The following is a 141,364-nucleotide window of genomic DNA, read 5'->3' as shown; positions in this document are numbered from 1 at the left end:
GTGCTGAGGATGGGGAGGGGCAGCTGCTGGTGGGGCCGCAGGAATTGTGTACAGCCCCTAGCACAACGGGGCCCTGATCGCAGGTGGGATACAAATAACCGGAGCAGGTTGGAAAAGTCCCAACAAAACTGGTTTTCCTCCGAATTCACCGATTTGGTTAAAGGGAACATCCCGTGGAGATGGTTTGATTTTGATGACGTTCCTCCCAAAACCAGGCAGGCTTCTGATGCAGCCCGGCCTGCCTGGCAGCTTTCAAAACCTGCCTTGCCCGCCTGGCTCCTTGGCAGCTGCCTGGCAGGCTGCTGGGGGACCCAGACTTCCAGGGTCTGCAGCCCAGCTGGACTGGCCTGGAGCCAAGGACCATATGGTGCTTCCAGGATCCACATCCCTGAAGCAGCCAGCCACCTGCACTGCCCTAGAGCTGGGATCCCCAGGGCTTTCATGGAGCACCCTGAAATATTTGGCAGGGGGGAGGGGGGTCATTCCAAATTGGAATCAAACCAAATTTCAAATGATCAAAATGCTCCACGGAAGAGAGTTCCCTTTCTCTTTCCAGGTGATGGGGATGGTGCATTCAGTAGCTCCTGGCTATGCATAGGCATCAGCCTCCCTTCACAACACGACGATTCTGTGGCAACACAAGACTTCATTGCTGCGAACTGGCATGGGGATGGGGGCACCGCGCTATGTGCTACCCGGGCGAAAGGAAAGTCTGTGCCAGCAGTAGTGGTGCATAGCCTCTGTTCAGAAGGTGAGGCATAAGGGGGAGATTCGGTCCACTAGAACAGGGCAGTGCACATACCAGCAGGCCTATATGCTACATATCCACCACCTTAACGTTTACTGTGAGGGAGAGGGATTTATTATGGGGGCTTGTGGGCTCCCTGGCCCATTTTCATACAGGGGCAGATCTTGGTTAAAGCCACGGAGGGGAAGCACAGATTCTAGTCCTGGTTTTGCCACTGACCCGTTACACGACCAGGAACAAAAGTCCATGCCTCGGTTTTCCCATCTGAAAACTGGGCACAAAGCTACTGACCTCCTGGGGTGCGGCAAGGGTGGCTGAACGTTTGGGAGGACTCAGAGAAGTGCCTTAGACATGTAAGGTGTATACAAGGGAGCAGATTCCAGGGGGACTGGGCAGGTATTTGATCCCAGGCTGGAGGAGGAGGAGACTACGGAAGGACCACAATGCCCATTCACTACAAACATCTGCAAAAAACTGCCCCTCTCCTGATCCTGCACGTTCTGCCCCTCTCTGACTGTAGTGACACCGACACCAGCTGGGCCGGCAGCAGAGACGCTGTGTTGTGGCTGCGATTTCCTGACTCAATCGGTTTCTTCCTTTCTATTGACTGGAGAATGACTGAGCCCCTCTGGTTCAGTTCAGGTCAAGTGCCCCCGTATTCTCCCTGGGTGGTATCACAAGCACCTGGTCTCAGGCTTCAGTCTGCCCTGGCCATTAACCCTCTTGGGCGGAGACACACAAGAATCTCTCGCCTTTCTCCAGGCCACCCAGTCCCCTGACTATACTGTGATATCCCAGCACGAGACTGGAGCCCTGAGGTCCTGTCCATGGACCACAGGTCCTGGCTGTTCCTTGGATCAGGAAGACAGCCCTGAGCCTGTTTCAGACCAGCCTTTTTGGCCCACACCCTGGCTTTTCTGTTAGCCCTGGAGACTCCAGTTTGAACTGGTATATGCAAAGCTTGCCAGGGGGTGGGTTCAAAGGGCTGAGAATTTAGCATCCCCCTCCTCCGAGAGGAGTTACAGACAATTCCCCAGTCAGGCCTACACCCCTGCATGTTGAATACAATGGTCCCCAAAGGTATTAAACCGAATTCAATCAGGTTTAACTTAGTTCAGTAAAGTGCCTCTGAACTCCATAAGGTTTGGCCAGGATGCTGCCAGTCTGTCACACCCTCCTTCAAGGCAACCGAAGGCCCTGGGCAGAGCGGGCGCAGCCCAGAGAGGGCAGAGAGCTGGGAAAGGAAGCGGACGAGGCATCAGAACTGTTTCCCCCGGGCCACCGAAGAAACGCGACGGAGCTGTTGGGTTGCTGCACCTAATGGTGGCCTTGAATTCCCGGCGAGCGCTAGTGTAACCCACACACCTCATGGCGGGGGGTGCTCTGTCGCAGCTAGTGGCGCTGAGCCCACTTAGAGAGAGAGATTAATGCATCTGCTCCACAGCCTGAGCTAAGAGCCAGATGGCTTTTAGCTCAGGCAGTAAAGTAGAGACTCATGGACTAAGCTCCAGAGGCCCCAGGTTCGATCCTACCTGCCACCAAGGTTGTTGGTGTTACACTACAGTGGGGCAGAGATGTCCCAGAAGAGCAATTTCCCAAAGGAAAAATGCTGATTTGGCAAAATGAAAACATGTCAACATTTTCACTGGAAATGATCTACCCGCTTTGTTTCACCTTTATTGTTTTGACTCAATAATATTATTGCTGGAATATAATGAATTAATATCACTATTGAAGGAAAGCCTTTCCACCTCACGCTACTTAGCTCCTCTATGGCGCTACTCATCAATAGATCTCAGAGCACTTTACAAAGGAGCCTTACCCCCATGTTGCTGATGGGGAAACTGAGGCACGGGGCGGTGAGGTGACTTGCCCAAGGTTGGGAATAGACCCCACATCTCCTGAGTCCCAGCCCAGTGCTGTAGCATTTCTGGAATATTTCCTTATGGGACAATTCTGAGCTTTCAACTTTTCATCCCGATTAGGGACAAAGCCAACTTTTAAAATGGCTGAGTGAAAGCCCAGATTTCAACCCGCTCGAGCTCAGCGCGATGGGCAGGCCAAGGCGAGGAGTGGCGGGAGGCCAGGGATCCAGCGTTACTCATTAGCGGCAGAGTGGGTGGTTGGAATGCTAGCAGCCTATATTCAGGCCTGTTTGGTTCCTTTGCTGCTCAGCTCCAGCCAGGTGTGTCCTGACGTTGCCTGATGCATTGTTCTAGCGACGTGCCGCTGTACAGTACGTACTGGTCACCCTGCCAGCGACAGGCGGAAACCGCTGTGCTGCGGAGAACTGATCCTTGCAGTGGGACAGCGAGTACTGACCCACTAACCAGAACAGGGAGACCAGCCTACACTTGGGAGCAGTTCACACCGCCCACAACGCTCCTGAAAGGGTTAATCCAGTCTCAGAAAGTTGCCAGGTGACAGGTTTTGCCAGTGAGAGTTTGCCTGGATGATGTAACAATTTCTAGCTACGTTCAGCAGGAAGAACTGTGGGGGAGGGAGTGCATTTTCCTCTTTGATGTGCAGCCCCGAGCGCACTGTTTAGCACAGCAAACAGCAGCCGCTGGCGTGTGACCAGCTGAGTGTGTCGCCACTCCGAATCCCAGAGGGGGGCGGTGCTAGTGGGGTTCTTAAGCAAGGCAGAACATTCCTGCTCCTGCAGCTGAAATAATAATTCCTCGCTGTATCTAGCACTTTTCATCAGCAGATCTCAAAGCATTTTACAAAGGAGATAAGAATCATTATCCCCATATTACAGATGGGGAAACTGAGGAACAGGGAAGTAAAGCAACATGCCCAAGCAGGGACTAGACCCTAAGTCTCCCAAGTCCCAGACCAGTTTGCTGTCCACTAGTTCACAGCACTTCAAGGAGCTGAGCTGCTACATGGACAGGACAAAGCATTGGAGGGGAAACTGAGGCACGGAGCAGGGAAGCAACTTGGGCAATGTTAGCTCTGTTAAAGGGTCACGTTTCCAATTAGAAAAATCACATCTGCTTTGAGGTGTGAGCTAAACTCACAGAGCTAAACTCTACACCAGAGGTGCAATTCCTAACTGAAAATGTCCACACCACTGAGGGTAAGGAAGGGCAAATCAAGGCAGAACCAACCCCACCCACCACCCAAACCTCCAGCTTATGATTACTTTGGTTCTTTCGCCCATCCCCCGTGTCTCTGCACTTCCTGGTCTTGGTGAGCAGCAAAAGAGGAAGCCAGCGAGAGGCTGTTTTTTGCAGCGTTCACCAGTTTGACATTTATAGCCAAATAGTCAGGGCTGGTGCAAGGATGTTTCGCACCCTAGGCGAAACTTCCACCTGGCGCCCTCCCCCGTCCCCAAGCCCCCACCCTGAGGGCCCCTCCCCGGCAGCTCCCCCCATCCGCCCTGAGGCCCCCCCATGGCAGCTCCCCACCCCCACCCTGAGGCACACACCCCCATCCCTGCTCACCCCTGCTCCGAGCACAAGCACCCTGAGCACACTATCACTGCTTCACTTCTCCCATCTCCCAGGCTTGTGGTGCCTCCTGCAGATAGTTCAGAGCGTGACCCTGTAGATGTTACAGGAATATGCAGATCTGAGGATGGAGCTCAAGCTACGTCTACATAATAGTTATGGCATATGTTCTCCAGCGCCTTTATCCAAGGGTCTCAAAGCACCCAACACTAACAGCCCTCTGATGTAGGCATCATCATCTCCATTTTAAAAGAGCGAATCATAGAAGTGAAGGGCTGGAAGGGACCTTGAGAAGTCATCCAGTCCAGCTCCCTGCACTGTGGCAGGACCAAGGAAACCTAGACCATCCCTGAGAGGTGTTTGTCCAACCTTATTTTAAAAACCTCCAGTGACCGGGATTCCAATCTCCCTTGGTAGCCTGTTCCAGAGCTTAACCACCCTTAGAGTTAGAAAGTTTTCCTAGTCTCTAACCTAAATCTCCCTTGCTGCAGATGAAGCCTGTTACTACTTCTCCTACCTCCAGTGGACATGGAGAACAATTGATCACCGTCCTCTTTCTAAAAGCCCTTAACATATGGGTCGTCCCCCCCCCCCGTCTTCTTTTCTCCAGACTACACGTGCCCAATCTTTTCAACCTTTCCCCGTAGCTCAGCTTTTCTAACCCTTTGATCATTTTTGTTGCTGTCATGTGGACTCTGTCCAATTTGTCTGCATCTTTCCTGTGTGGGGCCCCCAGATTAGACACACAAGTCCAGCTAAGGCCTCGCCAGGGCCGTGTAGAGTGGGACAATTACCTCCCGTGTTTTACACACACCACAACTGTTAACACACCCCAGAGTGTGTCACGGAGTTGGGGGGCAGACAAGGCCCTGCGACCCCCGGCTTCCTGCGATTCACCATGACTCTCAGCCAGGCAGTAGAACCTAGGGTGACCAGACAGCAAGTGTGAAAAATCAGGACGGGGATGAGGGGTAATAGGAGCCTATATAAGAAAAAGACCTAAAAATCGGGACTGTCCCTATAAAGTCAGGACATCTGGTCACCCTAGTAGAACCGAAGGTTTATTAGACGAAAGGAAGACAGTACAAACCAGAGCTCATAGGCATAAACAGGGCCCCTCAGCCAGGTCCTTCTGGGGGGTAGGGAGCTTAGATCCCAACCTGGGGCTTCCCTACGATTCCCCAGCCAGCCCAAGACTGAAACTCCACTGCAGCCGTCTCATTCCTCCTCTCCCCTGCTCCTCCCCCCGCCTTTGTCCAGTTTCCCAGGCAAAGGTGTCACCTGGGTCCAACCCCCTCCCAGCTCAGGTTACAGGCTCAGGTATCCTCATTCAAGTGGAATCATCCCCTGCTCTCCCATCCCCCATGCAGACAGTCCCAGCAAAACTAGACGACATTCCCAGGTCAATCCGCCCCGCTCCCTACTGCGTCACAGAGCGATATTAACCTTTCCCACAACTGCCTCGCATTGTTGACTCAGAAAGAGCTGCTGAGCTGCGTTCAAGTCTCATCACTTACTCACTGTGGTCCAGGAGGTCAAAGGTATTTAAGCCCCTAACTCATCATAGGACCAATCCTATTCAACTTATTCATAAATGATCTGGAGAAAGGGGTAAACAGTGAGGTGGCAAAGTTTGCAGATGATACTAAACGGCTCAAGATAGTTAAGACCAAAGCAGACTGTGAAGAACTTCAAAAAGATCTCACAAAACTAAGTGATTGGGCAACAAAATGGCAAATGAAATTTAATGTGGATAAATGTAAAGTAATGCACATTGGAAAAAATAACCCCAACTATACATACAATGTAGTGGGGGCTAATTTAGCTACAACGAATCAGGAAAAAGATCTTGGAGTTATCGTGGATAGTTCTCTGAAGATGTCCACACAGTGTGCAGAGGCGGTCAAAAAAGCAAACAGGATGTTAGGCATTAAAAAGGGGATAGAGACTAAGACGGAGAATATATTATTGCCCTTATATAAATCCATGGTACGCCCACATCTTGAATACTGTGTGCAGATGTGGTCTCCTCATCTCAAAAAAGATAGACTGGCACTAGAAAAGGTTCAGAAAAGGGCAACTAAAATGATTAGGGGTTTGGAGAGGGTCCCATATAAGGAGAGATTAAAGAGGCTAGGACTCTTCAGCTTGGAAAAGAGGAGACTAAGGGGGGATATGATAGAGGTATATAAAATCATGAGTGATGTGGAAAAAGTAGATAAGGAAAAGTTATTTACTTATTCCCATAATACAAGAACTGGGGGTCACCAAATAAATTAATGGGCAGCAGGTTTAAAACAAATAAAAGGAAGTTCTACTTCACACAGCGCACAATCAACTTGTGGAACTCCTTGCCTGAGGAGGTTGTGAAGGCTAGAACTATAAGGGTTTAAAAGAGAACTGGATAAATTCATAGAGGTTAAGTCCATTAATGGCTATTAGCCACGATGGGTAAGGAATGGTGTCCCTAGCCTCTGTTTGTCAGAGGATGGAGATGGATGGCAGGAGAGAGATCACTTGATCATTACCTGGTAGGTTCACTCCCTCTGGGGCACCTGGCATTGGCCACTGTCGGCAGACAGGATACTGGGCTAGATGGACCTTTTGTCTGACCCAGTACGGCCATTCTTGTGTTCATGGTGATTTCAAATAGCTTTGAGGCTCTGGATCTCTGCCTCAGTTCTCCCTCCCTAAAGGACCACAGTACATTCAAAGCGGGACTAGCCAAAGTCCCTGAGAATGGACTGTAGACAAAAATGGATCTAAAAATGGATCTAAACAGGGGTTTCCTAAACCTACCATCTATGACTGAATGATACAGATTTGCTAGGAGGTAGCTCAGCATGGAGGATCTTTCTGGAACCCTCCCCAGATGTGCCCAACTCTCGTGATTTTATCACAAGTCTCACGATAGTTGGTGTTTTGTTCTTAAAGCCCCAGTTTCTGGAGGCAAGAGATTACATGGGACTCTCAGCTTTAATCTCTTTACAAGGAGTTGAGTTTCTAGCCCTCATGATTTGGGAGAAAAGCTTGCAAACGTGCCCCTAACGCCCCTTACAGGCTCGGCAGGCAAATAAAGGAATACAAAATCTATTCTTGTAAAAAAAACTTAGTATTTTTAAGCCAATGTCGGGATCTTTAGGGGCCCAGCTCACTATTTTTGAATGCTAAGGGTGGCAATATGACACCCCTCTTCTCCCTCAATTCACCAATAGACCCCACCATGCCGCAGAACGTGGTTCATGCGATGGAGGAGCGAGAACAAAGCCGAAAGACAAACATGGCAGCGTTCACTGGCTCCTGTCCTAGGCCCAGGTCCTAGCTGATCTGGCTACAATTACATTGTTTATACAGTGTCCTTATCCACACCCAAACCTGTTCCAGAGGCACAACGGTATCATTAAAACAAGCTTGTTCTTTCCTGGTGCTCTGGAGATTGCTGTGGCACAGAAATCACGCTGCTCTCACTAATGCATGTTTTATTTCCTTGCTGGGCCCTGCTTATCTCGAGGCTCTGATGTCAAGGCTGTGGCTTTCCTGTGTCTTTGCGTCAGGACCTTTTAGTCATATCGCAGGACTCCACTTTTGACCTGCTGATAGCGAGTGTAGTGATCTGGGTGTCTGTGCAACACTGCCCTCTACTGGATGTGCTTAGAACATCTCAACTGTGAGTGATAGACCCCCCACCACCCCCATACTGTCAAACCTAACTAGAGAATCTCCATTCGGTCAAGTGACAGGAGCCCCACCCTTTTGGAGCAGGAGGATCTGAGTTCTGGCCACATGGACAGCTGCACGGAGTCCTAGTCGACCGTCAAGATGTAACGATACATTGGGCTTATTTTAATATCCAAGAGCTTTCTCAGCCTGCCATTGGCTGCAGCCAGACCCAGTTCCTGCTTGACTTCCTCAGGGATGGTGAACAGCTCCCCAAAGTTAGTAGTGGGTGGAGAAAATCCCCCCCCCCTGCTGCAGTGGAGGAGAGGTTGGGGCTCTGAGCAAGCTGGCAGCTAAGGGGGAAGTATCTCTCTCTCCACCAAGCTTTTTTTTTTGGGTTTATGGAGAGCAGCTCCTGGACAGCTCCTGGGACTCCTGTGCCTCCCTGAGGGTGGTGGGGGCAAGGCAGCCTCTGCTCTGTTCATGAATATACCCTAGCAAGTTTCTATCTGGTCAATTCCACTTCCCGGGTCTCATGCTGTAGCCCAAAGCTCAGTGTTTGCAGTGCAAACATTGCTGGGGAATATTGATTTGTGTAAAATATGTATTTCCCCTGGGGGTCATAAAAAATAACCATGGGAACATTTCTATTGTTCTTAGGTTTTGTAATAACTCTTCTATTTACAAAACCTACATTTGGGGCAAGAATTGACCTGACTGCTTGCACCTGGGGCTAGTGAAATTTGCCTATTTCCCTTCAAAGAAAAGTCGTATAGAATTTCCCAGAGAATGATCATCCGTCTAGTGACTTTTTAAACCAGGCTGTAAAAGATCTGTAATGACCTAGTACATTCCCTAGCATTTCAGAGCAATTTCTATAGTTCTCCTTTAGTTGTCATTTTGTGGGGAGTCTTCTCCAAGGGCTGATGTCGGTTTGCAATTAGCTTCTCTTTCTGGCGGCCAGACACCATCCCAGTGCTGTGATGTGTGAGTTACTAGCACCGTGGAGGAAGGTTTCACTGCAGAAACAAAACTGCTTCCCTGATTTTGATTAATTTTGTCAAATTATTTGTGCTTATATTCGGGCTGGTATCACTTCAAAAACGAACAAATTGGAAGCCTGTGTTGCTTTAGCCTGCATTACATTTCTGGCGCAGCTGGTGGCTACGGTTAGATGTCTAGTGGGAAATCCAGCTCTGCCCACTGGGGAAGACTTGGTTCACTGACTGCTTATCTTATGCACCTTTCACTAGACCAGGTTCACCCGGTTTGGTTGTGATATCACAACTCTGCCAGTGGCCAGTATTGGAAGGAAGGCAAGAAATAAATCAAGTCAGCACCCAGATAATAGGACCGTATGGTGCAGTAGAGAATAAATTCTTTCCTGCTTCCCTACCGGTGATCATCTCCTGCCATGCATTGTGGGATACCCACCCAGAGGAACCCAGGCTGCCCTAACTGTACGTGCTCTGATGAGCGGCTTTGCAACCTACTTTTTCAAGACCCTGAAATCTCGCTTAAAAAGGGAAAAATGCTCCAAACTTTAACTAGAGAGTCACTCGCGATGCCCCCATGTCTACAGCCTCACCATCCCGGGGAGGTGGGTCAGATCACTATCCCCTTTGTGTGGCTGGGGAAACTGAGGCATGGGAGGGACAGCTGCTTGCTCAGGCAGCAAGTCAGTGGTGAAGCTAAGACTAGAAGCACCATCGCCTTGTGACGTTGCACTCCATATGCTTTATAAAAATATGTTTGTAAGTGGGAATATGATGTAACTGGAATATGCTTTATGCAAAAGGTCTCTTGTAAGGTATCGTTACAAAGCTTATGATCTACTGAGTGTGTTCATCCCATTTGTTTGCAGGTATTATTTCTATGTCTGGAGTTAGGAGAATAAGATATAAACTTGTATTACCGATGTAAACGTATTAAGTGGAAGCCATAAGGGAGTACTTGCTGAGCGTTTTTGGTTAACATCTGCAGCTTTGGGGGGCATGGTCCAGATCTGGGTCTGTGCTGCAGCAGGCTAGCATGTCTGGCTCAACAAGGCAGGGTTCTGGAGTCCCAAGCTGGCAGGGAAAATGGGCTCAGAGGTAAATTCAGCCCGTCAGGTGACAGTCCCAAGGGGGTGTCTTTGACCGAACCCGTCACACTCCTAACCCCATCGAAGAGAGACAGCTGCCTACTGTGCCAAGGGCTTGTAAGTAAGTCAAATGAACAGTGCCAGGCCTAAACAGCCACTGCCGTGGCCAACACCTTGAACCAGGAACCTCCAGAGGTAAAAGCATGAGCAGCTACAGCTTAAGCAAGGTAGGGCTGTAAGAGACTCATATCCACTGCAGATCAGGCACAGAGGAAGATCTATGGCTCCTTCCTGCCAGATTACATATGCACTTTTGCATATGCCCCCCTTGGAGTAGGAGGGATGTGGGGGGGATTGTGCAACTCCCACTCTTGCACATGCCTATGGGTGTTTTGTGCATGCAACACAGATCTGTGCAAAATCACATGTATGCTTTTGCGTGTGCATTTTCTAAAGCGGGGGCCTACCTGCCCAGGTCTCCACCTCCTCGCTACACGAAGCCTAGCTTTGTTTCTTTGCCCTGCATGACCATCACAGACACACCCCAGCGGCATCAGATCAAAGGTGAGGACAGCAAGGCCCTGATAGGCTCTTTATGAAGAGCCAGGTGACTTTTCTTTTGAATGGCTGGCGCCCAGCTGGTTAAACACACCTGCGAGTGGCCCCTGTGAATGCCGAGCAGGGCGTGCTGCTGGCTTTAGCACAGTCTCTGCAGGCTTTCCCCACCCTTGGGTGGCTGCCCCAGCCACACCCCAGTGAGGTCTCTTGGAATAGGCCAACGAGGATCGTGGTTCCCATAGTGTCTCGCGCCGGACGTCATAATCAGCGAAGGAGATCGAGACAAAGACAATAGGAGCTTGGTTTCATGCCCAGTTCTGACGTGGGAGCGGTGAGAAGCAGGAGAGAAACACATCAGAGAAGGATCAGACAGGTAGACACAGGAGGGGCTGAGTGACAGAAGGGATCCAAGAGACGATGGGACTGCAAAGCCCTCCTCTTGTTTTTTATTGGCCTTCTGCTGAAGGACACGGCCCAGGCGGGGATGCCACGAACCCCGCCCAGGAAAGGGTTTCTGCCTGCCAGCTTTTCCCTGGGGCATATTCCCCTCTTGTCAGCCCCCATGCACGGGATGGGAGCTGCCCAGGTGTAACTGACAAAGGAATCCCAGCCTACACAGCCGGACAGTCACTGGAAGCAGATGGAGACCCCAGCACGTAATCTGCCAGAGCCCCCTGTGCCACGCTGCTCCCTCCTGCCTTCCCTTGTCCTGGCTTGCCCAGCAGCGCCCTGCCAGCTGCAATAGGGTGCACAGAGAAGGACGTTTGTTGTCAGAGCCGCTACACTTAAAATGCTCACGGTCATCCCGGAAGGGCAGGTGGAAAGTCGCTCGGCCCTTCGTGGGCCAGGAGGAGGGGTAGAGACATTAGCCCCGCGTCAAGTGACCGCACGGGCTGTCGGCTCAGACACAGAAGACAACGTGCCATGAGCAGAGTGGGTGGAAGATGTGATCTCTGCATGTCAATGGCTGGGGGCAGAAGGCACCGCCGGCCCTTAGCCAAGGCACAGTGCGTCTTTTGCCTGTTACACAACAGTAATAGGAGGAAGGATCCACACGGGCACAGAGGGTGCAAATAACTGTTTGCTAACTATGCACAACGTGCAGACCTAGCTGCGAACCTGGTGGGTCTCTGAACTACACAACACGGTGAGCGCCACTCAAGAGCTCACAAGCTATTTAAAGAGATGCTGCTACCTTACAGCACGGCTTCCACTCCCCACAGCCCTGGCCTCTCATGTGCGGGGAGAAAGTTGGGCACAAGTCCTGCCCCAGCCCCCCTTAACGTGCTGCTTTTGGGGGCAGTGCCCCCTGCAGAGCTGGCTGCAGCTTTCTGGGGACCGCCAGTGGCGGGGGGAGGGCGAGGCAGGGCCTCCTCGCTGTCCCACCTCACCTCAGAGCGGCCAACGTCTGACCCACAGCATCCAACTCAACCTCCACCCCCACCCCCACCCCCAGACTGCTGCATGACGCAGGCCAACCGATCATAGACTCATAGACTTTAAGGTCAGAAGGGACCATTATGATCATCTAGTCTGACCTCCTGCACAACGCAGGCCACAGAATCTCACCCACCCACTCCTGTAACAAGCCCCTAACCTATGTCTGAGTTACTGAAGTCCTCAAATTGTGGTTTGAAGACCTCAAGCTGCAGAGAATCCTCCAGCAAGTGACCCGTGCCCCATGCTGCAGAGGAAGGTGAAAAACCTCCAGGGCCTCTGCCAATCTGCCCTGCAAGAAAATTCCTTCCCGGCCCCAAATGTGGTGATCAGTTAAACCCTGAGTGTGTGGGCAAGACTCACCAGCCAGCACCCAGGAAAGAATTCTCTGTAGTAACTCAGATCCCAACCCACCTAACATCCCATCACAGACCATTGGGCATATTTACCACTAATAGTCAAAGACCAATTAATTGCCAAAATTAGGCTATCCCATTATATCATCTCCTCCATAAATGTATCAAGCTGAATCCTGAAGCCAGATATGTCCTTTGCCCCCACTACTCCCCTTGGAAGGCTGTTCCAGAACTTCACTCCTCTGATGGTTAGAAACCTTCATCTAATTTGAAGTCTAAACGTCCTGATGGCCAGTTTATATCCATTTGTTCTTGTGTCCACATTGGTACTGAGCTTAAATAATTCCACTCCCTCCCTGGTATTTATCCCTCTGATATATCTATAGAGAGCAATCATATCCCCCCTCAGCCTTCTTTTGGTTAGGCTAAACAAGCCAAGCTCTTTCAGTCTCCTTTCATAAGACAGGTTTTCCATTCCTCGGATCATCCCAGTAGCCTGTCTCTGTACCAGTTCCAGTTTGAATTCATCCTTCTTAAACATGGGAGACCAGAACTGCCCACAGTATTCCAGATGAGGTCTCACCAGTGCCTTGTATAACGGTACTAACACCTCCTTATCTCTACTGGAAATACCTCGCCTGATGCATCCCAAGACCACATTAGCTTTTTTAACGGCCATATCACATTGGCGGCTCATAGTTATCCTGTGATCAACCAATACTCCGAGGTCCTTCTCCTCCTCTGTTACTTCCAATTGATGCGACCCCAGCTTATAACAAAAATTCTTGTTATGAATCCCTAAATGCATGACCTTGCACTTTTCACTATTACATTTCATCCTATTACTATTACTCCAGTTTACAAGGTCATCCAGATCTTCCTGTAGGATATCCCGGTCCCTCTCTGTGTTAGCAATACCTCCCAGCTTTGTGTCATCCGCAAACTTTATTAGCACAGTCCCACTTTTTGTGCCAAGGTCAGTAATAAAAAAATTAAATGATTGGTCCCAAAACTGATCTCTGAGGAACTCCACTAGTAACCTCCCTCCAGCCTGACAGTTCACCTTTCAGTATGACCCGCTGTAGTCTCCCCTTTAACCAGTCCCTTATCCACCTTTCAATTTTCATATTGCTCCCCATCTTTTCCAATTTAGCTCATAATTCCCCATGTGGAACCGTATCAAATGCCTTACTGAAATCGAGGTAAATTAGATCCACTGCGTTTCCTATGCCTAAAAAATTTGTTACCTTCTCAAAGGGGGAGATCAGGTTGGTTTGGCCTGATCTACCTTTTGTAAAACCATGTTGTATTTTGTCCCAATTACCATTGACCTCAATGTCCTTAACTACTTTCTCCTTCAAAATTTTTCAATGGCCTCAGTGATCTCTTTACGCCTAGCCATCCATCACACTCCACAGCAGCTGCACTGGCGAAGGAGACACACGGAGACGGAAGCCCACAGCTCAGCAAGAGGGGTGCTGAATCCCGAGTTCATTGGCCCGACGAGCCCATCCCCCGCCCCCCAATATGTGGCTGCAACCTCCGGCTGCTGACTCATGCCACAGGGCTAGAGGGCAGCCCCAGATCTGCGGGTTGCACCACCGGGAGAAGAGTGGCCGGGAGGCGAGAGGAAGTGAGAGCAGTAGCTTGGATGGTTATTTTTAGAAGCGCAGCGTCTTGGCCCACGTGGAACAGGTTACGGGTGCATTGCTGGGGCGGGGGCGAAACGGCCCTGGGGTGTGTGATAGCAAACAGAATCTCTTCCTTATTGCCGTGGGTGAAAGGCAGAGGAAACCAACGCTGGCTTATTTGTGTAGAGATTTCCTGGTCCATTGACGTGGGGGAAGGTTGGCTGTTTGATCATACTGCAGCCAGCAATTCCCTGTCCTGGGGAGAGAGGTTAGCATGGGAGTGGGACAGAGCCACTTAATGCCACATGGACGCTGCAATCTGGGGCTCGGGGCCTGTGCTTTGCCCCTTCTCCTTCGTCCAGCTCCACAGTCCCCCCCACCAGGGGGTAGATTCAACACTGACACACACAAGGAACAGTACTTATCATTCATCCTCTCCTATCATTTCCCCATCCAAGCAGTGACCAAAGCAAACCCTGATAAGACACCATAAATTTGCCTTACCGTACAATGGGGCTGGAAACATGAACCTAGAAGCCCTTCTGGATTGCACCAGTAAAACAGCTGAACCCCCACCTGATTTCATTGTCATGCCCCCCTGCCTCACTTGATGGTGTTGTCTAAGGGACTTTTCACCCACTGTCAGGGAACTTAATCCTGTTAGCCCAATTTACACACTTCCCTTCACGCTGCAAAATTCAAAACAACTCACTACACAATGACCTGCATTCTCCAGCTTTTCTGTCGGATGCTAGAAATCAGACACCTGCACTGGTTTGTAGTATTTGTGTGATACAGAAGCATGCTGGTTGCTAATATGCAAATAAGCCCACCAAGTAAGGGGATATTTGAACCCTAACATTGCACTCAACAGGTTTTATCCTTGAGAGAGACAAGGACAAAAATCAGAGGTGCCACCTACAGGTGAAAAGAGAGAACTGACCTACTTGTGGATATTTGTATATTCAAATACGCACCAGATGCTTTGCCTCTTAATAGGAAAAAGATGCATACCTGTGGTAGCAATTGCTGCTCCAGTGTTTACGTCAATGACTGTAAATTAGAATATTTTGTAAATGAATTACTTGGAGTGAAGCTGAGTTAGAGATCAAATTTTGAGTTAATTTCTGACTAACCAAACCAGTCACCCTAAGCTGAAAAGGGCAGACAGAGATCCTGGCCAAGCCAATGCCAAGGCCAACAGAAACATGAATTAAGTTCTAGAATGAGTAAATAGATGGTGGTGGGGGGAAAGAGTCTATTTGATTTTCATCCTAATTGAGTGTGATTTTACTATTGCCTTTGCTTTAATAGATGAGAATGAAATACTGCCGTTATATGATACAAACCAAACATCAACTTATCTGGAAACTGAAAGGAAAAAGACATTAATCAAATTTTTGCTAAAGTTACATACATAAAAAAAACCTCAGTAATGTTCTAGCTCTTTATTTCATAACCACAGTAGGTGGGTGAGGCTAAGGTATTGGGTTACTGGCCCTTTCGTGAGACAGGGAAGCATCAGAGGCAACGTTCTAAACTCCAATTGCCTCCCAGCAACAAGGAAGAAACCACACACAAGCAAGATGGAAATCAGAGCAGGTCCTCCCAGCGCTCATTAAATTCCCTGCATTGGTACAACAACTTGTTAGGGCTGGTCATCAGCAGGTTCTTTCTGCCATTCAGCCTGTGTGCTTTGTTTCACCAGCATATATCACACACACACACACACACACACAGCCCTTTTAAATGCAAGACTCTCAAATTTCTGCATAAATTGGGGCAAGTCATTTTAATCTCTGTGCCTCAGTTTCCCCATCTGTAAAATGGGGCTCAGACTCTTTCCCTTCTCTCACCCTTTACTACCTTTAGACTGCAAGGGCTAGCCCTGCAGAGGGATCTGGCCATCTAATTGCTCCATTAGGTGCCGAGGTTCAAAATTTAGCTCCTCAACCCCCCCTCCTCAGCTGCCACCTACATTCTCTTGATGCCTAAGCTCCCAGCAGTAAAGCAGCCAAAGCATTTACATTTCTGCTGCTGCTGGGCAAGCGCAAAACCACCACAGTCCCCTGAGCCTGGGGCCCAGCTCAAATGCCCACCTTGCCTGATTCAGAGCAGGGATCTGATCCCACGTTCTCCCAGCTGAGCACCCACATCACTGGGTATTCCGGGGTGGGCCTGTGTCAAGTCCCTGCCGCAGCTCAGGCAGTGTGGGGATCTGAACGCCACGCTCAGTCGCCGCTGAGTGCTCTAAGCACTGGGCAAGAGGGGATAAAAACCGCCACTGCCTCCGTTTTTGTGCAAGAAAGGACTGCCCTGTCTTTGGCAGCTGACGCTGGGGCAGAGGGAGGCGTCTCCCTCCATTTGGGAATCGCCGCTGCGAGCGCCTTTCTGAAGCCAGGTGTCTAACTCCTTTTGAGGGGGAAGGTTAGACCACACCCCTCGTCTCTGCATTTCCAGCTGGCTAGCTTAAGTGGTTCCCTGCTCAATGGGCTGGCTTTCCGTAGGTCCCATTCCTAGGCCCCCTAACTCTCCCCACGGAGCTGAGGTGTCGACCTCATGGCTGCAGGTTCCGCTCGGCGGCAGGTGCTGCAATACTGAATAAAAGAAATCCCCTTTGTGGATCTAGCCCTGAATTCTTGGAGGCAGGGTCTGACTCCTACCATGTCTGTACAGCACCTACCCCAACAGGGCCCTGACCGCAACCTACCCATAATAACAACCCCCCCGTAACCCTCACATTAGCTACATGAACCTATTTGACCTGCCGTCAAGCCAGTGCAGGTGCTTCATTTCCGATTCTCTTTACAGCCTTAGAACTACAGAGATGGTCAGATTGCACCTTTAGGCCTGTCTTGTCCTCTTACTGTACGAACAAGGCATCTGAGCTTCCACAGCTGTTGGCAAACCCACATTTTATTCATCTGTTCGAAGACGGGGCAAGGCTGAGCTGGGGCTTTTCCATGATTTAGCAACAAAGGTGGCGTGGACTTTGAGTAATATGGCAGCTAATTGTGAGCTGCATGCAGGAAGGAAATGCTTTGGTAAACTCTCCAGGGAGAGAATTCCTCACACCATCCTCACGACTCAACGGCAGGGACAAGAAGACAGTTTACCCATCTGTGAGATGGGGAGAAGCGTGTTTATAATAAAACTTGTCCCAAAAAAATTTGACCAAAAAACCCCCCACCCATCTTTTCAAGCTATACAAAATGTTTGGTGAACACTGTTTTCATCGTTCAAAATTCTCTGGGGTTCGGGGAAAGAATCCGAAATGCCGCATTTTCATTCCAATTTGAACCAAATGGGATCAAGATAAAAATATTCTGGGGGTGGGGGTTACCCCTCCGCCTTTCACCCTCTAGCTGGAATGGAACATTTTTGGTTTCCAATGGGTTCAGAATGACATTTTTCATTGTGAATTATTTTACGGGGGGAGGGGGGATTCAGATAATTTAAGGGGCAATTCCCAATGAAGCGAAAACCTTTCCAAGTTTTCCAGTGAAAAGAATTCACATTCTTTCAACCAGCCTTCGCTGGGTGCTTGGAGATCTGTGAATGGAAATTGTTAGTCTCCGAGAGACGATGGACTTCCCTTGACACTGAAGACTCTTGCTAGCAAAAGGGCTTGATTCTTAAAGTCCTGGGCAGTCACAACCCCCCTGCAGGGACCGGAAGTGCTCAGATGATTATTAATCAACCCCCAGAATAAGTCCCCACAAACTGCTACCTCTTACTGGCCCCTTTCCAGTCTGACCCAGGGTTGGTGACAAATCCATTAACATTCATTGTCAAAACAGCCCTCACAAATTTAACACTCTCAGTGCCCAGGTTTTTATTCAACCCAACCAGTACAAACATCAGCTCATTGCTGTTCCCAAACAGTATTAGTCACACGCCAACATCCTCCATGTACGTGACCTAAGGTGGGGTTCTCAGTGTGGGCGTCATGACCCACAGGGAGTCAAGAGAAAAGGTCTGGGGGTGGTGCTCAACCTGCCCCTTCTGTATTTTTATGTAAGGTCCCAGCTGGTTGGGGAAGAGACCCTTGATGTGAGGAAGGGCGTCCCGGGATGGAAAATCCTACCACCATCCTATGGGAATAGCATAATCAAATCATCAACATGTCGGGCTAGAAGGAGCCTTGAGAAGTCATCAAGTCCAGCCCCCTGCTCCGAGGCAGGACCAAGTAAACCTAGAACATCCCTGACAGGTGTTTGTCCAACCTGCTCTTAAAAACCTCCCACGGTGGGGATTCCACAGCCTCCCTTGGAAGCCTGTCCCAGAGCTGACCTGTCCTTAGAAAGCTTCCCCTAATAGCTCACCTAAATCTCCCTTGCTGCAGATTAAGCCCATTGCTCTTTGTCCTACTGTCAGTGGCCCTGGAGAACAACGGTTCCCTTCCTCTTTATAAGAGCCTGTGAAATATTTGGAGACTGTTAGCAGCTCCCCGCTCGGTCTTCTGTTCCCAAGACTAAACATGTCCAGTTTTTCAAACTTTCCTCCTACGCCCGGTTTTCTAACCCTTTGATTATTTTTGTGGCTCTCCTCTGGAGTCTCTCCAGTTTGTCCCCATCTTTCAGCCACCCCTATTTCGGGGGTACGAAGCATTCACCTTAAATCCCTTCTACAGCCCCTTTCAGACCACGGGGCCTGTTTGATCAAGTCCCAGCCTCCCAGCGCGTCACTCTCTGTAGAAAAGCCCGGCTTTTGAAGAGGTTATTATGCCCCAGGGGTCATGTGCTTATCAGCGTTTCTCTGGAAGTTAGCAGCGAGAGTGGTGCCGTGCCCAGGAAAGGTAGGACTTAGCAAATGTTTGCAATCTGATAAAGCCCCGTCTAATAGCTCTGCAACAAAAACGGGTCCATAAAAGCAACAGGTGACACCACTGGGTGTTTATGGACTGTTTTCAGGGGTGCTCCGATAATGAGTTCCTCCTGATATTGACGGCAGCAGGGTCCAATGGGACGGGCCGTCAGCAGACCAAGATGCTGTTTATAGCTCTTCTGCTGACTCATGGTGTGACCTTGAACGAGTCACTTCACACCTACGGATCTCAGGTTCACAGCCTCTGAAATGGGCGTGAGACCGACCTTTATTGAGTGTTTGGCGCCGAGCTAGGGATAGTGCATTGCCAGGCTAATAGTCTTGCTTTGGCTCATTTTCCCAGGCCAAGGTTTTCATGAGCAGTGGACACTTAGAATTCAGTAGCACCTTAGAGGCCAACCCAGCTGGGCCCCCACAGTGCCAGGTGCTGTACGCACACTAAGGGCTGGTCTACACTGGGGTGGGGGGTTGATGTAAGATACGCAACTTCAGCTACGAGAATATCATAGCTGAAGTCGACGTATCTTATTTCGACTTACCTCCCGTCCTCACAGCGCGGGATCGACGGCCGCGGCTCCCCCGTTGACTCCGCTACCACCTCTCATTCCGGGTCGATGGGGAGCGCGCTCGGGGATCAATTTATCGCATCTAGACGAGACGCGATAAATCGATCCCCGATAGATCAATCGCTACCCGCCAATCCGGCAGGTAGTGTGGACGTACCCTTAGGGGAAGATGTTCAAAAGCACCTCAGGCATTTAGGACTACAAGCCCCTTCACTCTTCCATGGGTCTCAAGTGCTTTTGAAAACCTCTCCCCTAGTACAACATCCCAAAGAGCTTCCAACCCCAAACTGATTTGGGGGGCCCAACATGAGCCCCTTTAAAAGGGTCCGATTTCCAGAGGATGGGCGCTCGGCCCTGTCTGCCAATCAGCCCCTTTAAGGTGTTTTAAGCACCCCTCAAATGGAGGCCCGCAGACTCACTAGTCACTTTTTAAGATCTTGGGCCCCGTCTGCGATTGGAGATAATAACGTCTGACCCCCCTCTGAAAAGCACTGTTGCGCCCCACAGCCGAAACGCTCTCCATAATGCTAAGCGATCTCGTCGGCATCCGAATAACTAACGCCAGGCAATGAAATGCAAAGAAACGGCAGAGAGTTCAAAACCACAACCAAGTCGAGAAGCGCCAAGTGCGCTTCGCTCGCCCGCTCCCATCCATCCCGCTTAGGGACATACCTGGCCTGCGCGTACGCCGTGTCAGAGCACCTCCCGGTCGTCAATGTATTTACCCTCCCAACACCCTTGTGAGGAGGGCAATGCTACTGTCCGCCTTGTACAGCTGGGGGACTCAGGCACAGAGGGACCAAGGCCTGGGCACACCAATGTTCCCTCTCATTTTTCCCATCCATGTGCAGAATGAATTTTGTTAAGTGCACCAGTATGGAGGTGATGTGTGGCGGGGGTGGGGCCGATGGGTTCACGGTGTGGGAGGGGGCTCAGGGCTAGGGCAGAGGGTTGGGGTGAGGGCTCCAGCTCAGGGTGTGGGCTCTGGGGCGGGGCCGGGGATGAGGGCCTTGGGGTGCAGGCTGCCCTGGGGCTGCAGCAGGGAGAAAGGACTCCTTCCAGCCTCTCTCCCCACAGCAGTACCTGGCCTGGGGGAGAGGCACCTCTCCCCGCTGCGGCGGGTGACCAGACAGCAAGTGTGAAAAATCAGGACAGCGGGTGGGTGGTAATAGGAGCCTATATAAGAAAAAGCCCCAAGTATCGGGACTGTCCCTATAAAATCGGGACATTTGGTCACCCTACCACCGCAGCAGGGCTGGGGCCGGGGCCAGGGCCGGGGCTGGGGGGAGAGGCACCTTTCCCCACCACAGCAGCTCCGGGGCCAGGGCTGGGGGGAGAGGCACCTCTCCCTGCCACAGCAGCTCCGGGGCTGGGGGATTTAGGTGTGCAGCCCTTGGTGGCCTCCTGTGGGCAGCGCAGGTGCCGTCCAGGGAGCTTAGGTCTATTCATAGATTGTAGGGCTGGAAGGGACCTCGAGAGGTCATCGAGTCCAGTCCCCTGCCCTCATGGAAGGGCCAAATACTGTCTAGACCATCCCGGATAGACATTTATCTAACCTGCTCTTAAATATCTCCAGAGATGGAGATGCCATAACCTCCCTAGGCAGGTTATTCCAGTGTTTAACCACCTTGACAGTTAGGAACTTTTTCCTAATGTCCAACCTAAACCTCCCTTGCTGCAGTTTAAGCCCATTGCTTCTTGTCCTATCCTCAGAGGCTCAGGTGAACAAGTTTTCTCCCTCCTCCTGATGACACCCTTTTAGATACCTGAAAACTGCTATCATGTCCCCTCTCAGTCTTCTCTTTTCCAAACTAAACAAACCCAATTCTTTCAGCCTTCCTTCATAGGTCATGTTCTCTAGACCTTTAATCATTCTTGTTGCTCTTCTCTGGACCCTCTCCAATTTCTCCACATCTTTCCTGAAATGCGGTGCCCAGAACTGGACAGGTCGACGTAAAGCATCTTTCATCAGCCTAGCTATGTCAGCGTACACACTACAGCCTGTCCGCCGATGTAAGTGCCTCCGACACCGACAGAACTCCGCCTCCCCCAGAGGCATAAGGCTCCTCTTGGTGCGGTTAGTGTGACCCACTGACTGTGTAGCCACAGACTTACTTACACCCGCTGCTAGCTTGGTGGTCAATTTCACGGCTCCGAAATTGACGAGTGAGCTGGACAGCTAGAGCCCAGCTGCCACACACTCCCCTGGAGAACTGGGCGGCTGGACCCCGCTCCTGGCTGGGAGCCTAATATAGATTGACTTGTTTTTCATGTAGACATACCTAAGTCTGGACCAGAGCAATACTGTCCTAACCACTGCTCCATCCTTCCTCTCTCCGTCCCCTTAACTGAGCCCTTACATTACACAAAAATAACAGCTGCGAACATCTACCACCATCTAGCCAGGAAGTACAGGCTGCTACAGATGAGTACTCACGTGACGCTCAATGTAAGACCCCTGGATTGGGACTTACTGACTGTGGGTCACTTAAATTCCCAGCCTGAATGTTCAGTTATCAGCGAGGGGCATTTCTCAGGTTTTGTGCACTGCCTGTGTGTAAGAAAACATCTCGCTCCCTTGGCTCTATGTCTCGCTTCACCCAGGCAAAATGCCCATTGCCGCCAATGAGTGTTTTGCCCAAGTGAAGACAGGGCTTGGGAGAAAACCCAGACAGAACTAGGCTCTAAGCTTGAATGGCAACAAGGCCCATGTTCAGCTTGCGTTAGCCTCAATGCTTCTGTTCTTTCCCCAGCCCTTATTTCCTGGAAGGGAGGCTGGGGGAAGGAGGCTGCTGCTGAAAGATCTGGGCTGGCATCACAGAGTGTAAACAGCCAGCGCCCACTGATGTCAGCGGCAAGATTCCCGTTGACTTCAGTGGGCACTGCCCCCTCTCAACTCTGCCAAGCCGTCTCCCTGGGCTACTCCCATCCTGAGCTCCACACCCTTGACGTTGCGCCTCGATCCTGATCTGCTTCACCCCTTTAATCCATTTCGTGACCCCCCCCACATCTGTGCCAATGCAGCTCAGCCCTCCGCTCCCACAGACAGCCCCCTATAGTTCTCACGACGCACTTCGATTCCGATCTGCACCGGCTGCCCATCAACCCCCCGGGGTCTGAGTGCAGATCGGCCTCATTTCTACCTGTGCTCTAAGTCAGCAATGAATTCAGAGCTCTCCAGGTGAAAGCCAAGCCCATCTAATCCGTGCAAGGTGTTTCACTCGTGCCCATCACACACGTTATTTAACCGTCTCATCTATTGCTTCACTGGGCTCCCTGCTAGCTAAGGCTTACGACTGTCATTGGTAACCCAGAGCTCAGCAAGGTCCATTTACCCCGAAGATCTTACGCAACGACACATTAAACATAACTGCACGAAAACTTCCTGTTGGGCTTCATAAGCCTGGTGTGATTTTCTGTGGTGATAACGTACCGTCCTGCCCACGACTGTTGTTCCAAATGCCTGACCCATGAGGTAGTGTTCAGTACGCTAGGTTTATATTTAAACCAGGAAAGTTACTAATTAAATCTACCCAGGTTGTATATTACAATAGCAAAGTGCAATAGCTATAAACCCCACAGATATGGACTAATTAGATTGCACATTAATTCATGCCCGCTCCGTGCTGCATACGGGAATGCAAATAAAAACATTTCTTCTACTGCGGCAGGAAAGCAAAATGTCATGACAACAAGGCGAGCTGTGTATGCAGAGCTATGGAACCGACGCCATTCAATTAGTCCTTTCTTCTTGTAATCCTCGCAGAAGAAGGACAGTTATCGCTGCGCAATCTCCTCCACAACCACACGTTTAGCCACCTTCGCCGTGCTGACAACTCTCTGCTCCAGGCCTGCCTCCTTCTGCCCGAGCTAAAATCTCCGCCTGTCTCGCTGACATCGCCTTGCGGCTGCCTAGCCCTCAGCTCAAGCTAAATATGGTTCAAACAGAGCTCATAATCCTCCCCCCTGAACGCTCCTCACTACCTCCTTTCTTGATCATTGCGGACAATACCAGCACCCTACCTGTCACTCAGGCCCATAATCTACATGCGATCTTCGACTCGGCCCTCTCTCTGGGCTGACAGTCACAGCCACGGTAATTTACAAGATATAGATCAAGTTTGAGTGACGCCTCCAGAAATCCCGCTTGCTTTGGAATTTGGATCTGTGTAACACCATGTCCTAGGGCTGCCAATTTTGGCTGGACGTATTCCTGGAGGTTTCATCACCTGACATAATCTTTAATTCCTGGAGACTCCAGGACAATCCTGGGAGGGTTAACACCCACACCCCACTTTTATTCTGGTATAAGAGTTACTTTTTTCAGTTTAGCTTAAAACTCTTTTCCCAAGTGACGGAAGCCAACCAAAAACCTGGATTCAGAGTGTCCACACAGGGGTCCTATCAATATAACTGTATCGGTTTAAAATCACACCTTAAGATATACTGAAAACAAACTCTCCCGCGTAGACAAAGCCTTAGGCAGAAAGCTCTTAGCTGATGTACTCTTTGGATCAAGGAGCAGGTCTTCTCCATTGCCGTACAGCACCAAGCACATGGTCAGCACTCAGAAAGCAAAGTAGTGACAGTGGGTATAAGAAGGATCATTGCTAGGTGTGAACGGACAGAGGGAGGTGGTAGATTTTCTATCAGGTGCAGTTTCTGAGATCAGATACCTTGCTAAGAACTCTGCTCTCCCGCACTCAGAAGTGACGGGATTGATGCGGGAGTTATTGGGTGAGGTGGTATGGCCTGTTCGAGGGAGGTCAGAGGAGATGATCGTAAAGGTCCCTTAAAATCGGCAAATCTGCTACGAACCTCTTGAGGCTAAAAATCATGCTGGAAAACCCATGACGGCCAACTTTTGTTGCATCCGAAGAAGTGGGTATTCACCCACGAAAGCTCATGCTGCAAAACGTCTGTTAGTCTATAAGGTGCCACAGGATTCTTTGCTGCTTTTACAGATCCAGACTAACACGGCTACCCCTCTGATACGTAACTTTTGTAGAGAGATTCCTGGTACTTTTCATGGCAACAACAGCCATTCCCATGGCATTCTGGCACAGCCGCTGTAACAGAAAGATAGAGATAAACTGGAGCGAGCCTAACGCCGACAGACCCCGGTCATTGGCAGGCAGAATTGAACCCAGGACCTCTGGAGTTAAACGCATGAGCCTCTACTGCATGAGCTAAAAGCCACATGGCCTTTAGCTAAGGCTGTAGCAGACTCATTCATCTCGAAGTGGCCTCGGTGCCACTAGAGGGGACGCAGCACCACACCCAGGAGGTGTGTCGGTTACACAAGCTCAGAGACGTAGAACAAAAATGACCGGAGGCCAAGGATCACTGACTGATGGAGAAGGATGAAAAGGGCTATGCAGGACAGAAGATGGGGGTAGGGATAGCTCAGTGGTTTGAGTATTGGCCTGCTAAACCCAGGATTGGGAGTATCAATCCTTGAGGGGGCCATTTAGGGAACTGGGGTAAAAATCTGTCTGGGGATTGGTCCTGCTTTGAGCAGGGGGTGGGACTAGATGACCTCCTGAGGTCCCTTCCACCCTTGATATGCTACGATAATGGTCTGCAAGCTGTGGATACCTAAGGGAGAGAGGAATTACTTAGTGGGGTTCCTGGGGTAGGAGCAATGGGATGGAATGAAGACCTCATTGAGAAAGTCAGCTATAACTTCCCGGTAGCAAGATGGATAAATCCATGCAACGGTCTCCCCAAAGGAAGCAGCAGAAATCGTACCATCTGGGATATCGCAAATGACCTGGGATGAATCACTAGAGCAGCGGTTCTCAAACTTCATTGCACCATGATCCCCTTCTGACAACAAAAATTACTACAGGACACCAGGAGGGGGGGGGACTGAAGCCTGAGCCCACCCAAGCCCCACTGCCCCCGGCTGGGGGTCCAAAGCCGAAGCCCAATGGCTTCAGCCCAAGGCAGGGGACCTGTAACCTGAGCCCTGCCCCCCAGGGCTGAAGGGATTGGGCTTGGGCCCCAGCAAATCTAAGCCAGCCCTGGCGACCCCATTAAAATGGGGTCACAACCCACTTTGGGGTCTCAGTTTGGGAACCACTGCATTAGAGAATGGGTTGTAGGGAACAATCTTGAACTGGCTACAGGCAGGGGGAACTGGATAGTCAATGGAGGCCTTCCCACCTTAATTTTTGTGGCACAGTAGCATCTAGCATCCTCGGATGAGATGGGGTCTCATTGCGCTAGGTGCTGTACATAGACCTAGTACAAGACAGTCCCTCCCACAAAGAGCCCTAAATAGGCAACAGAGAAAAAGGAAGGACTGCGACCCCCATGTAACAGACAAGGCAGATAGAGCGACTTGCCCAAGGTGTTTGTGGCAGAGACAGGAATTAAACCCAAATCTCCTGAGTCCTGACCCAGTGCCTTATCCGTGAGCCCCTCTTCTCCCTCAGGAATCGACGGTCTTCTCCAGAACCAGGCAGCACAAAAGCCGCCACCAAACACATAAAGAACCAATATGGGTGTGAAACATTTCCCTCTCCTCAGCAAAGGCCATGGTCAGGTTGAAGAGAGTTTTAAGCAAAAGTTTCTCTCCTGCTCTTTGTTTGGATATCAACAAACTCCAAGAACTTGGCACAAAAACTAGCTGGGCCAGTCAGGTGCTGCTTGGTAACATTACACAATGGAAACCCAACAGACTAGACAGAAGGGGATGAGGGACTCCTGGAAATGATGAACTCATCAAACCAACAGCCTGGTATGACACAGCAATGCTGCCTCCATCCCTAGCCGCAAACGATACAGGCATCAGACAACACGGCATCGGTGATATGAAAACTCTCTGGGTTTACCCATAGATAACAGAGGAAATCTTGTTCACCCTTTAGATATTCGGGGCCTTGGGGGGCTTCAAATGGAGAAATGCAATGATGCCTTACTGACCTTGGCTAATCAGTCATCACACGGCCCCTTGTTTGGGGAAGGAAAGGCCATTCTTCACCAAAAAGTTAATGGAAAAGACTATGACCAACTTTAATATGTCCACGACTATAGAAATTAGCACCTGAGATTAAAGTCCCACCAACGTCCAAGGAGCTGGGCTGGTGACCTAAGGCAGTGGGGCTCAAGCAGGAGTATGCGTACCCCTGGGAGTACGCAGAGGTATCCAGGGGGGTACGCAACTCCTCTAGATCAGTGTTTCTCAACCTGTGGGTTGCAGCCCCCAGGGAGGTCATGGGATGGGTTTAAGGGGATCACAAGTGCAGGGCCGGCATTCGGGGGTAGCAAGCAGGACAACAGTCCCAGGATCACACGCCACAGGGGACCCCACAAAGCTAAGTTACATGCTTCAGCCCCGGCGCCTGGGGCTCGGGCTTCAGACAAGGCTCACAAGTGACAAACAGGCTCAAGTATCACACTGAAATGTACGCACAATATTTATATTCCAATCAACTGACTTTATAATTACATGGTAAAAAGGAGAAAGTCGGCCATTGTTCAGGAACAGGGTGCTGGGACACTTCTGTATTTTTAGATCTGATTTTCTAAGCAAGTTGTTTTTAAGTGAGGTGAAACTTGGGGTACGCAAGAAGAATCAGACTCCGGAAAGAGGGAGTCTGGAAGGGTTGAAGCCACTGAGCTCCGGTCAACAGTGCCTAACAGATTTAGGCACCTACTTTCAAAAGCGACTCAGGGCTTGTCTACACCCCCAAGCTGTACTACTTGAACTGTGCCAGATCATGCAAGTCACCACCCCCATGTGGAGGCCGTTATACTGGTATAAGGAGGATTCATCCAGTTTAGCTTATTCCTATGGGAAGACAAATAAGTTATATCCGCAGAAAGCACCTTTATAGTCATATAACTGCATCCACTCTAGGGGTTGTACCAGCATAATCTTCTTTCCTATGGAGACAGTGGAACAGTGAAAACAACGGCGTGGCTACAGTCGGAACTTAAAGTCTCTTATCCAGTCTCGAGCAGCATGTGAATAGCTGCAACACCTCCAGGAGGATCAGAGAGCGGGCAATCGGCCTCAGTGCGTCCGACAGTTTGCACCACACCACAGGGGCAGTTCGGCAATTCCCTCTGTGCGGTAAGTCAGTTCCTCTCCCGCGTCGGGTGCGGCTACGGGTCCACATGCACCGTGGAGTGCAGGAACCGGGCACGTGCAGTTGGGATGTCGATGAGATTTTTGTTTGGTTGCTGGCAGCTGCCCAGGCTTCAGACCATCTGCTGCAATCAAATGTCCTTGTTTCCGCAAGACGGGCTGTGGCATGAGACCAGTGGGGTTTTCTTGATTTTAGTCGGTGACGAGGAGGGCGATCTAGGCCTTTGTGGTATTTTCCAGGCTCTTTATCTGTTGCAGCGCCTCGCTGGGATATTTCCTGGTGTGCTGGTAGCTGCTACAGCCACAGAGGTGACACTCATGCATTAATTTCGGTGGCTGCTAAAATGGCATGTGCTCCCAACTGGGGCACAGTACTCCCGTCCCCTGCGGAATGGCCCAGGGCCAGGGAAGAGAGACCGGCCTGCTCGCTGTGTCCCCTGCTACATGCGTAAGCACAACGAAAGGCATCGAATTGGCCACTGGATGTTCTGAAAAGGCCCCCCGGTCGGCAAAGCAAAATGACCAGTCCAATGATATCGTTTTAACCCCCCCCACCCACATTCCTAACGACATAGTGATACCGGTACAAAAACTGTCTGACCAGTCCAGGCCTAACGTACTTTGGCTCCTAATTTCCATTTAAATCAGTGGGAATTAAGTGCCTAAATACCTTTGTGGCTCTTGGTTTGAAGAGCCCAACTGGGATTTAAGCCACCACAGAACTCACATTGCTCCCACAAACAGGAAGAGCAAGAAGTAGATGCATTCCAGTCTGGCCAAAGCCAGGAGTTTGGCACGATCAGGAGTTTAGCAGGAGCAGAGTCTCCTCTGTTACATTATACAATGGAAAACCACACCCCTTTTTGTGGGAACCCTGGCAACCAAATGAGCCAGGAACACTGCCCGGCTTGCAGGAAGCTTCAGTGAAAGGAGGCACAGAAAAATATGTTTGCTTTGGGTTGAAGGCGCCTTCGGCCAATGATCTAGACGCACCGTCTTGACATTATGCCAGGTAATTAACAAGGTGCCACAGAGGCAGGTCAGGTGTCCTTGTTACAGAGCATGTCCTGCAAAACACAAGTACTTGGTGCTTTTCGCGCCGAGCCGCCAGAACTAATGTCCTTCGGGTAGTGGAACTTTTCCAACGCCTTCTCCACTAGCGTTTTCTTTCCCAGCGAAGGCAGTGCCAGGCTGACACGTGTTAGAAAGAGGATAGTGAGCCGCTGTTTGCCATGTCCACCAAGAGCCGGACAAGGAGGCGGCAGCTTAGTTTGTGGCAAGGGAGATTTAGGTCAGATAGTAGAAAAAACCCTTTCTGATTCCAGGCTAGTTGAGCTCTGGAATGGGTCACGGGGGAGGTTGTAGAATCCCTGTCATTGGAGGATTTAGGAACAGGTTGGACAAACACCTGCCAGGGATGCTCTAGGGCAGAGGTGGCCAATCTGAGCCCGCGAAGGAGCCAGAATTTACCAATGTACATTGCCAAAGAGCCACAGTAACACGTCAGCAGCCCCTCATCGGCTTCTCCCAGCGCCTCCAGCCCACCAGCAGCCCAGCTGATCAGCGCCCCCCTCCCTCCTGATCAGCTGTTTCATGGCGTGCAGGAGGCTCTGAGTGGGGGGAGGAGCGAAGGCATGGCAAGCTCAGGGGAGGGGGCAGGAAAGGGTGGAGTGGGGGCAGGGCCCGTGGCAGAGCCAGGGGCTGAGCAGTGAGCAGGGCTGGCTCCAGGGGTTTTGCCGCCCCAAAGCAGCCAAAAAAAAAGAGAAAAAGCCGCAATGGTGATCTGCGGCAATTCAGCGGGAGGTCCTTCGCTCCGAGCGGGAGTGAGGGACCCTCCGCCGAATTGCCGCCGAATACCTGGACGTGCCGCCTCGCTCCGGAGTGGCCACCCCAAGCACCTGTTTGATAAGCTGGTGCCTGGAGCCGGCCCTGGCAGTGAGCACCCCTGGCACATTGGAAAGTTGGTGCCTGTAGCTCCAGCCCCGGAGTCGGAGCCGCATATTAACCTCTGAAGAGCCGCGTGTGGCTCCGGAGCCGAGGTTGGCCACCCCGGTCTGGGCTTATTTGCTCCTGCCTCAGTGCAGAGCGCTGCCTTGACGCCCTCTCAAGGGCTCTTCCAGCCCTATGGGTCAATGATCCTCAAGCCCTATTTATTCCGAGCACAACGATCACGTGGGCTGCATCCGTTCCCCTCCAGTGCAGCCTGGTCCTGCACTAGCGAGGCCACGAATAGGGCCCTATGGCCAACCCAGCCCTGGATGCCTGTGCTGAGACCGGCGGCGGGAGCAGCCAGGAACAGTGGCCGTTTTGGGGAGGAGGGCAGTTTCCCCGTTTTCAGCAGCTTTCCTCCATTGCCGACTGGGTGCAAGGGACCTGCCCGGGGTCCCTGGGGTGCAGCCATTTCACAGTACCGCGCTCAGCTCTCAAACGCGCCAGGTCTGGGCTACGCTCCTCCACCAGCGCCCCAGGCCGTGACGCATGGGCGCCACTGCCCCCTGCTGGATAGAACATCAGCGTCACGGGTTTGTGACTGTCGCCCTCTAGTGGGGGATGCCTGCAGCAGGTGCGGACGTCCCATTAAGACTAGCACAGGCGGGGAGTGGAGGGGCTGGGGGGAGCCTGTCTGCCTGGGGGGACGGATTCTCATTACACCGCCCCTCGGTGGGCGCCGATGGTGGCTCAGCCCACGGCTTGTGTTCCCTCTGGGGCCGGAACCGCAGTGTAATATTTGCGCGGTGCGGAACCTTCCCAACGCAGCCGCTGCGTCCTTCACCCACTGCCCGAAATGGCGCGCCGGCCCTGATTCCTGCGCCACTGCCCTTGATACACCGCTGGATTCCTGCCCTTATCTGCCCCCTCGCTGCTCCTCTCCCTAATGGCTGTTTGCAGTAGTTACTGGTTAATGCGGCCACGATAAGCGCTTGCCTTCAAAGGGAAAATAACTGAGCGTGTGGGAGGGGGGAACACCAGCTCGCCCTCAACGTCTTCAATCCCACACAAAAGCAATCGAGCAAATCCAGCCAAGGGAGTTTTATTTCCTTGTTGAAGGGTGGATGGTGGGAAAGCCCCTACCCAGCACCTTGCACCCGGCAGGGTCCCAGAGGTCCGACCACCCCACTCCATCCCTGGCCATACCCACGAGCTGCCGTGGAGGGCAAGGAGAACAAAGGGGATTTTGTGACTCCAAGTGGTGAAGCCAAAGGGACGAGGACATTGGTCCCAAAGGCAGCCAGAAACCACTCCCATCCGCCAGGATCCGCTCCCAGCCCCGTTGTGTGCTGCCAGTGACCCGTGCAGGAGAGGGAGGGGCACTGTTTTTGTAGCTACAAATGGTCACAGGCGGTGGCAGGCGGGGGCATTCTCCTCTCTCCGATCAGCTAGCTGGTGAGCTCTCGGGAGCAGGGAGCACCCCCTCCGTTAGTTGTCTGTACAGCACCTTGCACCCTGGGGCCCTGATTGGGGTTCCTGGCAGCTTCTGTCCTGCAGATAAATCACAGCAGAGACCAGGATCCAGTGCTGGTTACGCGTCCGGCTGGTTGGTGCCTTTAACCCTTTCATTGCCAGGGCCGCCCCACCTCCCCGTAGGGTGACCAGATTGTAAATGTGAAAAATCGGGACAGGGGTGGGGGGTAACAGGAGCCTATATAAGAAAAAGACCCCAAAATTGGGACTGTCCCTATAAAATCGGGACATCTGGTCACCCTACCTCCCCGCCCCGCTTGAGCGGCTGACTTGCACAACAGCACGCCGGAATCAGCGCAACATCGGGGCAGCCAGGACCCAGGCCCGAGGCTAGCGGGCAGGGCCGGTGCAACCATTTAGGCGACCTAGGTGGTCGCCTAGGGCACTGGGATTTGGGGGGCGCCATTTTCTTTGGCAGTGACCGCGGCGGCCGGATCTTAGGTCGCCCCGGTCGACGCCGGCATTTAGGTGGAGGGAGCTGGGGCAGGGGAGCGTGGGGAGGGCCGCCTGCAGCAAGTAAGCCGAGTCCCTTTTCCTGGCAGAGGTGGACGGCCGCCGCCAGGAGCTGCAGCTGCCCGCTGGCCATTCTCCCCCCCCTGGCCTTGCCTGGCCCAGCTCTCTCTCGCCAGCGGCAGAGACCAGCCCTGGGCGCTGCGTTGTCTGGAGAACTCCAGGACCCTGCCCCCCGGGCTACGCTCCTGGCTGCGGCTCCGGCTCTGCCCCTGAGAGCCCCGCGCCCCGCCAGGCAGAAATCACGCCACTTGCAACGGCAGAGGGAGAGCAGGGTGGGCTTTGTGCCAACCTGACTGACCAGATACCGCAGCCACGGCGGCCCTACCGCTGCTTTTGCTAAACCCCGCAGCAGCCAGCCCTGACGAAGAGCCGTTAAGCTGCACGTGCATCGCCCTAGGGCCAGGCAGGATTGTTCTCCGGCTATTGTGGGGCTTCCCCAGGGGCCCAAGATGTTCCATGGAGAAAGGGGCCAAAAGCAGGACAGGTTTCCTGAACTCTCCTCCTCTCGGGGGCAACGAGCTCTGGCCCCCGCAACCGTCCCTGGATTCGGTTGCAAAAAGCACGTCTGGTGTGTACCTTGCACCGATTCCCAGGTGTGATTGTTCTCCACAGCTTCTGCCCCGAAGCACTGGCCCAGTAGCGGGGGGTGGGGGGGTGGTCCCAGGGGGAAGCCGGGGACTGGGAGAGAAGAAATGGGTGGAGAGCACCCAGACAGCTTTGGCTGCAGTTTTAAACATGGCCAAAACCAAGCATAGAGTTGCCAGTCCTCCCCAGAGCCAAAGCCACCATCTTTCCTTCTGCACGGTGTGGACAGGGCCAGGAACTGATGGGGAAGCTCCTAGGAGATGGTAAAGACCAGAGAACGAACCCAAACCTCCTCAGACTGGCCTGCTTATACCATGTCCATGCTGCCCCTCTGCCCAGATGTTTTATGGAGACTCAACCAGAGGGTAGATCCACAGAGGGGGTGGACATTGCTGCCTGGGAGGTCCTGGCTATAGAGGCATTTTCAGCACCGCTGCGGTTACTACTAGCTAAAATCCTTGACTAGACAAGACCTGGTGCACTCAACACCATCCTATCAGAGACACAGGAAGCAAGAGAGGCAACAACCCTGTGAGGGCTCCTGGGATCCAGGCATCTACACTTCAGCTCTTGGTGCACTTCTTTATCATGCTGTATGCAGCTGCTATGCAGCCCCCATGCTCCTCCCCAGAGCTGGCTGCATGTCAGCACGGGGTGAAGCAGTTTGTTACATAGAACCACACCTGCTGACCAGAAGGGACAAAGTGAAATTAAAGGGGTTTAAAGGTCGCTGCTAATCAGTTTAATTAGTGCAAAGCTCTTTTGCTCCCACTGAAGTCAAGGGCAAATGCCACTGGGTTTTGCCAGGCGCAGCGTCAGTCCGCACCCTGGTATGCGTCACAAGATTTTTTTTTTGCGGGGGGGGGGGTGTTTGCATTTAATGTCCGGTCTCTCACTAAGGTCAGCATTTAAGAGGGGCCCTGCTTGGCTCTGAGTGTCACAGAAAGGAGCGCTCACCTCTGGTGTGGAGGGGAGCCCTGGGTCGCATGGGAAAGTGAGTTCACACCTCAGCAGGAGATTGACACCTTTGCTTTGTGGTAACTCAGCACACACAGAGAACAGGATGTGAACAGGGGTGGAGGATAATGCTCTGTAGTAATGAGACAGCCAGCCTCTCTCCCTTTCCCCCCCAATACTGAAAGAGCAGCTCACGCCTCTGGTTCCAAACACAGCTGGCTTGGGGCCTTCATGGTGCAGCTTTTTCACAACGCAAACGTGGCACCGCCCCGACTCTGAGGGTGAGCTGTGTTTGCAGTAGTGCATGTGGGAAAACCAGAGCGGCTGTCGCACAGCGCATCTGCGGAAGGATACAGCGCTCCCAGCACACACCAGCTGCTGTATGGAGGGCAACCCACCCTGGGATGTCCTACCGCCAGGGCCGTCCCTAGGGGGTGCAGGCCCGGGACAACCCCTCTCTCTGCCCCAGGCCATGCCCCCACCCCTTCTCCCAAGCCCCGGCCCCACCCCCACTCCCCCCCTTCCCCTGCCCCTCCTCTTTCTGGCTTCCGCCCCCTCCCCCGAGCGATGCTGGGAGCCAGTGGGGCGGAGCAGACGGGGGCGGGCTAGAGCGGGGTCACTTGCTGCTGTTGGCACCAGGCCTCCCACTATCCTCCCAGGCCGCCCTGGACCCCACGTCCCCCGAAGCGCGGGGCCGAGGGCGGTTGCCCGTGTTCATCCTAGGGCCGGGCCGGCTCTGCCTAGCGCAAAGGAATCAGGTTAGGAGCGACCAGGGCTCCATCAGGGAGTTAGGTCCAGACAGGAAAATAAGAGTTGGCAGCTGGATAGCAGGTAACACGATGGCAGTGGAGGCTGTGGGGCCCAGGCCATGCCGGATAAGCAGAGTCGGTTGGAAGGTCCCCACGGGAACGGTTTTTCTTGTTGGAAAATGAGGGTTCCCTGCCATCAAAGCCTTGCGTGGGAGCATGCCGACCGCGACACCACGCCAGCGGAATCCGGACACGTTTTCGACGGAACTCTGGTGGCCCCGCATGTTTCTGACAGAAACCTGCCTGGCGCCCTCACCCCAGCTTGGCTCCCAGGCAGCCTGCCGGGCGGGCCCGCGGGGAGCTGAAAGCCTCAGCTCCCGGCTGCCCAGGCTCCCCTTCAAACCTGGATCATTTCTATTCCGGGGGGGGCTGTTTATTTTCAGTCCATTCCAGAACTCAGTTTTTCCTGAAATGTTGGAACTCCCCACGGACCAGGAGCTCGATTGTGGGGTAACTGCAGAGGCAAACCAACGGCTAACTCGTAACACGTCATGGGCATAGTGGAGCTCACACGCTAAGGTCTCCTCTGCTCAACAGCAACACGCTTACCATGGGTCTTGGTTACAGTGCATTTAACGCAGAGACAACGAGGCAGGATCTAAGTCATTTCCAAACCCAGCTTCAAGCTTTGGCCTGGCCCAATCAGCGCCTGGTTGCGAGTGCCTGGGCTCATCCCTCCGCCCCAGGGTAGCTGTATTCTAATATGGCAGGGACAAGTCTCTTGTAATTTGGTCTCCGGCCCACGACTTCGTTAAGGCTTCAGTGTAGACAAAGCCTCCCTCGCCCGCCGTGAGCACTGTGCGCCCCGGTGCCGTCACGGAGTCTGGCTCTGCTAGGGTGCCCAACGGAGCATGGCAAAGCCATTGATCTGCATAGGCCACGCCCCCTATTGGCTCCTCCCTCCCCCAGGCCCTGCCCACTGCTCACACGGGGGGGGGGGGCAGAGAGGAGCACCCGTCAGCAAAACCAAAAGTCAGCACCAGGGGCTCTAAGGCATGAGACTGGCTTAAAAGGCATGAGATTCTCCCCCCGAGTTTCTTTTTAGTTGCTTCTGCTCCTTTAGGTGGGACTTGGATCATCTACAAGCTTTTCTCCCCAGAGGCTAGGGCTGGACACTATTAAAAGAAACAAACAACAAAGACGAGCACTTGGATTCTCATGGAGGAGCTGCAGGTGGAAGAAAAACTCAGCCACCAAAACCCATCACAAGCCGTGTGATAAAAGTCACTGGCATTGGCCACGCTGACTCTGGTAATGTGCAGCACCCCATCGCCCTGGGCTCACGGCCTTGTTACGCTAGGTGCTGTACGAACCCCTCGAAGACATGGGCGCTGGCCCCAAAAGTGGCCAACCTTGAGAATTTTAAACTGCAGAGGGGCCAGTGCATCCCTTGCCCTCCCTCCCTCCCGCAACTCAAAACAGGCACTGAAAGGAAGAAAATAAAGCAAATTATAGGCAGAACCTCAACCTGAAACAATCCCAAAGCGGACTCCTCCCACCGTGTTACAAGTGAATGGAGAGGGGTGGATCAGACGGCTGCACCTGTCTCTTACTGCGGTGGGTTCCCTAGCGCCGGCAGGGGGCTGGTTGGTGGACACCTGCCCCCTGCTGGAGGGTCTCAGGCCTGGTTTGACTGTGCCCTAGGCCTAGACCCTATGCTGTTAGCAGCTCACGGAGAGTCTCCGTCACATCAAGCAGAAGGGTTTGTGCATTCGTAGCAGAAGGATCCACAATCCTCATCGCCACACTGTGCGAGGTAGCAAGCGGGGCGGCCACGCCTTCGGTACAATACAGGCCGAGACCTGCACAATGGAGAAACTCAGCATTCAGCAACAGCTGGCGCTTCTCCCTCCTGCAGCCAGAGCTGGGCCCTGCCTCAGAGGCAGCCTCCTGCATGTGCTTGGTGGTTTCCAGTTCCTGGGGACACGGGGGGCGGCGGGAGAGATGACATCATGCCGCAGCCTTGTGACAAACCTGTGACTGTGCGGCTGAGTGGTGAGTTTCACCATGAGGGAAAACAAACCACGTAGGGTGGGAAAAGAAAAAACCACCCTCCAGGAACAACAAAGCAAAACCGCCCCCACCCAAAATCAGGCTGCCTAGACTCGACAGGGCTCTGAGGACCTCTGGTGGCTTCCTCTGGTCAGGACAGACAAACATTTCTGGGCATCTCTTGGGTCAGAGCCTAAGTCCAGAGGCCCTCAGCTGTGGCCAAGACCCACCCTGCGGCAATAAACCCGACAGCTGAGTTACTCTCCTGCTGGCCCAACCTACACGCCGTCCCTCCCGTGCTGGATTTCAGGGGGATTAACCAGGAAGGAGGTTTGAGGTTCTCAAGAAGAATCACATCATTTTCAAGAGTCCATTGAAACTCACTGCCCCGCTGAGCTCCCCTCCATGTGCCCGTGGGGAAGCCGATATCCTGACCCTGCCACAGTTTCTGTTTTGGCGCTGCCGTGCGTGGCGGTTCCGGGGAAGCCCTGCAGAAGACGTTCCTCAGAGCTGCCCAGAAGTTCCCTGGGGGAAGTCCTGCCCCACAGGGGAAGCTCTCTTTCAAGTTCTTCCTTAAGCAATTCCACCACTGCAAAGTCTCAGAGCCGGGCTGCGTCGGGCCTGCAGAGAGCCGGAAGAGAAAAGCCAAGCCAACAGATGAGACGCTAACCACTACCGCTAGCAGGGTCTCTCCAGATGGGGACAGCCTCTTGGGCTAGGAGAGAAGGTATACCCTCCCCATCCCTTCCCCCACCCCCATGCAATAGCCACCAAAGGAAACAAAGGGCAACACGACCAGGCCCCATTCCTCCCTCTTCCACGTGTTCCACCCATGTGGATCGCATGCCATTTGCTTAAGCTGCAAGGATGTAGACTGTTCCTACAGGAAAGCCAACCCCTTCAGAGGAGTATGGCATACCTTGGAGATCCACTCAGGCTCTCCCCTGGGGCAGTCAGCTCTACACGCGATGCATTTGGTCACACATGGGAATTACTGATCTAAGCAGGATGCTTCTGAAGGAGGAAGGGCGGCCTTTGCGTTCAGTGCCTCACTCGGGCGACCCACCTTTGATCCCTGCGGCGTGTGAACCTTCGGCAAGTTGCTGGCTCTCGCTGCATCCCCACTCCCCAGCCATAAAATGGAGACAACGCTGCCCTTATTTCCCAGGGGAGCTGGGAGAAGTTAATGGAGGGGTACAAGGACCCCTCCCCATTTTTTTTGTGTGTGTGTGTGTGTGTGTGATTACAGAAGAGATTACGTAAAAGGGGGGTAAAGAACCCTCTTAGCCTCTTCCCCAGGTCCACCAGAGCATCCCATTGTCCTCTTTCAACGCACCCAAATCCGGGACCAGTAACACTAAGGGTATTGTCTTAAACCCCCCCCCCCACACCCCACCAAAAAAAGTTTGGCTGGGACTTTCTTTCACCCCTCCCCCACAGGGCCAACCCTGGTGGGCTTGATCCGTCCGTTTCATCCAAAAGAGCCATCTTCTTCACCAGTCAGCCTGGATCTACTTCTCTTCCCCCTGCTGCCTAGGAAGCATCTCAGAGCCTAGAAAAGCTCTGGCCAGCAAGGGCACGGGCACGCAGCTGCCCCCATCCCTTTCTTTCCCGGTGGCCTCCAGATCAGCGATAGGTTGGGACCAGGCGGTGTCATGCAGGGAACCCAACAAGCACCCACACAGCGATGGAGGCAAAAGACACAAGGGTAAACAGGACTGCAATATTTATTTTGAAAAAAAAAAAGATAAATCAGATTCAGAAAGTGCCAATCCCTCACCCAGCCCCTGTCCCACCACCCCATCGCACGCAGCACCCGGTGGCTGGGCAAGCCAGGGCCGGCCAGCCCAACCCTCACACAGCCCGTCCCACCACCCCATCGCACGCAGCACCCGGTGGCTGGCCAGCCCCTCAGAGCGAGCCGGATGGACTGGGGCAGTCAGGGGAGAGACAGAGGCAAAAAAAGAGGCTGACAGCACAAAGCTGATCGTTTTCAAGGAAGGAGGGTAAGAAAAGTTTGCCCTACCGAGGTGCCGCAGAGCCAGACACATTGCGACCCCTTTCCAGAGTCAAATCCTGTTACAACTGATGGCAACAGTACATTGTGTCTCTCCTGCCCCATTGAAGCCAATCAAGTGAAGTCAACGGGGCCCTTCCGTCCCACTCTGGGCATTGCAACGCCATTGGTTAGAGCAGAGCCGAGCCCACTAGAGAAAGATGGATTAAAGGAGGATTCCCCCGGCTGTGGCCGTTGCGGGATGATACCAGGTAGTAAGAAAAACCACACCAGGAGACACCAGCAATCAAACCACATTATTTCAGTGTACACAGAACCACCTTAGGTTGCCTTCTCCCAGCTCCTCTGCTCCACAGGTTTAAACCAATTACAAAACATGAGTGGAATTAGCAGCAGTTCAGGGCCAAAACCCGCAAGTGATTGTAAAACAAGGGGGGGGGTGTCTTTATTTAAAAGTTTGCCTGCAAAAGGCAAGGGGGGGAAATGGGGTTCTTAGAGAGAAGAAAAGAGGAGGACACACCCAGCTTTCGAGAATCACTCGGGGGTTCAGAACGGTCACTGCACACCACCAGGACAGGAGAGCCACAGCAGCCCCCACCACTTCTCGGAGACCCAGCGGCAGAGACAGGGCTGGCGTGTGATCTCATGTTACTAGGGGGTCCTTTTGGGTCTTGGTGAAGAACGCTCCAGAGCATTCGCTACGGCACAGCAAAAGGAGCCGTTAGCACTCGCGGTACATACGCTAGGTCAATTATGTGTGCGCATTTCCTTCAGCGTTTGCAAAAATCCCCCATCGCCTGTGCTTGGGCTCCTGCATTTAACCCAGTGAGGTACGGCTGCATATTTTGAGGGTGAAAAGAGAAGCACCACAAGCCATCATAACCCTGCCAAAGTCAACTGGCCGAGGGAGAACCGACAGGAACAATGCGACGCCCCAACATCTGCTTAGTGGGAAACCCCTCGCTCGCAGCAATCCCAAAGGCAGACCCCAGGCGCCTTCCTGTTTCAAAACCTCATCCCTACGGTCGAATAAATAAATAAGTTAATGTCGTGTTCTGCGCAGACGCCTGCCTGGGGATCGGAGGCTCAGCCGGGGTGGGTTTCGATCCTCAGTACAGTCAAGCTGCTGCTAATGATCACTTGTTTTCACCACACGTGCCTTTAAAATCAGGCCTCTGACGCTCCTCCCCCCTACCCCGGTGCCACAAAATGCGGCTGGCCCCAGCCACTCAGCCAGGGAGCGTCTCAACGTACCTGGGAACCCCGGAGGCGGAGAGGGGGATGCGTGGCAAAGGGCAGGCCGGCGAAGAGAGCAGAATCTTCCACAAACAGCACAGGCAGCGGCAGCACGAACGCCCCGCGGGCTCGCCCCATTCGACCCTTGACCTTGCAGCCAAGACGGCCAGTTGTGAGCAATGCGGACGCCAGATCCGCTACTTGCCAACTTGCATAGCATGGGCCAAACAGCTGGCACGGACTCTGGACCAGACCTCAAGATTATTTAGGTGCCTAACTCCCACTGAAACCAATGGAAGTTAGGTACTCGGTCTTGGCCCCTATTCCTGCATGCCTGGGCTGCAACAAACCAATATCCTACGGGTCTCATTCCTGAGTCCCCAGCTCCCCTCATCCCAGATTATAGTGCATTGGCACTCTGCTCACAGCCCTCTGCCTCCATGTCCGCCGTCAATCAATGCACTGTCTCGTTAGCTATGGGGCTGGAACCCGGCCCGGGGAACTGAAGTGCTGAGGGTACGATCCCATAGCGGGCAGAGGCTGGGGGGTGCCTGATCCAAGCATGGCCCTGCCTGTCCCCAACATGGAACCAGAGCTCAAACCAATTCAAAGAGAGCTCCCAGGGTGGGGCCTTTCCCAGCTCCTCCGCCCCGAGGAGCAGAGCAAGAGCTCACAAGTTACCCAGCTTGGAGAGCTGCTCCTGCAAATCTGATTGGCAGGAAGGGAAGAAAAAAAATAATCATCGCTATATAGGCATCAGCCACAGGACGGGGACCTACAGAACTCAGATCAAACTGGAACCAGGGGGCATCGCTTGCTGGGCTGCTCCCAGCTGCTACTGGCTACAGCTGGGGGAATCTACAGGCTGGGATCACCTATCCCACCCTGCCCTGTGGGACCTCAGCTAAGGCACAGGCAGTGGGGAGGGGAACCCGAAACCCTCCTTGTCCCTGAATTTCTGTCCTTTCCGTACCTTCAGTCAGGCTGACAGGGCTCAGGGCCGGAGGGGACAGCCGCCCCCACCCTGAGCACAGATCCCGGCCTCCCTGCGAGCGGCGCCCCAGGGCTGCTCCTCAGAGCCAGCCCAACCCTGCTCAGCGCAGGGGGCCTGAGGGGGCCCGGTAGGGTGGGCGAGTGCCACCGGGAACCAGCAGCGATCACAGCAGGACGCGGCCCCCTCCGGCACACAGGAGCCTGCCGCCGACACGGGGGCCTGCCGCAGCTGCTCTCTGCGGTGGAGTTGCTGGGCTCCCAGCCCCCTTGCTGCCGTCTTCCCTTTACGCTTTGGGCAACAACCCATGGGGCCACGCACGGGCAGGGGCTGTTCTCCACACACCAGGGCAGCGCCTGCTCTGCAAGGCTCTTCTCCCCCCCCCCGGCTCCCGTCTCTCCGCTCCGGCACCATGGCCAGCGGGAGGCTAATCCGTGCCGCCACTGGCTGCCACGCATGAGCTTGCACCGGGAAGTGTTGTGACATCAGTGGCCGGGCGGGGACACCTTGAACCCTGGTCTCCCATGTGGCGCCATCCACTGATCCATGTGGTGGTGGTGGTCGTAGGGGAAGAATTCCATTTAAAGAGAGACAGGCCACATTTCCCCCGATCCTTGTTCCTCCAGATGCCGTGAGCTGGGCCCAAGGCTCCGTCCCCTTCACCAGTGCCATCCCCAAACCTCTCTAGAGCTGGGCCGTACCATGTCCCTTCTCTGCCCCACACACCAGGCAGAGGACAGGGCGTTTCACCCAGCTTGGCTCAGACTCCCAGGGTACCGCTGGCCCAGGGCAGAGCCCGGCACAGGGCGAGCCAGACACACAAAAGTTAATAAATAAAATCCAGCCCGAGGGCATCAGCACTTCCTGGGCTACAAAATTCCGTGTCACCCAGAGAGGGCCTTAAAGGAGCCAGTGCATTTAAAATGCCTCCTCCTAAGGAGAACAGCAAAGTTAGTAAAGAGTCAGTGTTAAAAAGAGCCCGTGTGGGTGGGCGGGTGTCACATCCTACAGGGCAGCGCTGCAGGGTCCCAGAGCGACGGCAGCCAGTCCCCAGGCAGGGGCGGGGTCCTGTGCCCCGTTCTCCGTCCGGGGAGCATATGCCCATCCTGGGGCGTAGCTGAGTCCCTATCCCACCCCCACTGGAAGTACCCAGCCTCCTCTCCTCTCTCTGTGTGGTGGTGCCGTGGAGACCTCTCCGGCTCACGTCTGCTCTGCTGCTGCCACCTGCCCGGCCACCTCCTCCTTGGCGGGGGGCTCCATGTAGATCGGGGTCACTGCGGAGGGCTTCTTCGACCTGCAAGGACCAGCCAGGAGCAGCAGGTCAGACACAGGAGCGCTTGGGGGGCTGCAAGTGGGATTCTCCCGCACTGGGTGCTGTCCAGGCCCAGGTCGTGCCAGGAGAGAAAGGGGCAGATCCCTGTAACCACAGGGAGCAGCTGGATTCTGCTCAAGAGTGGTATTTACGGGGTTAATATGGAGCCTTCGGCTCCAAGAGGTTGGAGAGGGTTTTCCCCGCTCCCCAGGCAGGGACCCACCAGGGTTTTCTTTGCGAGAGGACCCAGCTGTGGGTGCAGGAGGGGAGCCCACTAGCCTGGCACTTTCATGGGGCACTGCAGGGACCTTGCGCCCCCTCCCGCGCCCCCAGGAGGGCGTGGCCATACTCACGAGTAGGGGGAGGTGGGCACGCCCACCACCAGGACGTGGTTCTTCTTGCGGAAGAGACGCCACAAGCCTTTGTGGTTCCCGCGGACATCCAGGTCCCAGACGTGGAGGCACTAGGAGGGGAGCGGTGGACAGAGAGCTGAGGGCACGTACCGTGGCCCACCCTGCCGCGCTCCGCCTGCTGCTCTGGGCCTGCAGATCTGCTCGGTGGAGCAATGGAAACGCTGACCATGCCCAGGGCTCAGAGCGCTGCAAATCCCACGACTCCTCCCACGGCTGCTTGGGGAGAGCCGCACGCTCCCTCCCCTTCCTCTCAGCAGCCAGCAAGTAACCCCGGCTCCTGATGCGCGAGCCAGCCCGATTCACAGGTCAAGGGGAGCCTGCAGGGCTGAGGAGCAGAAAGCTGCCTCCTCCCGGGGACCTGACCACACGTGCTCTGGGATCTTTGGTGCATGGGGTGGGGTTTGGGACCTGCAGTCACATGGAGACTGGGCAGGGAGTCACCTTGGCGAGCTGAGTCCAGGTGGTGAAGTCGGCTTCCTGCTCCATCCGGATGTACATCACATAGGTCTTGCCCTCGGTGTCGGGCAGGAAGGAGTCCTCGCATGGGTTCTTGCTGTGATCCAGAACCGCGGCCTCACTGAAATGGGGCACAGGGCTGGTGAGTGGGCAACCAAGGGTGTCCACCTACCCCCTGGCATGCGATACACATGGGGTCCCAGCCGATGCCGGCCTGCCGGAGGGAAGGCTTGGACCCCCTTATGTCCATCCATCCCTCATAAGAACGGCCCTACTGGGTCAGACCAAGGGTCCATCTAGCTCAGTATCCTGTCTTCCGACAGTGGCCAATGCCAGGTGCCCCAGAGGGAATGTCCCTCCAAGAGGATGGCATTAGCTATACCCCTGTGAATCCCAAAGCACTGGCAGGCCCTGTTACAGCCCTCATCTTCCAGGCCATGGGACGCAGAACACTTACGCCAGGAGCCGGTGAATTTCAATCTCGTAGGCGTCCTTCTTTAGGCTGCATGGGAAAGACAGAGCGTCAAGGGCCAGCGCATGAGGAGGGAGGTTCGGCGAGATGGGCCACGCACGGATGGCAACACACTTCATCTCCCAGCCAGGTCCAACGTCCCCGAAGTCAGAACAGGGGAGAAGAGTGAGTGCCGGTGGCGTGGTTCCCGCACCAAGCGTTCAGCCCCCTGGCGCTTTGGCATAAATGACATATGCTAGTGGGCGTCTGATCCAATGCACCTTGTGTCTCATCCCCCTAATCAATCACGCTTTCTGCTCGGGAGGATGGAAAGCTCCTGGAACAGCTGTGGGGCACGTCCGTTCAGAACAGGGCGGGCCTGGCAGAGCTACGTGCAGCGAAGGGGAAGGGGGAGCTCGGAGCTGGAGTAGGGGAGCTGCAGCAGGGTGGGTTGGAATTACGAGGTACAAGAGACAGAGCCCTTCGCAGTGGGCTGGCACTCACCTCTCCACGTTTCTGAGCTGCACGTTCGGGACGGTGTTGAATTTGTGCTTCTTGAAATAGGCTTCCTGGGAACCAACGCAGAAAGGGACTTGTCAGAGGATCACTGCTCATCGGGTCCGTCCTTCGGAGCCACAGCAACGCTCTAGCTCGCGCCCTTTCCCTGGCTGATGCACCTCGCGAGCCCAGCGAGGCCACAGGGTGCGCGCAGAGGTCAGCTAACAACCCCCGGCAATGCCCAGCGGGCAGCCTCTGCACCTCGGAGCAGGAAGGGGAGCCTATCTACCGGCCCGCCCACCCTCGGCCTCACTCACGTGGAAGTAGCCATTCATGTTGAGCCCCACGATGCCAAAGTGGTACGAGCGCGAGACGTCAGGGATGATGCATTCCCGGCCTTTCCGCTGCTCCGGCATCCGCATCCACATATCCCAGTCCCACAGCTGGAGAGGGGAGAGGATGCTGCTTTAGAAGGGAATCTGGCTCCTGCACTGGGCGCCTGTCGCGGATCACGCTGTTCCTTAAAAGAGCCCCTTAACCCCTGGAGATGGAAATACCTCTGTGCCAAAGCCTCCCTCCCTGGACCTCCATGCCTCCAAGCAGGTTGCTCATGGAGACTGGATGCTGCATGCAGGCAGCCATTTGTTATGGCCAGAGCGCAAGCAGCACCCCCCCCACCCTCCCCGGTGTTCGTTATTGTAGGGCTTCTCAGCCAGACCGCTGGCACCGATGCACAGAGCACTGGCTTGACCCAGGCTCTGCGGCCAGCGGGGTTGATAACCCCTCAGATCCGGGGGCTTGGAATGTGGACGCCGCCCCTGTATCTAAAATGCAAAGGAGCAACATGCATCACTTGCGGGCGCCCACAGCCTGGATGCTTCAAGGCAGTTCCTCCACTGGCTGCCCACCAAGCCTCACAGCTCCCCCCTCCCCCCATGCCCGCAGCAACAGGTGTGCCAGGGCTCCTACCAGGGAGAGCAGAGGGCACTCACCTTCTCGGGGGTTGGCCATTTCGGCTCCAGTTCGTCCTTGTAGAGGCTTTTGCTCAGCACCCAGCCCAGGCCGGGCATGGTCTCGACGCGGTACAGGAGCGAGGGGTCCTCGGCCGTGTGCTCGTAGCCCTGGGGAGCCAGAGGGCAGCGTTCAGCGCACCCTCACCGGGACGCCGAAAGGGGCCACGAGGACCCCGGGAGCGCAGATACACCAGGAGGAGGCGCTATTCCCAGCGCAGAAGGGCCAGTGCTTCCCCCTTCCTTTGGGCAGGGGCTTCCTCACCAGCCTCTGGAAGGGATCAACACCTGCCTGCCCCACTCAACCTCCCCACTTCACATACATCCCCCCCTCCTGCTCATCACATTTGGCTTCCCCTCCCCCGCCTTCTCCTTCTCTTTCTATTTCCCCCTTCTCTTCCGTTCACCCCCAGAAACCTCCCACCAGTCCCAGTTCTGCAGCTCTTCCTGCTACTCCAAGGCCTCATTCAGAGGGGCCGGGATGCTAAACGTGTGAGGAGCAAGCCCCACTGAATGGTGCACAGGGTGGGTGGAGTCAAGGGACAGGTCCCCAGTCAAGCATGGATTTGGGGTGGGGGGGGGGTCGAGGGGTGGGGCGAGGAAGGTTGTAACACTGGAGCAGAGCACAGCTCCATACTGAGTTCTGCAGGGTAAATTCCAGGCACCTCAGTATCTCGGGGGGCAGCCTGGGTGAGCTGAGAGGGTCTTCTCCAGCAGCGCATGCAGCCAGGCGCACACTGGTCCTGGGCCCCCTTTGCAGAGGGCCCCAAGCCGAGCGGCGTTGCAGCCTGGCGCCTGGGCGGAGGGGAGGGTGGGTCGCAGCCCCACTCCGGTTTGGCCTCTCTGCAACTCCATCTCCACCTGTGGAGGGATGGATGGACGGACCGAACCCTCAGGGGCCAGGTCGTAACGCCGGGGGCGGGCGCAGGATGGTCAGCGGGGGCTGAGCGTGGCGCAGACTCGGCGCTGGGGCCAGCGGCTGCAGTGGGGCCGCCTGGGATCTCCCCAGCTCATGTGGTACACGCCTCTGTACCGCGTGTAGAACTCCTGGGGCCCCCACAGCTGCCTTCGCAGAGGGAAGCGCGTGCTGCGAACAGAGCCGGAGGCGGCAATCCCTGCCAGGCGGGCAGGAGGAACCAGCACCTGGAGGAGACGGAGCATAGGGACGCTGGACTGCATCGGGGCGGGTCTTGCTGTGGGGTTACAGAGAGAAGTGAGGCTCCATGAGCCTACCTGATCGTTCCAAGCCGAGATGCAGTACAGGCTGTCGTCCTCCTCCAGTAAATAGATCGACTGGCTCAGGAAGCTAGAAACGAGGCAGATTACAGACAGGACTGGCTGTGCCTCCGGATGCCTGGCTTGCCCTGGAAAAGGATGCTCCCCCACCCACTGCTACGGGACACAGCACCTCAATCCTAAGTAAGCTCCTCTGTTATCTCCTCTGCCCAGCTGGAGGATGGAGACGCCTAGGAACCCCCCAGTGTGCCCATCCGTCCTGGAGGCTCTTTGCTCAGACCCACTAGGCAGGCAGCTCCCACCCTCACAGCCACAGAGGATGCTGGGGAGAAATTAAGGCAGGGGGCGGAGGAGAGGGACAGCTGCCAGCCTCGGTGCAGGTCAAAATGTGGGTCAGGTGGGGCCAGAGGATGCTCAAAGCATTTTGCCACCTGTGGGAAGTCACTTAAAGTAGCCTGACACCCAGCGATCAGGGCTCAGCAAAGGAGCTCAAACGACAGTGGGCCAGATCCTCCGCTGAAGTAAATCAGTATAGCCTTGCTGACTCCAATGGAGCTACAACCACTTACATCAGCGGAGGATCTGGCCCAAGTTATTGCTAGTCCCTGTAGTAAACCTTGAAAGGTCATCGAGTCCAGCCCCCTGCCCTCACTAGCAGGACCAAGTACTGATTTTTGCCCCAGATCCCTAAGTGGCTCCCTCAAGGATTGAGCTCACAACCCTGGGTTTAGCAGGCCAATGCTCAAACCAATGAGCTATCCCTCCCCTGGGATAATTCCTCTGCCGGCACCTGCCCTCCACGGCTCCCAGAACCAGCCTCAAGTGCTCATATATTAAGCTTCCGGGCCCTGCTGTGAGGTAGGTACTGAAAGTACCGAGCCCATTTTACAGATGGGCAAAACAGAGGCATGACAAGTTCCAGTGATGTCCCCCGCTCAACTCTCAGTAAGTCAACAGAAGAGCAAGGAGTTCTAGCGGCACTGAGCCCTCACCATCCAGGAAGCTGCCTAGCAGCAAAAAAACAGGGAGGAATGGAGGTTCTGACACATGCCCTCTTTGTAATCGGAGTTTGGTTGTGGATAACGGGGTCACTCCCATCCCAGCATCAGCAGGATGCTCCCACGTCTCCCGGGACTGTCCTGCAGACCGTGGTACACCAATAGAGTGAAGAGCCACTGGTTTCTGGTCTGGCAAGACAGAGACATGGCTGGGCCTCCTAGGCGACAAGGGAAGCTGCAGGGCTGAGCAGAGGGCCCGACGTCAGCACATTACGAGCCTCACCTGAAGAAGTCGATGGAGATGTCCAAGTCTTCTTCCAGCACCACAGCAAACTTGGCATCCTGGGAGTGAAACGAGAGATGTCAGCAGGACAAAGGGGACTATTCATTCAAGCAGTGGAAACTCCTGGTTTTGAAAAAGCCCTGGCAGGGATGATTTAGTTGGGGTTGGTCCTGCTTTGAGCAGGGGGTTGGACTAGATACCTCCTGAGATCCCTTCCAACCCTGATATTCTATGATTCTATGACTAAGGACACACCAGAGACATCTCACGGCATCCCCATGTCTATGCTATCCTCAGCACTCGGCCCCAACAAGCCTCGTCGACGTTATTCGCACCAGGCCCGTCTTGACTCAAACCCAACGTGGTGGTGCTTGGCCATGGATGCTACCTCAGAGGCAGCCATTTTGCTTCCCAGAGGGCTTCATTTCGCAGCCATCGCTCCTGTGAGATGGGCATAAGGGAAGCGGGATCAGTGACACCCGGGAATTCGGCGTTCCCAGAGCCAGCAGAAAGGCACCCAAGCTGCTGCCCTGAGTGTGTTTCACTCCTTCTCCTCTGCCACACTCCTGGGTGCTGCGCCACGATGAGCATTTCTGCTCCTGTCAGCAGGCACCGTGATGCGCAAGTGTCCAGCCTGTCCCCCAAGCGGGTCTCCAGGCGGGTCCCCAGGCACTCGTACAGGGAGCAGAACCGCCCGGCGCGGAGAGAAGAGATGGTCGAGAGGTGGGGAGGAGGGGCTTGCTCACCGGGTGCAGGTTGAAGGTGGCAGTCAGACTGGCTTTGTAGTGCTGCGGGAAGAGACACGGGCGTTAGCAAACACTGCCGCCGAGGTTTCTATCCCCGCCAGACACCGATGAATGGTCGCTATTGGCGGGCGCCACTAGGGGAGCATGGATCCAGTCCATGTAAGAGTCTACTACTGCTGCCAGGTCCGTGACCCACCCTTTCAGTCAAGCCGTGGAAACCAGGGCCGCCCAGAGGATTCAGGGGGCCTGGGGCAAAGCGGGGGAGTGGACATAAAAAAAAGGCTCCACCCGCTGCGGCCCTTGTACTCACTGGGCGGTGCTCCGAGTCTTTGGCAGCGGCGGGTCCTTCACTCGCTCCATGGCAGCACTGAAGGACCGGAGCGAGTGAAGGGCCTGCCGCTGAAGTGCCGCCGAAGACCCGGATCACCGCTGGGTGAGTAAAAATTAAAGACACACCTCCAGCCAGGGAGGGGATTCTTGGCCGGGGCCCCCGCGGGGCCAGGGGCCTATTGCCCCACTTGCCCCCTCCCCAGGCAGCTCTGGTGGAAACTCCTGCGTTTATTGCTCTAGGTCACGAGCCTGCGGTTACCGTTAAAGTGCAGCTTGCGGAGCCCCCATCCCCCCCGCCCCATTCTCCACCTACCAGACTTGGCGGGGAGCTCAGGACCCCTGCCTTGCAGCAGGGTGGTAGGGTAGGGGCTTCTGCCCAGTGGGGAGGGGGTCTCGGAGCTTCTGCCCCGCAGGGGTTTGGGGCTTCCGCAGGAGCAGGACTGAAGCCCCGAGCACCGGCTCTCGAACTTCTGAAGATTGTCATATGTGGCTCAGAGGGTCAGTAAGTTTGCCACACACCCCACCACTCTAGGTCCTGGATTCAAGCCCCACCACCAGTCCATGTGGGGCACACAGTGCACCAGGAAGAGGTAGGAGAATTTCCCTAAGTGGGGCCAGAGGGGCAAGTAGGGAGGGGCCCTCACCTGGGACACTCGGGCATTTTTAATGCTGATGGGCGTGTGCTGGATCCCTTTCAGGCCAAACAACTCCACCACGTCCATTGGCTCCTGGAAGAGAGAGACACGAGACTCACTCACCGCACAGGCCCCAGGTCTGTCTACACCTCTACGCTCAGCCCCTTCTCTAGTGCGCATGATTGGCAAGCCAGGAAATGGGGCATCTGACGCTTCAGGCAAGAGTGGGAAACACCCCATAATGGGCCTAGCTGCGCAGTGCTGCGCCATGGTGACCTGCAGAAACAGGCTGCCTGACCTCAGTGGATAATCAGCTCGTGCCCTGAAGCATGAGCATTGATAACCCCTGTAATGGTTAACCCAGCTTGTTTAACTGAAGCTGCACATTAGATCTGCTGACTCATGCAGGCGTCTAATCCTGCTTTATGTGCATACAGCACTGTATAGAATGCAGGGGGGGAGCACATTCCATGGGTACATGCAACAGCTGTGTTTTATACACGTACAAGAGAGAGAAGCTTCCTTTACCATCCAGCACGAAACAAGGTCACCTCCCTAGATAAGCAGTAATCCCATTAGAGAGCCCCTTCATTATCCCAGGCTCTGTGCATCCAGAGTGCAGCCTCCCCTCTCCCCCACCTGCAGATCCCTACTGCAACCGGGGAAGGGAACTTGGATTGTATCAAGCACCAAGGGTTTATCCTCTCCCAGACACCCCAATAAAATGACAGCACAGCATTCAGCATCTCCTGTGCCACTCGTGAAAACAGGCCCAGCATCTATGTTGCTCCCTCATAGGCCAGGGATCTTGCTTCTGCTGCCATGGCAACGGGGATGCAGCTATCATTAGCTGCTCTCACTCACAGAGCATTGGGCACTGTGGCAAGTGTCTAAAAGAAGAGGATTCTCCTCCCCCCTTCCCCCCCAACCCCCCCCACTATGGCTTAATTCACGTTCTTCCTCACAAAGAAACAGCTCCGTTCATCTCACTCCATCATCCCCTGGCACGAAGCGGAGTGACATTTTATATAGCACGGCGAGAGGCGCTGTACGAACAGGAGAGACGGAAACACTGGGTCTGGTGGAGGGGGAAAAACCAATAGCCACCCCTACCCCGCAGTACATGCCAGACCCCGTAATGGTGTCTGCAATCAATGCCCACTAGACACAGCATGTCCTGAGCCCCTTGGACTGCTGGCCAGTGCCAGCCTGGGAATTGGGAGATCTGGGTTCTGCGCCAGGCTCAGTCAGTGTGTGAACTCGGGCGCCCCCCTGCCCTGCCAAACCACGGGGACATAACGCAAAGCGGAATCACCGGCAAAGCACTTGGAGACCTAGAGAGGTGAGACGTTCCACACAAGCATTCAGCATCTGGTTCTGTCCACGGCGAGGCCTCAGCTTACAGACTGGGGGAGAAGATGAGGTTTACGGGGAAAGGCCAACCGAAGGCAGGTTGTTTTAAGGGGCTCTGACCACTCCCCCCCCGCCCCATGCCAGGACTATGCAGTGTGACGGCTTCAAAAGTCACACCCAGCTGCAAGTCAGAGAGTCCAACGCAGGTTCCAGTCTTGAGACAGATTTGCGGGGCACGGGGTGGTTATGCTGTTCATTTTGGCTTAGTGGCGCATCAGGTCAAGCCTGGATTGGAAGGGGTCTGATGGGCATAGGGGTGCTTGGTGGGGAACAAGGAGCTGCACCCTATGTATAGGTATCTCGAGGTCCGGGGGAGCAGTTTCAGCACTCCAGACACGAGGCCCGTGACTGAAAGCCATTGAGGGTGAATGGCTCTAATTTCCAGACAATGGAGCAGCCAGCATGGGGGCTTCTCCTTATCTGGCCCGGCTGGACAAATGGAAGAAAAATATTTGGAGACAAATGGAAGATTTCACCCCTGGCCCTGTAAGAAAGCCCTTCAGGTGTGTCTAGTGTGCATTGTGAACTGGGTCTGTGGGACCTGGGCTAGTGCTGCCAAGCCCACGCTTGAGAGGCCTCACTGTATTGTAACCCTGGGTTTACAATCACTGCAACCAGGTCTCCCAGCCATGTTAACGTGTCCATACTGCGCTACCCAGACCTTCTGACGCAGGTCTGCAGCTTGACCTATGATCACGCTGCAAAACAACAGGGTTCGGCCCCAAATCTCCGAGGGATGGGGGCTCTGACCCACCCCCTCAGCAGGTTTCTAGGCCCCAGGTCCTGTGTGTGGACAGAAGTGAGTCAGTCTAGGCTCAGTGGGCAGCACAGAAGTGCCTTGATAAGTGGGGTCTGGCTCATGCAGGGAGCTGATTTTGAGAAAGGGGTTTCCCTGGGGAGGGAATCACTCTCCAGAAGGCAAATGGAGACCAGGCTGGCTCCTAAGAACTCTTGGGCTTGCCAGGAGAACGCGTTGGGTTCGTTCTGTTCCTCTAACCAGCAGGAAGCTTGTCTAACTGAGCTTGTGGCGAAGCCTAAGTTCAGACAGGTCTAGACAAGTGTGGTAGCTGGTTGTTGTTTTAAAGTCACTGTCTCTAACACTTCGCTCCATCTGCTAAATAAACCCACTTGATTTCAGAAGGATGCTCGTGTCCGCCTAGCGCCAGATCTCCGAGGGAAGGAGCAGTCAGGCTTGGGAATAAGTGGATCTGGGTGACTGACTGATCCTGTGGGTCACTGGCTGTTCAAAACCCAAAAAGTCCGTTTGGGCTGACCTGACTCTGGACTTTTTCAAGAGTTTTCAGGGAAGCAGAAAGGAGTTGGCAATAAGTTTGAATCAAAAAAAAAAAAAAAAAAGTGTTAGTTTTCAGGCATTTTTAAAGGGTTACATTAATGGGGAGGTGACCCAGGTACGAATTCCCCCTCCGGAACAGGGATTTGAACCCAGATCTCCCCTCTTCCAGGTAAGCGTTCAAACCAAGAAGCTATCAGCTACCCGGAGGTAGGGCTCTTAAATTCTAATGAAACTCTTCCGCTGCGTACAGATAACTACACAGTGGAGCAAGGACTGAGCCTAGGTCTTCCACTTCTCAGGCGAGTGCCCACCCACTGGGCTAAACATTACAGGGGGAGGACTGCCCCACTGCCACCTCCTCCTCCATGGATAGGCCCTCGCGACTCTACTCTGAGCCAAGGCTTTGGGCTGAAACTTGTTCAGTGAGTTCACGTCAAATTCGACCCAAAGTCGTGAATAGTTCCACATCCAATGACGCTTGCGTTCGTCAGCGAATAAAGGATTCATCCAAAAAGTTTCGCTCTCGTATAAGGTGGGGTGTCGTACCCTGATCTCGGTCAAAGAGTGGGAGAACAGTGAAATTCTACCCCAGGACAGGAAAGGACGAGGCCTAACCCCTGGGGCGGGGCGGGGGCTCGCAGAGGGACCAGAAAGGGGACAGAGGTGCAAGCTGCCCCATAGCTGTGACAAGATCCCATGGCCGCTCTCCATGTAAAAAACAGACTGACCACGGCGAAGTCCCTAGTAGAATCTCTGGCTCTTCTCACAGCTCAGAAACAGGGAGAAAGATCTTCCTGTTAGAGGGCGCGCTGGGTTCTCTTTCATGGCCCGAAGCGCTGCAACCATCGGGGGCACCCCCCCGTCAGTCCACCTCTGAGCAGCCCCTCCCCACCCTCCCCCTGGACACCTGACAGCACCATTCAGTTTGTTTATTTCAGCAGGAGTGGGAGGGGGCTGCAGACAGATCTCGATCAGAACGTGGACTCCAGAGGGCACCTGACACCTCTTGCCCCCTCTGTTCTAGCCCCACAGCCTCCGGGCATTTTAAAGATGCAGCAAATAACATATCAGGAGCCCCAGTCACGGACTAGGACCCTGCTGAGGTAGGTACTGTACAAACCCGGAACAAATACATGGCCCCTTCCCCAGAGAGCTTCCGAGCTAAGCCTGAGACAAGAGACAACAGCCAACGTGACACGCAACCGCTTGGCACACCAGCAGCCTAACCGCCGTCAAAACGAAGACGCTCAGCGGGAAACAGACCTGCGAAATTGCTCCGTCTCAACGAGCCAAGCAGGGGGGAGATCTTACCTCATAATACCCATCAATAAAGACTGTGATCATCTGGGGGTTGACCCCTTGAGCCGACAGCAGGGACCGCAGCATCCTGGGGGCCAGGAGAGGAGAGAGTGGGAACGTGTTTGCTTGAAAGTCTGGAGTCTCTTTAACAGATGACTGAACGCCATGGCCACGGGGAGAGGGGACACCGTGCAAGCGTCTTCTCTCAGACGGAGGGGGAAGTGGGCCCTCCCAGATCCCAGGGTGAGGCCCCTGCTCTCTTTCCTGGGAGCGTCCAGCCCTCCTCCTGCGGAGGGTGCCGGATGAGAGCCGGTCACCTGGCGACACCCTGAGCCAGTGATGAAACTTGGGTAACAGAAGCAGGAGACGATTCAACACGCAAGTAAGGCCTAGACCCCTTTGGGGGAGGGGGGCTAGGTCCTTGCAAACCCAGACGTTGCCCTCTACTCCCTTCCCATGGCCAAGCCGAGAGGGGAACGCCTATCACCACTCAGAGCTGGCCAGCAGGGATGGAGAAAAATCCCTTGAGGGCTACACATCACACTAACCTGCCCACAGGACAAAGCCACCCACCCGTGGGGCGTTCTGAGCCCCATCGCTGCCTGCTCCCACGGGGCTTTGTGGCTGAGCTACTCCAGAGTCGGCCACTGGGAAGACGCCCCAGAAGCATTCTGGGAAAGCAAAAGGAGACTGGCAGGAGACGCCTCCCGCTAATGACATCAGAGAGCTGGCTTCCCAGGAGGAACAGGGGTGCCCGCATAGCCAGGACTGAGAAGCAGAGCTGTTCCCAGTGCTCCATCCGCACTAGCTGGGGAGGGAGTGATCTAACTGGGCTTCCCCAGCTTGGCTTTCTATGGGCCCTGCAACCGAGATCCAGTGCTTTCCCCGGGACATCCCTCCATGGGCCACGTAGCATCCCGCCCAGCACTCACCTGTACAGGTAGTTGGGTCTGTTCCCTGCAATGACAGCCACAGGCACATTCAAGACTTTATTGTCCTTGAGCTGGAAAAGAAAATGTTTGTGAGAAGGGTCTTGGGAAGCCACTAGGGGCCACCCACCCACCTCTGGGCCCTGAGGCCAGGACAGCCCTGAGAAGAGCCAGTGACATCTGCAAGGTTTAGGAGCCCTGCCTGCAGGTCAGGGGATCTCCTGGGAGTCATTCCACCACCCAGCTTCCTTCCCTTTAGGGGCAGGGCTTTATTTCAAGAGAGGGGACAGCACTGTTCTCATCCCGCCTTGAAATGGAGCAGAGATCCTTTGCCTGCAAGGCGAACCCTGGCCTCATTCTGTCTCTCAGACACCTTCAGATGCCCTCCTGCCCCACCGGGCAGGGCTAGGGATCCGGGCAGGGCTAGGCCCGGCCAGTACTTGGCTGGGGCACAGCTAAAGAAATCCTGGGGCTGCAGGGAAAAGTCACATGGTGATTATTAAGGTAAGGTTCTCTCTTTGGGACTGATCCAGGCCTCAGCCTGGCCTGAGAGGGATGCCAGGCGGCTGGAGATGCCAGCTGTCAGGTAAGAGATACCACAGGAGTCCTGCCCGCTTGCTGTCATTCGGACCTGAGAGTACTTTTCGCTAGACCATCACAGAGCCCTGGACCAGAAGGGAGCGGCAGATCAGGTGGTCATCACAGGCCTCCCCAGACCGAAGCATTACAGCTCTCAGGAGACTGGACGGCTGTGCACCACGGGCAGGGAATGGAAGAGCCGGAGGTGCCATGAATGCCCCATGCCCCTGCAATGGCAGGGAATGGATGTAGCGAGACAGACACTGGTGTGTATGAACCCTTGTGCCCTAGCTACACTCTGCTGCTCTACAGTCATCCCTGGCCGCTGCAGAGCCACTGCAGCATCCTTCCCTTCCCGGGCAGGATTAGAGTTATGGCAGCCAGGTGCATTCTGGGAGGCTGTTAGAAGCGGCGTGCCGCGCAGAAGCAGACCAACGTGATTTTAGCTGGAGCCTTCTGGGCACCGTCTATATTTAAGCTTCCTGCAGACGTTACGCCGGGTGAGGCCCACGTTTGGCTGGAGGTGAGGGCTTCCCACTCCCCTTCCTCCGCTCGGGCTTGGAAGGGGGGCTCTGGCCGCTGCGCACTCACGGGATCAGGGTTGAACTCGATGGGCGTGGGGTCTTTGCAGCTGCAGACGCTGCCGTAACCTTCCACTTTGGTGCAGAACCTCCGCCGCCGGCGGTTCAGTTCTGTGTCAGGCCAGCGGCACTCGGCATCTGTGGGAGAACGGGAGACCAGCCGAGTTCAGACCACTGCTCTGGGGGGGAAGCAGGCAGCTCATCCTGCAGCCTCAGTCGTCGTGCCATGGCTAATTGCCTCTAGTGGCAGGAATTCAGTGGCCACCTGGGCCGAGCAGAGGCCTTCGCCGGTGGGCAAACCCTACATGGGCACAGAAGGCCCTGGCAGCTGGATCAGCACAGAAGGGATGTGAGCTCTGAATTACATGGTCCAGAGAGATGTCTTGCAACTTCTGTTTTAAGACTCACCCTGGGCATTGACAAACAATCCCCTGGAAGCAGGGAAAGGAAACCCACTCCTTTATCTCCTTCCCTCCTGCTGGTTTGTTATTGTAGGGTTGCTAAGAAAATAAGGGTGAGCACCGGATTTACAATAGAAGCAGCAACTCCATTTTAACTGCCAGTCCTGTATTAATGAGGGCAGCGGCTTTAAAAAGGGAAGAAAAAAAGACCCACCCCCCCCCCCCAAAAACAAGCAAACCCACTGCTTCCTAGCCCCCAGAGATGGCCCTGTCAGAACAATGGGGGCGAAAGTCAGCCCCCATCACCCTCCAGTACAAATTCCTCGCCGAGGGGCTCACACACCGTTCTGCCTCACCCTCCCAGAAGAATGCTGCCCCTGAGGTATGGGAGCAGAGTTCTTAGAGAGAGACCCCAAACTTCCCCATGCCCTCCAGAAGGTCACACAGTGCTGGCATCCGATTACCTCCAGGCCACCGCTGAGCTCAGAGCTCCATTGCGCTAGGCGCTGTACAGCCACTGAGAGAGACAGCACCTGCCCCACAGAGCTTGCAAAGTGTGGGGCACAGAAATGTGAGTGGACTTACACAGCATCAGTGGCAGAGCCAGGAATAGAATCCAGGTCTGAGCCAAGAGCCCTATTCACTAGGCCGCACTGCCCCCTCCCCCCCAATCATTTCTCATCTCCATGGGGCCAGGTTTACAGCAGACTCCTGTTCCTCCGTCCCTCCCCGCCCACAACTGAAGAAGAGATCAGCCCCTGTTCTGAGAGGGGTTCTCCAGCTGCAGGCGCTGAGGCAGATCAGGGGTCTTGCCCCAGCGTCCGTCTCTCTCCCCCGGCTCCCACTTCTTATCCAGGTGAGGCTCTGCGATGGGTAGGGGGTGCCCACCCTCCCAGCTGCTCTCTGCCCAGGGCTCCAGGAGCCCCCCAGGGCCGGTGCAACCTATTAGGCAACCTAGGCAGTCGCCTAGGGCGCTAGGATTTGGGGGGGTGGCATTTTCTTCAGCGGCGACCGCATCTTCGGGGATGAGATGGAGCAGGGGTGAGCGGGAGCTGCTGCACGGCAGGCAGGGGGAAGCTGCCGCAGGGCTCGGGGAGGGGGTGGAGTAGAGGTGAGCTGGGGTGGGGAGCTGCCGCACGGTTCCCCGGGGTGGGGGAAGCTGCCGTGGGGGGAGGGGTGCCTCAGGGTGGAGGCGGGGAGCTGCTGCAGGGAGGCGCCTCAGGGCGGGGGGGCAGGGGGCTGCCGCAGGGCTTGGGGGAGGGGGAAGGGCGCAAGGTGGAAGTTTCGCTTAGGACACGAAACATCCTTGCACCAGCCCTGGAGCCCCCCCCAGGCCTACCTTCCACGGAGGTCAGCTGGACTTCGGTTTTCAGCAAGACGGGGTCCCCCCACGTGGAGAGCGCCGGGGACTTGGAATGCTTCTCGCCGTACACCTCACCTGAGGGGCGGACATGCAGTCAGAGCCAGGCTGCTGCCGAATGGCGCTCAGGTGCCCATCCCCCTGGCCGCTGTACAGAGCCAGCCAGAACCCACGTCATCACCGAGAGACCAGCTGGTACCTCCTGCCCTCCAATAGTGGCAGGAGCTTGAGAAGGAGACATGCCTCCCTCCCCCCACACTCAACCTGCACCCAGGGCGCAGGCCCCCATGGCCAAGAGATGCCGAGGTATGAGCAGAGTTGACTTCACCTTGCAGGGATTATGCCCCCTGCCCCCACTCGCTGAGGGGACGCCATTTCCGTCGTTAGCCAGAGTCCATCCCTTCTGCCTCCACTCCCGCCCAGCCCCTGGGCCCGGCCGGAGCAGGGCCCTCACCTCCTTTCTTCCCCACAAAGCTCCACATGTCCCTCCAACTGAGGGACGAGACGACCTGGCTTCCCAAGCTCTTCAGGAGGCTCTTGGCCGAGTCTTTAAGGTGGAAGGAGCCTTCATCCTGGAACGGAACAGAACACATCATGAGGCGGCACCTTCCCCTGCTCTGAACCGGCAGGATCCATCTCCCACTGCAGCCAGCAGGGTGGTCTTCCCATCGCCCCCCTCTAAACCCCACTGGAGGCTCAGCCCCAGAGAGCCGCGTTTCGGAGCTGGTTGCTGGAAGGCCTCTTCCACTCACTCCCCAGCAGAGCTCGCCGATGTGCACCAGCTACAGGGAGATGCACCCCCCTGCAGATTGAGGGCGCCAAGCAGACCCACAGAGACGGTCAGAGCAGCCACACATTTCCGACTCAGGATCGTTGCCCTTGCAAAGATCAGACAGAAAGACAGATGTTTCCCCTGAGTCACAAGGGATATTAAGTTGCATTATGGATTTAAAAAAAAAAAAGAGTTAATCTTAATTCCTCTGGGGAATGTATCTTCCAAGCGATTTCCCACCTGAGACAGGTGATGCCGCACACAGGTGTCTGTCAGAAATCAGGACATGGAACAGTTTAAATATGAGGCGACCAAGGTGTTTTGGACATCGCATGTTTCAGAGAAGCTGCAGCTGAAGGATGCTTTACAGGACAGAAAATGCACAAACCCACAACAGCCCACGGCACCGGAGTCACAGAAGACAATGGGGGAGGAAGACACCCATCCAGATGCTCTTTCCACTCACACTGGTGGGAGACAGGGGTAACCCCATTCTGCTCAACAGCGGTACTCTGGGGTCACGTTTAAGTGTTTTCAAAGAAACAAGCACTCTTGTGCTTTCTCCACGTGGGGGAGCACGGGGGGCTATCTGCAACACTCACGCACGATCCTCCTTCAAAACTCCCCTTTGCCAGGATGGCTATAAAAAAAGACTTGACAACGGTTCGGCTGCTGGGTGTGCCGAGACCACTGCCCGTCAGGCTGACCAGTATGGCCGCATTGTTTCCTTGGGCTTCTCGGTCTGTCCGTATTCAACTGATGCCTCTTGTCTTAATACTTAGATTGTAAACTCCTTGGGGGCAGGGACTGTCTTTGTTCTGCGTTTGTACAGCACCCAGCATGCTGGGGTCCTGGCCCATCACTGGGGCAACTAGGTGTTACTGTAATACATAAGTGACACATTCCTTGGCATTCCCATAATACAAATAATAAGCTGGAGGAGAATGGGGCTCGCTGTCTGGCATGTGTGTTAGAACACTCATGAGACAAGACAGCACGGAGGCAGAGCCAGTGATTTTATCTGCAGTCTCCCTCGGCGTCAGACCCACCTACCTTAATGGAGAAGATCAGGATGCGACCACGAGCGACCATGTTGAGGAAGAGGACCATGGCTTCATCTTCATGGGGTGAGTAGGTGTCAAATACTCTCTTGGCCATCACGTGACCCTGTAGATGTTCAAACACACGGCACCACAGCCTGCATGATACATGGAGTCAATAGTGTAACACTATTGGGAAGCAAACATCATTCTGGGATGTATTAGGTCATTCTTCTGCTCTACTCAGTGCTGTAGATTAGGCACCACAGCCTGCATGATACATGTACACCGGGCCCCCAGGCGCCACATTTCAGGAAAGATGGGGACAAATTGGAGAAAATCCAGAGAAGAGCAACAAAAATGATAAAAGGTCTAGAAAACACGAGCTATGAGGGAAGATTGAAAAAATTGGGTTTGTTTAGACTGGAGAAGAGAAGACTGAGAGGAGACAGGATAGCAGTTTTCAAGTAAATAAAAGGTTGTTACAAGGAGGGGGAAGGGAAATTGTTCTCATTAACCTCTGAGGATAGGACAAGCAGCAATGGGCTTAAATTGCAGCAATGGAGGTTTAGGTTGGGCATTACGAAAAACTTCCTGTCAGGGTTTTAAGCCCTGGAAGAAATTGCCTAGGGAGGTTGTGGATTCTCCGTCATTGGAAGTTTGTAAGAACAGATTGGACAAACACTGGCCAGGGATGGGCTAGTTATTAGGTCATCCTGCCCTGAGTGGACTGGACTAGATGACCTCTTGAGGTCCCTTCCAATTCTATGATTCACCAACTTTTTACCAGCCGTAAGGGTGAGCGATTGGGGGAGAGGGGGGAGGAGAGGCAGAGCCTTAGGGGAAGAGGCTGTGGGAGGGAAGGAGGGGGGCTATGGTTCCAGTGCAGGTGGAGGCGCCCCCCACTTTTAGGGACCTTCCGTTGCCCCTGCATCCTGGCACTCTGGAAGGCCAAAAAATAGAGTTAAGTCTGCCCTACACAAGCCGAAGCCCAACAACGTCAATGGAATGACTCCCACTGAAGCCCATGGCCCCACCTCCAGCTACTTCCAACCAGGGCTCTCCCAAGGCATTTCCTTGGGGGCTGTAATTTCCCTAGGCTGAGGCACCCAGCTCACAGGGCTGAAGCATCCAGCTCATGGAAAGGTTCACCTGTTGTTGCCAGATGTTCCATGGCAGCTCCAGTTGAGCTGGGCTGGCAGAGGAGAAACCCACCCGCTGCTTTTAGACTATTGCAAGAGAAGGGGTTCAGAGATTTTTCTTCGGCCTGGAGAAATGCAAGAGTGGCTTCACGCACGTAGCTAGCCCTCGGCGAGGGACAGCGTCACTGAGCAGGAACGCCAGACAGCCCCTCCCAAACACACGCAGGGACGATCGGTGCGATTTACCGTAGCCTGATTTAACACAATGATGTGGATCCCTCTTCCCTGCTCCCGAGCCTCATCTTCCAAGACCTGTGGGAGGGGGGAAAAATGTTATTGTAGCAATCAGCCAGGCCTCCCCAGCTCTTTCCCAGGAATGCCTTCACCCCAATGGGTTTGTCACACAGCTGCTCCGACAGAGGGAGAATTCACTAAGCTTCACATTCCAGCCCCTTCATTGGTTTCTCCAATTCGTGGCAGTGGGACACCTGCTGCCATTGTATTCAGCACAAGCCATCCTCAGAAGAGAGAGAGGAATTAGACACTTAGCCTTAGTCTGACCCTGGCTCATTAAGTCAACAGGAGCTTTGTCATTGACTTCAGTGGGAGCAGAAGCAGGCTTACACTCAGGCCATTCAATTGTTGAGTATGACAAAGGCCTTGGCTGCATTCTACTCCAGTGAGGAGCACTATGCTCCAGGAAGGGCTTCGGTCCAAGGTCTGGGTGACGGAGACCAGGTCTGTTCTGGTTCCACCCACGCTAGTTTGCCCACCCTCAGCTCACGTGGGTAATCTGCAGCCTCTCGTGCCAGCCACTCACCGTCGTCCCGTCCACAGCCACGTAGACCTTCGCCCGGCTGGAGTACACCTCGATGTCCAAGACCTTCCTGCTGCTGGTGGGGCGGCGCGGGGTCTCCAGATGCTGCACACTTTCATCTAAGGAGAGAGAGGTGCCCAAAGACTCAGACCTACCTGCTGAGTTGTGGCTCAGTGCCAGGAGGACCAGCGGGTTCCCCTCAGTGGATGGGGGAGATTCCCAACCTATTAGCACAGCACATGCTCTCTTGCCACTCCCAGCAGGCTGCAGCACCTCTCTTTACAGATCTGGTGGGATGTTCAAAAACATCCTTCCGACAAGCCCAGCTGACACAGCCCCTGGCACTTGAGGGACAATGTGGCAAAGCTTGAGGACCTCCAGCTCTTTAATTCTGCCTGACAAGGGGCGAGCAGAGCCAGCTCCACCCGGCCGTCCTCAGTTGGTGTCTCAGTCCAGCTCTGGGTGGACAGAAGTCCTTGTCTCCAGAACCACCTTGGCTGGCAGTCTGAAGAGAGAGAAGTCAAGGATGGATAAGATGGCCATCCATGTATTCCCAGAACACCAGACATTCCCGTACTTCCGGGAATAGCGTGGGCCCACCCTTGTTGGTGTTGTACGCACCATGTGAGCAAGGTCATGTCACGCTGCACAGAGAATGCCATTTTGAACAGCACGCCACTCCACCAGCCCCCCCCCGTGTCTGGTTTAGTCTCGATAGCGGACGGGGACCAACCACCAAAAAGAGAGGGCTGTCTGGTCTAAAGCCAGATGAATGGCCTGCCGAAGGATGGAGCAGACCCAGAATGAAATACTCTCTCTAGCAGCGTGCAGAGGGTTCATTCAACATTAGGGCAAGGGCTGGTCAGAAGTTTTCCATCAAAAATTGTCTTTCCAGCAGAAAAAATGGGAGGTTTCAGTTACACAATCCGCCCCCCCCCCCGCCCCCGCCAAAAAAAACAAAAACAAAAAAAGAGTGCTTGCTTTCTGGAAATGATTTCAGTGTTTCCATCAAAACCACCAAATTCCTGAAAACTGAAATATTTCATTTTTGACGCACTGCCCTAGTACCTCATGGGAGTTGTAGTCCTGTTTCCTCACCTCCCCATTCTCTTCTATGGACTGGGCTCCCCAGGCAAACTCGATGTCTAGTTGGCAGCCAGTATCAAGCAGAGTGCCCCAGGGATCGGTTTTGTTCAACATCTTCATTAACGATCTGGATGATGGGATGGATTGCACCCTCAGCAAGTTCGCGGATGACACTAAGCTGGGGGAAGAGGTTGATACGCTGGAGGGTAGGGATAGGGTCCAGAGTGACCTGGACAAATTGGAGGACTGGGCCAAAAGAAATCTGATGAGGTTCAACAAGGACAAGTGCAGAGTCCTGCAGTTAGGATGGAAGAATCCCATGCCCTGCTACAGGCTGGGGACAGACTGGCTAAGCAGCGGTTCTGCAGAAGAGGACCTGGGGATTACAGTGGACGAGAAGCTGGATAGGAGTCAGCAGTGTGCCCCTGTTGCCAAGAAGGCTAACGGCACATTGGGCTGCATTAGTAGGAGCATCGCCGTAGATCGAGGGAAGTGATTGTTCCCCTCTATTCGGCACTAGTGAGGCCATACCTGGAGTACTGCATCCAGTTTTGGGCCCCCCGCTACAGAAGGGATGTGAACAAATTGGAAAGAGTCTAGCGGAGGGCAACAAAAATGATCAGGGGGCTGGGGCGCATGACTTAGGAGAGGCTGAGGGAACTGGGCTTATTTAGTCTGCAGAAGAGAAGAGTGAGGGGGGATTTGATAGCAGCCTTCAACTACCTGAAGGGGGGTTCCAAAGAGGATGGAGCTCGGCTGTTCAGTGGGGGCAGATGACAGAACAAGGAGCAATGGTCTCAGGTTGCAGTGGGGAAGATCTAGGTTGGATATTAGGAAACACTATTTCACCAGGAGGGTGGTGAAGCACTGGAATGGGTTACCTAGGGAGGTGGTGGAAGCTCCATCCTTATGGGTTACCTAGGGAGGTGGTGGAAGCTCCATCCTTACAGGTTTTTAAGGTCAGGCTTGACAAAGCCCTGGCTGGGATGATTTAGTTGGGAATTGGCCCTGCTTTGAGCAGGGAATTGGACTAGATGACCTCCTGAGGTCCCTTCCAACCCTAATCGTCTATGATTCTACAAAACTACACCTCCCAGGATGTGTCAGGGTCAGGGGACTCCCGATGATGCAATCGCTGCCCTTCACCATGAGGCAAGACCATGGTGCACCATGGGAGATGTAGTCCAACAACGAGCATAGCCTATATATTAGAAGAGTGAGCGCACAGGGCACCTGAAATACAACTCCCATGAGGCACTACGGCAGCATTTCCAGCTAAAAATATTTTTGGTTTAGATTCTGTTTGCCAAAAAAGTTGATTCCCCGCCCTCCCCCCCATGGAAAGTTTTGCCAAAGCCTGTTTTCTAACCAGCTCTGGTACGGCATGGCCGCACGCATTGGCAGGGTGGCATGGGAATGGGCTGACTTCTGCCGCCTTGACCGGGCCTCCTCAGACTCACCATAGTCTTGGGCAGACTCCTCCTCCTCTTCGCTGGCAGCTCTTCTCGTGTCCAAGATCAGCTTAATATTCACAATCACAGTCACAAGCAGAAAGAGGACAGCACCCATCTGCAAGGCAAAGAGCTCTGGGCCAGTTACACGCCACACGACAACGTGTTAGGATAAACCACAATACGATCCTCGCAGAGGATCTCAGATATCCATGGTTTTCCCTAGCACACAGAGGAAAGGGTGGTCCAGTGGCTAGAGTGTTTGTCTAGAGCCTGGGTGTTTCAAGTCCAATTCCCAGTTCTGCCAGACACTTCCTGTGTGACTTGGGCTAGTCACTTAGCCAGGCCATGCCTCAGTTTCCTCATCTGTATAATGGGAATAGCACCCCTGCCTCACAGGGGTGCATGAGGAGGGGGGAAAAAAAACAAAAAAAAAAAAACCCAACCACATTAGAAGAATGTGAATGTCAGGAAATTCAGCATTACACCTTAACTCTCCCTGCATTACGAGCTCTGCAGCGATTCACACACCCAGATGAGCGCAGTCAGAGTTCTAGGGGGAAAGAGAGGAGTGGCAGGATTTTATTTCCTCTGCCTGCCTGGAGACAGCAATGCAGTCACTTCCATGACATTACAGAGCATTGCACGCACATGATGCCTGTGATGCTATTGTAATGAAAGACCCCGGCGTACGGCAGACCTATCAGGAGATGGAGGTTTCTATTGGAACATCAAGGGTGAGCTTTGCGTGTCAATTGCAATCCTTCCCCAGTCACCTGGGCTGAGGATACAGCAAGAGCTAGAAATGACCTTTCAGGGCTGAAATTGAGACAGAAAGGGTGGCCAGTGCCCTAACCACATAGACTGGAGCTCTGGCGATCTGAGCTCAAATCCTGGTGTTGCCGCACTCCCTGCGCGACCTCGGACAAGTTGCAGAATGACTCTCACTGCGTTAGTGCCCCTCATCTGTAAAAGGAGGAGGATACCCCTCAATTGGGGTAGGGACGGGTTTAGATGCCATGGGGGCTACATACATACATACGAGTCACCAAAGCTGGAAGTCACTAAAGTTCCTGATCGCATCCCCAGTGGAGGCAATAGCCTCATCCTCACAGCAATGGGATATAGCAACAAAAGAGACATGGCTCCTTCACTCTGCTACATACTCTGGTGCCCGTCATGCCAGCTCTAGTTCATATTCAAGAGAGCCGTCCTGCAAAGCAGCCAGCGCAAGATTATTTACGACTGCAAGACTGGAAACTGACCGATGGAGAATGCCATTTGCTCACTGGGCACCAGAGACGTCTATCACACACTCGGCAGATGGGGGGCAGGTCCACATGGCCTCAGTCCAGCCCGGAGTTTTGTCATCGTCTCGTATCTGGGGGAGCAGCTCTGTTTCAATAGCTGGGTTTTAGATCCCTGTTTACTGATCAGGGGAGCTTGTCTCAGCCATTCCTCTCCTATCCACTGTGCCTCGCCCCTAGTCTATGGCCGCTTGACTTCTATTAGCAACTGCCTCATTTTATCAGTGGAGCGGTGTCTAGGAGCCAGGCTATGCGGAAAGACAGCAGATAAAAAACAAGAGCCAATTAGTTGCTTAAGCCTGTTGGATAGGAGCAATCCAGCAAGAGAAAGCCACCTTCCCAGCTACTCCTTCTGCTCCAGCTTTTCAATGAAGTACAGAGAGTTCTTCCTCTCGCTGGTGGTAGCCAGAGTTGGCAAGAGCAGGCTTGTTACAGGGAGCTCGCTGCACAGTGCGCCAGCCCAGATTTCGTTATTAACGCCGACAGCGTCGTTACATTGGGATTGAAGAGCGCTTAGATAGTACCAGGGTCTTAAACAGCTCTGCACAGAAACACATTCCCTTCTCGTGAAGGCTCAGACACACCCACCCACCCTCCTCAGGCTCGTAAAGGGCTCTGTTACAGGCCATTCAGGCTGGGAGGATGCCACTCTCCTGCTGAGCGGCTGCGACACTGCCTAGACTAGCGGCTATGCAGCAAGACAGAAGGCGCATCCAAGGATCTGAATGACTGGATTTCTGTTGCAATGCCCATGGAGCTAGAATATCAACCCCAAGGGCTACAGGCCGCTGATTACAGGCTGTAATGCTTTGCTGCTTTTGGATAGCAGGGACAGATGCTGGAGCAGATCCGTACTACCCGATGCAGGGGTAAAGGGCTCGTTTAACCGAAGAGCAGCGCCCCCTAATCAGGGTCAACAATGCACAGGTAATGGGATTGGGAAGGAGATGCACAGCGAGCAGCCAGCACAGGCTTCATGGGGCTCTGACATGGGAGAGATACAGCCAGTTTCCATCCACACCACTACAAAAGTGATTCTTAAAAAGGTCCCACCCTGTCCAATACAATTAGAACTCAACCGGTTCATACCTGGCCATTTGTTTATCTACAAATAGAAGCAGCTGAAAAGCTTCCCAGGTGCCATATGCTGAGGAGCCTCTGTTAGACTCCCAGGCCCTGTATGTGGGTTGTTTATTAGCCAGAGCCTATTACTATAAGCTATAAATATCCTTAGCTGGTGGTGGCAGGAGTAGCTAAGGTATCGACTCAGGAGATGTGGGTTCTGTCCCTCACTGCACCACTGACTCACTGGGTGATCTCAAACAAGTCACTTATTTTCTCTGTTCCTCAGTTTCTCCATCTGAAAAAATGGGCCCAGACCAACTGCACTGGGGACTGGCAAAGCTTCATTTTCTATGTTGGGTTTTCAACACCTCCCATCACAGCAGCACTCAAGCACCGAACAGGCCACATCGATGTACAAAGCATAACAAAAATTCTTCTCTTCACCTCCCTCCACGTTCTAGTTCATCAGCGTTACAGTCTTGCTTTGAGATCCTCAAATGGGAGCTAACAGGCAAGGCAAGTGAATATTAATTCTTTATTAACAGGTTAACACACCCTTTAAATTTTCCCACCATGGCACGGCCTCATTCCCTTCACCGATCACTCTCCCACGGTTAAGTCCTGAGTCTCGGTAGGACGCACACACAGGCTGGCCAGCAAGCTGCAGAACTGTGCGGCTTTGGACAGCTGTTTCTGAAGCAGCCACCCCACGCCTCAGGCATGTCCACCCCCATCAGCTTGTCACTTCCAAAGAGACTCAACCAGATCTCCAGCTGGGGTCAAACTGGCTTCAATGGAGCAACACCGATTGACACCAGCTGAGAATCTGGCGTTCAGCTTTCTAGAGCGCACACACATACGTGCACTTACCAGTGCTTCATTACAGGGACTGTAAACTATTTGCTTCTGCACATGCAGAGACAGGATGGTTACAGCCCTGGCCTCGGACTTGAGAGCTCAATCCCCTGCTCTGCAACGGACTCCTTGTGCGACCCTGGGCTAAGAAAGAGCTACTCACTCCCCCGGCAGCACCGAGAACGAGTGCCTCTCTCTGGGTCGCACAGAGGGATCGCACAACAAAAAACTGACTGGCTCTAGTTTCCCTGGCCAAAATCACAGCAGAGAAGCCATATTAGTCGAAGCCTCGCAAGGATTTCCCTTGCCCCCTGGAAGTCAAACCCAGAGCTAGAGCTCAAAACAAGGCACCAAGCAAGCCCACCCTCTCACCTGGAAATGCTATTTAACAGTTGCTGAGCTGTGCTTGTCCCAGTAATAAACAACATCTAACCACTGGTGAAGTCTATAAAAACCCCCGTTGTCTGCAGGAGAAAAATCTTTAACTGGCTGCTGGCACTTGCTGTAGCTAAAGGAGAGTTAGACTCATTCCATTCTGCATTTTAAGGGTAAAACGCAACTCAGGTGGCTTCTGATTGGACAATTTATTCTCTTCCACCATGTTAGGTCACAGGGGCTGCAGCTGGTTCCACCAACACAGACTCCATAATCCATGAGCTTTGCAAGTTTATCTTCTCTAATCCCCCCCAGGCATAATTCACATTCCTCCAGAGAACTCACCTGGCATAGCCGCCTGACAGCTCTCTGATTCATCAGCTTGTACTTCCAGGCGAGGTACCAGCTCCGGTTTTTCCGCGGGACAAACTGTTTGGCTGGAGCATTGGGTTTCCATTCATCCATTATCACGGGGCGAGGAGAATGGGTGAGGGGAGCAGCATGGGGCAGCTGTCAGGATCTGGTAGGCTCCGGTCCCATTCCTTTGAGGGTCCCTGCTGAAACAGGATCAGCAGATAATAAGACCTGTGGTTGAACCAGGAAGGGATAATCTCTTCCACCCACTCCCAGCCTGACACTGGGCAGGTCAGGAAGAGAAGAGGAAGTGCAGGTGGCTCCGGATCCGAGTTACCCCTAGGGCAGGAAATTGGCTGCAGGGCAGACAGATGTCACCCCGAGCCAACGTCAATGCAAAAATCAGGCCCCTAGCACCAAGAATCAGGAGTGATAATTGGCCAGCAGCGGGAGTGTCCCCACCCCCTCTGTCAGGGCTGAGGGGCACTTGTTGTGATCCGCGATTGGCCAACAAGCAGCAGCGACTGGCTCAAGGGGTTGCAAGGAGCTTTCTCCCTGTGCCACCAGTTACAATCTGGCAGAGGCTGGTAGCGACCAAGAGCCATTTACTGACCTGTGGGGAGCGAGCGGGTGGCTTCAGTCCCGCTCCTAATGGAACAGGTGTCTGCAGCAGGGACAGCAGCATTGGAGCTGGCACTCTGCTCAGCAGGACACCCTCTGCTGTCACCCCACACTGCCCCAGACCCTAGTCCGGGCTCATTAGCTAGGGTGCGAGGATACGCTCGTGCCGTGCCATCCCGCCCCGCGCTGTTCCAGGGGCTCCCTGAGAATTTCAGGGAAGCAGCCACCCCAAGCAAGGGGAGTCTTTAAACCCACCAGGGTGTCATGCACACCAGACAGGATCGGGGTGGGGGCACAGAAACCCACAAATCTCAGCCCCGCTTACCACGACTCGCCCCGCACGCCCAATGGGGGTGCTCCATCCGCAAGGTCACCCCCCGCACGCTGTAATGTTAGAGGGGGGCCCGCTGCCACACGGCGCCCCAGGGCAGGGGGCCTGGCAGACAGGCTGCAGTATCTCTATGGGGCACGGGCTCCGAGCAGCTGCTCTGACCGCTGGAGAAGGCGGAGGGAAGGGGAAGCGAGTTAGGCTGGGGGGTGGGACCAGCTCTGGGGGAAATCGATCAGCAGAGCCCCCCCCCCCCATGCTTGAGAGCGGGGGGGGGCAGTGGGGAGGGTCTCCCCGTGCATGCATCACTCCTCCCCCGCCCCATTCACTGAGCCCCAGCGGAAGCGGAACCCGGGTTTGCAACAGTGTCGCCGCAGAGCCGGGCTGCCCCGGCCGATCCCGGGGGCCCCTGCAGGGATCGCGGCGGCGGCTGCCGGGGCCTCCCGGCTCTGCAGCGCCCCGGGGAGCTACTCACTGTCTGGGGGGGGGGCACCTTGCAGGCCGGGCCCCCTCCTCGGGGGCGGGCGCTGGGCGCCGCCGAGCTGCCCCCGCTGCGGCCGCCGCCGCCCCCTGTCCCCGCTCGCGGAGCAGCCGCTCGGCAAAGGCTGAAAGCGACGCGCCTGTCCGCTTCCGGCGCGGGAGATGCAGCTCGCAGCCTGCTCTTAAAGGGGAAACAGGGAGGGGGTCCACTGCGGAGCCAGCGGCAGCTTCCCACGTGGGGCCAGGTCCCCCCCACTGTGCAGAGCCCCTGGGGATGGGGCTGTGCGCTGATGGGAGAGCGCCGCTGCCAACCCGCCCTCCGCCTGGGGCTCAGGCCCCTGGGCAAACCAGGCTGCCGTGCCCAGGAGCTGCAGAGAGGGACTGGGACAATTGTGGCTCGCCCCTCTCCTTGCACAGTGTCTAGGCACAGAGGCCAGCGTTACCTCCTGGGGCCTCGGGACTCAGCCTCATCTAGCTGTGTGTCATGAGCCCTGTACTGCCCACAGAGATTTTCCTGTAGCTTGGGAATTCTGGCCACAGCTATCGTACACGGCCCTGCTGGTATGGAAGCAGCATTATAACCCTATTTATTGTTTTATCTATTTAGCCGATGAGGCAAACTGAGGAGCAGAGGTAGTGAGTAATTGGCCGAAACTCACCCAGCAAGTCAGAGGAGGCCTCCAGCAGTGTTGCTAACTCTTCTGATATATTTTTCATGAATCTCAAGATATTGGGAGAGGGGAGGGGTTCTTCAAGCCCCAGCTCCTGGAGTCATGTGAGTTTGTGAAAAATCTGTTTTCATTTAAGAAAATAAAGTTTCTATCTCTTGTGGTTGCAGAATAAAGCTAGAAAATGTGAACTGAGGGCATGCTAAGGGCTCAGAAACCACAAGAAAAAAAGTACCCAGCCTTTTAAATAAATCATGATTTTAAAGCAAATATTATGAAAATTTTTGAGGGGGGAGGGACTGATGCATGATTTTTGAATGATTGGGGCTTGCAGTATTCCCATGTCCTCTTCTGTCTTCTTTCAGAGGGGTAGCCGTGTTAGTCTGGTTCTGTAGAAGCAGCAAAGAATCCTGTGGCACCTTATAGACTAACAGATGTTTTGCAGCATGAGCTTTCGTGGGTGAATACCCACTTCTTCGGATGCAAGCAGTGGTTACCCCCAGCGTTACCTCCTGGGGCCTCAGGACTCAGCCTCATCTAGCTGTGTGTCATGAGCCCTGTACTGCCCACAGAAATTTTCCTGTAGCTTGGGGATTCTGGCCACAGCTATCGTACACAGCCCTGCTGGTATGGAAGTAGCATTGCTTGCATCCGAAGAAGTGGGTATTCACCCACGAAAGCTCATGCTGCAAAACATCTGTTAGTCTATAAGGTGCCACAGGATTCTTTGCTGCTTCTGTCTTCTTCTCTCTCAAGTGGGAAAGTCAAATCTATTTTAGATTTTTAGACAGTGCCCACGTATGTGGTAGCAAAGCACAGTGAAATTGATAGCAAGTAATTATCTGTATCACTGGAGAATAAAACAGAAAATAGCATAACACCACTATATAAATCCACGGCATGCCTACGCCCACACCTTGGATACTGTGTGCAGTTCTGGTCACCCCATCTCAAAAAAGATATTGGAAAAGGTACAGAGAAGGGCAATGAAAATGATTAGCAGGATGGAACAGCTTCCATATGAGGAGAGATTGTTCCCTTTAGAAAAGAGATGACTAAGGGGGAGATATGACAAAGGTCTATAAAATCATGAGTGGTGCAGAGAAAGTGAATAGGGAAACGTTATTTACCCCTTCACATAACACAAGAACCAGGGGTTATCCGATGAAATTATGAGGCAGCATGTTCAAAAACCAAACAAAAGGCAGCACTTCTTCACACAACGCACCGTCAACCTGTGGAACTCCTAGCCAGGAGATGTTGTGAAGGCCAAAAGTCTAACTAGATAAGTTCATGGAAGATAAGTCCATCAATGGCTATTAGCCAAGATGGTCAGGGTCCCACCCCCATGATCTGGGTGTCCCTAAACCTCCAACTGCCAAAAGCTGAGATGGGATGATGGGATGGCTCACCCAAAATTGCCCTGTTCTGTTAATGCCCTCTGAAGCATCTGGTGCTGGCTGCTGTCAGAAGACAGGACACTGGGCTAGATGGACCATTGGCCTGACCCAGTATGGCTGTTCTTATGAGACAGCCTTTGCCCCAAAGAGCTTGCAGTCTAAATGGACAAGACAGAATTATTATTCCCATTGCACAGCTGGGGAAACTGAGGTGCAGAGAGATGCAGTGATTTGCTGAAGGTCACACTGGGAGTCTGTTGCAGAGGCAGGAACTGTACCTAGATCCTCTGAATCCCAGACCAAAGCCTTAACCACAAACCCTCCTTCTTTGCTAAACCAGGCTTGACAGACCAGGAAAAGAACTAGCCACCTACCAGTGCAGAGTTTTCAGCTATAAGAACTAGCCACCTACCAGTGCAGAGTTTTCAACTATAGGTCAAACAAAACTGTCGTAGCAAAGTGGCTACGGTAAAACGGCTGTTTAAGAGAGAGGCCATCTTATGGAGGGGTATTTCCACTGGCAATCGTACATGCTTGACCTTTCTCTGTTCTTGCATGAGAAGTGGATGATTACTCAGGGGTTAAGAGATACTCTGAGGCTATGTCTCCTCGATATAGATCCTAGCGATGTTGTTATCAGATGCCCGGTGATAAGAGAGGGCTGCCAACTGGATGCGGGTGCTTTAAATAACGGATGCATGGAGCCTTTGGGAGCTCACAGAGATCTGTGCTCTGTCTGTGCAAATGAGCCGTGCCAGATCGGGCGGTGCGCTCATCTGCTATGTTTAGATGGGCAACTGCTACCTTTATTTTGGGCAACTGGGGGTGGGGTTTGCAGTCACATGGGGGAAGCCAGATGTCGGGAAGGTGACGGTCACAACATAAAGACTGCCTCCCCCACCCCCTTCGGCCCTTTAATGGAGGGTAGCACTGGCATGGTGGAGATTTTGAAACCAGGACTGCGGCTGGGGAGGATCAGGGGATCCATGTTCTTTTCCATTCAAGGGACTGACTCAGGCCCCGATCCTCCTACTGGGGGGCATACATGGGGAGCTCGCCCAGGACAACTTGCGGGCTCACTTTTTTTGCTCGCCGGTAATTCGCTCTCCAGCGTCAAACTTTGCACGGGAGTGAAGGAAAGAAAATGAAATTAGACGTGTGAAAACTTGCTTTGCTGGCATCAGAAGCGTTCTGTGGGCTGACCCCCCGGCTGCCATTGTGAGGGGGCTGGTATACCAGCCATCCCAAGCCCTGCTCCTGAACGGGGGATCCCTGTGGTCCCCCAGAGAGCAGTTTGCAGGATCGGGGCCCTGATCAGGACCGCAACATTGCTGCAGCTTTTCATCAGCCCCTCGGCTGGCTGCTCCGCACCAGGTAGCAGATACTTGACATTCCACAGTATCCTCCTACATACTGTAAGGGACACCCCCAGGCTGGGATCATCCTGCCCCCAGCATGGAGGCGGCTGCTGCACAGGAAAGTTAACCCAGTCTGGGGTTATTTTTAACCTCCCTGAATATTCCCTGTGCAGGGTAGAGCAGGGATGATATTGTCCTTGCTAACCCTTCCAGTGGATCTCACAGACAGCCTTCCATAGCACCCCTTGAAAGGAGAGGTGGTGCTATGCAGGGGAGTGAAGGAAACCTTTCCCATGGAAGGGATCTATATAAATGGCATTGACCAAGAGGCATCACCCTGGCCTAGAAGGCAGGAGGTTACTGGTTTCCAATCCCCTGCAATCACATCACAGAGGTTCCAGGGAGGCAGTGCGGCCTAGCAGATAATCCCTGGGACTGTGGGATTCTACCACAGACTGCCCGTGTGACTTTGGGCAAGTTGCCTCCCCTTTCTGTGCCTCAGTTTCCCCATCTGTAAAATGGGGATAACATTACTGGCCTTGTTTGCAAAGTGCTTGGGGCTCTATGGATGAAGAGTGCTAGATAGTCTCTCTGAGGTGCCACTGACTGGTAGATCTAGACAACAATCTGCATGTTAAACCCTTTGTCGATGCAATTCACTCAGTGCCTGGGTTGAGACCTGAACCCATGACTGGCCCATTGGCACTAATATCTAGACGACAGACCTTCATGCTCCCCTGTCAAATGTCTCCAGAGCCACTGAACAAGCTGGCACAGGCAGGTTGCTGCGTATGCCTGCACCTCCCACATAGAGCTGACCCGCTAGGCTGCTGAATGGACCAGGCAGAGCACAGCTGTGCTCACAGTATCCTTGGAGCTGCGACGTGGCAGCAGTGCAGCTGGAAGATCTGGCAGCAGGAGAGTTATGGCTCACAGATGTTGCAAAATCATTCAGCTCCTGTGGTGCTCAGAGGGACGATGGCTGATGACGGGGGAAGCCTCCATTGTTCTCGGTGGAAGGATGGGTGGTAGAGGGGGAATTTGGCATTGTTCTCAATAGAGGGTGGGGCTGGATTCTCCACTGTTTTCCGTGGGAGCTGCTTGGCGCTCAGCACATCTGCTCCCCTCTGCTGTGGGATCTGAAATGGTCGCTGATTCGCAGCCAGTGTCCTGCTGCTCGCATGCTTTGCATGTGCTTCCACCTTATCAGATGGGTGTCCGGGCCCCAGGCTGTTTGGCAGAAGCTGCCGGCACCCAGAGATCCAGCTACGTACTAGCCTTGACTCCTAGATCAGCAAAGCAGGGAAACCCCTCAGGCACCGGGCACGGTCCAGCAGCAATAGCTCCCTCCTCATCACTGAAGGGAACAGAGCTGATGTGAAGTGGACCCTGCGGGCCATCCAAGCTCTGCCTGATCTCCTCAGACGGGAGGTGCCACTCATTTCCAGCAGCTTCCCTTGCTTGGGACCCTGAAAAGCCTAAGGCTGCTGCTGGAGGGGGGATGTCTTTCTCCTCCTGCCCAGCTCCCTTCCACCAGGCTGCACGTTGCGTCGAGACGGTCAAGGCCTCTGAACTGCAGGGAAGAAAGAGCAGGGACCCGTCACTAGCAGCAGTGAGGGCTGCCTGGCCGGAAGGACTGATTGCATCGTCACGCCGCTAGGGGCCAGTGCAGGCTTTCTCACAGGTTACAGCCTTCTAAGGTTTGCCAGGACTTTCCCACAGCCCTGGGGCCCCTGCTTGCCTGGGGTTTGGATCCCAGTGGCCCAGGCTGGGGTATCCAATCCCCCCCTCCCTGGGACATGGGGGCGTTAAATACGGGACATTGTTAGACTGTCATTGCTGCCATCCTAACAGTCTCTCCTCTAAGCCATTTGTGGTGGAGTCACTCCTCCCTCGTGCACAGACTGTCCCCTGGCGAGGCTGGTGCTTGCCCTGCCTGTCCCAGAGCTGGGGTGGAGGCCAGGGGACGGGATTTCCCCTTTCAGTGGGAGACACTGGGCCCTGCGCGCTGCAGGGGCTAATGCATTTTGGTTTTGTGGGGGCTCGCTTTGGCCTGTGGACAGCATAGGCCCGGGGAGCAAAGCTCTGATCTCAGGATGAGCCCAGAGTAACCTCTGGGTTCACAGTGGCCTCCTGTTTCTCTTCTATGCCCTGTGTGAACAGTACAGGTGCAGCTGTCTGCCTGAGGGACTCAGCTGCGCCCCCTCCTCCCCAGTGCTTATATGAGCATCTCATAAGATATTTATTCTCACACAACTCCCCAGTGAGGCAGGGCAGGGCTGTTCTCCCCATGTTAGAGAGGGGAAACTGAGGCACAGAGAGGCTTAGGGTCTTGCCCAGGGTCACCCAGGAAAGTCTGTGGCAGAGCTGGGAACAGAATCAAAGTCTCCCAGTCCCATGCTAGCACCCTGCCCAGTGTGCTGTGAGGGAGGATCCTGCACCAACCAGGCCTGAATTAGATCAGACCTAAGGGGCCTTCTCCCACTGATAACTTCTAGGATTCTGCACAATTCAATAGTGAGTTGGGAACACCTGGGACACTGTCTGCCTTGGTTTTTCTGCATAGGTCAGTAAGGTTTCTGCTGCAGCCAGCTAGTTTTTACAGCTGCCTATATAACAACCTCTCTATGTGAGCCACCAGCAGGGCCTCCACTCAGGAGCTGCAGCACGGGCTTCTCCCACTTGAGCTGAAGGAAGAGCTCCATTAGCCCTGCTGGTTGTAGTAGGCTGTTATCCTCTAGCGGACGCACGCTCGGCCAGTGTTACACCTACAGCACCTTGTCTCCCACTCCAGGAGCTGGCGAGTGGGTGTCAATGGGAGACCCATCTCCCTCTCTCATCCTCCTTCCCTCAGGGCAGCCCAGCCTGTGCCCATATCAAGACATAGGCCACACACAGGATCCTTGGCAGCAGCCAGCCAGCTGAGCTCACCTTTTCACGGTGCCAGGGAGTAGAGGAGTGGCAGGGCAGAGCTGGGCAGGTCCTCCTTCGATTCCCTTCTCTGCTCAGAGCTGGCCTGAAGTCAAGCTGGGCCCCTTCAGCAGCTTAGCCGAACCGGCCTCACACTAGCTAGATTAGCAGCAGGCTGACTCCACCGAACAGCCACAGGGGGAGCCTTGCTGCATCCAGGCTGCTGTGCTAATTAAGTGTCGTGGCTATTAAAGTAAATGTCACACAGAAGGGGAAGCAGGCTGCAGCCGTTATCTGCTCAGCCCTGCAAGTCCAGCTGTGACCTCGCAGGCATCTGGGATCAAACGGCTCCAGCGTGTGCTGGAGTGGAGAGCTCTGAGTGAAATACAGCCCAGGCTCCAGAAGCTGTGCCGCTGACTTGTAGGTATAAGTTGTCCCCAAATCTGAAATGGTTGTGGGTGAGGACAAAGCTCAGGATAGTGGCCTGTGGAATGTGGTGGTGGAGAGCTGCCTGGCAGCCTCCTGTTCATAATCTGACCTGTTCGTGATGATTACAACCCCTTTGATTATAATGTCCGAGAATTCTCCCTCTCTTGGTATTGACACCTCCTCATCAGTTACTGGGAGTGGACCATATCCACCCTAACTGAATTGGCCTTGTCAACACTGGGTCTCCACTTGTAAGGTAATTTCCTTTTCTTCACGTACCAGTATATTTATACCTGTACATCTAATTTTCACTCCATGCATCTGAGGAAGTGGGTTTTTTACCCACAAAAGCTTATGCCCAAATAAATCTGTTAGTCTTTAAGGTGCCACCGGACTCCTTGTTGTTTTTGTGGATACAGACTAACATGGCTACCCCCTGATACTTGTAAACTCTTTGGATAAGTAACTGTCTTGTATGGTGCCTGATCTTGGCTGGGCCTTCCAGGTGCTACTGTAATACACATCATAGCAAAATATTCTTTCCTCTGCCACTGACTCACTGTGTGGCCTTGGGTGAGTCACTTAGGCCCAGGTTTTCAAAACATCGCAGCTTCCATGTTGGCACTACAGTAAGTGACCAGATGTTCAGAAGAGCGCTGCACTTTGGTCACTGAACAAGAAATCTGGCTCTTGTACCTGTGCCTCAGTTTCCCTGTAAGTGACATGGGCCGAGAATGACCTATAAAGCATGCTATATGAGTGCTAGGCCTCATGAACTTCTATGATGGCTTTATTATATCTGTCATGCCTTGGAATGGTCCCCTCCACATTCCTTAATAGGACTGTGGAGCAACCGAAATAGAGACAGCTCCTGAGAACTGCATCTCAGGATTCACCCCGGCCTCAGCAGTGAGATGGGACCCCTACTAGAGTGTTTAGCCTATTCTACGCAGAGTTGGAGCAAGGCTCCTAAATCAATGGCCTGGTTTTCAAAAGTGGAGAGCAACCACCAGCTCCCATTGGCTTCATGGGCGCTCAGTGCCTCGGAGAATCAGTGCCCCAATGACGCAGTCCAGGGCCCCCAAAACTAAGCTGACCATTTTGGAAAACATGCTTGTTAGTGATTTGGCCAAGCTCACACAGTAAACCTAAGCCTGAGGCAGAAACAAAGAGACTGAAATTTCATGCTCAATCCATGACACCAGGCTAGATGCCAAAATTCTGCCTATCGATAATCCAGTCTTCCTTAATGCTTTGATCCAGATCATTTCTCAGTGGAGGGGGTTGGAAACCAGCCATTCACTGACCAGGAGAGCAGGTCACAAGCCAGTACTTCTCTTCCTCCAGAAATTCCGACAAAAACTTCATTCCAAACTGGAACGTTAAGCTGAAATTTCAAAATTTCCCTGCGGAACAAAAATTCCAACTCAGAGCCATCTAAACCTTTCATTTTGATTTTGTGGAGACATTTCCTTTTGGCTTTTTATATTATATTCAAGTATGAAACATCACATATTTGATATACAATCGTAAATATAATTTAATGTTAAAATGACTAGTTTAGTGTCATGCAAAAGTCTAAATGACATTAATTGAAATGAGAAAGTCTGAATCTTTTGACTCTTTCCTGTTGAAAATGTAATCAAAATCGACACCTTCCCGCAAAATGCATCGATTTTGATGAAACTGCATTTTTGGATGGAAAACTGTTTCATCAAAAAAAAACCCACAAAAATTCGGCCAGGTCTGAGAGTCAGGATTTGGAGAAGGCTCCTCTGTTACAAACAGTAATATGTGTCAACATAGAATGAAAACGCACATTAGATAGATAGCTGAGGGCTCATGAGCACAGAATCACCGATATCCCAGCAGCGCTGCGATGCCAAGTGTTCCAGCAGACCCGTAGCTAGCTGCTCCATACACACTGGGTCCAGTACTCAGCTGGTGTCATTTGGCATGGTGCCACTGAAGTCAATGGAGTGATGCTGATTGGCACCAGCTGAAGATCTAAGATCAACAGCTGAGAAAGTGGGACAAGTATGTACCTGGCTTCCAGAGATGATGCTCATGGCCAGGCAGTCTGTGAAATCTCCAGCGCTCTGGGGGAAGGGAAAAGGAAGAAAGGGTTCTCTTGTGACCCTGGAGCTGCCAGCTGTGGTCGACACCCTTGCAGGGGGCGGACTACCTAATCCCTGGGGTGCCCCACTGGTGCTATGGGTACAGGTGTGGCTGTTAACATCTCTAGAGATCTAGGCCACACACATCTCTGCCTGACGGAAGCTTGTTAGTGCAGAGTCATTTTAGAAACAGAGACACCTCTAAGGACAACTTCCCTCCCGCCCGACCCTAGCCCAAACTGGTCTGCTCCATGACCCGTGGGGGGCTGCCCAGCCCCTCGTATTGGGGGAAGCAGAGTGGAACGTTGCATCATAATACAACAGCACACGCAGGAGCAAAGACCAGGGCAAACCCTCTGGTGCCGTTCAGTCATCGGTGGGTAGCCCATTTGCCAGGCTGTGGTGTTACTGCGTTTTCTCCTACCCACCTTTCATACACTGAGTGAGGCAGAAGGGGATAGTGGTTAGAGCTCAGGGCTTGCAGACAACCCTGCTTCGCAGCTCTGCCAGTGACTTTCAGTGCAACCTTGGGCAGCTCCCAAAAGGGCTGATTAAAGCAAAGAGCATTGAAGTGGCTCTACCCCTCGGAGGATCAGGCGCGACACTCCCTGCAAACCTCCATGCCTCAGTTTCCCCATCTGTAAGGTTGGCTGAATGGCCCCTCCCTGTTGGAAGGCTAAATTCTCATGAGGTTGTAAAGCACTCGGAGAGCTGCGCATGTCAGAAGCCACAGAAGTTCAAAGTATGATGATCAGAATCTCTTTACGGGGGCATAAGTGACAGCAGGCCGGCCTGGCTGACACTGATCAGCTGTTGCGGTTACGTAGGTTGGCTGGGGAAAGTGGAGCTGGCTTTTGTTTGATGGATCCAGAAAAGGGGGTAGCTGCTAATGGGAAGCAGGCTGTGTAGCTGTCCAGAACTTCCTCCCTGGCTGGAGTTAAACTGTGTTAAGCAAGAGGGGAAAGAGAGCTGAATAATCAGAACTGCATTCCTCGCAACTCGGAGACATCTTAACGACCTGGGGTCATCTAAGCAGCCTGGAAGGGATGCCAGGTTCAGAGGCAAAGCTGTTCTGCCGGAGGCCCAGAGATGAGTCAGTGAAGAAGGACTCCCAGCTGAGACAGGCTTAGCAGGGCTCCTGCTGGCTCAGTGAGGGGGCGGAAGGGAGCGATCTTGTAGAACGGCTGCCTGTGAGCCCACACAAGAGGTCTGTATTTCGTACACAACACGCGTTCATGTCCACACACGTGCACACACAGGGTGTGCAGCCACCCACCAGCGTTCTATTAAACATCGGAGTCTTCTCTAGCGCCTGGCCGCCAGCCGACAAACACACATCATTCCTGTGGGTGTTGAACTCCAGTCCTTCAGAGTCACCCCCTCCGTGACCCAATGGCATTCCCTGTGAATTAGCAATGACACCAAGTGATCCATGAGGCCGACCCCTTCCCCGTGGAGGCCTCCATTGAGGAAGGAAATGTTAACAACAAGGGACTGGGAATCAGGAATCCTGTGTCCTAATCCCTGTCTTGGTATTAAACTGCAGTGTGGTCTTGGTTAAATCATTTAGTCTATCCGTGCCTCAGTTTCCCCATCATAAAATGGGGATAATTATCCTGTCTTTGCCACCCAGGACTTTTGTTAAAATGAATGCTTGTAAAGTCTTTATGTGTCCCACACTTGGAGCGCGTGGGTATTTGTCTCCCTCTAGTGTTCCATGTACAAGGATAAGAGTCTACTACTGCTACCAGAGTTTCTTTTAGCTCCAGCAGTAGATGCTCATGCTCTGGAGGCCCAGAGTGGGTTAGACATTAAGACCCCCCAGGTGCTGTGTAAATGTAAATTATTAGTGAATTATTATTATGCAAATATTATTATTATTCTCACACAAAGTGGAATTAGACTGTGGAACTCATTGCCACAGGATGTTGTTGAGGCCAAACATTTAGGAAGACTGGAAAAGAGATTGGATATTTGTACGGCTAGAATATCTAGAGTTATAGCAGTTAATGCTCACAAATTTTGGAAGAGATATAAAGCCTCAGGCTGGGTTTAATCCAATCTTTAACTGTAAGGGATTAGGATGATAATTAATGTGTGTGGTGAGGGAGAACCCATGGTAGGGTTCTTAAACCTTTCTCTGAATCATCCAGTGCTGGTCGCTGTAAGGGAGACAAGATACCGGGCCAGATGAACCATGGGCAGATGCACTCTGCCAGTTCCTATGTGGGAAGACATTTTTGCCTCTTGAAAGGAGACAGTCCCAAGATCAGCAGTTACCTGCCAGCCTGGCCTCCTCGCTCTGCTAAGGCTGAGCGATAAAAATAATAATAATGAAGAATCATAGAGAGAGACGAGCTGATCAGAACTTCCTCCGCATCAAAAGAGAATCCTGGGAATAGGCATCAGCTGAATCCTTCAGGAAGCGGCACGTCCCTGGGACTTCAGTGCTACACTGTTCTGGTGCTGCAGTGGGTGATGCGAGCCAACTTGCTGCACTGGCTCTGCTTTCAGACAGTGGGAAGCCAAGGAGCGCAGCTAGCAGAACCGGCTTAGTTCTGGGAAGGGCTGCCAGCTAAGCCAGCGCCTTCAGACGTGATACTATCTTGTAACGGCATCGAGGCTGAGGATGATGTGAAATGCCTGATTTTTCACCTGGGAAGCTCAATATTGTGATTCAGGCTGTCAGGTTTTTAAGCAAATTGTTTCAGCGCTCGTGACAGGCCCTGGAGACCAAGATCCGTTTGGTATCTCCAGCCTGGGGATCAGCAGCACAAGACCCCTCGCACTGCCTGTGCCAAGAGCAGATGCCACCCTTCATGCTGCCAATCAGAGTGCCAACTCAGACTCCCTCCTCCTGTACGTCATGCCCCTCACTGACCTCCCAGCCCCCTGCCAAATTTCCAGCATTAAGCCCTGACAGTTCACTCCAACTGCAGCTCCGTGTAGTATAGAGTTTCAGTCACTTGTCACCTGCCTCAAACCAATTTGCTTTTCATTCTGCTAAGAATAAAGAATGCTTTTTTTATACAGTGGACAATTAACCTGTGGAACTCAGCGCCACATGATATTACAGAGGCAATTAAGGAGAGAAATAGAATCTGCAGGTTCACTAGCTACTATCAGAATAAAAAGGGCTGTCCATACTCAACCTCGTGATAGAAAGTCTGATCCAATCACTCCCATTAAGGTCATTAGCAAGACTCCCATGTACTTCAGTCCCATAAACTGTTCTCCATCTAGGAACAAGAAGAAATATTCCCTAGAACTAGAATATTGTATATTAAGTACAGTGCCTAGGTTCATTCCGGGACTCATAGGCAGATACAAATACATGATCGTCTGAATTGCATGTAGCAGTTTTGTACCTACCCCCGAAGTACCCAACATTGTTTATTATTATTTATCACGTGTATTAAGGTAGCACGTAGAGGCTCTAACCAAGATAAAGGTGTGGGGTTAGGTGCTGTACAAACGCACAGTGAGAGGCAGTCCCTGCTCCAAACAGACAAGACAGATGAAGGTGGAAGGAGAAACTGAGGCAGAGAGCGGGGAAAAGACGTGCCCAAGGTCACACAGGAGTCTGGAGGCTGAATGGGGAGCAGTCCTCAGGTCTGCTGAGGTCAAGCCCACTCTGCCTCAGGCAGGGCTGCTGTGCCAGATGGTCCAGGGGTCTGATGTACTTCCTGCCTGGCAATTCCCACCTAGCAAAGAGACTCATTTGAATATCATTTTTCTGGGGATTACAGTCACGGCAGAGCCCTGCTCTGTTGTATCCTTCCACAGCAGCGCTTGCTGTGCACGTCCTCTGGGTTCAGTGAGCTGTTTCAAGTTCTGAAGCACACATGGCATTCTTGGAGGCTAATTTTAGACTCGTTAGTGTCCCAGGCTGACATGGAGGGCGGGGGCAGTATTACAGAGCCAGCTATGCTGCCTCAGCCCAGTGGGGTTTTTTAATGCATATAAATCAAGACACAAATTGCAGGCGAGGTTCAAAATGAAAACTGTTAAACCCCTTAGGCCTCGAGAAGGCTAAGGACTTAGTCACAGCAATCGACTACAGGCCAGCCACAAAGGCCTCCCGGCTCCTCGCCCAAGGATCGGTTGATCCCATGAACTTGGAGGCCAATCCTGCACCAACTGAACTCTATGGCAAAACTCCCATGGATGTAAATGGTCCAGGATTGTGGTTGCTTTACACTAAAGCCACAGGGATGACGTTGGCACTTATTTAGCACCGTCTGTCAGAGGATCTCAGCAGGCTTTGCAAATAGCAGGTAGGTAGTTCTCATGGGACATCGGTGAGGGAGGTCAGCCCTGTTCTCGCCATGGAACATATGGGGAAACCGAGTCACCGAAAGGGGCGTGGCTTGCCCAACATCACACAGGAGACTGGAACAGATTTCGGACTAAAGCTCACAATCTCCTCACACCCAGGCCTGTACTGTAACCTCAGGACCATCCTTCCTCCATCCGTATGGGGCCTTTTGTCCAAATAACCATGCTCAGGAGTTCCCTAGGACTTGACAGCTTCAAATCTCTGCTGGAATATTCACTACTGAATCCCAAAGCACCTTTACAAATAGCTAGAGAAGCTCTTCTCAGGGTTCGCTTTGGCACTGGATTTCAGTGTGTTATTCTGGGGCGGATGCTTATCAGCCCAGAGCAACACAGTGTAGGACAGGAGAGGTGACTCTTAGGGAGTATTAGCCTGGCAGAATCAATACGATGCTTAGGTAGCATGGTGAAGGGGGGCCTTAGAAATACCCTTCAGGTTTTGGAATGGGATTAGCTGCCTGGAGTTTTGGCACAGGCTAACAGCTCCCCTTACTGTTTGGAAAAGCATCTCCAGCCAGATAGAGAGAGCATCTATCTGTCCAATCTATGCTATTTCATAGATTCATTCATTGGCTTTAAGGTGAGAAAGGACCATTGTGACCATCTACTCTGACCTCTTGTATAAGACAGGCCAGAGAACTTCATCCAGCGCTTGCAGCATCAAGCCCAAATTGTTTGATTGAGCTAGAGCACGTATTTTAGCAAGACACCTGGTCTTGATTTAAAGATCTGAAGGGATGAAGCATCCAGTACACCCCTAGGTGAGTTGTTCCAATGGTTAATTACCCTCCCTGTTAATAATTATTGCTCTTTATTTGTCTAGTTTCAGTTTCCAGCCATTGGATTGTCTTATGCCTTTTTCTGCTAGATAGAGGGAGTCTCCTCTCAGAAATCTCTTCCCCATGTTGCCTTTTGAAGGGATCTATCACAGCTGCTAAGCACCAAAGCATGTCCCAGGGGGTTCAATGCACGCCAGCCCATTTTTTGACTCTTCTATTCTGTTTGGGGTTTTATTTTCTGTCTCCTCCTGGAATCCTGTGAGCGGCAACAACATTGTCTGGGAAAAGCCTCATCCAAAATGTGGGATCTGGACACCATCTGATCACCTATGGCGAGACATTCCAAACCTGGAGTTCCAACACCAAGGAGGGACTTCTAAGCTCTACCCCAGCTCTGACACTGGTCTGCAGTGTGACCTTGGGCAAGGCACTTAAACCACCATGGATTTATCCTTACAACACCCCTGTGCCGAAGGGAAGTGAGATTATCCCCACTGTACAGGGGGAACCAGGAGACACTAAGGCCCAGCTCTTCAAATCAATGGAAGTTAGGAGCCTACATACCCTGGACCTTAGGGCAGGCCAGGCTAGGACTGCTACTGGTAAACGTAGCCCAGCACAATCTGCCAGGGGTCGGGCATGGGGTTACTAATCCAGGAACCCCACCGCTCACCACGTGTGGAGCACTGGAATGAACAACAACATCCACACAGGCGTAACTCCAGCTGGCACTGACGCTGTGCAGCTGGTTCTGGGCTGAACAAAGGCTGCGGAGAAAGCTCTGCCCTCTGGCATCTCCTGTGGCTGGGCTGGCTTCCAAATGGGGACCTTGGTACTGCCAAGGGGGGTCTTTATGTCCTAAGGGGAGCCTCTGTCTCGCTTTTTCCCCACTTAGGGGTATGTGCTGAAAGTTCAGGTACGACCGTCCGTCGCCTTGTTCAAGATGGAGACGCTGCAGCATGACATGGTAATGGAGGCGCAGTGGCACTCACACCATTGCCTTTTGAGACAACAGCTGCCAGCCCCATAACTGCGAGGACCTGCGCCTACAGAGCTTGCGTAGGTCACCCAGGAAGCTGGTGATAGAACAGGGACTTGACCCCAGGTCTGCCAAGCACTAGGCAAATGCCCTGCCCATTGGCCCAGCCTTCCTCTGGCTGGCAAACTGGGGTACTGGGACAATTTACATAGTGGGGGTGCCAAGAGCCACTGAACCAAACTGTAAACCCTGTAGATGATGGAAACCACTTCAAGCCAGCCAGGGCGTGCGGCAGCCCCCCTAGTTCCAGCCCCAAGGCACACAAATACCCCAGGAGACCAGGGCTAACAGACCTGATCTTTGTGAAGCCTTCCCGGCCCCGAGGATAAAGAGGTGCCCTCTCTGAGGTGCCCCCATTCTTTAGCTTTCCCTCCATCCCCCACTGCGCCAAGGATTGGTCCGCAGCGGGCTCCGCCCCGCCCCCTCTTTTCTCTTGCTCTCCACTCGGAGAGATACGGCAGCTGCGCCTGCACACGGTGCCTTACGGCCGCGGGCGTGTAGCGAGCACTCCGCAGCGGCCGGGCCGGTTGCAGTCGGGCAGGTGGAAGAGGCGAGGCCGGGGCTGGCTCTGCCCGGGGGTCGCGGGGAGCCCGGCTGCAGGGCCCGCTCCTGCCTTTGCACCCCCAGTGTGTGTGGGGGGATCCTGCGTGGGGCGGATGCTGCATTAGGGCCGCCCCAGCCGTCGGGGGGCAGGAGCTTGGGGGAGCCCCAAGGGCGGGGGGTCCCTGGCTCGCCCCCCGGGGGCTGCCCCGCTGCTGAGCCCGGGGACTGGGGGGGCCGAGGGGATGGAGGGGCCGGACTGCGGCGAGCCGCTGCCCCCCGACCTGAGGGAGCTGGAGAGCAAGGTGGGGCGGCGGCCCCCCGAGGGGCTGGTGCGCTGGCTGCGGGAGGACCCGGCCGCCGCGCTGCTCCGGGAGAGCCCGGCCCGGGGGCAGCGCCGGGGGCTGGCCGGGAAGATCAAGGCGCTGAAGCTGGAACTGGTGAGTGTGACTGGCCCACGCCCCTCGGTCCTGCCTGGCCTTCCCCCTGGGGGGCCACAGCCCCCAACTCCTCCCCTCCCCCATCTCTTCCCCCCCATCCCCTGGGGCCCCAATTTCCTTCCCCATTCCCTCCTCCTGCCCCCTGGGGGGGGCACAGCCCCTCAGTCCCCCCTGCCTGTCCCTCATCTCCCCCCATCCCCTGGGGTGCCAACCTTCCTTCCCATTTCCCCTCCCAGCTCCCCCCCTGGGGCCACAGACTCCTTCTCCCCTTATTCTGCCCCTGGGGCCACAACCACCCCCACTCCTCTTCTGCCTCTCAGCCCCTTGGAGCAATACCCTCCCCTCTCTTCTGCCCCATGGGAAGTTTGGGGACAATAATCCCACTCTCTGCCCTCGGGGTGTGTGTGTGTGTGTGTCACTGATATTCTACTGTGCCCATCACCGGGGTGCCTGGGCCCTTCTCTCTAGACCCTAGAGGCTCAATGGGAAGGTCTGTTAGGGTGGGAGCTAACCTGGTTCTAAGCTCGGACCCTGGGGCTGTTAGAGGAGATGCCAGACCCAGGCCGGAGTTCCCAACTCCCGGGTGCAATTCTCAGCTCTTGGCTTAGTTGCAGGCCCAGAAAGGCAGAAGGAGGTCGGGTGTTGTTACCGAGCCTGTGCTGGTCACACGTGACCGTTGTCTCAGGGCCTGATCCTGACCGGAGCTGAGCGCTCTCGATTTCTGTTGGCGCTCAGCACCTCTCAGGATCAGGCTCCCCCATCCCAAGCCAGACTAGTGCCTTCTGGCGTTTGGATGGAAACACCAACTGTCTGATTAGCTGAGCCACTGACGTGAGCACGGGTAGGAGCTGCCTTTCGTAAGGGGATCAGCACACAGCAGCAGCTTATTATATGGCATTTGATTTGATCGGTACGTTGGTAACTGAACACTTTAATTGGGCTGGGGAGAGTGGCTGCAAGAGCAAAACATTTTAAAGGGGCCTCCAGATAGATATTATCAGAGGTTTAGCCGTGTTAGCCTGGATCTGTAAAAAGTGACAGAGAGTCCCTGTGGCACCTTATAGACTAACAGACGTATTGGAGCATGAGCTTTCGTGGATGAATACCCACTTCATCAGACGCATGATAGATATTGCTGCTTTCCCTGTCTGTCTGTCTAACCGTGGCCATTTAAAAATGTATCCTCCGGGAAGGAAGAAAGTCTTGTGGATAAACCACAGGGCTGGGATTCAGGAGACCTGAGATTCAGGAGACCTGGATTCTTTTCCTGGTTCTTCCACTGAATTTCTTGGACAAGTCACCTCATCTCTTTCTGTGCCTCAGTTTCCCCACCTGCAACTCTGACCTGTGGCTCATGTTAAAGCAGAGGATTTGTGGGCTCTGTTGCCAGCTTTGCCACTTGCTAATTGTTCAGGCACAAGTCTCTCACCTTGCCCGTGACTCAGTTTCCCCTGCTATAATGTGGATGTAGTCACATGCCCCTACCTCATAGTGGGTGTGTGCGGGGCTACTTTTGGCTCATGAGTGTAAAGTGCTTTGAGATCCTCGAAGAGAAGAGGGCATAGAAGAGCAAAATATTATTATCCAGCCGAAATTTGGTACGCAGGTTTTTCTTCCCAAAAGAACAGTCAAGACTGAATCATCTTTAAAATCTCATTAGGGACAGAGAAGGGGGCTAGCGTAAATAACCTTTCTCCTTCCACATATCGGCTGCTTTTTTGAGTCGCTGTTTTTCGCTGTCGATAGATGTTCTCACCCTACTTAGCCCTGGGAAGGGGGAGCTGGCATCTGTTCTACCTCCCGCATCGTCAGCTGTGTCCTGAGCACGGAATCCTAAGGCTTGCAAAAGGCAGTAAGGAAACAGCTGGCATGCAGCAGCTGGTGGCTGACTCACAGCATCGCTACAGGATGACTTAGGAGATGGAGAGTGGTTACTGCAGTCAGTCGAAACGGAGGGGGGAGGTTAGAGAGGGGGAGGGTGAATGATCCACTTTGGGTGCTGTGAACTGGCCAATTTCCAACCCCCTTACTCTAGTGGAAGTTCTTTAATGATTACAAGGGGTTAGGACAGGGGTCAGCAACCTTTCAGAAGTGCTGTGCCGAGTCTTCATTTATTCACTCTGATTTAAGGATTTGTGTGCCAGTAATACATTTTAATGTTTTTAGAAGGTCTCTTTCTATAAGTCTATAATATATAACTAAACTATTGTATGTAAAGTAAATAAGGTTTTTAAAATGTTTAAGAAGCTTCATTTAAAATGAAATTAAAATGCAGAGCCCCCGGACTGGTGGCCAGGACTGGGCAGTGTGAGTGGCACTGAAAATCAGCTCGTATGCCGCCTTTGCCACGCGTGCCATAGGTTGCCTACCCCTGGGTTAGGATCTCATCGGAAAGACGCTACTTCTGACAATGCACTGACCCCCACCACTGTGCAAGGGCATCGTCTCAGCAGTCGCATAGAAGGAAAAGAGTCACTACCACAGCCACTTCCTGCAGCATCCAGAGCGGTCTCCCTTCCAAAGTACTAACCCTGGGATTCAGATGTGCTGCCTGGGAGAAATACTCCTGCTGGAGGATGTCTGGCTGCCACTCTCCACCCCAGAAGCAGCTGCATGTGAGGGGAGTTTTATGGCCCCAGGTTTCTGAAGTGCCTCGCGATAACAGCTGTCTGTTTAGTATATTAGCAGATGCGAACTTGAACTGGAAACCTGAATTTGAAACCTCTCCCCTTCATTGATCTCTGGGGAAACTTGGGGCCAAAATGGCCCAAGCGCGAATGATCAGTATTAAACATTCCCCCCAAATGGCCTCCAACCCAAACTCCTCAATCCTGTGCTAGCACGAGACCTAAAAAGAAACCCCCGGTGGAAAATTTACAATCTCCTTTCAGCTTTAAAAATCTAAGGTGGTATTAGTAACGTGGGAGGATTTTTATGTAGAGGGCCAAATTCATCCCTGCTGTATCAAGGGATGCTTAGGCTCTGTTTGTTGTATCTTGACTGATTCTCTGTCCCGTGCCATGTTTGGGTGGACAGGCGTGCTGTCGCTTTAAGAGAGCAGGGACTCTGAGTCAATACATTCAGCCTTGCCTTTATGCTATGAAGAATCCGCCACCCTCCATCAGCGCCGCTGTCCACTTCTTGTTAAAGTTGCAAACCAAAGTGGGGAGTTCGAAATGGGGTAGGAAGATTGAGGGGACTGGGGGGGGGGCAGTTGTGTCAGCGTGTTTAGCAGTGGAGAGCCCTCGTTGTCTTGGTAGGATGTAATGGGAATTGTGGTACCATTTAAACATCCTTGCTGGTAGAGAGCCCAAGCACTGAATGTGCTGCATGGACTGACCTATCCCGCCGCCCTGGTGATTGAGGGTCACCGGCCGGGCAGGGACACCTCTGGGTCTGCACAGTGCCTATCACAATAGGATCTTGGTGCAAGACTAGGGATCTTAAGCACTATGGGAACACCTGCATATTTTCACCTTTCACGCCTTGGTTATATTTGACTGGCTTCACGTCCTGGTTGCTTTGCATCTGCTCTGAACAGGCTTTAGCCTTCTGCTCAAAACGCATGCCTGTTTAGTGTCCTTTCCCTGCCACTGACAGAGGGGGCCTGGCTGGTGATACTGACAAAGTACCTCCAACCGCAGGGAAAGCCAGCTGAGCTTGCTTCAAACCACTGTTTCCTCTTAAAGAGGCACCATCAACAAAAGCCCTGCTATGTTTACAAACCAATTTCCTCATCTGTGTTGCTGATGGCGCCTTGGAACATGAGAATGGAGACCTATTTAAAAACCTATTTTTCACCATTGCTGCTGTTTACCAACTGGTCAGTTTCACATTTCATTTCCAGTTAGTTTCATTTCCTTTTTCTCATGCATAAACATAGTGGGATTCTGGCTACCTCTGGTACTTCCCTAGCTCCCTGTTGCTGCAGGATCTAGGTCTAGAATCATACCGAGCCTCACAGCCCCCCTGTGAGGTGGAGCAATTGTTATACCCATTTTACAGGTAGGGTATTGAGACACAGGGAGAGGAAATGAATCTGGAGTAAAGCAGGGAATTGGTTTATAGCCTGCCTTGACTCTTGTAATTTTTTATTCTGCCTGATATAACTGTGGCTGTTGTCCAGATCCATATACGGGTCAACTCCCTTCTTTTAAATCTGCTGAGATCCACTCTGTACATGGGCTCTGTGCACACTCAGTTTTCCCAAGCTCTTTAATCTGTTTAGTTTGATTTCTTCACTGCGTGGATCATGTGACAGCAAAACCACAGATGAAAACATCAATAGATTAATCACCCTCCCCTCTGGGAATTCATCAAAGGAGCTACTGCTACCTGGCAGCTGATGTTCAGAAGCATTCTGCCACACTTAGAAATAACCCCATGGGAGCTGTTTTGCTTCACTTGGTTGTTAGAGACCAAAGCTGGGCCAAGGAGGGATTAGGGTGAAGATTCAGGGGCGGGGCCGAAGAATCAACATGTTCGTGTTCGGAACCTATGGCAAAGAGATCTGGCCTGTTGGGCTTGGATTCCCGAATGCTGGGCACTTGGCAGATCAACTAGCACCTGGCACCCGTTCAAGCTAAAAATCCCAGCTGTCTCTTCATCCAAACTGTATCGAATCTGGTGCTTGGTCCAAACTGGAACCAAAACTGGAGAGGCAAGTTCTAAGACAGGGATTCATTTAGTCCCTAACCCTGCCACCGCACTCCTCCACTTCGGGAAAGATTGGTGTGTAGATCTGCAGCATCTGACCCTTCCTCGCATGCCCTGATGAGCGGAGAAATCGTTAGCAATGTTGACATGTAAATGACCAGCACGGGGTGCAGTTCACACCTCAGGGAACCAGTGTGTCCGGCTATCTGCAAACATCACTGCATTGGTTACGCTCGGCTCACATTGGCAGAGTGGGCTTCACCACTAGAGACTTTGCGTTTCAAGTACCAGCTGAGACTCTGGGGAACAGTAAAGGGGTCCAGCTGTGCCCCTCCCCGCCTCTGCTAGCCCCCCATTCACCCCGCATTTTGGAAATTCTGCTGTATGGCAGCAGCGGCTCTTTGAAGAACACCTGCGGTGAGTCTTTTAAAGAAAACAGGCGTCGTGTGCAATGTGCTGGCGACCTGCGGCGAGGCCATTTGTTCTGTGTTTTCCTGAGGCCTGTGAACACTTCCTGGACAATGTTTCCTTACCCCCGATTCCTCCATCTGTTACTTCCCCTTGCTGAGGTCTGTCAGGCTCACTGATAAGTCATTCCGCCCCCTCCTCCATCACAGCTCGGAACATGCAGCCCCAGGCCAGTCGTACTGAGTGCTCAAAGGAAACTCTAGCTGGATGTTTCCGTCCGGATTCCCCTCGCCCCCCATTCTCCTCTTACCGGAGCCGAGGTTGCCATGGGTAGGGTAGCAGCCATGTGGCTACGCTCAGCAGCCGGTGACGGGGGTCACTCTGTCGCCAGGATGCGACCACAGTTGGCTTGTGGGCAGGGGTTATGGTCCCAGGTGTGGGCATGAGTCTTGGGCCGCTCTTGTGGGGAGGCAGTGAGGAACGAGCGGGGGAGGAGGATGGTAAACGTGGAGTCAGCGGGTACGTCTACACTGGATAGGAAATCCGCTGTAGTGCCAAGTCTCAGAGCACAGGTCAGTTGCAGGCCGTGAGCTACCGGGCTAAAAATAGCAGTGTAGCCATCCCGGCCTGGGCTCTGGAACCTGGAAGGGGTCTTGGAGCCCAGGCTCCGGCCTAAGCCGGTACGTCTACACGGCAGTTTTTAGTCCTGCAGCCCCCTGAGCCTGAGCCGCAGTGCCGTGGGATTTGTCTTTGCGGGGTAGATGTGCCCAGAGAGGGGGGAAAAGATGCATTAGGTCAGCAGTTCCCAAACTGGATTGGCTCACGTCCCCCTTCTGAAATAACGGAGGCTGAAAGGCAACATGCAAACGTCTCCTTTTAGTGCCCGTTTCTTTTAGGGCTCCATAGGGCCCCCCAGCTCGGTATGTTTTGAATTGGGCTGGTGGAGATGGAGCTGGGGGACCTGAGAAGAGAAGCGAGGTGGGCAGGGGCAGGTGGGAGGGTGGGAGGACGTGAAGCTTAGGGCGAGTTGGGAATTTTTTCACCCCACTCTTTTTGGATTTGTCAAAACTAAAACTTCTTGCAGGAATGCACCAGTTTCGTGGAACCTTGCAGTGAGAGAGAGTCCTTGGGGCCAGGGTGGAGTTTCGGTCAAACCCCCATCCTAGCCTGCTAGCCAGTGCAGTCAGCTGGGATGTGGGCGAGCCAGGTTCAAGACCCTGCACAGTGAATATTTATACATACCAAGTGGAAGGGCTTTGACAGGCGAGAATGAGAGAGGCCTACCCTGGAATCGCCAATAGCCCGATCCAGGTCTCGCACACCCCAGTGATTTCCCTGGAGACTGGCTGTTCGGGGTGGGGGGCTCCGGTTTGTGCCGATGGAGAACGGGAAAGTTTTTGAAGTCCCAAAAGTATTGTGATTGGGGAAAACCATTTGCTCTCCCCCGATCTAATGAGGGCTGGGTCTGGCTGGAGAGCAGAGGGCTCTGGGGGCTGTGTGTGTGTGTGTGTTGTGCAGTGGGGCCAGGAGGGCTCAGGGAAGGGGTTGAGAGGTGGGGAGTTTAGGTTAGAAGGGGGCAGCTTCAGCTCCAATTCACCCTCATTCCAAGGCTGTAGGGTCTTGGTTCCCTCGGAGCCAGGGAGCCCCCTAGCAGTCCCACCGCTGCCCCTGGCCTCTTGGGAAGGGCTTTCCCCCAGGTCTCCTGCCCTGGGCTGACAACTCCTTCCTCTTGGCCAAGGGATTCCCCGGCCCTGCTTTGTAGTGATGCAGACAGGCTTCTCCAGCCCAGCGCTCCCTGAGCCCATTGTTCTGCACCCCGAGGTGCACTCTCAGGAGGACAAACTGCTGGGTTTTCTCCTGTTCCGGAGGCAGCTCCCAGATTAACACCTGGCCCCATTCCCCATCTCGTCTGCTGCTCCCTTGAGCACCCGTGTCCTTAAATGGGCCGTGCCGTGGAACGGGGTTAGCTGGCCCCAGGCCCCACACGCCCTTTGAAGGGGAACAGAGCATCTTGTGCCAGTGCACGGCTGCATTTGGGAAGCCCTGCATTAGCTCATCCGCCCGGTCCCAGCGCAGGATTGGCCCTTCCAGATGGTTCACCAAATCCCTGAGCGGCCTGGTTCCAAACGCTCCGACGATCATTATCGTGCCTGGGCTGTCCGGGCTGCTGCCAAGGAGCCGGACCCTGCCCCCAGGACCTTACAATCTAAGGAGACGCCGAGAGCCACCAGGTGAATGCGGGTAGATGTGGGAAGGACCCGGAGACAGGGAAATGATGGCTAGCTGCAGTTCAGCACACGGCTCGCCTCACCGTTGTCTAGCTTGTGGTAGGCAGCAGGGGAGAGGGGAGTTTTAGTCTGCGTGGTGAGGTTTCTGCCCGTCCCTTTTGGGCCGCGGTTCTCAGCCTGGGGCCGTAGGTGGCCCGATTAGCGCACAGCTGTTGCCCAGCTGTGTGCTAAAAAAAATATTCAAAATTTGCCACTGTGATCTGGAAGCCGGCGCCAGTGTCTGGCAGCTTGCTGGAGCGCTCCTGCCAGCAGGGGGCGGGTGAGTGCAGTGGGGGTTAGGGGGCGGGAGAGTGGGTTTGTGGGGAGGGGGGATGCTCTGGGCAGTGAGGGGGTGGGGGCAGTGGGTAGTAGGGGTTTGTGGGGGTGCTATAGTTCCCCCCAGGTTTTAGGCTGCCTGGCCCTGCGTGGTGAGAATCGGGGTCCGGCTGCCAGGCCCCACGCCCAGGCCTCTGCTCCTGGCCCCGCGCTGTGGAGGGGTCTCTGGGCAGGGGGTGCTGGGCATAGGGGACTGCGCGGGGCTTTGCTGTGGTTCTCAACCCGCAGCCCATGTAACATATGGGGCCACACAATGATAGAGGTTGAGCAGCACTGCTTTGGGGGTGCTAGGTCACGGGGGGGGGGGGGATATGTGCCCATGCCAGATTTCATCCCTAGCTACACTTCCTCTCCTGCCGTGGCACTCACCCCTCCGGGACGTGTCCAGCTTTGGTCCGTGCTCGGCCGCACCCAGCCTGCTTTGATCTTCCAAGCAGGCCTCCTAAATCAGCCCTCCCCTGCCGCAGACCTCGTCTAGCTTTGCTGTGACCCCCTCCCCTTGCCCGGCTGCGGGTTTCCGGCCCACGCTGGGGAAGCAGGGCCGCGTTTGGCAGGGAGCGGCGCGCACGGACGGGAATGTCTTGGCAGGACGGGATTTCTGTTAGCGAACCAGATGTCTCAGCACCCGTTGATGATACTGCAGCGGGCCTGGCCTCAGCCCTCCACTGGCCCGACTCAGCAATTCAAAGCACGCAGGTTCAAATAGCAGGGCGTGTGCCCCCAGCCCCGCCTCGCCCCCAGCCCCCGCCTCGCCCCCAGCCCCGCCTCGCCCCCAGCCCCGCCTCGCCCCTTGTCACGTCCTCTGCTCCCCCTCCCCAAGCCTCCCTCCCTACGCTGGTGGAAGTTTAAGGAGCTAGTTAAAATGTCATTCTCCCCTTCCCCCCACCAGACCAGAGCTGTCCCCTCCAGCAGGGGGCGGTAGGGAGGGATGGACAGACAGACAATTCCCCCCCCCCTCCCCCCGCACACACACACACAGCAGGGCTGTCCCCTCCAGCAGGGGGCGGTAGGGACAGATAGACAGACACCCCCCTTCCCCCAAACACACACAGAGCAGGGCTATCCCCTTGGGGGCGGGGGAGTAGGTATGGACAGACAGACATTACCCCCTCCCATCCCCCAGCAGGGCTGTCCCCTCCAGCAGGGGGTGGTAGGGACAGATGGACAGACAGACATGGCCCCCCCATTCACACACACACACAGCAGGGCAGCAGGGGGCGGTAGGGACGGCGGGATGGACCGACAGACAATCCCCACACACACACAGCAGGGCTCTCCCCTCTCGCAGGGGCGGTAGGGACGGAGGATGGACAGACAGACAATCTCCCACACACCTCCAGCAGGGGCAGTAGGGACGGATGGACAGACACCCCCCCCACACACACACAGCAGGGCTGTCCCCTCCAGCAGGGGGCGGTAGGGACGGATGGACAGACACCCCCCCCACACACACACAGCAGGGCTGTCCCCTCTGGCAGGGGGCGGTAGGGACAGAGGGATGGACAGACAGACAATCTCCCCCCCCCACACACACACCCCTCCAGCAGGGGGTGGTAGGGACAGACAGACAATCTCCCCCCACACACACACACAGCAGGGCTGTCCCCTCCGGCAGGGGGCGGTAGGGACAGCCACGGGTGCTCATGCCCCCCACCTGCTGCTTGGAGGAAGCTTTTCCTGGTGTCACATTACAGCCTAGTTGCACCAGCCAAGCCCATGGAAGTGACCAAAGCGTCGCTCCCTCCTGCGGCGGGTGAGGACAGGAGGTAAATAAGGCTAATAAGCTGGCGGGGGCAGGGGCTAGGCAGCACGGTGCCATCGTGCCAGGGCCTGGGCACGGAGGGATGGTGCCTGGGGTGTGCGTGTGATCCCAGTGCGCTTCAGTGAGGAGCTCCCCCCCAGCACTCTGCTAGGGGACTGGGGTCTCCGATCGCCCAAGCACGGGAACTTGACGGGGGCTTGTCTTCGCCCGAGGATTAACCCCCTCCTGTCCACACACCACACGCTGTGCCCGGGCTAGCCGGCCCTGTGGAGGGGGGTGCTGCTTTCACCCGGGCTGCTGACCAAAGAAACAGTGGAAGGGGCCTCCCCCCTGCCAAAGAGGGGTTTGGACTGGGCCAGCGTGTCCCGCGCTCAGAGCAGCAGGGGAATCAAGCCACGGGCCTCAAAGCTGCAGCGGGTCCCGTGTGCAATTGTCCTCCACCCATCCGACTCTGCCCATCTAGCTCCCGCGCCAGCCTCCGAGCGCCCCTCCAGCCTGTGCATCTCCTTAAAGCCAATCCGGCCCAGGGCAGCGTCAGACAAACGGGACGTTTGGGGCCACTGGGGCAGATCCAGATCTGGGTGGGGGTGGGAGGCAAACAGTCCCCCCTCCCCCCAGCACCACTGCACGCAGCTATTTATCTGTCACTCCTGCCAGGCCGCCTCACCGCCCGGCTCCCCTCTCGTAGCTCTGACCGTCCGTGCAGTGACTTTCTGGTTTGTAACCGTCTGGGGAGAGCCCACGCTCCCCTCCCTCCTGCACAGGGCCACCAAGCTGCGTCTTCCCCCGGCCCGTAACGCCCCGCCCCTCTCCCAATTGAGATGTGGGCTGTCATGAGTGGTTCAGGGAGGCAGGAGCCTAGCGTGTCCGAGCGGAGTTATATGCCTGAGTCCCACCAGGGTAAATCTGGAGTGACTCCTCCTGGTGCAGTTACGCCAGTGTCACAGAGCCGAATTTGGCCCCAGGGGTGGCGATTCGAGGAGCAGGAGGCCGCAGGGTGCGGCTGCCCTTTGGGATTGTGGGATAAAGGGCTTGAGCTCACTAGGCCCAGACCAGTGCTAAGAGCCCTTCCTTGGTTGGTCTCCGAGCCCCCACCCAAAAGTACCTCCAAAGGCCCAGTTGTCTGTTACCCCACCCCCACCATAAGGGTAGGAACGGCAGGGGGAGGGTGGCTCTATGCTCCCCTTGCGCCTCCAGTGTCCTCAGATCCTCCAGGGTAGGTTAGAGCAGCCTTTGAGCTGCTCTAAGTTCTGCTCTGGGGTGTGACAAGAACCACTCCAGCACTCCCCTTCCCAGCCCCCTCTTTCAGGGAGACCCCTCCAGTGTCAAAGCAGACTGCACTTGTCCAGGTGGGGCTCACGCAGCCACCACTGCCAGGGAGGGCAGAGGAGGTGGTGGTTTGTAGGATCCTGCGGGGTCTGGCAAGGCTTCTGGGGGGTTGCCAGTTCCAACAGGCTGGGCCTGTCTCCGCACTGTCCTGCCAGCTCTGCTGGGGATGGAGCAGCCGAATTGCCTGTGGGCGGAGCTAGCTTTAGCGGCTCTGTGTATCTATGGCTCCCATCCCCGTCATATCTGAGTGCCTCCCAGCCTATGATGTACTTGTCCCCCCCGGCCCCAAACAGCCCTGTGAGGTAGGGCCATGCTGTTATCCCCTTTGTAGAGATGGGAAACTGAGGCACAGCAGGACGAAGTAGCTTTCGGTGGGCCGTCTCTGTCGGTAAGCTCTCAGGGGCAGGGAGTGTCCTTGTGCCTTGCACGGCACGGAGGATGCCCTCGACACGGGGTCGGTGTGAGGGCCGCCCCTCCTCGTGCTCACCCTGTCTGGACAGCCACGTAGCCCCAGCTCACGCCGAGGTGAGCAAGAGGAGGAGTGGGCCCAGTGGACGGTAGCAGAGGAGGCCAGGAGGGGGCTCTGTGGGCCCCCACAAGGCTGGCACGTTGTCAATCCATTCCCTCCACTGGAGGCTTTGGTGGCACCTCTGTCTCTTCTGTTCTCTGCCTGGGGCACATCCCAGCCTAGCACCCTGAGGCCTGTAATGCTTTGCTCTAATTCCAGAGTGTGGGGGGTGGGTCTCTTGGTGAGCGCCCTCGGGGAGACGCCGGGGAATAGGCTGACCCGTGTGCCCTTTGTCTCCCCACCCAGGCCTACCTGCGAGCCATTGACGTCAAGATCCTGCAGCAGCTGGTGGTGGTGAACGAGGGCATCGAGGCCGTGAAGTGGCTCCTGGAGGAGAAGGGAACCCTGACCAGCCACTGCAGCAGCTTGGCCAGCAGCCAGTACAGCTTGGTGGAGAGCCAGGAGACCTCGCGCCGGGGCAGCTGGACCAGCCTGCAGGACCCCGCTGAGAAGCTGGACAGCATCTCTGTCGGCAGCTACCTGGACACGCTGGCTGACGAGATGGACGAGTACAGCCACGGTGCCATGGAGCCCGTCCTGTCCTCCACGCCGGGCAGGCCGGGCATCCCACCGGCCAGGCTGGAGCAGGACTGGTCCAGGAGCGACCCACACAGGGGGCTGCCCAGTAAGCCAGGCAGCCCGCAGGACAAACGCAAAGCGGACCAGGAGTGGCTCCGGATGGACCATTCCTCGGCCCGGCCTGCCCAGGAGCAGAGCACCAGGGACCCAGCCAGAGCAGCGAAGCAGCCCGCTGGCCCTCAGCAGCCCCAGGTGGCCAACGGCTTCTTGGGCAGACAGGCTCCTGCTCTGGAAGCCAGTAAAGAGGCCCAGGGGGAGAGGCTGAGCAGGGGCAGCCCGGCCCGGACGGCCTGGAGGAACGGCCAAGTCGACTTTGAGCCCTGCAAGCTCAACGGCAAACTCCACCTGGAGTACGACGCCCACTGGCGCTGGGTGCAGTCGCAGGACGACGTGACGTTCTTGTAGCCCCTGGAACCCGGCTCGCGAGGGGCTGCGTGGAATCCCCCGCGCCCGCCCAGATGAGCACTCGGCGTATGGAGCGGGAGACCAAACTGGCTGCATTGGGCTTCCTTGAAATTCCCCGTGAGCTTCAGTGGGAACAGCCTGCGGAACGCTCCGCTTTGCAACGTCCCGTTTCCCTCGGGGTCGGCGTGGGACCTGTGCGATGCCAGACAGTGGCGCTGCGCAGCAGGAAGCTGGGCTTCTCCTGAATAGCGAGGCCTCGAAGAGAGGTGATCACACTAGGGGGGTAACAGGAGGAGCAAGGCTGCACCTCCCATAAAGGCACTTCAGGCTCACCCCCCTTTTATTAGTGCAGAGGCTAGCGCAGGATAGAGAGCACTTCTCCGCTGGGTCGATCCTGCAGTCAGCCGTCACCCTGGGCTCCAGGAGGGGAGGGTAGTGGAGTGATTAGAGCATGGGTCTATTCCTGGCTTAGCCCCGTAACTTTGCTGTGCCTCAGTTTACCCTTCTGCAAAATGGGGCCGATACGCTACCTGCCTCGCCAGAGTGGGTGTTTATTGACGTGCCAGTAGTGCTGCACAGGAGGCAGATGGAGACCCGGCCCGGGGAGCGCGGAGGCCCGACCGAACAGAGCCTGTTGGAGCGGGACACGTTAGCACTTGGGGCATCGCCGCCTTTGCCACGGCCGGGGCTGGGATGTCACGGGCTGGGCGTGACCTCACTGGAGGATCGGGCCGGGACAGTAGAGAGTGGTTGTAGAGAGCGAGCCCCTTGTTTCACCAACGCACCCGGGTTGTTTCTAGAGCCTCTACGCTTTCCTTTTCTACGCCTGCTGCCCCACCCCGCTCCTATCCTCACCCCCAAACCAGGTGCGGGGGCTGGGGTGGCCTACAGGGCCCCCAAAAGCCCCAGTTGCAGCCAGGTGGGGATTGCCCCAGGAGCAGGCACTGTGGGGAACAAGCGTAGGGCTTCCCTCTGAGGACGCTGCTGCGAGCCTGGAGCAGGGGCATGCTGGGAGTGGGGCTCAGAGTGGAGTTTTGGGGGTGGATTGTAAGCAATGCTGCAGGCCATGGGGAGCTGGGGAGGCTGCTATAACTCAGACAGGCCCCCAGGGCTGCCTATGTTATACGGGCCCTAGATCAGCCCAGGATACTAATGCAGCCCGGCACATTGGGCTGTATTAGTAGGAGCGTTGCCAGCAGATCGAGGGAAGTGATTATTCCCCTCTATTGGGCACTGGTGGGGCCATGTCTGGAGTATTGTGTCCAGTTTTGGTCCCCCTGCTACAGAAGGGATGTGGACAAATTGGAGAGAGTCCAGCGGAGGGCAACGAAAATGATCGGAGGGCTGGGGCACATGACTTACGAGGAGATGACACTAAACTGGGAGGAGTGGAAGACATGCTGGAGGGTAGGGATAGGATACAGAGGGACCTAGACAAATTAGAGGACTGGGCCAAAAGAAACCTGAGGAGGTTCAGCAAGGACAAGTGCTGAGTCCTGCACTTAGGACGGAAGAATCCCATTCACTGTTACAGACTAGGGACCGAATGGCTAGGAAGCAGTTCTGCAGAAAAGGACCTAGGGGTTACAGTGGATGAGAAGCTGGATATGAGTCAGCAGTGTGCCCTTGTTGCCAAGAAGGCTAACGGCATTTTGGGTTGTATAAGTAGGGGCATTGCCAGCAGATCGAGGGACGTGATCATTCCCCTCTATTCGACATTGGTGAGGCCTCATCTGGAGTACTGTGTCCAGTTTTGGGCCCCACACTACAGGAAGGATGTGGAAAAATTGGAGAGAGTCCAGCAGAGGGCAATAAAAATGATTAGGGGGCTGGAGCACATGACTTATGAGGAGAGGCTGGGGGAACTGGGATTGTTTAGTCTGCAGAAGAGAAGAATGAGGGGGGATTTGATAGCTGCTTTCAACTACTTGAAAGGGGGTTCCAAAGAGGATGGATCTAGACTGTTCTCAGTGGTACCAGTTGACAGAACAAGGAGTAATGGTCTCAAGTTGGAGTGGGGGAGGTTTAGGTTGGATAGTAGGAAAAACTTTTTCACTAGTAGGGTGGTGAAGAACTGGAATGGGTTACCTAGGGAGGTGGTGGAATCTCCTTCCTTAGAGGTTTTTAAGGTCAGGCTTGACAAAGCCCTGGCTGGGATGATTTAGTTGGGGTTGGTCCTGCTTTGAGCAGGGGGTTGGACTAGATACCTCCTGAGATCCTTCCAACCCTGAGATTCTATGATTCTATGATCAGGAGTGGCAGAGCACAGAATCCCCCCCGGTGCGTATTGGGTCAGATCAAATTTATAACTGCCCAGCCCCCAACCTTGCCCGGGGATCTGTAAGTACAGCTTCCCCTCCCCTCCAGTCTGTCTGGCTCAGCCGAGTTGTACTGCAGACGTAAGCAGGTGCAGTTAAGATGTTTCCCCTGGCACACCTGGAGGTAAAGACGGTGCAGCTGGACCTTAGCGAGATGATGCATGAGCCAGAATGGAATCCAGCCCGTTCTTCCCGAGCCAGGGTGGGTTAATTCCAGGGCTGAAAGCAGAAAAGTGATTCAAATGTTGTTGTCATTAAAATCAACCAGGGGGAATCTGAAGCCATTCAAGGAACTCCCTTGCACCATTTTTTATGTGGGCACTTTCCATCGGAATTGCATTTTAAACCAGTTCTCTTTACACTTCCAAACGCCTCTCCATGCTGGGTAGAAGTTAAGCCTGGCCATTGGCCGGCTACAGCTTTCCATTCCATCTTGAGATGCAAACCTGCCCCAACCATATCCCAGGGTGGAGAACCAGGAGTTGGGGGCCTGGCAGCCCATCACCTGTGAGACAAAGGGGGTGATAGTTTAAAGGAGACATGAGCCGTCTAATCCCCCATAGGTCTCTCTTTGTGACTCTTTCAAGCCCAACCCAACCGTTGCAGCTCCCCTCTGGCGCAGACTGGCACCGAACACCACATCAATCAGCGAGGCAGGAAGATCCTCTGCCCAGGTGTACCCGCTCTTTGTCCTTCTCTTTCTGTGCTGAGTGTGGCTTGGCTTGGGAGGGTCATCCCAGAGGTCTGAATCGCAGTCCAGAAGAACCCTGCAGGCCTCATTCCCTTTCCCTGATGCTGCTGCAAATCCAGAGCACTTCCACAGGAGTCAGTGTAAACACAGGTGTGCTGGAACTGGTTTGAAGTGGTTTCCATTATATACAGGGTTGACAGTTTGGTTCAATGGCTCTCAGCACCCCCTGCAAGCGTAAGGGGCTGGGGAATCCCAGCAGTGTAAATTTCAGCACCTGGAGCAAAAGCAGAAGCGGGTTCCACTGTAGCATTTTCCCTTCCTTGGCCCAGGTAAAGGCGGGGGGGGGGGGGTTGATGAATGCACTTGGGACCTGGTTATGCTCAGCCCATGAATCTGTGCGAGCAATGGCTGCCTGCTGTCCTCGTACCCCAGACGCAGATAAAGTGGCAGTGCCCATATTGCACCCGGACTGCCAGGTTCCTAAGGTGCTCAGCCTGGATGGCACCACCTGATGACTGGGAATTCTCACTCTTCTTCCACTGAGCTCTACAGGATTTAGCGGCTGCGCCTTCGCTATCGCTCGTAACGTTCATTCTCTACCGAGCCCTGACTTTCACTTGTGGTGGTTTGAGGTTTTTTTTGTGTGTGGTTTAAAAAAATGCATCTTCCCCGTGCAGCTGATCCGCATTTCACTTATTTCCTGGATCGTACCTTGACTGGCCAAAAGGAGAACAAAACTGAAATTCACGGGAGAGGGATGGGCGACCAAAAGGCCACCTTGGTCTCGGGAAACCACAGTGACAAAACCCTGCAGTCCTGAAGTCTTCTGTCTCGCACGCACGGGACCAGCGCTGTGGCAGAGAAAAGGCTGACTCCATAATGAACCATCCCGAGAGGCTGATGCCTGTTTCTGCCCTTCCCAGCCTCTCCTGGTTTGCTGCCATCCACACAGGTGTACACACAGCTCCCTTCATTTCCCAGCTAAGCAGTGGCTGCCCGTTGCCGGGGAAGGGGGCACCCTGCATTATTTATCGATGTTGTGCCAACTAACCCTTCCTTTGTCATGTTGCATGTCAGCACACGGGCAACTCTGCTCTGCCGGATGGGTAGCTAGCTGGTCCCCCGGGGGAGGGAGGAAACACAGGTCAGGATGCGCTCCTGGAGCAGGGTTGGCCGATGCTGTTAATAAAACCACTGGCAATGTGAATAGCCTGCTTAATAAACAATAACCCTTCTAAACCAGACACAAAACGTGGCCTGCTTTTCTTCATCCCCCTCCCTAGCAAAGGGGGAGATTTCCAAGCAGGACGTTGAGCAGCAGAAATTCCTAACGCAGCAGCCAGGTTACAGATGGCATAGCAGCAGGGACGGACTGCTAGTGCATCATTCTAGCCTCTGCATGATATGCACCCTCCCTTCGCTATGTTTACCTCCAGCGTGTAGGTACTTACACTGTGCTCATCACCCTAATGACAGAGCAGAGAAGTAACAACCACGCGTCGTAACTTTTCCTTTCACTCTGCACTCTGACATGCAAGTCGAGCTGGGTCCAGACCGGTAGCAACGTGTGGATCAGTTTACAGTGGGGGAGCCTCTGGTTTTGGAGGAACTCCCATTTGCCCCTAAATAACCAGGAAACATACATGATCGTTGACGAGCGTTGATTTATTGGAAGGCATTCTGGCCGTTTCTAGTAGAAACGGTGAATGGACATTCCAGTTTGCAGAAGATGCTGAGATTTCCAAATCTGGCTTCGCTCCAGTTCAACCTCCAACATTTGAAAATTCTTGGAAAAGGAAACGTCTGAAAAAAGCTATTTTTGGATAGGTCAGATGGTTTTGGTTTTGGCACAATCAAAACATTTTGTTTCAATTTAAAACTTTGGGAAGTGTTCTAGTAGAACATATCGCACCAAATAAAAGAATTTGAAACAAAAAGCCAGTTTGAAAGGAAAACGTTTAAACATTTTTGTTCTGGAAATGTCAAAACGGGACGTCTCAACGTTGTCAAAACCTTTGCCCCCCATTTCCCCCCCTCCGAATTGAACTTTCAGCAAAATGGTGTCAGTTTCGCAAAGCGATTCCCTTTCAGCAGGATCGGTCCCCCAAAGTTTTTCCAAGCAGTTCTTGTTTCTAGCTCTGAAATGGTGATTGGAAAAATGAATTTAGTTCTAGCCCTCTGTCTGCAGGCCAATCGAAGAGTCTAGAGGAACGTTAGCGGTGTTGTTTGCCCCACAAGCAGATTGGCATTTTGTCATCTCTTAGGTAATCGGCACCCTTGGGAGCTTTTAGAAAATGGGTTCCTTGGGTTGCTCCTGTGATGTGGGGAGTTGGTGGCGAGAGCTGGTGCTTTTTGGACTGTGGGGAGAAAGGGCAAAGAGGGGAAGGATGGTCCGGTGGTTAGAGCACTAGACTATTCCATGGGAGACCTGAGGATCTGGGCCGTAGTCTCTCTGTGCCTCAGTTTCCTATCTATAAAATGTGGATAACAACAGCACTGCCCTACCCCGCAGTGGTGTCCTGACTGGCATTAAAAGATTGTGAAGTGCTCAGATACTAACAGGATCCGGTTAAGAGAGTCCTAACTATTGGAGCAGGCTTGGTAGAGCCCTTGGAAGATGGGACAAATCAGAACGCTGGTGGTTTTCCTGCGGCAACTCTATTGCTCTGAGAACAGAGCCAGGGGTCATGGCTCTCTAAAGCAGCGATCCCCCCACCCTCGCTCTGCCCAGGAGCTTTTCTGGACTAAGGAGAAAGCAGAGGACATAGCCAACGGCAGCTCCAGGCACCAGTGCTCCAAGCCTGGGGCGGCAAGCCACGGGGACGCCCTGCCGGTCGCTGCAAGGGCAGCAGTCTGCTTGTCCTGTGGATTCAGTGGCAATTCGGTGGCGGGTACACCAAAGCCGCAGGACTGGCGGACCTCCCGCAGGCGCGCCACCAAATCCGCGGGACCGGGGACCTCCCGCAGGCAAGCCGCCGAAGGCAGCCTGCCTGCCGTGCTTGGGGCAGCAAAAATACTAGAGCTGCCCCTGGACATAGCTAATGGAGAGAACCCCTTTTCGTGGGGTTATCCGACAGATTTGTACTCTCTGTTTGAGTTCGGAAGGAGTGGGGTGGGTTTCTTTCCAGTCACAAGAGCAGTTACTCATAAAAGCACACCGTGTTCCAAGGAAAATGCAAACCATATTCTCCAAGAACACATTCCAGTCTTAACTTGCATTACGCCTCCCTGCTTTTAAATGCGAGCGTTTGCAGATGTCAAGGCTAGTGGCGTTATGAAGGATTTCCTATTTTCCTCCCGATGAAAAACCCATAGACTGTCCAAAAACTAAATGGGGGAAGGGGGATTGTAAATTGGTAACAGCCAAGGGAGCCTTTAACCTCACTCACTGATTCTATACCAGGCCAAGGCACTGGTGACTGATGAGAGGCAGGATGATCCAGTGGTTAGGGTGTCAGCCAGTGAGGGAGATGGATTCTACTTACTGCTGTGTCACAATCTTCCTGGGTGATCTTGGGTGAGTCACTTAGTGTCTCTTGCCTCCATTCTCCATCTGTAAAATGGGGAGCGCACCACTGCCCTGCCTCCGGATTGCGAAGCTCCCAGAGACTGGTCATGGGGGGCCAGAGAAGTACTTGTGATGAGACAGACTGTTGTTATGGCCTCTGCCATGGTGGTGTAGATCTGACAGTCGTTACGATCTAACAGATGTTTGGTGCCCCTTTAAAAAGCCACCTGGCTGCTGGAAAGAGGTGGAGGTTTGGGAACGAGAGGAACTCAGTGTTTTTCAGGGGCGCTCACCCTGCAGACCAGGAATTCCCCGCCAGGGGAAGCAGAACGTGAAAAGACCAGGGCTATGTGGGAAATTATTTGACGGGAGAAATACTAGAAGCTTGTCTTCATCTTGGAATAAAAGGGCAGCCCAAGCGGGCATCTGAAAAAAACGGCAGCCCAAGTGGGCATTTTTATTTGCCAGCATTCCCTAGTTTAGAGGAGGCCGACAGCCAGGCAGCCAATTGGCGCCTGGGCTCCGATTAGCTTCTGTCCCAGGCCCCGCCTGCCAGAGCATGGTGCCACCCAAGCAGAATGGTGGCGCCACTCGATTGGATTCATCTAAGTAGTTGTGTCCGTTTTCTTTTTAAAATCCGAGTGCACCATTCCACAGAGCCCAGAGCGGCGCTGGAGGGGAATCTACTTGGCTGAAATAAAACCCAACGTTCCCCCTGAGCATTTTTTTTCTCGAGGCTGAGAAAGTTCCGATTTCCTTTCCCACCCTCCCAATAACTGATCTCCTCCCCTACATTTCAGCCCTTCCCTCTGGAGCAGATGCTCTGAAATCCCACCAGAGAGGCTCTTCTCGTGCTATTTCTGTACTAGCCAGAAGGTCCAGAATTATCTTCCTGCATAAGATTTGCAGACCCCCCCGCCCCGCAAGCCTGCTAGTTGAGAGAAACATCTGGATGTTAGAGCTCATGTCTCCACTGAATCTCTGACTGTCTCAGGGTCACCCATGGCTAACTGAAATGCCCTGAAGGCTGCGGGGACAGGGATCCTCAGCAGGTGATAAGGAGCTAACTGAAACTTCCCTAGCTTGGAAGGTAGGCCCCTGGTGAGCACTTGATGCTTTGTGTGTGTCACCGACCACTAACCAGAGAAACCATCTCATCTGCCCCACGGTGTCATTCAAAATAGGTGTTTAACCCCCCCAATTCAATCCTGTCATGGAACAATCACTCTTAGCTCAATCTCTTTAGCCCAAGGAATTCAGAACCTTTCGGAAGTGGAAACCCAGACTCCTTTTCCTCCCAACGCATTGTTCAGTCTGCCCCAAACTTTCCAAGAACATGCTAATTAGGGCTGAGATGCAACCTGGGGGCATTTCAAGCAGAGCAGGTTCGTTTTGAGGCATTTATAGGGGGATCAAAATCAGGTGAATAATGGAAACTGGCTTCGACTTTTACCATACATAGTGTCTCTAAATCAGTGTTTAACTTGTAACGAAAGACGTGCCAGGGCTCAAGCAATTTTTTTACAGTCATAACTGACATGGCAAGTCTATGAACTGCCAAGCCCAGAGGTGCCAGGGCTCAAATTAAGCACTGCTCTAAATGCTCTCAAAATAGCTGTTTTCCCTTTGTCCCTGTCTTCCTTGGTCCATCACTGTGCTGTCTGTCTAAACCAGAGCCAAATTCTGCTCAGTGTAAATATCTGGGCAGAATTTGGCCTTTAGCTTGATGGCTCCCATCCGCGGTGTGGTGATCATAATAATACCAGGCTAATCAAAAAGTGATAAAGCCTTCAACTAAATGAGGCACTAAACCCCCATGGGGAATCTCTCCTTATATTCCCCTTGTGCATTTCACTTCCCAGCCCTGTAAAAAGATTTGTCACATCTATAGCGCAGCCATTTAAGCAATTCATTCACTGATCAGCTACTTGCTTGGAGGGCTTTGCCTTGTTTCCGCCCACACAGCACTGGGAGGGGGCCAGTGTGAAACAGAATCCCAGCTCAGTAACAGCGAACCAGGCCAAAGCCTGGATGGGGAGACCGGCCTGGCCTCCTTCCCCCGCACAGGGATCCAGCCCCTCTCTTAAACAGCTGCGGCATTCCCTCGCCTCGCCTGGAAAGCGTTCTCATGACCTCGCTGGGAGGGAGAGGGCACATCCCTCAAGGGGGTGTACGGATGCCACGCGGGCTGCTGACGCAGCAAATTATGGGGTGAAGCCCCCTCCTTCCGTCTGTCCCCCCCGCCCCCGGCTCCCGACACAGTTGGAACGTTGTGTAAAGGTTCGGCTGCGCCAGAGTCTGGGAACGTTGCAAGCAGCAGTGGCCAAGAATGGCCGCAGGAAGCAGCTGGGGCTCACCCAACATACCTGGCGTGGTTGAAATAGCTCCCGGCGAGGCCATGGCAAACGTGCAGCGCTCGCTGCGCGCCCGGCTTTGGGGATCCCAGGGACACGCAGGCGGGAGCTGATGGCAGGAGGAGCTGGGAGGCTGCGGGATGTGGTAGAACCCACCCCCCCAGCTGGGGCTGGGGAGCAATGCCCCAGAGAGGTGTGAGCCGGGGGCGCTTTCCCACTGCGTGGGTCAGCATGTCCCCCGTTAGTTCGGGTAGAGCTGGGCCTAAACCAACCCCCTGCCACTGAACAGGTGCCTGCGTGCCAATGTCATTGGCCAAATGCCAGCTATGGGCAGTGCTGGGGGAGAATGGGGGGAGGGCTGGGCTAGCCGGGTGCTGCTGGAGGTCAGGGCTGAGGGTCATTGGCAGGGCTGTGATGGGCACAGGCAGGGGGTGGGCCAGACCTAGATTTGTGACAGATGCTGCAAGTCGGGACCAATGTGCATTGGCAGAGATGAGTGAGGGGAGCCCAGGGCTGGGATAGAAGGGGGGGGGCTGTGGGGCAGGACTGAGGGGTGTCGGCTGAGCTGTGTGGGGAGCCCAGGGCTGGGCTAGCAGGAGGCTGTGGGGCAGGACTGAGGGGTGTCGGCTGAGCTGTGTGGGGAGCCCAGGGCTGGGCTAGCAGGGGGCTGTGGGGCAGGACTGAGGGGTGTCGGCTGAGCTGTGTGGGGAGGCCAGGGCTGGGCTAGCAGGGGGCTGTGGGGCAGGCCTGAGGGGTGTCGGCTGAGCTGTGTGGGGAGGCCAGGGCTGGGCTAGCAGGGGGCTGTGGGGCAGGACTGAGGGGTGTCGGCTGAGCTGTGTGGGGAGCCCAGGGCTGGGCTAGCAGGGGGCTGTGGGGCAGGGTTGAGGGGTGTCGGGTGAGCTGTGTGGGGAGCCCAGGGCTGGGCTAGCAGGGGGCTGTGGGGCAGGGTTGAGGGGTGTCGGGTGAGCTGTGTGGGAGGCCAGGGCTGGGCTAGCAGGGGCTGTGGGATGGACTGAGGGGTGTTGGTTGAGCTGTGTGGGGAGGCCAGGGCTGGGCTAGCTGGGGGCTGTGGGTCAGGGTTGAGGGGTGTCGGCTGAGCTGTGTGGGGAGCCCAGGGCTGGGCTAGCGGGGGGCTGTGGGTCAGGGTTGAGGGTGTCGGCTGAGCTGTGTGGGGAGGCCAGGGCTGGGCTAGCAGGGGGCTGTGGGGCAGGGTTGAGGGGTGACGGCTGAGCTGTGTGGGTGTCGGCTGAGCTGTGTGGGAGCCCAGGGCTGGGCTAGCAGGGGGCTGTGGGGCAGGGTTGAGGGGTGTCGGCTGAGCTGTGTGGGGAGGCCAGGGCTGGGCTAGCAGGGGGCTGTGGGTCAGGGTTGAGGGTGTCGGCTGAGCTGTGTGGGGAGGCCAGGGCTGGGCTTGCTGGGGGCTGTGGGGCAGGGTTGAGGGGTGTCGGCTGAGCTGTGTGGGGAGTCCAGGGCTGGGCTAGCAGGGGGCTGTGGGGCAGGGTTGAGGGGGGTCGGCTGAGCTGTGTGTGGGGAGCCCAGGGCTGGGCTAGCAGGGGGCTGTGGGGCAGGGTTGAGGGGTGTCGGCTGAGCTGTGTGGGGAGCCCAGGGCTGGGCTAGCAGGGGGCTGTGGGGCAGGACTGAGGGGTGTCGGCTGAGCTGTGTGGGGAGCCCAGGGCTGGGCTAGCAGGGGGCTGTGGGGCAGGACTGAGATTCATTGGCAGAGCTGCCTGGGGGCTCAGGATCAGCGTAATCCAGTTCCAGGGGTCCAAACTATCCCGTGCAGGGGGCACTTTGCCACCGTGCCGCCAATTCACACATTAACGTAACTTATCTGCAAAATCGCCAGTCCCCCTCACCACCCCCATGCCCCACTGGTTTGTGCTCAGCCCCCCCCCGGAGTGGTGGACAGGAGCTACCCAGCACCTGAGTTCACTAGCGATAAAGGCTCGTCCCAGCTCTGCCCGGAGGGCACCCGGGGGCAGCATTTCAAGTCGCCGACGGCTGCTCTTTGAACCTGCCCCGGGGCGAAGCCCCCCCACAGCAGTGACATCGGCGCTAGCCTCCCAGGAGAGCGCCGGGCATCGCCATGGAAACAGAACAAGGTGGCACTTGAAAACCGGTATCGCCCCCGCAGCTTGGTTTGCCGTCAACCCCAGGATGCAGGCAGAGGAGAGGTGCAATGCCCGGCCTGCCGGGCCTTTTCGCCCTGAAAAACCTCTCCCCTCCCACGGGGCCTAACGAAGACTAATTTGCATAAATATGTTGATTAGGCAAATCACTCGGGCTGGGTGTGTGTGTGTGTACAAGGGGCTATTGTGTGGGGTTCTTAGCGGCGTATTTGCAAGCGGGTCTCTCCCTGAAGAGGTGGGCTGGGGAGGTGCATGGGGGTCATTAGCCCAGCCGCTGCACAGACCCGGCCTTGTCTCTGGCTAATTGGATGAACAGGAATTGCCATTGAGCAGGAGAAAGGCAGAGGCCGGAATGCTAAATCCACGCCGGCCAGCCGGCCTCCCACCACGGACTGGCTGGGCCTGGCCAGGCCCCCGCGCGCTGCATTCCGCGTGCCCACCCCGCCAACACACATACCCAGATCTGGGCCCCCTCTGCGCCCAGCCAGCAGAGGCCGTGGCGTCGGGGTAGAGGAAGCCGTGCTGGCTGGCGTGGTGCCGGGGGGGCATGGGCGCAAATGGGAACACCACCCTGGTGCTGACTGGGCCTGACCAGGGGCCCAGCCCCTCCTTGGTGCTCAGGGCGAGCGCGGCCGGGAGCTCCCAGGTCTGCACACCAATACAGCCGATGTGGTCTTGGAGCTGGCCAGGCAGCCGCTACGGAGTCCAGGCCTTTGGGGAAGAAAGCCTGTATTCCTATCCCCGTCCATACAGGGGAGCCCTAACGCAAACCCTTGGGCTAGAATCCCAGATGCAGGTTCTGAGCCAAATTTTTTTTTTGATCTTGCTCAACGATGGGCCAAATCAAACATGCTCGAATGCTGGAGAAGTGGGGATTCAGATCTGGACTTTGAACCCTCAAATCAAGGATTGTTCCAATTAAAATGTATGGATATTCCTTTTTCCCTATGAAATCTGTGGGCTTTCCCTTGCCCCCATTATAACCTATGGGAAGTCTCTTTTTTTGTCATGCCTTTTAGTTAGTCCCAGGCCTAGCACATCAGTCAGCTGCCACAGGACAACCCAGGGAGCCCCAATTCCCTCCCTGCGCCCCCTTACTCCAGGAGGCAGTGACTTGTGGCTGGCTACCCCAGAAGCAAATGAGGACATGCTGACACCTGCATGGGATCGGCTCTGCTGGCTGGCGTATTGGGCTCCACTCACTCTCCTCTCCCCTCCCTCCCTGCAGGCCTGATCCGGGTTGGGGGTGGGGAGTCAGTGGGAATATAGTTTCCCTTCTTCCAGCATGCCCAGACCTAAAGCCCATACAGAGCGTCAAGTGGGGACTGAATCCCACAAGTTGCAGGAGGGAAGAGTCTGGTGGAGACACCAGGAAGTCAGTCCATCTGTGTGCACATGGCTGGAATGTCAGGTACAAGCACAGCGCCTCTTTAAATAGGTCTCTTAATAAAGGAGGACTTTAGTTTTACAAGCATGGAATCCTCTCATGGTATTACCCAGCAGGCAGTACATGAAACATAGGGTAAACCGGAGTAATTCCACTGAAGTCAGTGGTGTTTCTCCAGATTGCTGCTGCTGTGAGAGCAGATGGGCCGCCCTTTGGCTAAGCACCAATACAGCAGCAGTTTTGTAGCTGATACTTACTCCACCAAGGGGTTGTGCCCAGCCCAGACTTGCTACCCTAAGATCTTTTCCATCTATGATTCCTATGATGGATCCACGCAGGCCGGTGCAACATATCTCTGTCACTGGTAGCTGAAGCATGTGCCTGAGACATTACTCAGTGTGATATTTATAAAGAGCAAACTTGGATTCCCTCTCAATGAGGTCACAATTGCTTGTTCTGTGTAATCTCTGACCTCCCCACCCCTCTCTGTTTATATAAAGCTTTTTATAGTGTAGTGGTTTGCTCTGACGGTAGAAAGCGCCTTGCCATTGGTACTGGCACAGGGTGACTGCACGCTGCCTGGCTGCTACCATGCAGCAAATTTTAAGGAAGGGACTCAAGGCAAAGCAGTCCCTCTTGACAGAGGCTCACCCCGTCACCTATGGTTAGCCATTTCCGCTTGCAATGCTGACAACTATGGGTGTGTGTGTGTGAACCCAACCCCTGGTCCCCAACCCCGCTCACCCCAGAAGCTGAGGAATGTCAAATCCAGACCGACATCCGGAATGCGAGGCTCTCTCTGGATCTGCTGTGCAGCCAGCACCGCAGGTCTAAAAATTCCAGGGTCAGGCCCCCAAAATAATTAGATTTTAAAAAATAACTGGTGTGAGGTTCTCTGAGTTGCTTTCTGGGTTTGGGGCATTTAGGGGTCAAGCTGTCTTCCACAACCACTAAGGCTAGAAATGTGCTATTTGTTTTCGTAGGGGAAAAGGGAGACCTGGGTTCCATTCCCGGCTCAGCACTGGGCTGCCGGGTGACCTTGAGATGTCACGTCCCCGCCCTGTGCCTCAGTTTCCCCACCTGTACAATGGGGATCATGCCACTGACCTCGTTTGCAAAGCACTTTGAGAGCTACTGATGTGAGACACTAGAGACAGCTGTGTATGGTGGTGGTATTATTTGGAATGTAACTGGAACATCGCAGATTATTCCAGGACTCCGGGAAGTGGAGCTTTCAGAAAAACTCCCAAAACAGTGAAAACCAGGATAAATGCAGAGGAATTAGGAACACTGTAGAAGCTACACAACTCCTGTCTGAGACCTTCTCCGCCAGCCTCCAGATCTCTTACCAAACCCCATTACTCCTGCAAAACTGCCGGTGTCTTGTGGAAGGACCCCAGGCTTTGATACACTACAATGAGCTGAACCAACTTGCTCTCCACGGCATGGGCAGCATCAGGGGCGGAGTTTTTCCAGCGCAAAGGGGCTCTGGGTCTGATGGGGCTACCAGGAGGCAGCTATTTACTGCCAGCGGAGACGCTGCTTCTCCTGCTCTGAGCCGAGCAGCTTGTGCAGACTCCCGGTGTGGAGAGTAACACGGTGTTACAAGTGGAGAAGGAGGGGCCGTCAAACCGGAGTGGGCAGTGAGGTGGCCAGCGCTGCTCTGCCTTGCTGCTGGTGTGGGGCCGGCTCCTGCCCCTGGCTCACCCCTGGGCGGCTGTCTGGCCTTGCCCCCCTTCCAGCAGCCTGAGCCCTGGGTGCCCTCACCAACGGTGTGCGCTGTGCATACGGCGGCAGGAGCCATGTGTAGCCGTGTGGTGCCCAGGTGGCCCATGCCAAGGTGCCCGGCTCCCTGGCTGCCCGTCCAGTAGCAGCAGATGTGGGGGTGCCGCACGACTGTGGGCTGGCCTGGCCCCTGGCATAGGAAATGCTCAGCCATTCCTGGGGGCCTCCCCCAGGTTATCAGCAATGAGTCACGGTGCCCATTGGGGGCAGCACAGGGCACATGGCACAAAGGGGCTGTTGGTTGTGAGCAAAGTCTTTTTTGCCTGGCTCTCAGACACTTGACTATCTCTGCAGGCTTGATTCTCAGTGGCACTGAGAGCTCACTTCTATTAGCATCAATGGGAATGTGCCTCTTTAAATCACCCCTGCTATGAAACAGGCACAGTCCCTAATCTCCCACATCATCCTGCAGAGAAAGGGGACACCACTACAAGGCCGTGTTTCCTTGCCGTATAGTGTTCAGCCACTAGATGTCCCTGTATGCAGTATAGAGTTCCAGGCAGATTGTGGGTGCTGGTAAACAAGGGAGACAAAGTTGGAACTCAAGCTGGGTGCAAGCCTCTCTGTTTGTAGCTGTAGCTGTTTCTTTTAATAAACACCTCTTATTTCAGAAGAGTGGCGATTCTGGATAGCGGAGCCCCCTGCTGCAGCTATCAACTTTTCTCCAGGTGCCAGTGAAAGCATTTTTGTGGGACGCCTCCAGGACCGGAGTGCATTAGTAGTCCCTGCAGCAGCAGCGCTGCCCCCCTGGCTCTGCTGGCTGAGTGGAAGTTGTTTTTGTTCCTGTTTGCTTCCCCACTCATAGAGCCTGCAGTGGTGCTGGCTAAGCCAGGCGGAACACCTTTGTGTGATTACATTCTCTGGAAGCCCTTGCTGGCTGCTGGCCAGGCCTTCGCTCTGGACAATAATTGCTGGGCTCTGGCTCTGTTCAAAACCTTTCTACGTGCTCCGCGGAAATGAAAAACAAGCCAGGGCTGTCGGCATCATCCCATTGCTCAGTCTGCTCTCGGGGAGAGAGTTGGGTCACGGCCTGGGCTGTGTCAAGAAGGGAGGAGCAGACGTTGCTGTTATTCTCATGCCTTTTATCTGCATGGCGCTTCATCCCAGCTGTTAGGCTGAGGGCTGGAAAGACCCCGTGAGTCACATGTGCTGTCTGACATTCCCTCCCCCCCACACTTTTGCAGGACTCTATTTTGCAAACTCCACAGAGCTGAGAGGGTGATCCCTGACTCCAGAGGGCAGGCCCATCGCATCGCAGGCTGTTAACTCTTCTGGGGCTGGACCCACGGCTCTTTGGTGTTAATAGAAGCAGTGTAACCTAGTGGATCGTGCGGTGGACTAGCACTCAGGAGACAGAGAATCTATTCCCAACTCTGCCCCGGGCTTGCTGGGGGACCTTGGGCAAATTGCTGCCCTGCTCTGCCTCAGTTTCCCCATCCTCCTTTTGTTAAGCACTTTGAGATCTACTGATGAAAAGCCAGGGATCTGGCTAAGTAGCGTCTGCTATAGCAGGTAACAAGCATTATATTTCTGTTCCCTCCAGGTTCTTGCACTGGGCCCATCGCAGTAGCATCAGAGCTTCTCAGTGGCAGAACCAAGCCCTGCCAACCCTTCGGAATCCCACTTATGCTTGAAATGGTCACATGTGATAGCAAGGGTCCATTTATAAATGATTAGCAGGTGTTTTAAGAAATGGTTAATCAATGGTTATAGAGTCCAGCAGCTCAATAGATAATTTATAACTATAGTTTATAAGCATCTCTAATCTTTCTTCTGGTGTGAGTATAATAATCCGTACCACATGCTATTCCAGTCTGTAACATGCTTGTAATGTCTATTAACCCTTTATAAACGTAAAGTATGACCCGCAATCCACTAGACCACAGTGCTTCCCAGTCAAGTCCCTTCATCTCTCTCTATCTTAGTTTTTCCATGTGTAAAACAGGGGTCATGGAAATAGATATAATTAAAGTTTCCCCCAGTCATGTGGACAGTAGATCTGAGACCATACTGGGCCCCTGGCAAACGATGCTTATGCACAGGAGGCTTAGGAGATGTAAGCGCCAATCCTCTCTCTGACACCGAGTTACTGTGTGACCTATGCCAAGTCACTTAAACTCTTTAGCCCGCCATTTGTAAAATAATTCTAGTCACCTGCTTTAGACAAGTGTTGCTCAAGTGAAAAGTATTATTAAGGGGTGGGATTAGAACTCAGGACTAACTGGCCCCAGTTCTTGTGCAGAGGCCAGTAGCCATTTTTGGAGGTGTCCCCACCCCATTCCTCTTAGAATATCTCAGCTGTGGATTTTCAATTGCTCATGTGCTTCCTTGCAAATGATTTCCAGTCACTTGAAATTCAATGGGGCTGAGGCATGTGCATGATCAGGCATGACACACTGGTGAAAGATTTCACATCTTTTCAAGTGCCCATTTCCATCCATCTTGGAAATCCTAGGAACCCATAGTCCTTCTACAGAGGCTTTCACCTGAGGGGCTCAAAGTGCCTAAAATCACACCTCTTGTCCCCTCTGATAGGTATTTTCCCCATTTCCCAGATGGGAAAACTGAGTCATAGACCCCCTGGCTTCTCAAAGGTAGCAAGGCACCCTGTTCCCCCTTGAAATCAATGCTGGTGTGCTTAGCCTGAAGTCCCGCAGGAATTCTCTCTGGCAGAGATGAGAGTAGAACCCGTATCTGCTGACGGCAGTTCCTTGGCATTAACCAGAAAGCAGCTTTCCTGCTGTTAAAGCTGCTGCACCATCTGCGCTAACTCGTTCTTGTTTGTTTCTGCTGCCCGGATTGCTGCCAGCTAGTCTGATCCGGTACCTCTCTAGTGGGCACTTGGAAGCTACCTCCCTGATGAGCCATTCAGAGGGCAAACACCAGCTGGGGAAGAAAAGGGAGAACACGTGGGGTGTTGCTCAACTGGCGGGGAAGGGCGGGGGAGCAATCAGAGGAGAGGCCCGTAAAGCAGCAGCACCTGCCCAGTTTGATTTTGAATTGTGTTGCCCTGCCCACACGTGCCCCCAACTCGGGGCATCCTTCCCTGGTAGCGTGTTCGTAAGGGGGAGGAAACAAAAACGCCCACACCATCCTCCTCCTCCTCAGTGCTATGATCCGGAAGATCGGGCGCGCTGAAGGCCCTGGGCCTTGCAAGGAGAGCAATGCAGAGCCGACGCTGCGTGATGGTAGCGCTGGTGTATTCCCAACGGGGCTAGGGTGGGTGTGACGCTAAAGCAACAATAAAGAGGCAGTTGTGCAAATGTCACATACAGGGTCGCCACCCATCTGGTTTTCACCTGGACTGGCTTGTGTGTCGGGGCGCCATTAGACAATCCCTGATGTCTAGGTTTTTTGAGCGGAGCAGGGGCGGGGTCTTGGGAAAAGAGGCGGAACAGGGGCGGGGCCTTGGGGGAAAGAGGCGGAGCAGGGGCGTGGCCTTGGGGGAAAGAGGCGGAGCAGGGGCGGGGCCTTGGAGGTCCAGTTTCCAGCCATTAGAAAGTTGTCAACCCTAGTCACACAAGAGCCACTGGGTTATATTAACAGGGTGTTAAATACACCCGACACCGACTGACACTAACAGCTAAGTAGTTGCAGAGCAAGGGAGGCCGCGGTTCCACTCTGAGTGGCAGTAGGGAAGACTGACCCGGAGCATGGCATCCTGCAGAGCTGGCTCCAGCTACTCTGGGTCCGGTGGTTGTCCCACACCCTCCAACTGCAGAGTCCCAGAGCCCCCGGCTGAATGCTGGCTTTGTCGTCCTGCAAAGCGGCTGGCGCTTGCCAAAGGCAATACGATCAGTGAACACAGCAGCACGGTCTCTATGGGAAATCAGGGCATCCGGGGGCAGCCGTTAACAAAGGCTCTGGGCGCACACGCACAAGGGTGCTCGTTAACACAAGTTAATAGGTAATCGCTTCATCAGAGGTAAGACACTCTCATGGGGAACCAACCCCAAGTGACCCCTCCCGCTTGTTGAGGCAACATTAACCTGCCGCTGTGGAGATAATGTCCGTGTTGATTAACTAAACCCAAACGGCAGCAGCTGCCTGGCCTCCCTCAACCCCAGTCGGCCAGGGACATTCAGCTGCTCCTCTCATCTCCTCTTCCAGGACAGCAGCCATGGGAAGGCGGCAGCTGCTGTAGCTTTCACACGGGGATCTCTGCTCTGTGGGTCTTCGTTCGGCAGCAAAGCCAAAGGAAACCCGTTCTGCAGCCAGCCATACATAGTCTGAGCTTCCTCCTGCTGCGCCTGTCTCCACACCAAGTTCCCAGCGAGAGGGCTCGTGTGACCCGGATGTAGAGAACTTGCAAGAGGCCAGTCCCATGCTGCCATGTTACACAGGCCATGGCAGGGGCTGAGTGACTTGGATGGGATCTAACGTCACTTCTAGGCTGTCAGTTCAAATCCAGCCCAGGTTGATGGCAAGCTGTGACCCAGGTTCCAACTGGCTGTGGGCACAGGAGGTGCCCAGGGTTTTCCAGCGATCCCCTGGGCTGGATATCTGCACAATAATTCACCAATGGGTGGCATGTGAGATCTCTACCAAGAGCCCGTCACCCACTGGTCATCAGTTCTTGTGAAATTGTCAGGATGGATAATATTGAAGGAGCTATGTAGCTATACTGAAAATAGCGTTCTTAAGACCTGGGAGTTAAGGACGTGTCTACGCTACAAAATCAAGGCGACCTAACTTACGTTGGCACCTAGCCGCCGCAGTAATTACCTCGCTTGGGCACGTCTACACTTTGCTCCTTGTGTCGGCACTGTGCGTCCTCACCAGGAACACTTGTGTCACTTGTACTGTCAGTGTGGGGCATTGTGGGATGGCTCCTGAAAGCCAGGAACAGTCAACATGAGCAAATGGAAATATGGGACTGAGGGTCAGACTCCCAGGATTCCTCCTGCTCTATCCCATAATTCATCCGGCTCTTGCTAGCCCACTCCATTGGTCATCATTAGATGGCGGGAAGAGGAGAGAGCTGGTTATTGGTGGAGAGCATCTTCTGTTACTAAACTGATTCTTTAATTGCAACAAACAAGATCAGCCCGATCTATTTCTGTCTGTTAGCCCTGGAAAGACAAAGGCTGAGTAGCCAGAAGTATCCCTTGCACGAATCTCCCCTCCCCCCCGCCCCCAGTGGAACTGCCAGTTAAAGTCCACTGTTCTGGCAGTTCCAGGAACAAAGCGACTGAATTAAAAGGGAGGAGGCTGCATTTGACTGATTGCTAAGCGCCTCTGAGTGTCCCCTGGTGATCTGTAATGAATGGTGACCCAGTTCCGCACCATTCCAAGCTCACAAGTTTGCAGCTATTTTTAATGCTCAGGAACCTTAAAGAAAGCAGTAAAGCTCATTAACTCACTGCAGAGGGTTTTAATTAGCATTGCTTGGGTCTCCTCCACACTGTTCCCTCTTGGAATTATCCTTATATAGCACCTTCCATCCTGATTCACAGTTAATTCAGCCCCACAACACCTGTGTGAAGTAGGGAGGGAGATAATATTATCCCCATTTTGCAGATGGGAAAACCGAGGCACACAGCAATCACCTGTGTCTCAATCTGCTGCCTCAACCACAAGCCCGCCCACCCTCTCTACAAGCTCCTGTTTGATCCCTTTCACTGTCGCTGTGCAGAACCACGTCCTGAGCTGCAACTGAGCTTTTCCAGCAAAGGAAAATGACAACGACTCCATTTACAAACAGTAGGTTCAGATGTGACAGGGGGACCACTACAGGTCTGGCAAGTGCCCCATGAAAAGGGCATTCTCCTACTCGCCGTAGCTGTATGAATTCAAAACGCAGAGCCCCTGAACTTCGATGAGTGATGGAGCAGGCCCCGAGGGAGCAGCTAGGACTGGATTCAACTTGAGGTGTGGGACTGGGATGGGGCTCCATTCCAAACCCTGCTGCAGAATTCTTGGGTGACGTTGGGCAGGTCATTCATGCGCCCCGTGCCTCAGTTTCCCCGATCTGTAAGAAAGAGTTATAAAACTTCCCTGCCTCCCAGCGGGTGCTGGGAGAGGACTTGAGAACCTAGGCTGGAAATCAGGGACATGCAGGCCAGATCCTCAACTGGTCTAAACTGAGCTAGTTCCATAGACTTCAATGGAGGTCTGTAGATTGACACCAGTCTGGGGCCTCCAGCGCTGTCCACTCTCACCGTGGGATTGAAAGACTCACGATACTGGGGGTTTTACTTAAAGACCCAGCTCCTGGAGGCATGTGATTATGTGAGACTCTTAGCTTCCTTTGTGAAAACCAGCCCACATGGCCACAGAGAAAATGTGACCTGAGTCCACCCTAACGGCTCAAAATGCAAAAGGAAATAAAAAGATCCCCAAATGTATCTATTTTTTAAAAAAATCTTCAAGATTTTTAAGTCAATTTCATTGTTTGGAGGTGGGGCCTACCTTGTGATCTTGGCTGTGGTGTATTGAAAACTCTAAGCTCTGGCTTTAAATTCTCAGGGGGTTTCCTGATCCTGCTTGCAGGCTAGGGGGTTCTGTAGGAAAGCATGCAATCTGGGCCAAGCAGCAGTCAATCTGCAGCCAGCCAGCCCAGAGTAAAGTGGGGTGAGATATGCCTCACTGTGTAATTGAGCAGCCTGTTTTCTCTCTCTCTGTTTTTGGGTGCTTGTGTGTTATTGTTTTGACTGCTCAGAAATAAAGTTGTATCTTGGTGAAACTTTCCAGCAAGAGTATTTTATGTTTTTTTATCTAACCACTCTGTATGCCATGAACATAACATTGGTGAGACAGGAGCTGGCTAGCAAAAGATTCTTCTTATCTGCTCCCTTTAGTGACACAAACAAGGTTTCACTCCTGTTGACTCCGCAGGGCTCCACAGCAGTAGGAGAGCGAGCTGGTATCAATTCTGGCCTGTGTCTCATCAACAGGCTTATCGCAGATGACTTCCATTGGCAGCACAGAGGCAGGGGTCACTGTGTTTCAGCAGGGGGCTACCGCACGTGGGGTGAGAGGTTGCCATGCATACTGCAGCTGAGCCCTGCGTTGCTGGCCAACAGAATGCTCCTCTTTTCCTAGCTGGGATTTTCTTTAGCCTCGTTGATTTACCATCTCCGGCATTTGCTTTATTCAAAGCTGTGTGTTGCCATGGCCCCTTCAGATCACGTTTGCCTGGCGGACATTCAGGTGGGTTCAGACAGAAGGATCAGGCTGGGAATATAGGAACAGCCAACGAACGCCTAGCAGGGAATGAGTGTTTGCTGAGTTCTGGTGGCCCAGTGCGATGGGAATCTCTGGTTGAGGAAGGAGTGTGTGGGGGAGTCACAGCTGGGGACCATTAGCAGCATGCATTCCTGGGACGCAGTGGAATGTTTGAATGAACGCTCAGCCGTCCTTCCAGAGGGCTGGTTAATAATAGGCCAAGGCGGGTGAAAAGTGGCCCTGAAGAGCATCAGTGAGAACCGGATGGAAAACCAGCAGCCAGATCCCAAACTATCACAGCTGGTATGTGGGTGTCGCACACATGCAGCATTGGAGCAGGAGGGTGGGGATCATAGCACAGAACCCACCTGCAGGCACAAGAAAGAAGGTGCAAAGCAAAGCAAACTTCACATGCTTTATCAGCTGCCCCTCGGCTGATGGGGTTTCCCAGAGAAAACCCCGCTCTGCATTCGCACCTGCTCAGAGCTGCCAGTTCTCAATTTGGTACTTTTCTTAAAGTCCCAGCTCCTGGAGTCATGTGCTTCCATGAGAATCTCAGCTTCTGTTTCTTTAAGAGAAGGGAGTTTCTAGTCTTCGTCAGTGTGAGGTAAAGGTTGATGACATGACCTGGGTATGCCCCTCCAGGCTCAGGAACCAGAAGGCAAAGAAAAATACCCCCCCTCCAAATATCTCAAGATTTCTAAGCCAATCTCACAATTTTGGGGTCTCCCAATTGGGCTTGCCTTTACTGCATGCTGCCTTGGATGGAGAACGGCGGCAAACACCTGGCTGACAGGCACGGTTGCCTGAAATGGCTAGGATCCACCTCTAAAATAAATGAATAATGAGAATCAGTTGGATCAGCCCAGAGGCACTAGCAGAGCTAATCCCACTGCGTGTATTTCCTCCCTGCAGAGCTCCCCGCGAACAAGAGATTTATTAACACCCACTACGGGATCATTCGGCAAAGCCAACAAACAGGCCAGACCGGAGATGGCAGTAAAGACAATATGGGAAATGGACATTTGGGGCTCATTAAGAGGACGGGGGAGGGGAATTCTAGGCCTCGTCCAGCATAGTCCTTTTTTGTGATGTGGTTGGCAAAGCGAATGCCCGGCTTAGAAGAGCCAGCCAAGCCTCTGAGTCGTTCCCTTGGCAAAGAGACAGCCGGTGAGCAACGCGGAGCATTCAAAACCAACTAATTAGCCTAAGAGCTCCTGTTCAATTGCAATATCCGGCGCCCTGGGACTACGCCAGAGCTGGGATTTCACTGCATTCGGTGGAAGAAAACGAGCAGGGGAGGCAACCAGTGAAGAGCATGTGTCTCTCAGAATCCCCTCTTCAAGAAACAGGCACCTGCTGGTCGAGAGGGAGTGTGGTCTAGTGGGTAGGTTGCTGGACCGGGAAGTCACGGGACCTGCGTTCTTTCCCCAGCTCTGCTGCAGGAGCTTGGGTAAGTCATTTACCCTCTCTGTGCCTGTTTGCCCTACGCTATAAACTCTTTGGGGTGGGGGCTGTGTGTTTGTACAGCACCTAGCACTATGGGGCTCTGATCTAGGCTGGGTTCTCTATCTAAGCAAAGAGATTTCACAGGGGTGTTAACACCAATTAATTGGGGAGGTTAATTTAACTGTTAGAAAACCAAAATATTTCAGTTTGGAAATGCCACCATGTGCCTCATGGGAATTGTAGTTTGGGTGCCTCGTGTCCCTCTTCTCCTCCATAAACCAGGCTGCCCAGCCAGACTTCATCTCCCATGATGCACTATGGCCATGGCACTCCCATGAGACATTGCCTTCCCTCACCAAGAGGGTGCATCACGGGAGATGTAGTCTGACCAGGGACTCCAGCCTACAGAGGAGAATGGGAGCATGAGGAATTGGAACTACAACTCCCATGAGACACCGCTGTGGTATTTCCAAATTGAAATATTTTGGGATTTGATTTTTTTTTGCCATAAAGTTTCAATTGACAGATTGTACCCCTGTATTCACCCCTTGCACACTATTATAAAAATCTTTGTACAAAATATGCCTTGTGAGGTATCATTTGAAAACTCATAATTTGCTGGTTATTATTGTCCTGGTAAAGTATGTGGGGCAACGATATATGTAAAGTGATACGATTCCACTAGGGGCAGTGGCCAAACCAGTTCGTCAGAGTCACAGGGGCGCCGGAACAGGGGGGCCAAGGCCTTCCCACTTTTGAAAGTGGAAGGGCCTGGCCGGTGCACTTTTCGCCACGGGCCCTGCCCCCTGCGCCTCCTCTGCCCCGCCCCCCAGGCCAGGCTGGAAGCTGGAGCCTGGCCCAGGTAAGAGCGGCCTGGGGAGCCCGGGCAGCTATGGGGAGCTGCGGATGTTTCACCTGCCCTGGATGGGGCATCCGGGGCGGGGGGGGGGGGGACACGGGCCGGGACGGCTGCTTTCAAGCCTCCCCATCCCAGGCACATGAAGGGGCCTGGGCTCCCTGGCCCACCTAAGGCTTCCAGCGTAGCCAGGGGGCGGGGCCTCAGGGAGAAAAGGCAGGGATGGGACCATGGAGGGGCGGGGCCTCGTGACCCTCCTCCCCACTTTTAGGCAGAATCCGTCACCCTGTTGAGAGCCAAAGGGCAAGCGGACCCCTCAGTCAGGTGTAAACAAGGTCAAATGGGCCATCCCCTGCCAAGGGGCTGTTCATTGGCGGGAAAAGAGGCCTGGGCAGAAAATCTACATCTGAGCAAAGAAACAGCCTGGGGCTCCAGTCCACACAGTCTGCCTGTGGCCATGCTCCCAGCTGGAGATGCTTCTCAAAGGGGGCAGAGGACTATGGCCCGGTCTACACTACAGACTTATATCGGTCTAACTACGTCACTCAGGGGTGTGAAAAATCCACCCCCCGGCGCGACGTGTTTCTACTGACCTTTCCCCCCGGGGGTAGCCAGCGCTATGGTGATCTGTCTGTAGCTAAGAAACTCGTTTTATTGATTGAGCTAATCCTCCATGTTTGAACTTATCTGTCTGGGCAGCTCCATTGGCGAAAACCAGTGGGAAGCTGTCAGGCTGCAGCTCACATGCAGACGCAGCTGGGCGTGACCTGCGAGCAGCCCAGACTGGAGGCGACAGCAGGAAGCAGGGTAAGGGCAGCCCAGGTTAGAGGGCGGAGGTGACACAAGTCTGGATTGTACCCTGGGTTTGTCACTTCCCCCCCCTCTCATTTTCTGTCCGGTCCAATGCACACCAGGCCATTTGGAATCCAACACCCCCCTGCATTTGCATTTGCAAATTAGGGAGCAGTACCTCATTTGCATATGCAAAATGGGTGCATGTCCACTTCTGGTAAGGTGACCACATAGCAAGTGTGAAAAATTGGGACGGGGGTGGTGGTGGGGCGGGTAATAGGAGGCTATATAAGAAAAAGCCCCCAAAATTGGGACTGACCCTATACAATCGGGACATCTGGTCGCCCTAACTTCTGGGGATGGGCCAAGAGCAGCTGGAGGAGGGGGCGGATAGCTCATTAAGCTGGAGTGAAGAGGCCTGGGGGTGGCGGGGGGTTTAGGCGCCAATCAATAGACACAGAACCAGCTTCAATGCCAGCCTCTGTTAGCCTCAGCACAAAGCCAGAGGCGCAGAAAACACAGTAGGTGTCTTTGCCGTGCTCTGCTCGGCGCTTTCCTCGCCCCGGTGGAGATGGATAGCCGTGTAGCCATGTTCATTAGCCATCCATGAAATCTAATTGGGGCAAATAGCGCCCGATGGCTATTTGGACACGATTCATTCCCTCTTCGGCTGCTCCGAGATGCATCTGGCAATTTATCAGATGCAAACCGCAGGCCTTGGAGATTATGATCCCAGGCTGAGATAGCTGCTGTCTGCACGTCCGCCCTCGCTGGGCTCTAAAATATGCCTCTGCTTGTGACACGTTCCAGAGAGGGACAGCTCTGCCGTGCCAGTCCCAGAGGGGACTATGGTGTCCATAGAGAAGGGTGATCTGGTGGCTTATGTGTGGCGCTGGGAATCAGTCCCAGCTTCCTCTATGACTCAGTTTCCATATTGTTAAATTGGGGATAATCATTTCCCCTCTTTTGGCCCAAGTGGTTAGCCTGTATCTGGGGTCTTGTGGGTTTGGTTCCATTAGAAGGAGAAGAAAGTGGTGATGGGGGCAGGTATTCCTTTGATGCAATCCTGTTTATTTGCCAAGAATGTACGAAAAAGTCCCATTTCCCTGAACACAGCAAGAATCAAACAGCAGGACATTTCTGTGCCCCTCCCCAAGCCTCTTTCAGCCAGCACTCTGCCCAACAACTGCTCTCTCTCAGCTTTCTCTCAGGGTGACACTCCCAGTGCTTCTATGGCTTTTCCTCGGCTTCCTGCCGTCCGGTCTCTGTGTGCTCCAATGTCGTCTGTGCTGTGTCTGCTCACGCACGCACAACTCCATCAAAGCCATGCTCAGCCCTCTGCGTTTGCATGCACACCCCCCCCCCCCCCGCCTCCAGTGAAACCCCCTCCGCCCACATAGCTCGGCCCTGGACTGGCCCTGCATGTGGCCCGTGTTTTTGCTATCTTACTCCAACAACAGAGCTTAACTGCTTCTTCCATTTATTCTGAGTGAGGGGTCAGCTGTTACACCCACCAGATTCAATGAGGTTTCACCCAGCCTCCAGCATAACAACAACGGTGCAATGAACTGGCTGCGGCGTCTATCTGTGCCTACCTGCCCTCTACTGGGCGGTATCAGAACTACCTGGCTGTGTGTCATGGATCCTGTACAGCTTCAGGAGCGTCTCTTTTTAATTCAAGGGTTGTTGTGGTGCTGGAGGATATGATCTCTAACCCTCTTGTCATTATGCACAGCAGGGCGACATCCCTGCAGTTCTAGGTGGTCACAGATGTGTTACGATGCTTACGCCCCTTGCGCAGGCTAAATCAACCAGAGCTCGGGAAGTGCTTCCCCCTGGGGGCGGGGTGCTCAAGTCGCTCAGTCTGAGGTCTTGGGACACCGGCCCCGAGTGCGAGTTGCACCCATTATTGTGTTTGCAGAAATGGGGGGATAATTTAGGGGCAAACCCTGCCTGAGGTAGGCTCCCAGGGCTGGGACTGATTGAACTGCTGGGGGCTGAGGGAAGAGAAGGGGGCTGTTTCCACCCTAGTCTCTGGTTTTCTATGAGTTCGTGATGTCCGGGGGCAGAGGAGGCGGGGGGCTCCCACCTATTCCCTAAGGTTTAAAAACACAGAAAGCAAATGGCCCCAATTGCATTCGATCTAGGTACTTATCCGCCCCCCTCTCCCCTGCCCACATCACCGCAGTACTTGTCTTACTGTATTCACCTGCCGCCCCCCCGCCAGGCAGGATGATTCTCCCCATTGCACAGCTGGGGAAACTGAGGCACAGAGGCTACGGGACTGGCACACCGGCCGTGGCTGAGCTAGGAACTGGCCCCTGTGAAGAAACGGGATGGAAGGTGCAGCAGCGAAGACAAGAGAGAGGGAGAGAGATTTGAGTGAAAAAGGCCAGCTCCTCCGCTGCGGTGACAGGCCATAGCGCTCCACCAATCTACACCAGTGGGGGATCTGGGCCACTGACACCGATGGAGCTACCCCAATTCACACCAGTGGAGCATCTCTCCCTCGCTGTATCCAGGGCAGATTTCAGGGGTTCTCTGCCGTGCAGGCTTCCCTTCAGCTAGAGCACATGTCCTCGTTTGGATCCACACTGAAGCCAGGGATTTTAATTCCAGGACGAAGGGCCCACCACCAACTCCAGTTATGACGAGAGGCAAATCTCCCTGCACCCGAAGCGCAGCGAGAGAGATTCCCAAAGCCTCACGCTCTGCCGGCTTCCCCTGTCAACCTGGGCTGGATCTGACCCAGGAATGAAAAGGGGAGCGTTGCTGGGATGCTGGCGCCACCCCACCCCAGCATCCTAAGCAGCATAACTGCAGCTCAGAGCGCGAGTCCCCTGGAGGGCTGGGGATTTCCAAACATGAATCTAGCAATGAGATTTCCATGGGGCCTTGTGCCGTGGCCTCCCAGCATTTCTGGCAGTAAATTGTACCGGGGAGTCAAGTCCTCTCCAGGCGTCTGGCCAGATTCACAGCAGAAGTTGCATAGTTCAGCGTGGAGCCAACCTTCCTCAGCTGCCAAAGGGGATTGTTTTTCCTCCTGGTGTTTACAGGAGATCTCTGGGAGCCCACCCATTGGATTAACATTTTCCACTCGGAGTGGGAGAGGAGAGGGGCCTGTGGTTTGGAGAAGACTTCAGGAGAGTGTGTAGTGCTCCAGAGAGTGCGGGACGGAGCCAAGCAGTGGGAACGCAGCCTGGCTTTTGTTCATATTATTGGCACTCAGTCCTGCCTCACGGCCCCCCCGCTAGCCCAGCCCTGGGCTCCCCACACAGCTCAACTGACACCCCTCAGTCCTGACCCACAGCCCCTGTTAGCCCAGCCCTGGGCTCCCCACACAGAGCTCAGCCGGCACCCCTCAGTCCTGATCCACAGCACCCCCCCACCCGCTGCTAGCCCAGCCCTGGGCTCCCCACACAGCTCGGCTGACACCCCTCAGTCCTGACCCACAGCCCCTCCCAGCCCATTTCTTCCACTTTCAGAACTTTGCTGCTGTATCTCAATCTTGACCAAATGTTAGCGCTGCAAAATTCGTATCTGGCTCCCCCTTTCCTAAGCCTGGGGCAGCCCAGGCTCCGCGGCTGCCCCTTGCTCCTGACCTGTCGCACCGCCTGCTAGTGCAGCCCTCGAGCAGAGGCTGCTAGCCACACCCCGTGGTGGCCAACCGGGGAGGAGGATGAGTCGGGCGAACCCTTCACCGCTGAGACACAGCCCGGGGGGGGGGGGGGGGGGTGATCGTCCTCACCCTGCACCTGGTGTTGTCATTTACTGCAGGGCTGGGTGTGTGGGTGTGAAATGCTTGGAGCCATGAGCTGGCTGGACGCAGGAGGGGCTGAGGGCACGGGGAGGGATCTTGTAGAGACACAGGCTGGGAGGGAGGCCGGGCCAGGGCAGGGCATGGCAGAGAGGCATCCCTTCACCCTCCCATCAGCCTCCCAGTCTGATGGGGAAAGCACTGTGATCGGCTCGTCTGCCATCCCGCTCCCGGTCACAGGCTGCTGCTCCGAGGATGGGTCAGGTTAACAGGCCCCCGAACGGGGGCATGGCTGGCAGGGCACTTTTTGCCTCCGGCCCATCTGCACCCTGGCCACGGCCCACAAGCAAAGGCCAGGGGGGATTTGTCCCAGGGGGTATGTGGCCAAGACACTGGGAGTGATTCATCCCTGCGTCTCCCCAGTCCAGGGTCGGCCTGGCCCCGGGAGGGTTGCTCTAAGCTCACCCCCTGTGGGTGCAGGTCTGTTCTGGCCACCCCCTCTCCTGCCCCAGCTCTGTCCTCGCCCTGTCCTGGAATGTGCCCAGGGCTGCTGTGGAGGTGGCATAGGGCAGAACGGTATACGATCCACTGCCTCTCATACCCTGCTCTGGGGGCACGAGCTGTGGCAGAGGTTGGGTCCAGACCACATCTCGGCGGGTTTCCCAGAGGCCTGCAGCAGCAATCCCAGATCATCCCCCCCAGGGGAGGGTGCTTTAACCAAGGCCCTGGCAAACTGGCTCGTTAGCTGGCTCACGGCATCTCGAGCAGCGGCTCCCCTCCATAGGGCCTTGGGGGTGTGGGGAGGGGTGGAGTGGTGACAGCGGTGACTCAAGAACCACTTTGCTTCAGAGGGTGGCGAATGGTGCTCTGAATCTTGTTGGGAGAGTTTGATGCCCAGATACTACAGTGATGGGCAGATTAGTAACACAGGAAATGCTAGACAGGGACAGATCCATGGTCCATTTTGTGCAGGGTCCAGTCTCCGACAGGGGCCAGCACCAGCTGCTTCAGAGGAAGGTGTAAAAACTCTGCAGAGGCACTGATGAGCTCACGTGCCCCCAGGAGAAGTTTCTTCCTGACCTCCAATGGTTAACGGTTGGTTGGTGCTCTGAAGCATGAAGATTGATATCACTGCCTGAACTCTGAGGATGTTTTTAAGCCTTCTATTTTTCCCCCTGGCTATCCATATAACTATCCAAACTTGGTGTTAATCCTGCTAAGCTCTGACCCTCAATGATATCATGTGGCAATGAGTTCCACAGGTGCTGTATGGAAAAGCAGTTCCACTTAGCATTCTTAAGTGAGACGATGGTGGCCAGAATTTTGGGGGAAGCAAAAGTGGCTGCTCCCACAATTTGGGGAGGTTCCCTACAGAACATGAAGGACTAGACACCCTGCTCCCGTTCATCTCGTTTCGATCCCCTGCTAACAGTGAGAATTTCCTGCAGGCACCCTGCCCTTGTTGATTGGAAATTTCTGTGGGCCTGATCTTGAATGGTGCTGCAAGCGGCCAGCGATGTCGGGGGTGGCGGTGAGGGTGGGAAGGAGTTTGCAGGTGTTGAGCGCCGTCTGGATCTGGCTCTGCATTTGCTGAGACTGCAGCTGGCGTGTCCATGAATGCAGCCTGGCACGGTGGATGGGCACCGACCCAGCAGGGCAAAAGAGCCGCGACACCACCTGACTGCAGCGATTTGCACTGACTGACCAGGGGGATTCTGTGCCCTCTTGGGTCAGCAGGATTAGTCTCACCACTGGAATGTGCAGGTGGCATTGGCAAACCCCTTCAGCTCTCTCCGCTCATCAATCAGCCTCCTTTAACGAGCTGCGTGGGAAGACAGGACCCATCTCCCCCCCCCCCCGAGGAGGGGGGCTTTCTTTTGTTCTCAATGAGCACAGCCTGGTGACACCCCAGCACCACCACGGCAACCATCGATCCTCCGCTCGGAGACCATTTATCTTCCCGGGCCACACAAAGGCTGGTGAGCACAGTACAGAGCTGGGGATTGCCGAATCGCTGCAGGGAGGGGTGCTGCGGCGGCTGGACAGAGCAGTCATTGTAACATGCTCCTGGAACGAGGGGTCCCCGTTAGGGTGACCATACGATCCATTTTGGCCGGGACAGTCCCCTTTTAAAGCCCCGTTTTAAATCGTCCCAACTTTTTTGGCAAAAGTGGGCATTTGTCCCGTTTGCTCTTGCCAACTTCATCAAGCAGTGATGTCAGCTCCAGCCTCATGCAGGGGGCAGGCGGGGCTCGGGCCAGCCCCGTGCATTGGCAGGAGGTAGAGGGGAGGTTTGGGCTAGCCCCACGTGACGTCCCGTTTTCCCTCTGGGAAATATGACCACCCTATCCCAGTAGAGGATAATAACCTATGACCGCTACCAGTTGGTGCAATCACTTTTTGTGCTCAGTCAGTAGAGCTCTGTGTTTTCGGGGCCTAAGGGCTTGGGTTTGAACCCAGCAGCTCGCTATGCGGACAGGGAGTTATATCAGCAGGCTCTTATACAAAGGCCAGTCACTCGTGCACCAGCCAGGTTATCAGGCGATCTGTGTTCTACCGCTGACTCGCTGTGTGCGCTGAGATGGGGCACCGGAACTACAACTCCCAGGAGGCACCACAACGGCATTTCAGAATCAAAGTAGTTCAGTTTTGGTGCATTTAATTTATCGAGCAAAATCCTACATTTCTGGTAGGATGCAGACACTTAAAATCCCAATTTCCTGCTGAAAAAGTTCAGACTGAACATTTTCAGCCCATGTAACGGAAGCGACCCAAAGTAAAGTGTCATACAGCAAAGAGAACTGTGCTGGACTGCTACCCATGAGAGGGGGTGATCTGTCACTAACCAGGCTGAGTTTACATAGCTGGGCTCTCTTCCTGTCCCCAGGACACCTGCAGGCCCACGGTAATCTTCTTACAGGCCCTCGTTACTAGAAACTTTTCACCGGTTTTGGCCAGTTTCATTAAGTCTGTGGCTTGCTCGTCCATACTCAAGAGCTGAAATTGGAGCTGTGTTGCGAGTGGACATGCAGGTCATAAGAACACAAGAATGGCCACCCTGGGTCAGACCGATGCTTGATCTAGCCCAGTATCCTGTCTTCTGACAGAGGCCAATGCCAGGTGTCCCAGAGGGAATGAACAGAACAGGTAATGATCAGGTGATCCACCCCCTGTCGTCCAGTCCCAGTTCCTGGCAGTTAAATGCGATTCTTTCTGCTCTGCGAGTGGCTGAGGCAAGTGCACAGGGAAAGCAGGTTTGTCAAGCAACCAAAGTTAAAATTAATCATCAGGAGCATTTGTGCAAGTGAAACCCACTTGCACAGCCCTGTGAGGAAGGGGCTGTTAGGTGAGGCGCACAGGGAACCGATATGGAGCAGAAGTAGGGCAGGGCGCTGCATGAAGATGGATGATCCTGTGGCTAGGATGCTTGTGTAGGAGCTAGGCGCCATGAGTTCTAATACCTCCTCTCTCCACAACAGCCTCGGTGACCTTGTGGCTCAGTTTCCCCTCTGTAAAATGGGGCTAATAATTCCTGCCTCACAAGAGAATAAAGATTGTGGGGTGCTCAGCTGCTGTGGGGGGGAACAATTGGTGAAAGCACGCGATAGTTACCCCCAACTAACGCTTTGCATGACTCACCCAGTGCCATTGCTCACATTCCACTCCCACTAGTGGGCAGACTTTGCACCCAGGGTTATTTAAGAGGGAGAGGCCCATAAGCAGCACCCATGGAAAAAAGATATTGGGTGCTCAGCACCCACCCGCCAATCAGCTGTTTGGTGGGCTCCACCGATCAGCTGTTCGGTGGTGGGCTGGAGGAGCTGGGATGAGAGGGTGGAGCAGGGGATGGGACGAGGCGGAGTGAGGGTAGGGTCTCAGGGGAGAAGGCGGAGCAGGGCCGGAGGAGGCGGGGCGAGGGTGGGGCCTTGGGGGAAGGGGCGGAGCCTCAGGGCAGAGTCGGTGGGTAGAGCACCCACCCAGAAAAATGAAAGTCAGTGCTGTGGAAAAGCCAATTAGGTTTGAACTAGTCTAGTTCCACCCTTGCTCCATCTGTAAAAGGGCCCGGTTCAGCTACCTGGAGGACGGAGGTTCCTTCTGGAAACTTGCCTCCACCCAGAATCTGGGGAAAACTAAACTCCCCCCAGGGCACCCTTGCTAGGCCATACTTCCTCCTCGCCAGCACCAAGGGCAGGTTCAAAACAAAGAGAACTTGAAGGGGGAGAGGGAGGGGGGACAAAGTCAATGTGGGGGGCGTCTAGGAAGAACCTTAACCTCAGTCCTCCTCTCTCGTCTGAGGGCGGCTCATGAAGTGGGAGCCCAGCATTCAGGCAGGTCTATCTCCCGCCCCTCAGGGAAGGGCTGCCTGAGCTGCCCTATGGCCTCGACGTGCTGACAGCTTTGGTGGCTGGGTAGGGCGCCCCTTAGCTACGTTGCTGCCCTCCGTAGCTTCATCACCGCCGCTGGCCCAGCCCTGGCCTAGGTCGTCAGTGAGAGATCAAGAGCAGAGAAGGTGCTTGGGCTCTCTTGGGGGGAGGGATAGCTCAGTGGTTTGAGCATTGGCCTGATAACTGCAGGATGGTGAGTTCAATCCTTGAGGGGCCATTTAGGGGTCTGGGGCAAAGATGTGTCTGGGGATTGGCCCTGCTTGGAGCAGGGGTGGGACTAGATGACCTCTTGTGGTCCCTTCCAACCCTGATAGTCTATGATTAAGGCCCTTAAAGTTCTTGGCACCAGAAGTCACAACCACCAGGTCAGAGCATCTCTCCAGGCTCCCTTCCCCCAACAGACCAGGGTGACACCTCACCCAGGTGCATTTGGCAGTTCTCTGCTCCCCCCGTTTCTCTGCAGGGACACAAATGTTTCCCCAACCTCAGAGATGAACTGAACTTTTACCAAATGCCCAAGCTCCAGGCTCACCAATAGATGCTGGTTGAGCGCTCCCCCTCCACGGAGCTTCTGTCCCTCTGACACTCTCTGCAGCTCTGGGACGCTCTTCCCCCGTTCCCCAGCAGGGGTCAATAGTGATTTCCCTCCTCAAGCCACAAGGCTCATTGTAAACTATTAGCCAGGATGGGCAGGGATGGTGTCCCTAGCCTCTGTTTGCCAGAAGCAGGGCCGGCTCCAGGCACCAGCTTAGCAAGTAGGTGCTTGGGGCGGCCACTCCGGAGCAGGGCAGCACGTTCAGGTATTCGGCGGCATTTCGGTGCAGGGTCCCTCACTCCTGCTCAGAGCGAAGGACCTCCCGCTGAATTGCTGCAGATTGCGATCACGGCTTTTTTTTTTTGGCTGCTTGTGGCGGAAAACCCCCTGGAGCTGGCCCTGGCCAGAAGCTGGGAGTGAGCGACAGGGGATGGATCACTTGCTGATTCCCTGTTCTGTTCATTCCCTCTGGGGCACCTGGCATTGGTCACTGTCGGTAGACCGGATACTGGGCTAGTTGGACCCTTGGTCTGACCCAGTAGGGCCTTTCTTATGTTCTTATGTTACATTGGGCTTCCCTGAAACGATACACACCCGAGGGTGCAGGCCGGGCAAACGTGGCAACCCATCAGCCACGGCCCTCCCCAGAGCCTGTTTCGATGCTGGCCTGGACCTTGGGATCACCCTGCTACTCTGGTCACGAAGGTCACTTTGGATAAGATCTCGCTTGGGTTCCTGATGGGGTCTTAGCTCTGGCTGCATGTATGGATGGGCCAGCTCTAAGCAGGTCTCTTCCCTGCCCCTCCCCACATGCCACCCCACCCTCCGCCTGCTTCCCAGCAGCGACACGCTCGCGATTGATCCACTGTGCAAACCCTCTCACCCAACCTGCAGCCATTTGGCTGGGGCATGGATTGAATTACTTAGAGTAAAGGCAGGAGCTGGTGCATTGTGGGGCTAGGAAGAGGAAAAAAGACCATTTCTCATCACCTGCTGGTCAGGCCTGGCTGGAATTTTCTGGCTGCCCGTTGCCGATACGATGAAGCAAGGTGATGCTTTTAAATGGTGCGTGTCTCCACAAATGGCTTTTAGGATGGCAATAATAGAGATGATATCCTGCATTAACAGAGCAGTTTGCAGCCTGGCTGTCCATCTGTTTTTGTTGAAAATGTTCAGGTTTTCATCAACACCTCCCTCCCCCCCCCAAAAAAACTTAAAATTTTAGGATGAAAACTGGTTTGGGACCAAACATTTTCATGGCAAGGGAAACTATTTTAATTTTTGAAGAGAAAAAATTGGGTGGTGGGGGGAGGAAAATCATTTGCCAATCGGCCTAATAAACTCACTTAGAAAACTAAGTTACCGGCTAAAAACCCCCTCCACTGCTTCGAGAAGAAGGGGACAGTAGCCTGGGTGTTTCATGAGTCTCCACAAAAGCGTCCTGCAAACATGGTCATTTCAGGGTGGTACCTGTGGCCTGCGCCTGGGGCAGGGTTGAATTACCCCGATTGCACTGGAGCTCAGTGAGGGCTGAGGCCTCTGAAAAGCTCAGCATTGGAGATAAACCCCCAGCCAGAGTCCAGCTCAGCGTGGGGCTGCCGGCCATGGAGATTGGGAAGGGAGCTCCAGTCCGGCTCCCTGCCCAGCCCCGCAAACGGCTGCCTCCTTGTCAGCAGCACGCGGCTTAGTGGAGAGCCCTCCAGGAAGAAGATGGCAAGCAGAGCAGCCAATCTGGATTAAAGGTGCTAAAAAAAGCCCCCGTGTCTCTCCCCGGAGGCTCCTCTGAGGCGCTTAGGGGAGGAAAGAGGGACTTACAAAGAAATCTCCTCCTGTGGTTAGTAGGCGGTGTGTGGAGCTCTGCTGGGAAGGGGTCGGGACCCCTCGTGAAGAGCATGGGCAGTGCCTCGGCAGCAGGGACAGGACCCACTGCTGGGCGATGCACAGGGCTTGCGGCAGCCCCGGCATCAGTCCGTTGCCTGATGCCTTTTCAAAGGGCCCTTGTGGGAGCCAAGCACCCGACTCCCAGGGAAAGACAAGCCATGGAACTCCACTCCAGAGTTCTCCTCTCCATCCGGCCGAGCCCTGACTCAGCTGAGCATCAGCCATGCTGCCGAGGTCGCCTGGAGATGGTTTATTTCCATTTGATTTATTATCTGGGCACGGTGTCGGGGAGAAGAGGACGTGCCAGGCCCTGAGTGCACGTCAGTAGCTTTGCTGCTCAGTTTGCTCAGGGCACCTTGTTCTAACGAGCGCACTGATCTCCGACAGAGCCTGGTTGTGGCTACAACACAATGATTATTATCATGATAGCCCCCAGAGGCCTCACCCAAGATCATGACCCCCTTGTGCTAGGTGCTGCACAGACACTAAGAGCCAGTGCCTGCCCAAAGAACTGGCAGTCCAAATAGCCAAGGCAGACAAAGAGTGGTATTGGGGAAACTGAGGCACATGTCTGAAGTCACCCAGCAGGGACTGGAACCCAGACCCCTGAGTCACAGGACAGCATCCTTCCCACTAGACCACACTGCTGCTACAGGTTGAGATGCTGCTAGATAAGGTTGCCACCTGCTCAGGTTCTCCCAGGCTTGGCCCTCGATTGAGGGAGCTGCCCTGGGAAATTTCCATGTCCTGGGACATTAAAAGCCTCAGGTTTTGCCAGTCACACCCCACGGGCTCGCCCAGCTCCTGATGGCTGCAGAGCAGTGTGCCTGCAGACAGGAGCTCTGGCTCCGGAGTGCTGGGATGGAGCAGCTCAGGAGCAGGGAGCAGGGCAGGGGGAGCTCAGGGTGGCAGTGCCCAGTTACTGCCACACCGGCTGCAGGAGGGTCACTGCTGGGGGGAGTGGGGTGGATCTGGCTGGCACTGCATCATGCTTGGTGAGGTCAGTGCCTGGGGCAGCCCCAGGGGCTGGTGCCCTCTCCCGGGGGTGCAATGGGGAGACAGTACTGGGGGAGGAGGTGGTATCTGGGGGTGCATGGGGCAGGTGGATGTCCCGGAGTTTGGCACCTCAGAGGTGGCAGCCTACCCCGAGAGGCTCTTTAATCTCTAGACAAAGTTGTCTCTGTAGACGAAGTTAAAGATCCATCTTCTCTCTCCCCCCTACAGCCGGTCCCTCCAGCGGAGAGGTGCATTGTGGTGGAAGGAGGCCCAGCCCCCGCCTGCACTGTCCCTCCAACAGTGCTTCTGCCTCCAGCACTGTCTACCCAGAGCCCGTCCAGCACCAAACCCAGGTAGGTGCTGGGAGCCCTTCCTGGAAGGAGCCTCAGCCAGATGGGTTGTTTTGGGGCTTGCTGGAGGAACAAGGAGTGGGTGATCTGTGGAGGGTGCAGTAACTGAGGTATGGCGGTGGGTGCACACTTGGGAAAGCACTATTAGCCTGCCGCAGGCCAGCTCGCACCATGCACTGGGCTGGCTACCTGGGGCTCCCTCTCTCAAGTGACAGCACCACGGGGAGGGATATGAATTAGCAGCAGAGGCAGAGGAAGGCATCTCAGTGCTGGCCTGCCCCCTAGTGGCAAAGATTATTCCATCCTACAGGAGCATCTTTCGTCTTGGCCTCCTTCTCCTTGAACTTGGTCCCATGGACACAGCACCCGTGGTACCAGGGAGGGCGGGGCCTTTCCGCTCACCCGCTGTTAGTGGATGCTGGGACACTCCAGAAGGCTGGGTCCATCAATGGCTATTAGCCAAGATGGTCAGGGATGCAACCCCATGCTCTGGCTGTCTCTGGCCTCTATTTGCCAGAAGGTGGGAATGGGCGACAGGGGATGGAACACTTGACGATTCCCTGTTCTGTTCATTCCCTCTGGGGCACCTGGCACTGGCCACTGGCAGTAGACAGGATACTGGGCTAGATGGACCCTTGGTCTGACCCAGTATAGCTGCTCTTATGTTCTTCTTTCTTATTAACTCCCCCAGGGATCTAACGGGCGACAGGAATGGCTCCTTAGAAAGAGGGAAGTAGGAAGCTAGGCCAGGGAGATCCAGCTGAGACACCCGCCTAAGGGCAGTGAAACTCAGGCGGAGGTTGATGTATTCTTGCTTTGGAGTCACAGACAAAGCCACACGCCCAGGGAGGAGGAGAGGCGGGATTCTTAGGTGGCACCGAGTGGAGGGTCTATTTGGTGCTGGGTCTAGTTCTGAGCTCCTCACCCCAGAAGGCTGCAGGCACTGCCCTGCGATACAAGGAAGGTGAGCGCTTTGCTGTGACAGGGCTTTCCCTGCTTCTGTGGCTGGAATCGCTCCTCTAGATATCTTTATGCTTCTGAACATTCTGGCTTTTCGCAGGCCCCAGAGTGCAGCCAAATCCCAGGAAGGATCAGAGCCCGGATCAAGGGGATGATATCCTTGGCTTCCCCTAGGCAGGCCTGCTCTGGCCCCACCCCCAGCCAGACAGGCTCCCTGCTAAGTCGGGGCGGCATAATAATGCAACAGTGATGGAAGCCACTAGTGGTTAAAGCAGAGGACTGGGAACCAGGACACCTGGGTCTTATTCCTGACACTGCCACTGACTAGCTATGTAAGAACAGAAGAGCGACCACACTAGGTCAGACCCAGGGTCCATCTAGCCCAGTATCCTGTCTTCTGCCAGTGGCCAGTGCCAGGTGCTTCAGAGGGAATGAACAGAACAGGGCAACCATCATGTGATCCATCCCCTGGCGTCAAGTCCCAGCTTCTGGCAGTCAGAAGTTTAGGGACACCCAACGCATGGGGTTGTATCCCTGACTATCTTGACCAATAGCCATGGATGGCTGTATCCTCCAGGGACTTATCTACTGTTGTTCTTTTTTGAACCCAGTTATATTTTTGGCCTTCACGACATCCCCTGGTGATGAGTTCCCCAGGTTGGCTGTATGTTGTGTGAAGAACTACTGCCTTACGTTTATCGGCTGCCCGTTAATTTCATTGGGTGACCCCTAGTGCTTGTGTTCTGTGAAGGGGTAAATAACACTTCCCTAGTCACTTTCTTCACACCAGTCATGAATTTACAGACCTCTGTCATACCTTAGTCAGCTCTTTTCTATACTGAGCCGGCTCAGTCTTTTTAATCTTCCCTTGTATGGAAGCTGTTCCATCCCCCTCATCATTTTTGTTGCCCTTCTCTGAACCTTTTCCAATCCTAATATATCTTTTTTGAGATGAGGCAACTGGAACAGTGCCCAGTATCACCCTTAGAATGGTCACTGCCTTTCTCTAGGCATTACAATTAAATGGAAGAAATGGATAGCATGAGTCATGGAACCGGCCAGTGAGGTTCAGACACTGATGGCCAGAGAGAGATTGATTCAGACATTTATATATTGTTCAAACTTATTCCACCTGAAACAAGCTAAAGAACAACCTTAAGGAGGACTAGGAAGACCTGGGTGGAAGGTTTCGTGTGTCTTATAGTGCCAGTAATACGGGGAACATGGATACTGCTATTGGAGTTTGCAGAACGAGCCGCATTACTTCAAATGTCTCTAGGCCAACTGGCTTAATGGCTTTGCAAGGCCCTTTGAAGCTGCAAAGCTCTAAGTGCTCAGCATTGTGACTTCCGCTGATGTGTTCAAGGGCAGATTAAGGGAATTATATCGGCTGCCTGGAGAGGGATAATATGCTGGGGATTGCTAGACGTGAAGGAATGTGGTGAGAGGAAGGGTTAGCAAGAATACAGCTAGGAACTAATGGATTGGGGTCACACAAGAAAAAGTGGCATTTGCTCTTTCTCAGCTGTGGCCTCCTGCTGCTTCTATGATGGTGACACTGATCCATGTAGGTGTTTATTGAAGAAACCAACAAATAAGCTTCCACTCGGCTTGAGTTCCAGCTTTGTCTCCCTTGTTTACCAGGCTTCACACCCTGCCTAGGATGCTACCTAGCTCCCAGACACACCTACTAGCAAGATAATGTATTGCAAAAAAGCTAGCAAACAGCCTAGGGAGCAGCACTCATCCCACGCACTGACATAGGTTCCTCATCCCCATAGTTTGGTAAGCTGATTAGCGTGTATGTGCGAATGCATGAGTGCTCATCTCTGTTCTCTGCCAGCTGGGGAAGAAATGGTGTGAGTATTATCTCCCCCTCTAGTGGCAGGAGGCCTACAGCACAGAAATGCCTGACTGCTGCTGACAGCTCCTCCTTCACTGTACGTGGTAGCGGTTTGGAGCCAAAGGTCTGTGACTCTATCCTCCTTGCCGCAGCAGAGCACAGTCGACAACAGGGATGTTTAACCACCTGGCGCTCACGGGGGTCCTTCATCAAGTCAAAATGTCTGAGAGCTTAAAAAGAGGCCAGTACCTGCCCGTGAAACCCAGGCTCTCAACTGGACTTGCAGCTGTCTCCAGACAGAGTGAAAACCCTGGAATCTTATTGCAGAGATATTACAAATAATATCAAAGCAAAACCTAAAAGGGTCAAAATGTTTCAGCGTGGTCAAACCGAACCATTTCGACGTTTTGCCATGTAAAAGTCTGTTAAAATGGCCGTGGTCCCGCACAGTGTTTTGATGTTGATGAAACCGCATTCTCCTGCTGGAAAACCGTTCTGCCGAAAGCTTTTCCACCGGCTTTACGTTGTAATGGTGATGTCGACAAGAGGATGGAATCAGCTTCCAAAGGGGAAACTCAACTTCACAAACCTTTTGTCCCGGCCAGGAGCCTTCCACAGAGAAGCAGGGGGTGGATTGGATAACGCACTGGGTCTCTTCCCTCCCCAGCTCCTCCAGTGACTCATCCCTGGGATTTCTCTCCCTTTGTGGCTCTGCATTTCAAATGGGAATCTTCAGCCGCTGACTCCCAATTATGAAATGACTCACCACTTCCCAGGTTCCTCCAGCCCTGGGGGAATTAAATTAGCAAGCCATGTGCTTGGAATAGGGAGTGTCTCATATAGACTTCCGGAGGGCCCCACCGCCCCACATGAGCCAAGCAAGAATTAATTAAACGAGCGTACGTTCAATTTCACAGCAAGCTGAGTCCCAGGGCTCATTGAAGGGCTGCCAGTACAGTAGTAACATGTAGCATCTGGCCACAAGAGGGTGCCCAAGGCCTGCTTTACCTACCAAGTACCTCTGTCAAGTTGGCTTTGTGTTTTCAGGGGCCAGATTGATTCGGTGAAGAGGGGACGAGCCCAGGGAAACTGCATGGCTCCCTCTGCCAGAGTAAAGGACCACATGGCAGACACTCTTTGGGATCAGCTTGTATTTTTCAGACGATTGACCTGGTTTCTTTCAAATCAGGCCCTGGGTAGGTCTCGGAATATTTGTGCTTTATTCCTGAGCATCACGATGACGTGAACATTGGCACTGCTGGACTGGATCAGCTGCCGGGTCCCTCTAGAACGGATAGTGGTGCTGGTGAGCTGGAGAGGATAGAATTGTTGGAGGGGTTTGGGGAAGGGAGAATTGATGTGGGGGCCCAACTGATGTGGCACTGACATTGCAGACAGAGAAATGGCATCAGGTTTGAATGTAAGGGCCTCACTAACTTGGCCAATTATACATATAAAACGTCCCGTATCTCCTTAAATCTTTCTAAGTTCTCACCCTAGGCCGCATCCTGCGGCAGTGAGTTCCACAGTCTGCTTTTGCATTGAGTGAAATTTTTCTCCCTTCTATCAGTTGACAAATTTGCTACTTTTCAATTTCATTGGATGTCTCCTTGTTCTTGAGCTGGCTGCTGCTCCCCCTGCTGGTAGAGCTATGGAGAACAGAGAGAGGTTAAGTGACTTCCATGCCAGAACCAAACACAGACCCTGACTTCAGGTCCCCTTTTTAACAGGTGAAATGCAAATGTATCAGTCTCACTGCAGTGCCTAGAAACCCCAACTCGGCTTGAATGTCAGTGAGCCAGGCCCTGTACAAAACGCACAGTAGGAGACAATGCTCGTCCGAAAGAGCTCACAGTCTAAGAGACAGGACAGCCAGAGCGGAAGCGAGTTGCCCTCAGTCACAAGCCAGTGGAAGGGATGGGACTAGAACAGAGATCTTCATTCCCAGGCTACTACCCTATCCACTAGATTATGCTGCCTTCTTTGGTGGGTTAGTTTTGAATATGATCTGTTTAAAGAGATGAAAGCTCTGCATTTCTAAATAAAAGGGAGATGGTTTTGGAAGCTGACTGATATACATGTGATCAATCTCACAGCTTCCTCTGAAGAGTTGCAGGAGAAAACCTACTTAAATGAAAGAGAAACCTAGTTCCTCAGGTCTGATTTGCCTTAACCACAGCTACCTACTGCTCACCTACCAAGTGCCACTGTTCCATGAGGCAGTCTTGAACATCAAGGGCAGCGCTTCACATAGGCTGACCAGACAGCAAGTGTGAAAAATTGGGATGGGGGTTGGGGGTAATAGGAGCCTGTATAAGAAAAAGACCCAAAAATCAGGACTGTCCCTATAAAATTGGGACATCTGGTCACCCTAGCTTCACCCTCAGTACAGAAGTAATTTGGGCTATGCGTGGTTCGGCTACAGTTTAAACCTGATTTGCATATCACTACCCAAGAGCCTTAGGGGCTCAGTTTCCAACGGCAGCCAAGGATGGGGTGTTTGAGTAACTCTCGTGTGCAGTGTGGGTTTGATCACATATGCTGCAGGTTCGGTGTGCACAACGTTGTTTTTCGCTTTATCCTGCACATGCGGAAACCCATATGGCAAAACTCTGCAAATGTACTCAACAGCCAACTCCCTAGACTATATTTGCGTTAGCTAAGGATCTTGCGCACTAATAGGCTTCCCTGATGAGAGGAAGGGGACTGTTTTGTTGTTAAGGCCCTGGAGTGGGAGTGAGGAGCTCTAGGATCAAGTCTCAGCCCTACAGCAGACGTCCTATTAGTATTTATCATCTATTTAAGGCAGCGTCTAGGGAACCCAGTCAAGATCAGGGCCCCATGGCACAGTGGGCACAGTAAAAAAAATAGAGTAAAAGACCCTCCTTGCTCACAGATGTTGGCAAGACATTTCCATCTCGCTAGTGCAGATCCTCAGAGGCGGATAGGCTCCTACCTTCTGTTGAAACCCACCAGGAATGAATTCAGGCTGGATGCTCTGGGCATAGCTAAAGGCGCATCTTTAACCAGACCCTCTCCCAGCTCCCGGGGCTCCCCGAATTCACCCCTTCAGACCCACTCCTTTCTGATGGAGAACCACATCTGCGTCCCCAGCTGGGGGAGTCAGGTGAGCAGCCCCCATGGAGCTTGTGCTTTGACACCTTCCCACGCTAGCTGCCAGCATCTGCCGTGTCAGGGTGTCGGGCTCTCTGGAGTGGCTCACGACCAGGAGTGCCAGTCTCAGGACAGACTGTCAAGAAGCAGGTAAATCCCATTGACTTAAGGGAATGAATCCCACTCGCTAGTGCGCGGAGCATTGTGCGATCTCACGAGGGGAACTGTCCTCTCCACACCCCCAGCCCTACTGAAGCACCAGCTTCAGAAAACAATCTAGTCTTTTGGGCCGGTAGCCCAGCCCAACCCTCTGGAGCATTGCCTCTCAGTGATGCTCACCACCAGGACCTGGAGCATGGGCTCAAGTTCTCCGTCGCCTCGGCCACGACCCTACAAGCCTTTCGCCTGGATGCCCAAGGAATTCAGTAGTTTTCCAGCCGGAAGAGCTGCAGGCTCCGGTCCTGTGGACCCAGGGTGCCGGTTCCTCGGCTGCTCCAACTCCATTGACATCAGCGATTTAGGCCTAATGAGGATCTGGCCCGTAGGCTTTAGCTGACCAGATCTGACAAATGAACAGTAGCCAGGCCCTTCCCCGGCCTCCTGTCCTTATGGCAGATGTGGGCTCTGTCCTTGCAACGGACAGCCAGAGCAGGGAGAAATCTCCTCCTCTAGAGCAGAGGATGACTGCCTTTGTAGCACGGGAAGAGGGAGCCCTCCACACCGAGCTTCATCTGTCTCTGCCATGCCTCCAGGGAGGCCCGAAGGCAGAGGATTGAAACTCTCTTGTAGAGAAGGATTAGCAATCCCTGCGTGCCTGTGATCCTCCACCAGAGTGCTGCCTGCCTGCCTCCCTGGGGCGGGCGAGTAGTTCCCTGAGAATCTCATTCCCGATCCTTCTGCCGTGGAGCTGAGAAAACAGCCCTTCCCTGTCTGCAGAGAAAAGCCCCTCGCCCTGTCTCATGTGGATAGCCCCTGACGCCCTGGCCTTTGTACTGATGTTTTCATAAGCGAACTTGGTGGTGGGGAAAGGTCCCAGACTGCAGACAGCCATGGGGACGGAAACCCACCATTGAGCTCTGAGAGCCCGGCCCGGGGAGAGGGGGGGGCACTGGATCAGAATGCTGAGGACCTGGGGGCACGTCCCGGGAGGGGCACTGGATCAGAATGCTGAGGACCTGGGGCACGTCCGGGGGCACAGGATCAGAATGCTGAGGACTTGGGGGCACGGCCCGGGGGGGGCACTGGATCAGAATGCTGAGGACCTGGGGGCACGTCCCGGGAGGGGCACTGGATCAGAATGCTGAGGACCTGGGGCACGGCCGGGGGCACTGGATCAGAATGCTGAGGACCAGGGGCACGGCCTGGGGGGGGCACTGGATCAGAATGCTGAGGACTTGGGGGCACGGCCCGGGGGGGGCACTGGATCAGAATGCTGAGGATCTGGGGGCACAGCCCTGGGAGGGGGGGCACCGGATCAGAATGCTGAGGACCTGGGGGCACGTCCCGGGAGGGGCACTGGATCAGAATGCTGAAGACCTGGGGGCACGGCCTGGGGGGGGGCACTGGATCAGAATGCTGAGGACCTGGGGGCACGTCCCGGGAGGGGCACTGGATCAGAATGCTGAGGACCTGGGGGCACGTCCGGGGGCGGCACTGGATCAGAATGCTGAGGACCTGGGGGCACATCCCGGGAGGGGCACTGGATCAGAATGCTGAGGACCTGGGGGCACGTCCCGGGAGGGGCACTGGATCAGAATGCTGAGGACCTGGGGGCACGTCCCGGGAGGGGCACTGGATCAGAATGCTGAAGACCTGGGGGCACAGCCCGATGGGGGGGGGGCACTGGATCAGAATGCTGATGATCTGCAGACATGCCCAACGGGGTAGAGCCCTACACCAGGACCCTGGGCACCTGGGTTTGAGTCCTAGCTCTGCCACCAAACTGCTGGGTGACCTTGAACAAGTCAATTCCCCTTTCTGTGCCTCAGTCTCCCCATCTGTGAAAGGGGGATAACGATACTGATCCGCTCTGAAATCTCTGGATGCAGAGAGCTGCGATCACTGTTCCTCACAGGACACTTGCTGTTTGTTGCAGCTGCAGGACAAGCTTCCTCAATGCTCTCCAGCCAGTGTGCCTCAACCTTGCTGTGGAGGGGCTCCCTGGGGCAGGGGAGGGGACTTGTTCTGTCTCCTGGGTCTCTGCTGAGAGGGGTGGCCAGTACCTCTTGTGCTAAGGCTTTGATAAGGGAGGTGAATGGCCATCACCGAGAGCAGAGCTACGGCCAGCGAGCTCGTTACACAGACCCTCGGGTGCCAGGGATGTTTTGGATTGGGGACGTCAAAGCAGCCTAAGAGAGTTAGGCACGCCGATCCCCACTGAGTGACCTGTGCAATGCCTGAGGTCAGATTAGATGAGCATCAAGGTCCCTCTGGCCTTGAAATCAAGGGGATTCGGGCACTCCCTTAAGCTCTCAGCCTGGGGCCTTGGATACTCCCGCGCTAAGGGCCATATGAATCCTATGCTGGCTCAGTGGCAGAAGGCTCCCTAGCCTGCTGAGAGCCACTCAGTCCACCCCAGGTGCCATCCCATTTCCTCCTTCAGCCGCTGGGGCATCTCCCCCTCCCCTTGGGGACATGGGGTGCCTCCCTTAAGCCCCCCGCTGCAGTGATCTCGCCTCGCCGCCCGGCCTGGGCGTATCCCGGAGCCATTTCTTCCCCGAGGAAGCCTGGTTAGCGTTCTGCCTGCAGCAGGGCTCGGTGACCCCGAGCGGGGCATCTCGCTGCGTCTCTGCCCTGGTGCTGTCAGGGGCACCGCCAGCACCTCGTCTCCTCCCGCCTTCTGCGGCCAGCTCTTTGACAGGGGACGGCTGCAGTGTTCTGAAGACAA

General features: G+C 54.3%; 2 protein-coding genes across 3 annotated transcripts; one reads left to right on the top strand and one right to left on the bottom strand.

Annotated features, from left to right (window-relative positions):
• Positions 1-37,537: 37,537 nt before the first annotated feature.
• Positions 37,538-68,038, bottom strand: POMGNT1 (protein O-linked mannose N-acetylglucosaminyltransferase 1 (beta 1,2-)). Of its 2 annotated transcripts, none has more exons than XM_039485270.1 (22): positions 67,891-68,038; positions 66,458-66,669; positions 62,520-62,628; positions 59,977-60,092; positions 59,403-59,468; positions 58,028-58,141; positions 56,657-56,774; positions 56,182-56,280; positions 54,452-54,579; positions 53,285-53,355; positions 52,365-52,440; positions 48,356-48,439; positions 47,382-47,423; positions 46,636-46,694; positions 45,352-45,424; positions 44,101-44,229; positions 43,426-43,551; positions 43,115-43,179; positions 42,617-42,661; positions 42,145-42,280; positions 41,644-41,753; positions 37,538-41,272 (listed from the first exon to the last, which is right to left on the bottom strand). In XM_039485270.1, the coding sequence occupies exons 2-22, from the start codon at positions 66,575-66,577 to the stop codon at positions 41,179-41,181; spliced, it is 1,980 nt and encodes a 659-aa protein (XP_039341204.1). In that variant the 5' UTR covers positions 66,578-66,669; positions 67,891-68,038; the 3' UTR covers positions 37,538-41,178. The 2 variants fall into 2 exon arrangements, with proteins under 2 accessions (XP_039341204.1, XP_039341205.1); XM_039485271.1 differs by having other exon boundaries at positions 66,458-66,666.
• A 15,680-nt stretch (positions 68,039-83,718) lies between these two features.
• Positions 83,719-97,507, top strand: LURAP1 (leucine rich adaptor protein 1). Its single transcript, XM_039485472.1, has 2 exons — positions 83,719-83,913; positions 95,486-97,507. The coding sequence occupies exons 1-2, from the start codon at positions 83,719-83,721 to the stop codon at positions 96,221-96,223; spliced, it is 933 nt and encodes a 310-aa protein (XP_039341406.1). The 3' UTR covers positions 96,224-97,507.
• Positions 97,508-141,364: the final 43,857 nt, after the last annotated feature.

This window comes from Mauremys reevesii, linkage group 8 (assembly GCF_016161935.1).
Source record: "Mauremys reevesii isolate NIE-2019 linkage group 8, ASM1616193v1, whole genome shotgun sequence".
Classification (NCBI taxonomy): Eukaryota; Metazoa; Chordata; order Testudines; family Geoemydidae; genus Mauremys; species Mauremys reevesii.
The sequence above is the reverse complement of the archived record's forward strand: the minus strand, read 5'-3'. Positions and strand labels throughout refer to the sequence as shown.

What these genes read in the sequence shown, in the direction of transcription:
- LURAP1 (XM_039485472.1), top strand. Translation starts at nt 83,719, where the DNA reads ATGGAGGGGCCGGACTGCGGCGAGCCGCTGCCCCCCGACCTGAGGGAG. An exon ending in AGGCGCTGAAGCTGGAACTG is followed by an intron (nt 83,914 to 95,485) that starts GTGAGTGTGACT and finishes CTCCCCACCCAG; the next exon opens with GCCTACCTGCGAGCCATTGA.
- POMGNT1 (XM_039485270.1), bottom strand. Translation starts at nt 66,577, where the DNA reads ATGGATGAATGGAAACCCAATGCTCCAGCCAAACAGTTTGTCCCGCGG. An exon ending in TCCTGATCTTCTCCATTAAG is followed by an intron (nt 56,775 to 58,027) that starts GTAGGTGGGTCT and finishes GTTCCGTTCCAG; the next exon opens with GATGAAGGCTCCTTCCACCT. An exon ending in ATCTCCATCGACTTCTTCAG is followed by an intron (nt 45,425 to 46,635) that starts GTGAGGCTCGTA and finishes CCTCGTTTCTAG; the next exon opens with CTTCCTGAGCCAGTCGATCT.